Genomic DNA, 138,144 nt, shown 5'->3' with positions numbered 1-138,144 from the left:
GCCATAAAGCTCGAGAAAGCTGCTTTCTAATTGGCTGATATCGACTTCTTGTTAATCGTTTCAGTGGTCGGTCAAAGTTCGCGAAAGGTCGTCCTGACGTGACCCGTAATGGGATGTCCTCAGATCTTTGTTTAGCTACAGCGAGAACTCAAATCTGATTTTAATGAGATTGGGTGCTGACAAACCTAGAAGCATAATCGGGGCAAACCGGATTCGAACCCACAATCATAGGTTTCTGGCGTGCCCAAGGGACGCAACTCTGCACTGCGAATTGTGGCGCTTAAGAGGATTTGACCATCCGTGTTATTTCACTAAATAAATATAATACAGTCGATAAAGTTCCAATATTATTTGTAAGCCAGCCGATACACTAGAGAAATATATAACGTCAGCGTCAGAGAATAACCCATCTCGAATACCCGCCGGTAGTGATTCCATTGGGCGCAAAAGACAAAATAGTGAGTTGGTGAGTTGGGTTTAACGCCGCTTTTAAGAGTATTCCAGTTATATCGTGACGTGCCAGCTTAATGTGGGAGGAAAGCCCGACGTGATGCAGGTCTCAGACGTTTACCACTTCGGTGAAACCTACGAGCACAGGTATGGTGCTGACAAACTTAGAAACATAATCGGGGGCAAAAGGTAAAATGGCGGTGAAGGTGAAATTATATGAAAAGACCAATGAAGGAACCAGAGACCATAAAATAAATGCTATTTTATTGTCTCTGAAGTAACAGAATAGGTAGCAAAGGTGCTTTCAATAAGACCTTGCATACAGGTGTACTAAGATTCTATCATATCCTGACAGTGAATGAGTATGGTTTTACGACGCCTTTAACAATATTCCAACACTTTAAAGGCGAGGGACACCAGAAATAGGTTTAACACATTTTAGCCATGTAGGGAATCGAACCCGGGTCTTCGGCGAATTCTACGAGGCGAACCCACCGTCTTTCGATATCTAGACACCCCAGACGCGGTGGTCCTGTCCTGATAGTCTTAGAAACCCTAATCGACAGATGTGAGACTGACTATGTTAAGTAACACGGAAATACACAGAGTCTTAACGCGTACACAAGAAGGGCAAAATACAATGGTTTACAACTCATATGACTTACACCTGATGTGTGGAAATACCTGGTTTTAGTTCACATGTAACGGATATATATCTGATACTGATACGAGAGTGTTTAAAAAGCGTTTAGCATTATGTTTATGTTCTCATGTAAATATATTTCTCTTTGTTGCTTTTAAAGGTAATATGTGCATATGTATGTGAATATGTGTATATGTATGTGTGTATTTATATATGTATGTATGTATGTATGTATGTATGTATGTATGTATGTATGTATGTATGTATGTATGTATGTATGTATGTGTATGTATATACATATTAATAATCAATGTCTCTACAAATACATAAGGGAAAGGGCCACTTAAGTTGGATAACTTTTGCCCAATCCCGTTGACCATATATGTCAATAAAATATGTTTAAATCCAACAAAATTTTCAGCTCTCGGTTGTTGTGCTAACAAGTGTCATACGTAAATAAGAATCAACATGCGATTAATCATCTTCAGTCGAGCTACAGTCCAGTGACGTGCTGATAATGCATCTCTACTCCTTAGCATTGAAATGGACAAAACTTTGCATAGCGCACTTGTAGTGTATTCGTTACACTAATAATAGTAACTAAAGGAGTTTCCCCTAGTTAATGCTGGCTGTGCTCGTCGCCGGATCAGACGTAATATTATTACGTATTGTGATAACGTCATGATACGGGTGCGTTGTAACAGACAATCGCTTGAGAGTAGCGCTAACTTTCAGTCACTTGTAATCACACCAATCGCTGACTTAGGTCGCTTCGTTCTCAAACCAAAATCGGCAGAGTTCGACAGCCGAACAAGAAATTCTTGACTGGATCAACTGGGAATTGATCCACTTGCAATCATACAATCGCTGGCTGAGGTGGCTTTCTTTCTCAAACCAAAATGACTGAAAATTTTGTTTGACAGCGGAACAAGAAATTCTTAAGGAAGAGAATTTATGGATGTCCACTTCTTTATTATGAGAAACACAACGTTTCGGAGTACATGCTTACTCCTTCATCAGGTGAATGAATGCCATGAGGCAGAGATGTATATATACATTTAAGGACAACAAAAGCGATAAAATAACAAAAGGTGGAAACTAACAAGGGGTGGAAACTAACAAGTGAAGCCAACACATGATTGGCGCTGACAGGTGAAAAGGTAAGAAATTCTTGACTGGATCAACTACGAAATAAGCAAAGGTAACTAACATCCCAGCATACCCAGTTTGCTCCACATCTGTTGTCATCAATAGACATAAACACATCTGCTCATCACCGAGCATCTTTTATTACATTCTTCATTTGGGCAAGGCAACCAACCTAGTCGCGCCGCCATTTTAGAAGAGTGCGAAGGCGCTTCGAACTGTTGCAGACCCTGGGGTGAGCGATTATATTGCTTACTCTAAGCGCTTTGTGGCGGCACATGCAACGCACAGTGACGACGAGTGATCTTGAATTCCTATTTCGAATCTACGATTTGTGACTGTGGACGGTGTTTTCGGACAAGCTTCGCGTGTATTTGTGCATGTCACGTGAGAAGCTGTTTCATGGATATTGTTGCGAGTGACACAGTGTGTCAACATTCGTCACCACTCGCCCCTTTCCGTAACCTGCAAGAAGACTCGTCCCCCTATCGATGAATGTTATGTGCGAAAATACGACAAACCAATCAGAATGCGCGTGTGATTTCAAGTTCTTCGTCAAAGAATCCCTCAGAAATAACTTTTGATTTTACATATGTCTTGCATCTAAAAATTTACCCAAGACACAGTTAAATGTGTTCAATCATACTGTATAATTCCGCATGTCCCGACTAGCTTTAAATTGCATCTGAAATATATATAATATATGGGGAAATATATGTGAACCATTGTTTTAGGTATGCCCGTTTGCGCTCAGACGGAACCCGGTCGCATAAATGGCCATGAGAGGGGCACGAGTCTCTATGCCAGATTTTAAAAACTTATCTTCAACCGAGAAATTTATAACATTACTCAGATGTGAATACGGGTGTTATACTCTTTGTAAGCTAATTGATCAAATGTTCCAAAGACGCTTGTCACTCATTTGATTCTGTGTTCGCTTTTCTGCATGTATGTCATTATACCTGCGAATTGTAGTATTTCTTCTTGTGATCAATGTAATACTTGTAATGCTTATGTTGAGTGTCGGTGAGGATACATGCACCCCTGTGTTGGGTGTGTGTGTGTGTGGGGGGGGGGGGGGGGGGGGGGGGATGGGTGGGTGGGGGCGTATAATCTACGTATGGTGTATGTGTACGTGCGTGTGTGTGTGTGTGTGTGGGGGGGGGGGGGGGGTGCGTGAGTGCGTGCGTGTGTGTGTGGTTATAATGTACGTATGGTATGTGTGTGTGAGTGCGTGTGTGCGTGTGTGCGTGTGTGCGTGTACTTGTGCGTGTGCGTGGTATGGTGTGGGGTGGCTGTGTGGGTACCTACGTGTTTGTGTATGATAGTGTGCGTGACTTTATAAGTAATTTGGCGTGTGTGTGTGCGTGTGCGTGCGTGTTCATAACCCAACCTTAATTTTAAACATTGTGTTAGTATATGTCTTATTTTACCTTACCCAGATCATGACGTTATAATTTGCTTTTATGTCTAAGTGTCTCGTAGGCCATACCTGGTCGGATGTTATATTTTACTGTTCGTGTACGTGTTTTAGTATGAAGTGTATATAACACGTGACACTATAATAAACATTATTCTCTCTCTCTCTCTCTCTCTCTCTCTCTCTCTCTCTCTCTCTCTCTCTCTCTCTCTCTCTCTCTCTCTCTCTCTATTCGGCTTGTCCCGGAATAACACGAGTTGGTCACGAATGAGTGTGTCAAGTAACAAAAGGAAGGACCCTACTCAGTTTCATTATCAAAACTTACAATTATTCAATATTTACACAAATGCGAATACAATCTGGCAAACAAACATATATGTGGCAAAATAGGTGAATACTCCACGTAATACAGAAACTCCACCAATCGGACACAATGTTTTGGTTGTGTGTTTGTTGTTTAACGCCGCACTCAGCAATATTCCAGCTATATGACGGCGGTCTGTAAATAATCGAGTATGGACCAAACAATCCAGTGATTAACATCATGAGCATCGATCTACGCAATTGGGCGGACACAATCTGGGTCCTGGTCACAAACATATTCCGATCACAGTTCGACTAGCCAACGACATATTGTGCACGAACTCACGGATTCCAGCTCAAATCACAGTTCCACTTCCCTGTCTCTCACAAATAGCCGACATGGCCGAATACATCACAAGATTCCACTGGTAGGAATGTCACAGACTGACATGCCCGAATACATCACAAGATTCCACTGGTAGGAATGTCACAGACCGATATGACCGAATACATCACAAGATTCCACTGGTAGGAATGTCACAGACCGACATGGCCGAATACATCTCAAGATTCCACTGGTAGGAATGTCACAGACCGATATGACCGAATACATCACAAGATTCCACTGGTAGGAATGTCACAGACCGACATGGCCGAATACATCACAAGATTCCACTGGTAGGAATGTCACAGACCGGCATGGCCGAATACATCACAAGATTCCACTGGTAGGAATGTCACAGACCGACATGGCCGAATACATCACAAGATTCCACTGGTAGGAATGTCACAGACCGACATAGTCGAATACATCACAAGATTCCACTGGTAGGAATGTCACAGACCGACATAGTCGAATACATCTCAAGATTCCACTGGTAGGAATGTCACAGACCGACATGGCCGAATACATCTCAAGATTCCACTGGTAGGAATGTCACAGACCGACATGACCGAATACATCACAAGATTCCACTGGTAGGAATGTCACAGACCGACATGACCGAATACATCACAAGATTCCACTGGTAGGAATGTCACAGACCGACATGGCCGAATACATCTCAAGATTCCACTGGTAGGAATGTCACAGACCGACATGGCCGAATACATCTCAAGATTCCACTGGTAGGAATGTCACAGACCGACGAGGTCAATACAGGGACCTAGTAAGTATGAGAGTGAGTGAGTATGGTTTTACGCCGCTTTTACCAATATTCGAGCAAAATCACGACGGGGGACACCAGAAATGGGCTTCACACATTGTACCCATGTGGGGAATCGAACCCGGGTCTTCGGCGTGACGAGCGAACGCTTAAACCACTAGGCTACCCCACCGCCCCCACAGTGGCAAAGCTAATCAATCACAGGTCAACCTTTGACCCACCTTTACTATAACCTCAATAACTTCTTTGGTTACAATTCATGGTTACTCTTCTGTTATAATAAATAATGCTCACATATTACACCGTGTCTCGGGGGCACGGATGGCCCAGTCGTCTAAGGCGCCGCGATTCGCTGTGCAGAGTTGCGTCCCTTGGGCACGCCAGAAACCTATGATTGTGGGTTCGAATCCCGGTTCGCCCAAATTATGTTTCTAGGTTTGTCAGCACCATACCCGTGCTCGTGGGTTTCACCGAAGTGGTAAACGTCTGAGACCTGCATCACTTGGGGCTTTCCTCCCACATTAAGCTGACACGCCGCGATATGACTGGAATACTCTTAAAAGCGGCGTTAAACCCAACTCACTACTACTACTACTACTACTACACCGTGTCTCTGTTAGCCACACAGCAATATACCTAAAACAAGAGAGATGTCAGGTCACACTTCCATTTATTCCAAGCGGCATACAGACCGAAGTGTCTCAATCACATTGACGCCGTGATATAACTGGAATAATGTTAAAAGCGACGTTAAACCCAACTCACTCACTCAATCACATTGCGCAACCGGATGCATCTGAGGTGAGGTGAAATTGGGTTTAACGTCGCGTCCAAGATTATTGCACTTATATAGCGACGTGCATGTACGTGTATGTGTGTGTGTGGCTGCTTGTACAAGTTCGGACTGATGCCGATTTATAGTGCTAGCTCACTGAGATACCATGCCGCAGTTTAACATGAATACCCCACTCAGACACAGTATACTGACTCCGAGCCGACCAGTCCTTGTTTTAGCCCCTTAATGCCGAGCGCCAGACAGGGTAACAACAAGTACAATCTTTTAACGTCTTTTTGTATGACGCGGCCCGGGATCGAACCCTGGACCTTCCGCTCTCCGGGCGGACGCTCTACCACTAGACCACGGAGGCGGTCGGATGCATCTGAACACTCATAAGAAATAGTTTACACAGTCACTCTTTTCCACGACATGTAATGACCTATATTTACTTAAGCATCTTGTGAACTCCAGTGTAACTGTTTAACAATAACAACAAAACACAATACCCGTTGAGGCTACTGATGTTTATCAGTTTCAACATTCAAGATATCTACAATAATCATAATGCACACCAGTAACAATATTTACTTTCTGACTTTCAGTTTTAGGTTTTCGTTTGTTGTTTTACGCCGCACTCAGCAATATTCCAGCTATATGACGGCGATCTGTAAATAATCGAACCTGGACCAGATACTCCAGTGATTGATATCATAAGCATCGTTCCATGCAATTGGGATCAATGACATGCTTCAACCAAGTCAGCGAGCCTGACCACCCGATCCCGTTAGTCGCCTCTTACGACAAGCATAATCGCCTTTACGGCAAGAATGCAATGAATGAGAATACAGTACTAAGAATACTACTTTCATGAACAGCCTTCATACATTTCTACAACAAGATTTAGCAAGGAAAACCTAATCCCATAATGGAAATAATACATGCAAATAATCACTTTTACACTTTAATGCTAGTACGCTTAATCAAAACCATTACTCCGGATTATGTATCTAATGCAAGTATAAACATAATTTGACACATCAGTGATTACATATTTGGAGATTCAAAAGTGCATAACTTGTAAATAGTAAGTACTTCAACAACGCCCATTTATTACTTATATTATACAGCAGTAGATACCCATTTGAACACAATGGAAAACAATTATTTTTCTTGTCCCACTGTCTCTTCCTTTCCATCCAAATCTTTAACTTTGCATTCAAGGAATCAAGAATCTGATTTAGAATTTTCTCTTTTCTTGTCTTATACTTATACTACTATTTATGCTGAACCCGTCCTTTCAGATTCTTTTGGTGTTGTTGATTAGACGAAACAAGGAATTTCAGGGTATTGACACCCTCACACGAAGAATCATGTCAGACAATAGATCCCACCACCCTCGCTCTTCACTCAATCCCTTATATTACCAATTTTAATGGGAGGGCGTGGTTTGATTAACGTGGAGGCTCTTCATGATAGAATTGTATTGTGCACTTTTGTACACATTTATTTGTCTGACTCATGATGAAAACAAGGCATTCCACAGTTTTCCTAAACGAGCTAAGGATGTGGGACATAATCTCATAGTCAATGTTGATTTTGAAGATGGTTCTGTACTGCTGGACGGTACAGAAATGAGTGTCATCCAAGCGAAGTGCCATATCAAAGCGGCCCAGCTCAAGGAGAGGCTATCTGAACGACCACTGCATCGAATTTATGTGCAGTGTGTTGAGCAGAAGGAACACTGCAGAGTCCTTCGCTTGGATGAAGTCGGCTGGCTTGAAAAGTGAAACAGAAGGTTTTCTGTTTGATTCTCAGGAGCAGTCACTTCTCCCTCGAAACCGTCAATGTATTATTCTGTTTCAAAACGTAAATATGAAATGTAGATTATGCAATGAATTTAATGAGACTGGCCAACACATTGTCAATGGGTGCCCGTCTTTGGTACAGACACTAGGGTGAAATCAATCATATAAACAAAAGTTTAAGTTATATATTACAAAAGTAGACTTAATATACTAGTATATTACTGGCTTCACCCTTTTGTTTATATCACTTCACCGGTCAATACGTTTTACCCTCCTCTTTACATAACAGACTTCTCTACCCCAGTGTAACTACATTTTAATCTACTCAACTGTATAAACACTGTCTCCTACCTGTAAATATACTTGTCAACCATACTCTGCACTTTACTTGCTTGATAACCGTGTTAGAACCTAACCGAAACGCCCCTCATAAAAGTACTAAATACGTTGTTCCTCCATACATCTAATCCTTACTTTCAAACTTATGTTTGAACAAGCATAATATTCAGCGCGTTTGCTTTAAACCAAATGTTAAAGTAAAACAACAAATTCAGCTAATCCAATGACTTCGGAATCTTACAATACCCGTTAAAAAGTCTTAATTGAAAACAAAATCCAATTTGAAAATCACGTAGGCAAAGTATCAACTATTCTAAATTTCACTTCCTGAATGGGTGTGTGGTTCAGCTGCAGCACTTCGACGACCCCCCACGTGTGGTACTCCCTCTGTACGAAGGGGTATCTGTCAGCCAGGTGACGGCACGGCACCCACACAATTGCCTCCTCGGGGACGCCGCGCTCATGTCTGTGGTCATACTTGTTAGTTTTACAGACACTCAGGTTGTAGTTCTGTTCAAGCACCTGCTCTGGTTTCAGCGGGGATGGTAACATCATCCCCATGAAGGGCCGCGTTGTCAAGGGAAACACATCATCTTTCGCGTACACAAAGTCAGGATACCTGGGGTCGGAGTCCCAAATATGGCTGTCGTTTTCATGATAAAAACTGATATCAATGGACGGCCATTTCCACGGAATCCCGGGAACAGTATCCCTGGATGTACCCAGAAAGAACTTCCACCTCAGCCTGGCGTTGATATCCAGGTAAAGAAATGGTTCCAGGGACGACAAAATAGGGTATAGTTTGGTTTTATCCTTATCGTTGATTAAGACGTCAATGTCGTCATCCCACGGTATGACAGAGTGATGACGGTATGATCCGAGTAAAGATCCGCAGTACAACCAATAATTCACCTTTCCTTTCGAGAGTTGATGGAACACTTTCAGAAGCAACACAACTGTCATTTTATCCTCTTCTGTCATAATTTGCTGAAACACAGGGAACTTAGAATTTCGTAACCTGTGCCCTGGTGGGTTAAGTTTCCTCAAGGTGTCCTTGTTTACGTGAATGAGATCATCCGTTTTCAAAAATTCCGTTGGGATTTGGTGATGAACGTTAAACAACTTCACACTGGGAAGTCGTGATGATCCTAGCTCTCCTTGTCTGCCCCTAGTCTCCTCGCAGGGCGGGGTATGCCTGGGTGTGGTCATCGCATTGTTACAGTGTCGTAGACCCAGTGTCAGAATCACTACAATTACACAGGCTGCTACTCTATAAGGCTTCACGAATATCTTGAGCATAGTGCCAACGAATACTGTTCTCGCTGACAAAGGGACAATTCGACTACTTTTCCTGAGATGGTCAGACATTTTAAAGCTTGGTTTAGTGTCCACGTCACGACGATAAGCTGTTTTCACGTGACCGTGACTCGTCTCATTATCCCTGAGTCCAGTCTGCAACGCAATCAGACCACAGCCTTTTTTTAAAAAAAATAAGCCGGTACAAGATAAACGACAGCCTCTGATTAGAAAAAATAATAAAAGCATATTCACAAATAAACAGATATAGAATATATACAAGGCCGCGTCTAAAAAAGGGTATCTTGCCAATTGGTCGCAACATGTCAGATACTTAGGAGATAAACATACTGTGTTTTCAATGTAGAGCTAGGTTACCTGTAGATTTAACCCCTCTAAATTGAATTTGGAACCGAACGCGCAAGCTCTACATTGAAAACACAGAATGTTTATCTCCATTCTACCATGACTAAATAAAACGCGAACTCTTTGGTGTTAGGAAATATACTGAGTGAAGCGGCATGGGTTGAGTTCAGTGTTTGAGTGGGTTATCGATCTGAATTACGGAATCACCGAACAAAATATGGTGCTGTATATACTCAAGCAGTTTGTTTACACCGTAATACTTCACTCGAACATATGACAGGCATTGAAAGCATATAAGCACGGCAACTTGGTAAGCTAACATGAGGTGGTCATCCCTAAAGAAAACAAAGCAAACTTTGCAAGGCTTTCGCTCTACATGGCACGTCACCATTATGACGTCATATCGCTCATTGTGACGCAAAAGATATGACGTCACAGTCGTAAATAGAAAAGCGCCACAATCTCGCTCTCTGTTGTCTCCAAAACGTAAATACATTCCCTTTGTTGATTTCTGTCGTGTTTTTCTGCACGAAATGTATTGTCACACATCATTTGAATATTGTAGTAACCGAATCTGTGCATTTTGTAACCTGTAATTGTAGATATAGTTATTTAAATATGCCTACCGACAATGACTGAAAATAGTACTATTCTATGAATATTAGCTTCCGCGGTGATGCGGCCGTCAAACCAGCTGTTTCAATCAGAGGCGGTTTATTGTGATTTAATAGCCTCTGATTGACCAATCAGAATCGAGTAAATTCCAAATTCATGGTAGAATTAAGTATAACGCTCTATTAAATCTATATTTCATCTCAAACTTATTATTCTATATAATCCCTTTAGGTAAAGGCACGTTTACGGGGTTTTAGTTCGTTCATTTCCAGGACATTGAGTGGTTGTCATCCAAAATATTCTAAAAATTGTTTTTAATTTGGTAATTGTATAGAAGAATATCATGTACTATCAAAGGTTGATAAGATAATGAAATTTCATAACGACATTGTCTCTTGCAAAATCGCAAAATTGTAGGTGGACAACAGATGTGTGGTTCATCCTTGGTTGGATATTCAATATGATATTGATCAAAGAGTTCAGCTTACTTCTAAATGTTTGCCACAGAGGTCTGTAATACAAAGTTGTAAAAAATAAAATATTTTCAACATTTATTTACACTTAAACTCTCAGTAAAAGAACACATGAACATTTATTTACACTTAAACTCTCAGTAACAGAACACATGAACATGTATTTACACTTGAACTCTCAGTAACAGAACACATGAACATTTATTTACACTTGAACTCTCAGTAACAGAACACATGAACATGTATTTACACTTAAACTCTCAGTAACAGAACACATGAACATTTATTTACACTTAAACTCTCAGTAACAGAACACATGAACATGTATTTACATCTAAACTCTCAGTAACGGAAAACATGTAGATGCTCCAATCCCATCAAGGGATTTCAACATCTAATGTTTGATATGGTACTATATATATATATATATATATATATATATATATATATATATATATATATATATATATATATATATATATGTATGTATATGTATGTATGTATGTATATGTATATGTATATGTATATGTATATGTATATATATATATATATAATTTATAATTTAATTATTACTATACTGTGCCTGAGAGTTAGAACTTTACTGTGCTTTTATATATATATATATATATATATTTAATTTTTTAATTTGAAGTTTACACGATATACGGCTTTTCAATTTGACGAGAGGTCGGTCACATGACCGCGAAATTGACGTTCACAAGTGTATGAACGACACAATTTGACGTTCATACGTTTTTCATGAGACCGTGTTCTTGAAATGACGTAATCACTGGCGGACTACTTCCACATTCCTGGGGAATTCCCTAGCACGAAAACATGCAATAGCGTTCTTTCTGATCATTTAGAACCTTTATTCTTGGTCTCAGCGTTTCAGTATACTTTGAGAAATGTCAGAGAGCGTGACTGCATGATTGTTCACGAATATCCTCGCTAAGGCCCATCCTAATGAACAAACGAAGAAATGCACATCTAAACTAGGCCTATCGTAGTATCGACTCGATCCGTGCCTAGGCTGACATTGACCGTCTCCAGCAATCTATGAATTTACCTTTGTGTCTGTTTGACGAATCTTTATTCACCTTTCAATGATCGGCCAGTTGATCAATGATGAATAACACATGTAACCGCCACAGCTGCATTAACAACTTCTGAAATATCTCCCGTCACGTTTATCGTGGCGGCCGTTTTGACGTCTTGTACTTGATGTAAATGTATTACGACGCGCTGTCATTGTGACTGACTTACTGAGGTAGTTCTTTACAGACCTTTCTCATCTAATGGGGATATGATATGAACACATGTGCTGCGTAAGATGTTTCTGAAGAGCAAGTTGTGCATCCATACGCCCATGTCGCCTCTCTTTTTGAGGAACTATTTTACTCCGCGATATAGCTGGTTGTTGTATGGCTGTCAGTGTAAACATGAAGTCACACGTACTAAATAAAATTGTATTTAGATCTTGCCCTTCATCCTTTGAGGTAAGAAATTGTGATAATTTTTTTTATAAGAATTGACCTTCACTTTGTGTGAGTTCATTGGAGTATGAACCTTCATAGAGTGAGGGCCAAACATTGTATGAACGTCGTCGCAAGCTCCGACGTTCATGCAGTTTGGCCCTCACTCTATGAAGGTTCATACTCCAATGAACTCACACAAAGTGAAGGTCAATTCTTAAATATATATATATATAGTAATAATTAAATGAGTGGAGTAAGATTGAACACAGTTTTAATAGGCTAGCGCTTTCAACTCGTACGAGTCTCATCAGGCCATAACTGAATAACGGACATGAAGTACTACGGGCGCGTTGCAAGCCACGAATCGCTTAGAGAAAGCAAATTCATCGCGCAACCCGGGGTCTGCAACAGTTCGAAGCGCTTGCGCACTCTTCCAAAGTTGCGGCGCAACTACCGCTTGGTTGCCTTGACGTTTGTTTGTTTGTTGTTAACCGCCGCACTCAGCAATCTTCCAGCTATATGACGGCGGTTTGTAAATAATCGAGTCTGGACCAGACAATCCAGTGATTGACATCATGAGCATCTATCCACGTAATTGGGATACGATGACATGCATCAACCATGTCAGCGAGCCTGACCATCAGCGTAATGAAGAACGTAATAGAAGAGGCTCGATGACGAGCTGATCAAATTTATGACTACTTTAAAGATGTGGAGCAGACTGAGGATGATGGTGTGTTAGCTACCTTTGGATCAACGCTGCTCATGTTCTCGTTGATCCAGTCAAGAATTCCTTGTTCCGCTGTCAAAGTAAGCCGCCATTTCGGTTTGAGAACGAAGCGACCTCAGTCAGCGATTGTTTCGCTTGCAAGCGACTGAAAGTTAGCGCACTGTTGTAAGGCGAATCGCTGTACATCGCTTACAAGCGATTGGCGCTTTGCAACGCACCCGTAGTAACATATAGTTACGTGACGTCATAACATTTAGGAAACTATAACGTCACAATACCAAGGTGACAATGGACAAATAACTTACGCCTTTATATTTAACTTAGGCGCGTATTTATGAATGAAATGTTGCTCTTTTTGAAACAATGTAGGTTCATGATAAAAATTTAGCTTATATAGCGGGAAAACTAAAAAGTTGCCGTTTCCACATGCTTCTAAATGTTCACTGAGTGGAAACGTGCGGTTGTGTGGCTGCTTTATTTGTGAACGGTGAAGATTCATTCTTCTTTTTAATTTAAGTTCTGTCTTTCCGATATACTTTTCACTGCATCCACTGCAAACAATCAAGTAAATAACATTTCTATTATCACAAGTCATATTTTGTTTTACAGTAAATTTAGTGTCCTTTGTAATTTGGACTGAACAGCCTTCAATTATATTGCTGCAAGTTAGGCAACGTTTGTCACCGCACTTAGAAGCCTGTGGAGTGATGACAACAGAATCAAATTTAGAACTTGTCAAAATCTTTCTAAGATTTTTGGGTTGTCTTTGGCTGTTGATAATTTTGTATTTGCTCAATATCTTCTCCATTTTAATACTTTGATTCAAAATAGGCAGGTATCGTTGAACCATGGATAATGTCTTTTCATGATTAGGGTTGAAGGTAGATACTAGAGTTAAATTATTCCCCATATTGTTTTCTTCAGACTTTTCTCTCAGTTTTAGTTGCTTAATACTTAGCGCCTTCTGTATGATATCTTCAATTAGCTTTGCGGGATAATTTTGATGCAGTAGGAAACTCTTAAGTTCAGCAAGGCGGGTAGTTTTAAAATCATTCCCGGAAACAATGGTACAAATACGTCTTGCGAGACAGTAAGGGATATTTCGTTTTGTATGATACGGGTGACATAATCCGAAATCCAAATATTGGTGCGTATCAGTATCTTTATAAAAGATATCAGTTTGTACAAATCTCCCAGATATTAAATTGATTCTTACATCGAGAAAGGTTAAACTGGATTCGCTTTTTTCCTTAGTGAAATTGAGTGACGCATTAAGTGAATTTAAAATTTCATGAACAGCTGTAAGTTGACTTTCACTGGTTTTTAATATGATAAAACAGTCGTCTAAAAACCTTTTCCATGAATATTCAATTTGATCGTTCATAGATTCACCAAGAGTATCTCTCACCTTATCATAAAACATATTCTCTAAAAATCCCAACACAAGTGTTGCATAAGTAGGGGCTACCTTAGTACCCATGGCTACTCCTTTCTTTTGTGAATAATAAGATCCATCAAAATAAAACATGTTATTGGTAATAACCAACTTCAATGCATCAATGATAAACTCATCCGAAAATCTATCTGATATTTCATGGCGGTATTCTTTCAGCCAGTATCTGATAGCTTCCAGTCCGAGCTCAGTTTCAATATTACTATGCAAACTAACAACATCAAAACTAACTAACATAGATCCTTACGGTACCTCAGTAGGTAATTTATGTAAAAAAATCAATGTCATCTCTGAGAAAACTTTATCATGTTTACATAAAGGCTTAAGAATAATATCTATGAAATTGCTAAGACGCTGAGTACAGCTCTCGGGTCCTCCCACAATTGGTCTAAATGGTAAATCTTCGGGATTTTCAATAGATATAACTTCACAATTTTTATCATTAATTGCCTTTTGAATACATTTACTTTTATGTACTTTGGGTAGGCCATAAAAATTAGCGGTTTTAGGTTCAAAATTGGTAAGATAGTCCTTTTCTTTGTCTAGAATTTCGTCATCATACTTATCTAACAATTTCTTAACCTTATTCTGGACAGATTTTTCTTCTCTTTTACTAGAATTGCTATAATATTGATCATCATTTAAAATAGACATTATCTTTCTTTGATAAAATGATTTATTCATAATAACAATAGCACCCCCTTTATCTTCTTTAATAACGATGTCTGTATTATTTCTAAGATTAGTAAGGCCTTTCAATTCACATTCAGATAGGTTTTGTTTTGTTTGTTTTACATGAATAGGAGCACTTTCAAGTCTATCACAAAAGTCTTCCAAATATTTTTCTCTCCCGCGTGGAGGTATAAAACTGGATTTATTTTTCACCAGACTTTCACCATATTTCCTATTGCCTGCGTCATCATCCCATTTAACGTCATTGTCCTCCTCAGGTTCAAAATATTCAGCAAGTCTCACTTTTCGAGTAAAGTTCTTTAAGTCTGTTTTGATAGCCTCCTGATTGGGCGTAGGTGTAGGTGTAAACTTTAAACTTTTTTTCAGTAAACTGACTTCATCTACACTGAGGGGATGACAAGACAGGTTTATGGTTTTAGGATCTTTTATGTGATTCCCTGCCTTTTCCACCTTGGGAGTCTTGGCTTTTCGTGGAAACTGCCTCTTCCTAAAAAATATTTCTTGATTGCATTGCCGATGTAGGTAACGTTGTCACCATCACACTTGTTTCCAAACGATTTGTTTTTATGATCACGTCCTGGTCCGTTGGGACACCGTTGTCGGCCATATGTTTTAATATTCTTTAGTTTATCCCCACCTTTGTATCTATTACTTATGCGCCTTCGTATCTCTTCTTGAGAAAGGGGTTGCTGTTGTGAATGAACTGGTACAGAATTCCCAACTGCAACTGCATCGACAAAGGTTTTCCCGCATTTAACAAACTTTGACTTGTTGTTATTTGTCTTAGGCATTTTTATCTGGGATGCTTGATTCCTCATCACAATGTGTTTATTAACAGATGCATGAAGGGTGTGATCTGTTTGCTTCTTATTTTTGAAGAAACTGTTCCCATATCTTTCTTGATATCTCAGCAACCAGTTTTCTTTTTGTCGCCACTTTTCAAATGCGTTTTCTTCATCTTTGTTGCAATCATCTTTCCAGATTTTAAGAAGTTTATCAAGTACATGCCCTGAATTTCTTCTATGTAGCAATTCCCGCATATGTTCATCTGCGTCATCAAACTTACGGCGATAATTATCCGCGTTTATTTGCATCAGCTGAATGTCACTTCGAAATCTCTGAACCGCTAGCTTGATACGAATATCCTTTGCTTCAACACTCTCGCCTTCTCTATACATTTATATATATATATATACATTTGTTTGTTCTAAAAATCATGCAATTTTAACGCCAGTTAGGTCTACGCGTACCCCAGCGGTACAAGTATAATCTCATTAAAATCAGATCTTAGTTCTCGCTATCGCTAAACAAAGCGACAGCGAGAACTCAGATCTGTTTTAATGAGATTGGTAAAAGTATATCTCATTATCCCTTTAATACATATTTCAAATACTTTTACCACGCACTTCCCTTTAAGAAGATCAAAGTCTCGAAACACCCATAAGCTCACTTAACACACTTTCTAGGTTGGTTGTTGGTTGAACGTGACCGACAAAGCGGTAAGATTTTTTATTTCACAGTTATCCGTCCCTTAGGGGATCATGCATGCACAACCTCCCTTGACCTCAGAAGGGATGTAGAAGGGACGTATGGGCATCGTGGAATTAGACATAATCTGAGTGAATGAAGTAGTTGAATAAGATAATTAAGTTGCTTAACTTTTTTTTTGGTATGTTTACATATGTTTCTTGACTGCAATGACTGAATGAAAAAATCATTTGGTAATACCGGGAATGGATAAACATGTGATAACACGTGAGTTTTAATGAATCTGTAGTTTTCGGAGGTTCCATGCTTAAATCTTCAAACCAGCACTAGATTTATCTAGGTTGATATGATTCCGAGATGGGTCTATGTTTGGAATCTGGAGATTCCCATTTCGGTTTATTCCAAAATAATTATTTGTTACAAAGAAACGAAATACGGCAATTTCAAACAACTACTTTGTCCTTTCAATTAGAAAATTGATTGTGATAAAAACATCCGGTGTAAAACCCGCATTCATTCACAGATATAATTATGTAAACGTGTTGTTTTTACAAATCTGTTGCAACAGAAACCATTTGTAACATAATTCGTATTCCGTTTCAAGTTTTGAAAACACCGTAGAACAGTCGGAAGATCTCGGGTATTTACGGCCAACACGACTGTGCATAGGGGTTCATTTCCGAGAGCATATTTTATCGTGTTGTGATGTTCTAAATGATCGTATCTTCCAAGTCGTGCGTACGGTGTCCACTGAAACATCTAATCTAGCATGTGCTGTTAGTCTGCTTCAGGAGAGTAGGACCACAGATTATGGAGGGGATCACGGGAAGAGAATTTACCTATTTTTACGTCTTACCAACATAACAGCATTTACTCGCCGCAACGAGACACAGAGATGCGTTTCAACGAAGTGACAGATTGAGAGGCCGGTCGTCAACTCCGGCTCGATAGTGAAGACGAAACGGTACTTTCTTCCCAGTTTGTTGTTCGGCGGGTCTGTCAATATGGCTGCAGCGTGTTTTTACTAGCGGTCTCTGTTCTCTCTCCAAGATGACAAGCTTGTGATGTCAGGGACTCCGCGATCGGGTCGACATTGACATCGGGTCACCATTCAGGACAACCATGATATGTGAATCGTTGGGAGGTTGTCTGTTCGGCGTCACTTCTTAGCTAGCTCATGCCAGTCCCATGTTCAGACTGTACAATACCACCGGGATATGATTAGGCCTAACATGGCCAGATACCTAAAGTAATTTCTGCAGTCCTAATGGTATTCTTGACTCACCAACTGAAGATGTTTCCTTGGAAGTGCAGGTTTTAGTTGAATATCGGCTTGAGATGCCTGGAGAGGAATGCTGTATACAAAAATATGATCGCCTCACCTTGGGGCAAGGTGTGTGGACATTCTTTTTTTTAACAACATTGAATTTAATTGAAGATTTTATTAAATGAGTGTAGCGATGCAACATAAACTAGCAACAATAGCAATAGGGCTCCAACGAGAACTCACGTCAGGCCAGGCACAGGACCATGTAACAATAAAAACAAAAAAAGTCACAAAAAAATCATAGATGAGGCCCCCGTCTGTGATTTTTTTGCGACTTTTTTTATTTTTATTGTTGATGAAAATGACCTGGCCCACAGGACCATGTAACAATAAAAATAAATTTATTTTTATTGTTACATGGCTTTGTGGGCCAGGTCATTTTCATCAATTATTGATGACTCGAAAACTCGCTAAGCGGAGGTAACTCTAACAGACATACTGTGTCTGTGTTAATTTCAATACACATGTACATAATAACAGAAATTCATATGCTACCATTGAGGATACAGTATAAGTGCTTTGTCAGTTATCCAATTACATAGAAGTTAGTTTATGTTAACAAGCACATTCCCATAAGACTGCTGTTATTAGCTTTCATTTGATTGATATTGCAAATAAATTTCCTGTTACAAAACATAGAGCAAGTATTTGACTGAAGTAGATAATTTACTTGGAAGTGTATTCATTTTGTAGAAAGTTCTATAGTTGTCCAAGACATTTTAATGTGTTCCACTGTCATTGCCATGCATGAATTATATAGGTCATCCTGTCCCAGAAAGTTACGATAATGAAAATCTTACACACAAATAAGTTTAGCAACATTTTATATAAGTTACGTTATATATTATTTGCTTTTTTTGCTAGAAAACGGATGCTACATAAGCCTATACACTGAACTCTTATTCATAAAGATAATTACGTCATCATATTGATATTATTGGAGTCTCGAGCACGAGTCAAGTTTCACCCCCTTGGATAATCGAGTTGGAAAGATTTGGACTCATTGAAGCCCAAAGTAGCCTGAATAGTGATAGCATATGAAGACACTCCGTAAAAAGACTGCTACCAGACCTTATAATACGTTTACCATTAGAAAAACTTGACTCAGGCTAGCTTCCCTGGAATATGTATTCATCACTAGTATGCACTTTGATTGATAATGATATATGTATTTTACAGTATTCATGGTACTAAAGTCATCATTAACTGATTTAACAGTGTTTAAATCTTGTTAGCTATGATGAAGAGGTGAGTTTAGAGAACATTTGATATAAACAAATTTAAAAAGTGTTAAGCCTGTTTGAGAATTTACTCAGCAATATATAGCTTTTTTAACAAAACAGAAAAAATGAATATCTGAAAAATGATACCTACCACTAATCATGTTGATATAAGATATAACATTTCTTTTCAGAAGTCCAGAAGGAGTTATCTTCCTGTGAATGGATTACCTCCCCTTCAGTCTTGCCTCAACAAGCGTGCAATATGGACCCTGCTTTGGTGGTTATTGCTGATTGCAGAGTGTGTATTATAATCATATTCAGCATCTTAATACCATGGCTTTTTATACCATATTCATGATAAAAAAAAGTCCATTGCAAAATTTACATAAAGCTGCATATGTAGTCATGGTAGTCATAACAATGATCATGATGATAACATTGATTATGTTACCAGCATTGAGATCCCAGAATCGGGAAATCTTGATCAGTACTATTGTCAAACCACTATTTTGGTAATTACAGGGTGTTCATCTACAGCTCATACACCATCCTGGCGCACCTGTGTCTGGTGGAGGGGAAACTGCCGTTCAGGTCATCGTCAGTCGTCCTCTGTACAGAAGTCCTCAAGGTTTGTTTCGTTGTAGAACCTGTTTTATTATTTTGCATTTGAAATATCTTTCTCAGAACAGAACATTGATTGACAGATTGTGATTACATTGATGTATTGTTCGTGTTGTAGATTGTCTTGTCGATAGCAATGTTGTTGCCGGAACTGTGGAGAGGTGACATGACCATGCCGTCACTGTCCAACTGTCTGCTGTTCATGGTTCCAGCCGTGCTGTACTGCATCAACAACAACCTCAGTGTTTACATGCAGGTGCAGATGGACCCCACCACCTACCAGGTAATGCTTGTTGCACCTCATAGGCGGCTTGGATCGTATACTCCCAGGGAGCTGAGAATGACAGTCGAGACGGGGGTAATAAATGTGTATCGCTTTGAGTTTGAGCATACACTAGTATGGGGAATCTAGGAATATCCACTGCAACACATTTTGCAGGGGGTATTAAAATGTACACTATGTGTTCGTCCATGCAAGATGTTTTTTTCCAAAGCAGATCTTACAATATTTCTTCATGAAATTTGGCACATGCATAGGTCTAGAGGTGAACTAGTTTTTCTTGATAGTTTGGGATTTTCGACAAAAATATTTATTGGGTTTCCATGGCAACAACCTTGACTTAAGTTGGAAATGGCAGTAGATTATGACTTACGATCAGATCTTGAATATCGTACATTTCTTCACCGAACTTGGCACAAAGATAGGTCTAGTGGTAACTGGTGCCTTTTGATGGTTTGGGATTTTTGAAAATGATATTTTTTCGAGGTTTCCATGGCAACAAAATATACATATATACTCACCCCCAATAAAAACGCAAACCATAGAAACATTTTTGTTAAGAAGAGATGTTTTCAATGTGTACTACTTAATGACAAAACTAACAATCAGTTAAGTGTTGCCACATGGTGTCTTGATTCTTATCACAATATGATGCACATGATTTTCAAACTTTACATGCTAATCCTGCACGAGGCAAAAGGTGCATTTCGAGTCAACATGTGATGCGTTCATGAGCATCAGTTCACACACCATACAGTATGTTCGTTTGTGCGTCGAACCATTCTAAAATCTCTTGAATATGAGAAACTCTTTATATATTTATCAACATGTATGGTATTTCTGTTTCTTTTGTCAGTGAGTATTTATATAACTAGATGACATATTCACGACAAGTATTTACCATTGCAGGGGATATCAATGACTTTGTCCTCTTGTTATTATTGAACCATTATCCAGAGCATGTAGTGAGCAAACATGCACCTGCGTCTAGCACTCTTCATCAATCAGGCAATGACATTTAGACCTTTTTTCTGTTTCTTGGTTTACTTTTTTCTTTCTCGAAATCTTAGTGAGGTGGTTTAAATAAAGATAAAATTTAAAAAACATGTTGATTTGAAAGTGATCCCTGGAAAAAGATTTTTAATTTCTGAATCGTTATCCTGTGACTTGCTTCTTATCTTCATATCTCCATACCAGTGAAATGCACCCTGGAAGTAGGTCACCCACAGAGTTAGCTGTTCTTGACCTTCTTGCTCCGTGTTGTGATTGCTACAATTGTAGGCCTGTATGGTGTCTGGAGTATCTCTTCAGCAAATGTTCCAACATGGTTGTCACTTCCCCTTTCTCATCCTGTTTTGCCTCCTGTTTCGTCTCCGTCTCTGCCAGGTCCTGTTTTCCTTCAACCAGCCCAACTTACTCCACCTATTTTGACTCTGGGGGGTGTTCTGCTGTTAACAATGACTGCCTGGGAGTTGGGCTTTGAAGGGTAACTGGAGAACCACCAAAGGGGAATGTTGGGCCTCCTTATGTTGGCACAGGTCATTACTAGTGATGAGCATACCTCATGGATCAAAGGATGGCCATCTACCTGAGGCAAGGGAGATAACTGTCTATAAAAGTCCAGTTTCAACCCTTGCCTAACTAGGCTGGAATTATGGAGTTATAGCTGGACTAATGAGTCTATGTATAGTTCAATCAAAAATCGTGTAACAAAATCAACATCCGGTTCTTAAACTGCCATACAGATTTTGGATCGACTGCAGGATTTGCAAAGCATGTGTACCATCAACTAAGTGTCAACAGATATTTTCTAAATCTTTTCATACTTTTAATCAAGGTGCTCATGTGATTTGATGCACTTCGCGTAGTAAGACCCGTTTTATTACAATATAGATCTTGATTATCAATCAGATTGTCTTCACTGTGCGCCGCCATTTTGTTTGAAGCAAAAGCAAGTGGTATGGAGGTAGAATCCGACTGATCAGTAGGAGGGACATAACTCGTAATAGCCACTGGTTTCGCTACAATTGAACCCAGAAATTCCCGCCTAGTTTGGCAAGGATGGAAACTCGACTTTTACAGTCAGTTAAGTCCCTTGCCTCAGGAAGATGAAGAATAACGGGTGTGGTGGTCAGTTCCGAGTGGTCAATTGTGCCATTCATGTTAGGCACATTCCCAGGGACACAAACGAATAATGCATCAGGGATGGGGTCTTTTGGAGTGACTTTCTGGTGTGGGTTCAGATGCATGTATATACAGAATACTCAGATTCCTGTAATTTCTGCAATTTTTGATCCCATGGGATCAGAGTTGGAATAGGTTCTAGGCACTCTTACTGCTTGTTGGAGGTTACTGCTCCACTCCTGGGGATTTCAGGTGAGGAAAGGTCCCTAGCAACCAAGAGGTGACTTGATCGATCAGAGGGGCAGACTTGGTGACTTGGTTGATGGCGTGGAGTGTTGCTCATCATATCAATCATTAGATTTTCTGACCCATATTTGATTATTTATAGCTGAATTATTGCGATATTAAACAACACACATCCACCTGTAGGAAGCTTATCATTTGGATTGGATTGTCAGACTTTGTGACAGTAGGATTTCTGAGGCTTGAAAATCACTTGTCAGCTGTTTGTATGAACCTTGAAATAATATTACAGTAAATTCTCACGGAAATTGGATCCTGTTTGACCACAGGTTAGCTGCAAAACTTTATGGCGCTACATTACATTTAACTCTTATCTGACACTTGTTTATATATATTTAGCCAAACACTGCATCAATTTTGTTTGCAGATCCTCGGCAACATGAAGGTGATCACCACAGCGGTGCTTTACAGGGCGATAATACGAAGGTGGGTATAGGGGACAGTGTGTGTGATAGGTCGTATGATGCTCTGTATTTCTTACTTGTAATAGGGGGCATGGGTGGCCGAGTCGTCTTAGCCGCAGCGATTCGCTGTGCAGAGTTGCGTCCCTTGGGCACGCCACAAACCTATGGTTGTGGGTTCGAATCCCGGTTTGCCCCGTTTATGTTTCTAGGTTTGTCAGCACCATATCCGTGCTTGTGGGTTTCACCGAAGTGGTAAACATCTGAGACCTGCATAATTTCGGGCTTTCCTCCCACATTAAGCTGACACACCGTGATATAACTGGAATACTGTTAAAAGCGGCGTTAAATCCAACTCACTCACCATGCTCACTCACTTACTTGTTATATTTAGTTTCAAAATGGATACAAGTAGAATCTTTCAAATTATTCTTGAAACACTATCCAGTATATCGTTCCCCAGGATACAACTTGCCCATGTGGATATGGAATGATTACTTTGATGAATTTCTTCTGTGAAATGAAGGCAGAAACTGACACCTAAGGAAAATGGCCAGCACCATTTTGGCTCGTTACTGTGTTAAAAATCCAACAGGTGTATGAATTGAGAATGAATGCAAATAATTTACATTTCCAAGTCCTGTAAAAGAATGACTGTTTGAATCATCAAAATTTATCCCAATTCTAGGTTACATGTTACATGTAACATGTGTTTCTATTCCTATTGTAAGAATTACACACAAAGTTCACGTTGTCAGATGTTTCTTTTCTATAATAAGCTTAATGCTCTGGAGCGTGTGCATTGATATGACCTCAGTAAAATGTTTGCAAATCAAGGGAGAGTACCCTATTGCAACATTGCGATACATCTGTGCTGACAGTTTTGTATCTTCTATCTTGTGTCTTGGCTGTATGTCAAGTAGATATTCGTGTAAGAATATGCATCAGAAGGAAAATAAATACTCAGGCTTCAAATTACAGTGGAACCTCATTAATTGGGCCCTTGTTAGTCAATTTCTGTTTGTACGGACTATGTTAAACTAAAAAGGACATTACAGCAAACCTGTGATTTGTTATGCTTCTCATGACAATTTCAAGGGAATTATTAACAGGGTTTTGCTGTAACAGGGTTCAGCTTACATCTGAGACTGAAGCAACGTATGTTGTTACTGAAGATTGAGGTAGTGACGTTTGACTGCTATCCCATGCCCAACAGATGTCGCTAACATTGATAAATGTGTGTTGTTTCTCTAGGAGGCTGACCGTCATACAGTGGGCGTCTCTGGCTGTGCTGGGTGCAGCAGGCATATTTGACAGGTAATACCATCTTGTGATGATACACACTTGAGTTCTCAAGCTGACATTAGTTAAATGATGAAGCCACTGATTTTCATATTGACATGATGACTAGGGTTGTAACAAGACTCTCACTCTCTCTGTTCAGCTATGGTGGTATGCAGACCAAGGGCGCATGGTCCGGGGAGATACACCTGACTGTGTCCGGTCTGATCATGATGTGCACTTACTGTTGTATATCAGGCTTCGCAGGGGTCTACACCGAATACATATTAAAGAAACACTTTCAGGTAAATTTCACGGAGGTTATTCCCACAATTGATTCTTTTTATCCCCCCGGCATATAATGCGGGGGGATATAGCGATCAGCCAGTCTGTCTGTCCGTCCATCTGTCCGTCTGACCGTCCGTAATCATTTCCTTTTCCGGGGCAGAATTTGAAAACCATTCAGTGTATTTGATCGAAACTTGGCAGATCTATCAGGCACATACTGAAGTTGTGCCTTTTGATATTTCGGGATTTTTCTAATTTTTATTTTTTAAATTTTTATGGAATGAAGTTGGACATAGACTCAATTGGGGATGGGGTTCGTTTCCGGGGCATAATTCGAAAACCATTCAGTGTATGTGATCGAAACTTGGCAAAGCTATCAGGCACATACTGAAGTGGTGCCTTTTGATATTGTGGCATTTTTCTATTTTTTATTTTTTAAAATTTTTATGGAATGAAGTGGCACATAGACTCAATTGGGGATAGGGTTAATTTCCGGAGCAGAATTCGAAAACCATTCAGTGTACTTGATCGAAACTTGGCAAAGCTATCAGGCACATAATGAAGTGGTGCCTTTTGATATTTTGGTATTTTTCTAAAAAAACTTTTAAAACTTTTTATGGAATGAAGTTGGACATAGACTCAATTGGGATGGGGTTCTATTCCGTGGCAGAATTCGAAAACCATTCAGTGTATTTGATCAAACTTTAGCAAAGCTATCAGGCACATACTGAAGTGGTGCCTTTTGATATATTTTTTTTTACGAATTTTTATTTTTTACAATTTTTATGGAAAGATGTTGGACCTAGACTCCATTGGGGAACGGGTTTGTTTCCGGGCCAGAATTCGAAAACCATTCAGTGGGTAAACAATGTATGCTTCTTAAAGAACATTCAACTGTTGACTCACTACATACAGAATTGCACATTTACTAGTGGTTACTTTACAGACAGCTGCCGGGGGGATATGTCATCTTTCTGATGACTCTTGTTTCCTATTGTCTCCAAGTTTAGGTTTACAAACCAGCATCTAGGGGGAAGTTCAGGGATAACAGCTTAACATGGCTCAAGGGACATAACTCCTCTCTGATGTGAACCTTAAACATCCTTAAGAAACGTTGCTGAACTGAAAATAATATAATATTAACACATGAATATGTGATTTTTTTCAATGAACAAAAGAAGCTTCTGTTAACCTTGCTAACTAAACCTGTTTTTTTTAACAGGTCTTTTCCATTTTGATTGTATTTTGGACCAACATTAACCAAATGCCAGTTGGTTAGATATGAAAGATTGTTTCCAAAGATTCATGAGTGAGTGTATCTGCTGTTTTCCAGACCTCCCTCCACGTTCAGAACACCTTACTGTACACATTCGGTATTGTCCTCAACGGGGGAGTGTGGGCCGTGCAGGAGGCTGGGAGTGGCAAGGAAGGAGGTATGATATGAACAATGTCAATGCTTGTATCTGTGCATCCTGTATTCATCACACATGAATCCATATAAACACTTGGTGATGTAGTTTCTATTTATGATCAACGAATCAAGTGTTGGCCTCCTCGCAGAGAGTTGGAAACCAGTGAGATTTGATGCGAACAATGTCAATACTTAGTGCATTATGCCATCCATCACCCGTCAATCCATATAGCCGCTTGGTGATGTAGTTTCTATTTATGATCAACGAATCAAGTGTTGGCCTTGTCCCAGAGAGTCGGAGGTTTGAGGTTTGATGCGAACGTCAGTACTTCATCTATCTGTGTATTATTCCCTTCCATCACCCGCAATCCATGTATAGAGTATGGCTGACAAGTATGTATACACTGCCTCCTACCTGTATATATACTTGTCAGCCATACTCTGTACATGATTTGCTTGATAACGATGTTAGAACCAACACCGAAACGTCGCTCCTAATAATAAAAAAGTTGTTCATCCATAAATCTTATCCTTACTTAGTTTGTCATTATTTGTGACTTAAAGAAGATCTATTGAATAAATACTTTTTATAACATGTTAAAGAGTCTTTCAAAGAACATGTTTACATAAGAAAAAGAGTCTCATGTGATTTCATGGTAATCTAAAAAGCAACCAGCACGTATGCATATTGAAATCCCAGCTTAAGTTACCCTATACGGTATTTGTAGTGACGTTCAATGCTGGTCTTGTCTTGTCTTGTTCACTCCACACACTGCCATGATGCCTCTCATCTCTGCTAGATCTTATGAAGTAGTGAAACCAGCAGGCGAGCTGAACACACAAGGACTAGCATCTCCCACTGTCCATCAGTCAAACCAGCAGGCGAGCTGAACACACAAGGACTAGCATCTCCCACTGTCCATCAGTCAAACCAGCCGATGAGCTGAACACGCAAGGACTAGCATCTCCCGCTGTCCATCAGTCAAACCAGCCGATGAGCTGAACACACAAGGACTAGCATCTCCCACTGTCCATCAGTCAAACCAGCCGATGAGCTGAACACACAAGGACTAGCATCTCCCACTGTCCATCAGTCAAACCAGCCGATGAGCTGAACACACAAGGACTAGCATCTCCCACTGTCCATCAGTCAAACCAGCCGATGAGCTGAACACACAAGGACTAGCATCTCCCACTGTCCATCAGTCAAACCAGCCGATGAGCTGAACACACAAGGACTAGCATCTCCCACTGTCCATCAGTCAAACCAGCCGATGAGCTGAACACACATGGAGTAGCATCTCCCACTGTCCATCAGTCAAACCAGTACCATCATCAGTAGACTGTAGAATGTTGTTATGTTTGCAGGTGAGAGCTCTGGTGTGTTTGATGGATTCACTCTGTACACCTGGGTCATCGTTGTCACTCAGGTATGGACAGGCCAACCAGGTCTTACATGTTTAATGTTAGAACCTGCAACATGTTGAGTTGAAATGGGTGCCATGTAAAATTGAAATATGTTCATTTATGATCCATATGTTATCTATATTGTTCATACCAAAGCACACGAATGGCTATAATGTGCCCTAAGGCATTGTTGCAGTAGTGAGTGAGTGAGTTTAACAGTATTCCAGTTATATCACGGCGTGTCAGTTTAATGTGGGAGGAAAGCCCAAAGTGATGCAGGTCTCAGACATTTACCACTTAGGTGAAACCCACGAGCACGGGTATGGTGCTGACAAACCTAGAAACATAATCGGGGCGAACTGGGATTCGAACATTGTTGCAGTAATATTAACACCATTGTTAACTTATACAGTTATACAGTGCAATAACTTGGATGTGATGTTGAACCCCGTTTCACCTCACCTCAGTTGGAACTCTGCCATCCATATTAACGGGTATATATATGATGATAAGTTTTTTGTACAATAAACCCATGGCCCAAAAAGCATGTTAAGGTCTGTGTCACTTGTTATGTTTCTTCCAGGCCTTCAACGGGCTGATAATGTCGGCCATCATGAAGCACGGCAGCAACATCACACGTCTCTTCATCATCTCCTGCGCCATGTTGGTGACAACACTGTTCTCTGTCGCCATCTTCCAGTTGGCCCTCAACATGTATTATGTCCTGGCGTTTGTCTTGGTCATAGTGGCCCTGTACATGTATCATAGATGAGGCTGTAATCAAACTATTGACTGAGGAGTGTTTTAAATGGCTTAACATGAAATGTAATGATCTGGAAAGTTGTTCAAGGTTTGATTGTTATGGTTATTATTACTGCAGTCGTGACCTAGTTCTACCTGAAACAAGGTCGTGTTGAAGCTACTTGATCTTAAGTCCGGCATTTTCTGAATCTTCCCTTAATCATGTTAATATATTTAATAAGGAGATAAGAAGAATGTGTTTTGAGTGTAGAGCGTGGTTACCTGTAGATTTAGCCGCGCTAAACTGCATTTGGATCTGAATATGCATCATGGGGCTATAGGAAAGTACTATATTTCAAGCTCTTTGTTTTCCCGAAAACTTGAAAACTTGAAATCAAATCTTAAGTTGATTTCTGTCGTGTTTTCCCCCCAAAAATGAGCTCTTGAGGGTCATGTTTTGGAGATTATGTGGCTCGGTTATCATTGGTTACTGTTGACGGAAGTAAAGGATTTCTTGTTGTGGTTCGGTTCCCTGTTGAGGCAAATGGCTTTGGCACGTTGGTTGAGTGTGCCAGTGATGGCTTGTTTTATCAAGGAATGGTGGTAGGAGGTGTAGTGGATGTACTACTGTGTGTGTGTGTTGGCTTGTGGTACACTGATGTTCTCAGTCCATCTGCTGTAGTATGGAGGGACACGTCTAGGAAGAGAAGGTGTTGATTGGTTTCTGTCGCCATGGTGAACTGGCTTCTCTGGTGCTGGGCATTGTGATTATTGAGGAGTTCTGTGGGGTCGTTCTGGTGGTGAATGTGTCGTCTACTTTCTGTTACCAGCAGAGGGGTTGGAAATGTGGTGCAGAGAGGGCAGATTTTTTGAAAGATGCCATGAAGATTTCAGTGATGGGTGGAGACAGAGGGGAAGCCGTAGACAGTCCATGGATTTGCTTGTAGATCTTGTCTTGAAAGTGAAATATGAAGTGTCGAAGCAACTGGAGGCATGGTTGATGATGCTTTGACTTCAGGGTCTAGGTTGTGAATTCTGGTTTGGAGGTTGTGGAAGATGACAAAGGCTTCTTGTTGAGGGATGTTGGTGAAGAGGTCAATGATGTTATCAGCTGACCATGGTACCTGTGAGATTTGCTTCTTTCAGCTGATGAGAGGTACTGGGCGGTGTTGTTGAAGACAGATCCTCTGGAACTTGTATTCTGTTACTGATGCATATGGGGCTTGAGAATTGATGGAGTGTCATTTATCTCTGTTTTCTGGAGCTCTTTCAGGGTCTTCTTATGTTGACATTCTGCTTCAGCAGTGTGACTTTCTGGATGGTCAGGTGAGTGGTCATGTCAGAGAGGGTGGTGTTGACAAGCTGAAGGAAATCTAGGATGTTCATGACGACAGCTGCTTTGCCTTTGTCAGCTCCTGTTATGGTGTTATCTTTCTGGAGTGCAGTCATGGCATGTCTCTCGTGGGTGGTGAGGTTTTGGTGTGGTTTGGGGGCTTTCTGGATCAAGATTATTTTTTGCTGCTGTCAAGGTGTACCAGAAATCAATCCAAGAGTGGAATTCATGACCACACATCTGTGGTCAAGTCGTGAAAGTGTACCCCTGTTGACAAGGGAGCATATGATGCATATGCTCGCTGCAGAAAGTCATTGAAGCGACTTGTGAGAGAGCAACCTTAAGTCCTGCTGGAGAGCAGCAGCTGGAGTGTGCACTGTTCCAAGTTGGACATGACTCTGCTTGGACGTGATTTCACAGCAGATTGTTAACGTGTTTACAGTAATGTCAATGTCATATGCTGTGCCCATGATGTGATTAAATCATTACCCTCATTGCAACATCTATACAGGAGCTAAAGTAGCTCCGTAAACAATTTACGTTTTTATATTATGTACCCATTACATTTTGCTATGTATATTATACATATGATAGAAATCCTTTGATGTAACTTTAATATATCCATGTGATGTTCAAAGATATATTTATCTGCCCCAAATGGAACCAGGTGAAGTTGTCACTTATATGCCCCAACATGAAGTCTTCAGGGATACATTGAAGTCACAATACATTGTAGCTCATCTAGGACATACATTGGTGACCCAAATGCGTGGATCGATGCTAATGATATTAATCACTGGATTGTCTGGTCCAGACTCGACTATTTACAGAATGCCGTCATATAGCTGGAATTTTGTTGAGTGAGGCGTTAAACAACAAACAAACAAACAAACAAACATTGGTCACAATGCAATTCACAATACACTATTTGTGTTTACATTTTTGTATTTTTGTAGTATCACTATTTATGCCTGATCTTCGTGGAACTTCAAACAACAATACCCAGACAGTGAGATTTTATAAGATGAAGCCAAAGTGTTGAATTGCATGAGATTTTAGACTGTTTATGTGCAGGTAATAAATACCTATTGTTAAGTTATACTTATCTATACGGAATGAAGCGTGTAACTCTTACTATACAATCCAGTGATAGATGTAATGGGCAGTGAATCCATGCCATGGAGATCAACACACAACCGACCAAGTCACAAAGTCTGTCAACTCGATCCATTAAGTCGCTGGACCCGGGAAGATCCAGGTTAGAATAGGTCTTCAGCAACCCATGCTTGCCCTAACAGGTGAATATGCTTGTCGTAAGAAGGATTGGGTAGTCAGGCTTGCTGATGTGCTTAGGGCATGTCATCGTATCCCAATTGTGTTGCTCATGATATCAATCACCGGATTGTCTGGTCCAGCCTGGATTATTTACACAGCCATCATATAGCTTGAATATTTATGTTCGTCTATAGTAAGCCAATAGTTAGGTGTATAGTTTAACTCAATGACCTTGCACTGTACCTCTGATATATGCACTTGCTGACCCATCTCATGTACCAGTGATCTAGTCGCGTGTGATACCATTTCATGTTTTCATGTGATACCACAGATATGGCAATGTGATGTTAGACTGATATATATTATATACACTGATATACAGATAATTTGATTGTGCTGTCACTGTAGACAACAGACAAATGGTACATCTCCATTGTCAGCAGTAAGTCAGAGCCTGATAAGATTTAGACTTCTGTGACTCCTGGAGCTGTATTCAACCAATAGGGGTTTGGAAAGAATAAATTCTCGCTTTGAACTCCTGATAAGCCCATATCCTTTCTTACAGGCATGTGTGTATCTTGTCAAAACTATGAGTACATAAAAAATGTATTGAGGTATTTTTATGAGATCTTTAATTTAATATGTTTTACAATAAACATGTCTTCTTCCTACATCATATTTTAAGAAGCATTACTGATATTTTTGCAGTATTATGTTTATCAAATTTACTGATATTTTTTTGAAATATGACAATAAAGTTACTAAGTTCCTAAGGGATGTTGTGTTTTTCTTTTTGAGAGGAAGTAGCTGTCCCCTCTGTGTAGACTGTTACCACAGTGTCTTAGATCTGCCCTGGGAAATGTCTGCCCTCTATGTGAACTGTTGGCACAGTGTCTTAGATCTGCGCTGGGAAATGTCTGCCCTCTATGTGAACTGTTGCCCCAGTGTCTTAGATCTGCGCTGGGAAATGTCTGCCCTCTATGTGAACTGTTGCCACAGTGTCTTAGACCTGTGCTGGGAAATGTCTGCCCTCTATGTGAACTGTTGCCCCAGTGTCTTAGATCTGCGCTGGGAAATGCCTGCCCTCTATGTGAAGTGTTGCCAGAGAGTCTTAGATCTGCCCTGGGAAATGTCTGCCCTCTATTTGAAGTGTTGCCACAGTGTCTTAGATCTGCACTGGAAAATGTCTGCCCTATATGTGAACTGTTGCCACAGTGTCTTAGATCTGCCCTGGGAAATGTCTGCCCTCTATGCGAACTGTTGTCACAGTGTCTTAGATCTGCCCTGGGAAATGGCTGCCTTCTATGTTAACTGTTGCCACAGTGTCTTAGATCTGTCCTGGGAAATGACTGCCTTCTATGTGAACTGTTGCCACAGTGTCTTAGATCTGCCCTGGGAAATGTCTGCCCTCTATGTGAACTGTTGCCACAGTGTCTTAGATCTGCCCTGGGAAATGTCTGCCCTCTATGTGAAGTGTTGCCACAGTGTCCTAGATCTGCCCTGGGAAATGTCTGCCCTCTATGTGAAGTGTTGCCACAGTGTCTTAGATCTGCCCTGGGAAATGTCTGCCCTCTATGTGAACTGCTGTCTTAGATCTGCCCTGGGAAATGTCTGCCCTCTATGTGAACTGTTGTCACAGTGTCTTAGATCTGCCCTGGGAAATGTCTGCCCTCTATGTGAACTGTTGCCACAGTGTCTTAGATCTGCCCTGGGAAATGTCTGCCCTCTATGTGAAGTGTTGCCACAGAGACTTAGATCTGCCCTGGGAAATGTCTGCCCTCTATGTGAACTGTTGCCACAGTGTCTTAGATCTGCCCTGGGAAATGGCTGCCTTCTATGTGAACTGTTGCCACAGTGTCTTAGATCTGCCCTGGGAAATGTCTGCCCTCTACGTGAACTGTTGCCACAGTGTCTTAGATCTGCCCTGGGAAATGTCTGCCCTCTATGTGAACTGTTGCCACAGTGTCTTAGATCTGCCCTAGGAATGTCTGCCCTCTATGTGAACTGTTGTCACAGTGTCTTAGATCTGCTCTAGGAAATGGCTGCCCTCTATGTGAACTGTTGCCACAGTGTCTTAGATCTGCCCTGGGAATGTCTGCCCTCTATGTGAACTGTTGTCACAGTGTCTTAGATCTGCTCTAGGAAATGGCTGCCCTCTATGTGAACTGTTGTCTTTGATCTGCCCTGGGAAATGGCTGCCCTCTATGTGAACTGTTGCCACAGTGTCTTAGATCTGCCCTGGGAAATGACTGCCTTCTATGTGAACTGTTGCCACAGTGTCTTAGATCTGCCCTGGGAAATGGCTGCCCTCTATGTGAACTGTTGCCACAGTGTCTTAGATCTGCCCTGGGAAATGACTGCCTTCTATGTGAACTGTTGCCACAGTGTCTTAGATCTGCCCTGGGAAATGGCTGCCCTCTATGTGAAGTGTTGCCACAGTGTCTTAGATCTGCCCTGGGAAATGTCTGCCCTCTATGTGAACTGTTGCCACAGTGTCTTAGATCTGCCCTGGGAAATGGCTGCCTTCTATGTGAACTGTTGCCACAGTGTCTTAGATCTGCCCTGGGAAATGGCTGCCCTCTATGTGAACTGTTGCCACAGTGTCTTAGATCTGCCCTGGGAATGTCTGCCCTCTATGTGAACTGTTGCCACAGTGTCTTAGATCTGCCCTGGGAATGTCTGCCCTCTATGTGAACTGTTGTCACAGTGTCTTAGATCTGCTCTAGGAAATGGCTGCCCTCTATGTGAACTGTTGTCTTTGATCTGCACTAGGAAATGGCTCCCTCTGTGTAAACTTGATACCACAGTGGCTTTGAACTGCCCTGGGAAATGGCTGTTCTTTGTGAATTGTTGACACAGTATCTCTGATCTGCCCTGGGAAGTGGCTGAGGTTCTGAGATAACCATCAACTGGATGTCTAAAGAACTCTTCTTTTGCAAGATGAATCCAAGTAATATGTGGACTTTTATTCTGATTGGCAATGTGGGATGAGAACAAACTGATCCAAGAATATATGTATATGAAATGTATATGCAATGACTTATGTGTCGGGTTAAGTGGAAGGAACGACAATAAGCACCAACTGTTGGAATTTAGTGAATACAATAAGAAGAATTCAACCCTTGGTCGAATTGGCCAGTTCAGTACATGCTACAAAAGGACAGTCAACATTTGACCAATTTGGTGTAAGCTTTTCAACAAAGACTTTTCTTTATTCACCTGAGAGTTGCTTTTACATGCTGATTCCAGACTCCGATAGTAGTGGGGTCCATATTTCCCACAAGGCTTGACTGGACAATGCAAGCACTCTCTCTAGCCATTGTCTTGCCTCGGCAGTTCCCAAGCAGCAGTGGGGGTTGTCCGTCTGTTGGGACATCGCGTGTATGCCAAGAACATAATACTGGCAGAAAGAGATGCAGACTGCGTCATATATCATTGTCACATCCTCAGTGGACAGCTGCCTGACAGACAGATAACCAGCCAGAACATGACCCCCGATTTGTAGGGCTTCCTGGTCGGAGCAGCAACAGTTTGTCATAGCATCAGCTATTAGCCGACCTATCTCGAATACTCGGTAAGTATAACATATATCATTGAAATCGATTATTCCAAATGTTTTCTTTGAATCTACACAAGATGCTTTGAAATCCGTTGTGACTGGATGGAGTATGATGTTGTAGTCATTGAAATCTCCGTGGATCACACCTGAAACAGGGGAATATTTGTAACGAGGGGTTGATGTGTAAATGTAAACAAGAGGTAAGCTTGAAACAAGCGAGTGAATGAGTATGGTGTTACGCCGCTTTTAGCAATATTCCAGGACTATCACGGCGGGGGACACCAGAAATGGTTTTCACATATTGTACCAATGTGGGGAATCGAACCTTGGTCTTCGGAGTGACGAGCGAACGCTTTAACCACAAGGCTACCCCATCGCCAATATTGTAACAAAAAGTTGATGTGTTCACGTCACAGGGTTTCAAGATTCAATGCTTCAGTAAAACTTTCAAAATGTTCAATGGTGGACATGTGGAGAACATGTCCAAATGTCTTGGTTGGTTGCATGTCATCGTACCCCGTCGGCACGGACCGTGGTCATGGTCTGGGACATCGAATATATGAACCGAGTAAGGAGGTGAAATCGTTCGACGTATTTTACTCTCACCCAGTTCTTCTGCTGTTACATCTTAGATTAATTTCTCAGTTAACTCACAAAGCGTTTAATCACACCAAACATCTAAAACAGTAAGGCAAAGTTACTCTCACCCAGTTCTTCTGCTGTTACATCTTAGATTAATTTCTCAGTTAACTCACAAAGCGTTTAATCACACCAAACATCTAAAACAGTAAGGCAAAGTTACTCTCACCCAGTTCTTCTGCTGTTACATCTTAGATTAATTTCTCAGTTAACTCACAAAGCGTTTAATCACACCAAACATCTAAAACAGTAAAGCAAATCTACTCTCACCCAGTTCTTCTGCTGTTACATCTAAGATTAATTTCTCAGTTAACTCACAAAGCGTTTAATCACACCAAACATCTAAAACAGTAAAACACTTTACTCACATTTTTAACTTCCTGCAGTCATATGTATTCACTATTGAAAGAATTTCTGTTAGTGCGGCGTCAATCAAAGACAAATTTTGTTTCAGCGATTATGACCATTCGATGTCCCGGGCCCTAGCCATTTTTTCGATGTCGCGGTACTACTGTTTTTTTTTTATACATTCGATGTCCCGGTCCGACATCTGGGTCGTTGCTCGTATTATTAAAATATTGATTATTTATAGGTCCCCGTGATATAGCTGGAATATGTACTTCGGTGTTAAACAATACACACAGTATGGAGGCGGTTAAGTGGAGAGGATCCTGATCGGAGGTATAATTGATATGTTTTTACTTCAATAAACGTTACAGTAGTTTATAGTTACTAGGTCATAATTTGACATATGTTTTCTCAGAAAAACAACATGTTGGGATTTGTATAGGTTAAACTTCAGAAGAAAAGAAATACTATAGTCAAGAAATAGTCAAATTCTGTTTTATCATATTTTTTTACAAGTCGTCATGTTGTCTCGCAGCTATGACGGCGAGAGGAGTCTCTTGGTGTCAATAACATTGGCCATATTGAAGTAAAACCACGAGTGGTATAAAAAAAATCAACCACACGAGACAAATAAGTTACAACTGACTTTCAGTTCCAGAGTAATCTTCAGTTATCAACGGATTTTGCCTTACCTCGCTCCATGGCATGCCCTCTCTCCTTCAGCGAAGATTCAACATTCTTTATCACTGAACAGATGTCTCGGGACATTTTCTCTTCCTGTCGTGAAAAAGATTATGAAACATTCAATTCTCATACAACATACGTTTGTCTTACTCAATCATGTCTGTCAATTCATGCAAGCTCCGACGTTGATACAGTTTGGCCCTCACTCTATGAAGGTTCATACTCCAATGAACTCGCACAAAGTGAAGGTCAATTCTTAATTGACGTAATGTGCTTCATGTTTATATGCTTGATATATATAGGATTGACCTACAAGAGCTATACGAACATATGCTTGATGAATATAGGATTGTATATAATTATGCATGATGCAAATGTGATTAATATAAATGTGCTTCGTGTATATATGCTTGACGTATATATGCATGATGCAAATGTGCTTAATGTGCTATTTTGTCCACTTTGTCATTTGTTTACCTTCAACAAAATTCCTTTTTGGCGATATTTTAGAGTTTGACTTGTTTTGGCAATACTCTAAAATTCTGTCACAAGGCATATCGAAACATCATTAGATTTTGGCGTACGTGTTTAATCCGTTTCCAATACCAATAATGCCATTAACTTTGTGTCTGTCTTTATTGATATTTGAAACTGCTGACTTCACATTCAGGTGAGCTACAGTGCCATGGTACTATTTTTACTGATTTGTAAAGTACGGGGCAAACTGTAACATGACTATAAGCGTCCTTTATTTCCGGGCAACACTGAGCGTGGTGATTGTTCATGCTGAGAGGTTAATAAAAATATATTTTTGCTTGGGAAGGTAGTGAGCATTTATACAACAATTAGCCTTCTGTGGATATACTTGTAGTTACCTCCAGGGACGATATAAACTGAAGCAGACGACCAGCATTCTCCGCCATCCACTCATTGTGACCGTCCAGCGTGAGGCCGGACTCAGGGTGGTCCTGTGGCAAGGGATGAAGACGGTGACCAGAACATCAAAAGACCAGTGAAGATCTATCTTCCTGGTCAGAACATTATCGTTTGAAAAAAATGCAAATTTAAATCCGGTGCCGAAACGAACAGTCAATAATAAAAAATTAAAAAACCAAAAAAACACACACTCCACACATGTAACGCTAGAAGTTAAGGTACAACCAAAGACGTATATACGATCTATATACGTCTTTGGTACAACGTTGTTCGTGCAAATATACAGCAGTGTGCTGTTTTTTTAATGAAGTGTGAAATATACATAAAGTACATAGTCATTTTGCGTCGTCCAGTGATTACAGTTCTCACGTGTTGACCATTAACCTTTCAATGTCCACTGGCAGCATTAACCTTTCGAGTAATGCTTCCATGTGATGAACTCGGGCCAGAATAGGAACCTCACTATCCGCCGGAAGAAAAATATAAAAATGGGGATACGATAAGTGAGTTGGGTTTCACGCCGCTTTTAACATTATTCCAGTCATATGACGGCGTTACGTGTCAGCTTGATGTGGGAGGAAAGTCCGAATTAGTGCAGGTGTCAGACGTTTGCCACTTTGGTGAAATCAAACTTAGAAACATAATCGGGGCGAATCGGGATTCGAACATACAATCATAGGCCTCTTGTGTGCCCAAGGGACTCAACTCTGTACAGCGAATTGCGGGGCCTAAGGCTTCCTGGCTGCTTGTGCGTTATCGCACACTGACCATCTATATTGTTGAGCAGAATGTCAATGAATACAATGGTCCAAACCCGAAGAGCGGTGGAGTAGTCTAGTGGTTAAAGTGTTCGCTCGTCACGCTGAATGCCCGGGTTCGATTCCCCACATTGGTACAATGTATGATGCCTATATCTGGTGTCCACCGTCGTGATATTGTTGGACTATTACTAAAATCGGCGTAAAGCAATACTCACTCAAACTCGAACATTTACAGAGTTACTAACCGGTTTATCTAACACTCTTGAATATTGTTTGTAAATATGGCTTTATTTCCATTTTGTATTAAGGCTTTCTAAAACACTGGCCCGTCCATACGCTGTGTAAAGTGTTTCAATATTGAGATGATATTTGAGAACTACACAAGTAGCAAGACCAGTGTAATCCTGAATTCTATATAGAAATCAATATTGTCATTACCATGAAAGCAATACAAAGTAAATCATGTTCCTTAAAACCTAGATTGGTATATTGCTGGCTTTCATCTACTGGCCAAGGTTTAATCTGTAATCAACATCTCTAATATTCACCAGACAGATGCTATTTCCGACATTGGCTCCATCTCAATTTAGTGTGGGAGTTATGCTATCATGTATGAGAGACAGATAGAGTAAGGAGTACTAGCACAACTCTAATCCCCCGTGATAGCTATCTTCATCAATCTCTCATTTATTCGTCCGGTCCTAGTTCGACTCAATTGATGTGATCCTGAATCTATCAATATACCTAAAAATAGACATAAATGTCCTTATGCGAATTGTGTGAATACTACCGGTAGAGCCATGCTTGTCGTGGACGCCTGGTGTCATTGCTTTGACTTTGACGCACCATGGAAGCTGTTAAGGCAGTGACCCAAGACTGATTATTTTCTGGTGTTGACATTTTGAAGTTTGTAAATCACGTTATTCAATGCTCCACTATTGAACCAATTATGTACAAATACCAGCCCACAAAAAGAATGGACGTCATCACCCTATCAAGATCGAACTAGATATAGTTTAGAAATAATTTTTAAGTGTAGATGACATTGGACCTACATTTGCCGACCAGTGAGTGAATATGGTTTTACGTCGCTTTCAGAATATTCCAGCAATATCACGGCGGGGGACACCAGAAAGGGGCTTCACACACTGTACCCATGTCAGGAACCGGGTCTTCGGCGTGACGAGGGAACGCTTTAACCACTAGGCTACCCGATCCCCCTCCGACCAGTGACAGACATTAGGTATAAAATGTGAACAATGCAAATAAAACTCTTTGCGATTATCACATTGAGAAGAAGCACATGTATGTGTGACAATCTTTATGTTACAACAGGTATACGAAAAGCCCGCATGATGCCCTGCTGTTTGATAATTTCTGATAATTAAGAGATGAGATCACGTGACCGTCACGTGATACTATTACCAGAACATGCATCTAACACCGTGACCATTGGATTATGGGTGACATTTAAGTTTATGTAAAATGACCACAAATGGCATATCAGTATAATTATATATATGCTATTTGTTATTAACATTTAATTAATATACCTGAAATGTGTATGTTTGAAACTTACCATCCTCAAACATATATTACAAAAGAATAGAACAACAATTTAATTACGTTTATATGCTATACACATGTAGATCTTCTCCGTGGTCTTGTGGACACAGCGTCTGTGCTCGACAAGCGGAAAGATCGATGGTTCGATTGCCGGCCGCGCTATACCAAAATACGTTAAAAGATGGTAATTGTTGTTACCCTGCCTGGCGCTCGGTATCAAGGGGATACACAAGGACTGGTCGGCTCGGAGTATACTTAGTCTGAGTATATAATCATGTTAAACTGAAGCATGGTATCTCAGTTGGCAAATACTAAAAAAACGGCAGTAGTTTAGACTAGTACAGGCAGCCACACATAGGTGCATGCAGGTCGCAACATAAGTGCAACACTCTTGAAAGTGACGTTAAACCCTACTTCACCTCACCACATGAACCACGTCCATACCGATATATCATTAATCTAGGTGTATCGGGTACAGTCCTGATTATCGGTGTTTCATTGCACATCAAGGTACCGCAGGCACCTCGTTCTTCGTCAAGGGAAATATTGAAACAGCTGTTATCAGATGCCACCCAACCGCAACGCACTCAGAGTTAAATTAAACACTCAAGGCGTCAGTCTGGACTCACTCTACCTCTCTTTATCACGAGTTGTTTATTTCAGGTTTAATCCACAGGACTTTACCAATGGTAAAACCCTCAAGTAGCACGACCGCATGGTGTAATAATCTCCGCTGATATCACCTGCAGTGCTGCATGTAGTTGCGCCAGGAAACCCCCCAAACACTTGTACATCTCCCCGCAGAACAGATGGTGGCACCGGCCAAGTGGTTCTCCGGGAAGAAACGTCATCAGGCGGACCACGCACGATTCTTCTGGACCATCTGTTCATGGCATTGAAGAGATGAAAAATGAGTATTAGAAGGATCGGTTCACTTCCCTGGTGAGGGAACGGGTGGCCAAGTCGACTATAGGGGCCGCAATTCGCTGTGCAGAGTTGCGTCCTTTGGGTACGTCAGGAACCTATGATTGTGGGTTCGTATCCCGGTTCGCTAACATTATGTTTCTAGGTTCGTCAGCACCATACCCGTGCTCGTGGGTTTCAACGAAGTGGTAAACGTCTAGGCCTGCATCACTTCTGGCTTTCCTCCCACATTAAGATGACACACCGTGATGCAAGTGGAATACTGTTAAGAGCGGCGTTAAACCCTACTCACTGACTTCCCTGGTACTGAACCTTTAATTAAATTTCAACAAGTCGGAACACTTCTGACCCTTTCCTCATCTGACGAATCTCAGCACGAAGTGAGGAATGATTGATTCAGAGCAGCTGAGAAATAAAGTGCACTCATTGCATTTCAAGTCGCAACGTGAGTGAGTGAGTTGGGATTAAGGCCGCTTTTAACAGGATTCCAGTCATATCACGGCGTATCAGCTTAATGTGGGAGGAAAACCCGATCCAGTTCAAATACTATGGGCGGCCATTCGGTCAAAACATACAAAGTAAAAATAAAGGTCAAAATTACGCAAAAATAGTCAAATATTACATAATGACGGAATATGAAAAGAAAGAACAATAGGTACTAAAGAACGTCAGTGCGCACGAAAGGACACTAAACTACTAAAGTACGTGGACAGTAAAGAACGCCAGATGGCCCTGCAATTTGTAGAACATTCTAAGTTTAATCGGCTTGTTCCGCTGTGTATACTGCATGCCGAGGTGCACAATGTATTACGTTATTCCCCGTGCACCAACCGCCTGACGTCACATATATATAGAATACTAAACGAGCTCACGTGTAATACCAATTTTATGAAACGAGTGAATGGTTCTGGTATCTGACGAGAGAAAGCGAGTCAGATACAAGAACTCTTCACGAGCTTCACGAGTAATAAATAAAATACTAAACGAGCGCCCGTGTAATACCAATTTTATGAAACGAGTGATGCCAGAACTATTCACGAGTTTCATTAAATTGGTATTACACGGGAGCTCGTTTAGTATTTTATGTATTACTTGCCGTTTAAAACTATTTTTTTAGAATTTCAATGTAGTGTGTGAATATTGGCAGACATCTACGCGATCCACAGCACAATCCAATTGAGTGTAAAAAGCAGAACTTCAAACACGTCAACAGTTGACACGTATTAATCTAATACTATGCAACGGCCCACCTTAAGAATGCAGGGCTCCTTTCCAGAAAGTTATCGCAGCACTAAGATTGTCAATAACTCCCATATACCCAGACGTACAAGTTTCGCAGCACTACGATCGCCTTGTGGAACGGGGTCCTGCACCACAAAGGTTACAATCACGTCACAATACCCTATGACGTAATTTGTGAAATTTTGTTGCAAGATCCACCGGCAAAACAATGCCATGTGACGTCAGCCTAGCAACAGCGTTGCTGGGGTCATCGAGTGTCCAAGAGCTCCTTTAGGTGATCTATCATCTCTATACACAATGTCGTTGAATGAGCCCCGGGATGTTGAGAGTTTTCAATATTTGTTTGTGAAACTTCTTCCCGGAGTACATTAACACGTGCTTTGGTATTACACAATGTGTGATACAGCTGTATGTTTATTAAACGGGTGATCTCTTCATGGACAAGTTATAATATATATAATGTATAATGTAGATATTTTGTATGTTGCGTTTGTGCATCTTCACCTGGAAAGGGCCTTTTCGCTTGGTGCAACACGAATGTGTTATGATGCCGAGTTATGTTTCAGATGCACATTTTCATAACATTTGGGAAAGAGAACGTTGGGCGAGAATTGCGCACTGTGTCAACCTCATTTATGGCAAGCTATTTTTCCTATCGAATGTAAATTTTCGCACAGAACATCTTTCGTACGCGGATTCATACAGTTTGCACATCGGCTATTCGATTCATTCTTCATTGAACCGAAAAAAATACACAGTCAAATTCTTAATTATTGCGTACTGGTGTCCTTTATTTCAACTTTGTATTTTTAGACTGAATGGCCGCCGTAAAATACATAACGCGTTCATCACAAGTTGCTCGGAGTAGTACTCATAGAATAATGTGTGCGGCGTTAAACAACAAACAAACAAAAAACTTAGAATAGGACCCGTGAAGATCCGGGGTAGAATAGGTCTTCAGCATCCCATTGCCGTAACTGGCGACTATGCTGGTCGTTGGAGGCGACTAACGAGATCGAGTGGTCAGGCTCGCTGACTTGGTTGATGCATGTCATTGTATCCCCATTGATGCTCATGATGTTAATCACTGGATTGTCTGCTCCAGACTCGATTATTTACATACCGCCGTCATTTAGCTGGAATATTGCTGAGTTCGGCGTTAAACAACAAACAATTTAAACAAACAAAAACTAAGAATAGCGCCATATTTTTAAGAAGCTAGTAACGGGAGTTACTTCCCTTGCCGCACGTTGTCTCGCTTCCGCCCTGCACAGTTACATGAAATGCCGAAAGCTTGATGTTGTTGATGGGCTTAGTCAACTGACAGTCATTTTTTCAATAAACTGTCTGTTTTAAGAAAGTTCCATATATAATCATATATCATTCTCTCAATGTAAAGTAGCACATGGCCTAATTATCGTGCCCTACCGTTTCAGCTTTCCCCCTCACTATCATACAGTGAGACTCCACGTTACACAGTGATAACCTACCTGCCTGTCCGATGGGGAAGGTTGACTTCCAAGTATGTAATCCATTTTTGTTGACGACCGATGCTGGGCAAGTGAAGCCATGTCCCCGCAAATGGTTCACTACACCTAGCTGTGCTTGTACCCGCTGGTCATTGTCCGACTCGTCAGGGTTGACTATTTTCAGAACGAACTCGCGTCCATCAGCAGATGTCACCTTGTAGTTCCTGTCCATAAACGAGTCCAGTTGACGCACGCCCTTCACCTCCAGCAGGTAGTGGGTCTGGAGGATATCCCTGACCGCGCCTTCCGTCACCACCGGGCGTCGACTGGTCGACATCGTTACACAGCACGACCGAAGTTAATAGAGGATTTTATTAGCGCTTCTTGTACAAATAACTCGAAGTGTCTCGTCCAATGAGGCGCATACTGTCCATTGATACAGCTACAGTTACAGATGCGAATAAAATTGACTGGGATACGACGGATATAGGTATTGTATTAACTGAGAGACGCTTCCGTGGAACATGTATACCATTCACTAGGGGACACGTGGTGCATGTATACCATTCACTGGGGGACACGTGGTGCATGTATACCATTCACTGGGGAACACTTGGTGCATGTATACCATTCACTGAGGACACGTGGTGCATGTATAACATTCACTGTGGGCACGTGGTGCGTGTATACCATTCACTGAGGACACGTGGTGCATGTATAACATTAACTGAGGACACGTGGTGCATGTATAACATTCACTGAGGACACGTGGTGCGTGTATAACATTCACTGGGGGACACGTGGTGCTGTCTAACATTCACTGAGGACACGTGGTGCGTGTATAACATTCACTGGGGGACACGTGGTGCATGTATACCATTCATTGAGGACACGTGGTGCATGTATAATATTCACTGGAGGACACGTGGTGCATGTATAACATTCACTGGAGGACACGTGGTGCATGTCTAACATTCACTGGGGGACACGTGGTGCATATATAACATTCACTGAGGACACGTGGTGCGTTTATACCATTCACAGGGGGACACGTGGTGGATGTATAACATTCACTGAGGACACGTGGTGCGTGTAAAACATTCACTGGGGGACATATGGTGCATGTATAACATTCACTGGAGGACACATGGGGCATGTATAACATTCACTTGCGGACACGTGGTGCATGTATAACATTCACTGGAGGACACGTGGTGCATGTCCAACATTCACTGGGGGACACGTGGTGCATATATAACATTCACTGAGGACACGTGGTGCGTTTATAACATTCACAGGGGGACTCGTGGTGGATGTATAACATTCACTGAGGACACGTGGTGCGTTTATAACATTCACAGGGGGACTCGTGGTGGATGTATAACATTCACTGAGGACACGTGGTGCGTGTAAAACATTCACTGGGGGACACATGGTGCATGTATAACATTCACTGGAGGACACGTGGTGCATGTATAACATTCACTGGAGGACACGTGGTGCATGTACAACATTCACTGGGGGACACGTGGTGCATGTATAACATTCACTGAGGACACGTGGTGCATGTATAACATTCACTGAGTACATGTGGTGCGTGTATAACATACACAGGGGGACACGTGGTGCATGTATAACATTCACTGGGGGACACGTGGTGCATGTATAACGTTCACTGAGGGACACGTGGTGCATGTATACCATTCACTGGGGAAACGTGGTGCATGTATACCATTCACTGAGGACACGTGGTGCATGTATACCATTCACTGGGGAAACGTTGTGTATGTATAACATTCACTGAGGACACGTTGTGCATGTATACCATTCACTGAGGACACGTGGTGCTTGTATACCATTCACTGAGGACACATGGTGCATGTATAACATTCACTGAGGACACGTGGTGCATGTATACCATTCACTGAGGACACGTGGTGCATGTATAACATTCACTGAGGACACGTGGTGCATGTATACCATTCACTTGGGGACACGTGGTGCATGTATAACATCCACTGAGGACACGTGGTGCGTTTATAACATTCACAGGGGGACTCGTGGTGGATGTATAACATTCACTGAGGACACGTGGTGCGTGTAAAACATTCACTGGGGGACACATGGTGCATGTATAACATTCACTGGAGGACACGTGGTGCATGTATAACATTCACTGGAGGACACGTGGTGCATGTACAACATTCACTGGGGGACACGTGGTGCATGTATAACATTCACTGAGGACACGTGGTGCATGTAAAACATTCACTGAGTACATGTGGTGCGTGTATAACATACACAGGGGGACACGTGGTGCATGTATAACATTCACTGGGGGACACGTGGTGCATGTATAACGTTCACTGAGGGACACGTGGTGCATGTATACCATTCACTGGGGAAACGTGGTGCATGTATACCATTCACTGAGGACACGTGGTGCATGTATACCATTCACTGGGGAAACGTTGTGTATGTATAACATTCACTGAGGACACGTTGTGCATGTATACCATTCACTGAGGACACGTGGTGCTTGTATACCATTCACTGAGGACACATGGTGCATGTATAACATTCACTGAGGACACGTGGTGCATGTATACCATTCACTGAGGACACGTGGTGCATGTATAACATTCACTGAGGACATATGGTGCATGTATACCATTCACATGGGGACACGTGGTGCATGTATAACATCCACTGAGGACACGTGGTGCATGTATAAGATTCACTGGGGGACACGTGGTGCATGTATACCATTCACTGAGGACACGTGGTTCATCTATACCATTCACTGAGGACACGTGGTGCATGTATACCATTCACTGAGGACACGTGGTGCATGTATACCATTCACTGAGGACACGTGGTGCATGTATAACATTCACTGGGGGACACGTGGTGCATGTATAACATTCACTTGGGGACACGTGGTGCATGTAAAACATCACTGGGGACACGTTGTGTATGTATAACATCACTAGGGACACGTGTATGTAAAACATTCATTTGGGGACACGTGGTGCATGTATAACATCACTGGGGACACGTTGTGTATGTATAACATCACTGGGGACACGTTGTGTTTGTATAACATCATTGGGGACACGTTGTGTATGTATAACATTCACTTGGGGACACGTGGTGCATGTATAACGTCACTGGGGACACCTTGTGTATGTATAACATTCACTTGGGGACACGTGGTGCATGTATAACGTCACTGGGGACACGTTGTGTATGTATAACATTCACTTGGGGACACGTGGTGCATGTATAACATTCACTTGGGGACACGTGGTGCATGTAAAACATCACTGGGGACACGTGTATGTATTACATCACTGGGGACACGTTGTGTATGTATAACATCACTGGGGACACGTGGTGCATGTATAACGTCACTGGGGACACGTTGTGTATGTATAACATTCATTTGGGGACACGTGGTGCATGTATAACGTCACTGGGGACACGTTGTGTATGTATAACATTCACTGGGGACACGTTGTGTATGTATAACATTCACTGAGGGACAGTTGGTTCCTGTATACACGGTCCATGGATAACATTCAGATAGGGACACGTTGTATGTGAATATCCATCCATCTTCCCGAGGCAGATAGTTAACTGACTCTAAAAGTCCAGTTTCCACCCTTGCCGAACTAAGCTGGAATTTCTGGGCTCGAACATAGTGCTATCAGTGTCTATTACGATTTATGCTCCTTCTATTTCCCTCTTATTGACCAATAAGATTCCACCTATGATATCACTTACATTTGCTTTCAACAAAATGGCGGCGCCCAGTGAAGACGACCTGATCCGTAATCAAGATCCATGTTGTAATAAAACGGGTCTCACTACGCTAAATGTTTCAAATCACGTGAACACCTTGACTACAAACATAAAAACAGATCTGCTGATGATAAGTTGGCGGTTCACATGCTTTGCAAATCCTACAATGGACCGATTTCGTCATGCGATTTTGATTGGAGTATGCATAAAGTCGTTTGTCCAGCCAAAGTATAACTCCATAATTCCAGCCTAGTTTGGCAAGAGTGGTAACTGGACTTTTATAGTCAATTAACTCCCTTGCCTCGGGAAGATGGTGAATATCATTCACAGAGGGACTGTTGGTGCGTGCATACCGTTCACTGAGAAACGCGTGATGTACATTGTTCCAATGCCGGGAATCGAACCCGGGCCGCCTGGGTGAAAGCCAGGAATCCTAACCACTAGACCACATTGGAAGCTGACAGACGAGGGAAATGTAAAACGAGTTACCACTAGATTTTATTCCAATTGTGCGTGTGAAAGTTGTTGTTGCCGATTGGGATGTTTAAGAGATGACGAGCTGACATTAATGAATATCTTCTTTGTATCATGAGCTAGCTTGAAGTTGATATCAGCATATTGTAGCAGGTATTTGCGCTCATCTGTGTTCATCTGTAAAACGTGAAAGGGAGAAATATCAGTCATTCAAGTTGACAAAACACAAGTGCGTCCCTTGGTGGGCTCGAACCACCAACCTTTCGGTTAACAGCCGAACGCGCTAACCGATTGCGCCACAGAGACCGAACTGACGTCTATGGAGTGACTTTGAGACACGTGTTATATGCATTGTAATTGATGAAAGTCGAGTAGTCAACAATTAGCATTTATGATGGACACATGGTACACACATAATTTGTGAAGAAATACCACAAAAACTGTCCAGAAACTAACCTGAAATTATGTGGTTTGAGAAATCTATAGCACTGACGTGAAAGTGAAACATTTATTGCAATATTTCTTTAGCTTTAATATCATTTAGTAATCCAGCGCAAAGATTGATATGAGTTTTGGACAGAAGTCGTATCGCGCAATCACTTAACGGTCTTTCGCTGACCGAGAGACGTTATCCAATTACAAACTTTTCCATGGTTGCTGTGGTGACGAAAAGTGGCAAGGGAGTAATAATGTAATCCAAGAATTAAGTCAATATTCTGAGAAAAAACCTTTGTGTGGAGATGGTGGACAATTAAGTGAATTTGGAATTAATTTCTTGCCAGTGCCACGTATATCGTTTATAACATATCAGATAACGGTCCCAATGGTCGGGTCACATTTATCACATCACTAAACAAACTTTAGTAACGATAATGTTTCAGACCGTATTGCGATGTGATCAGTCTTAATCAGGTTATCTTTTTTAAAGACGTCAGATGCTAGGACATAATCAGTATTCTTTCGTTTCCAAATTGGTATGTAATCTTCAGCTACTTACTGACACTACAAGAAGGGCAGCTGTTGATGAATACGCAAGTCGTATATCGCCACTAAAAGTTTCATCCAAGACATTGTCAGCTCTAATGTACCTGCTAGTATAATTATACTTAAAGCATTTCAGCGTTACTGGTGATACATATTCACATGCCAATTATGTGTGTATCACCTTAAGCTGTGCTCACCTGTTCGCGAACACCTGGTGTCATGAATATTTGATAGTGATTCATAAACACATGTTTCCGCTGTAGTCGGAATCGTACAAAGGACTCGTTTGAAGATTTGGTTTGATTATGAAAAGGGTTTGGTTGCTTTTATGTAGATGTCCGCATGGAGATATAGGATTGATGAACATTTACCTACAATATAATTACAGGTGGTGCAATTTAATAAACCTTAAGTTAACGTATTCAGGGTACATGTGAAATACATAATGGTTGACATGAATGACTTGTTACTCCACAAGCGGAAGCATGCAGCTACCAGCCTATACAACATAACGGTACAATGAATAAGCGGTATTTATACAAACACATGTAAACTAAAGCGACAAAACTGTCCATAATCATAAGAAATCTCTACAAAAAGCCCACTTTGCGATTTCGACTAAATCTCAAGTATATGTCTGCAACACATAACCTGTAAGCCTGCATCCCAAAACATCTTATGAAGAAAATTCCTCTTAAGTAAAGGCATTTCCAGAGAACTTCAAAAAGGACAGTTATTAACCCCGTTCTTTGTGATGAAGACACCAAGCTGTTATTATGTTTACCAGTGGTCTGTAGCGTATTGTAATTATGGCGGTAATTGTGGTCCGACATTGAGATCCTTGAAGGATCGATTTAGATTTTGATAATGTCCACCCACGTTCTGCGAGTAAATTCATACTCTTTAAATAATCGATGCTCCTGAAACAAACATGAATGAACAATCGTTAACATGTCATATATTTCTTTTTTCGTGAAACACAAATTTTCATTTATGGTCAGGATTGTTATTCTTTCATGTATGTGAAAACACTCTACATACAGCGAATACTCCACACTAACCGGCATCTTATCTCTTAGTGCTGTTTTGCTGATTAAGTAGCAATTGTTTAAATAACAAGGACCACTTCGCACTAATACGCCTTATAGGGTAGGGGTCAACAATCGCATTAATTTATAGACACGTTAATTTCATGCTTTACACTAATGGAATCGTACAAAGGATTCTGCCTTTAGCAAAGATTTCTTGTTTATGGGAAGGATTATGTCGCTTGTATTTACATCGTCCGCATGAATACTTTAATTCACACGCCAGTGACATCAGTCCGAGTTTTATCAGGTGACAGTTACCTGACTTCAAGTATCAAGTGGACACCATACGCTGATACTAAGTACTGTATATCTCTAGTTTCTACAAAGACGGACCCTTCTATATGCTCTCAGTTGGCTTATGCAACTTTATAACCCTGCACTATGATTAGTCTGACTCTGTCAACACCCGCTGGTTAATCATGTACGCCATGGTGATCTCGAGTCCCACTCAAGGTTGAGTAGAGGACCGTTTCGACCCATACACTGGCAACGTTAGGTGCATTCATTCAGTGATAGCCGTTCACTTCAAGTAAGTCCTCGACATCCAGGTAACTTCCGATTTAAACCTGTAGCCAAAGCAGCTTAAATAATTGCGCCCAGATGTGTAGCTCGGCACAAGGTGAGCTGACATGATCCAATCAGCTCTATCAAACGCGCCCATGTGGGAGGGTGACTAAGTCGGAGGAGAACTGGTGCACCAATCTCGCACTGGGAGTCCTCTCTTTTGTGGCTGGATATCACTGAACGTCCCGACACAGGCCAGCATACGTGGCTGGATATCCTCACCTTCCACCCTGGAGCTAGAACACACAGGTGAGGGGTCGTTGCCTTTCTTGGACTGAAATATCAAATTGGGATTTAATGCATATTTATGATATGTTGCTGTTATTATATATTGTGATTATCATTATTATGGTGTCAAATTAAGCCTGATGTGATACCGCTACCTTATCAAGGCATTGCTAAAGCTTTATGTATGGCATTGTTACATTCCTGTTGATTATATGATGTTATTCACGATTGTTTTTTTTCAATTTGAGAGTATAGGTGAGTGGATAAATGAGGTTGGGTTAAATCCGTTTTCACTCTCAAATCTTCAACCATGCGAAGTTTTGATAATGTCTGCCCAGTCATTATCGTAATGTGTATAACGCATGGTTATACCAATATATGTGTCGACTATAACACGCGTCTGTAAAACCAAATATATGGACTATAACACATTATTATATCACCACATATATGGACCACAACACATAATTATATTACCACCTGTTAATACTATAACACATGATTATAATACCACATATATGAACTACAGCACATAATTATATCACCACATATATGGACTACAACACATAATTATATTACCACCTGTTTATACTATAACACATGATTATAATACCACGTATATCGACTACAACACATAATTATATCACCACATATATGGATTATAGTCAAACGATTATATTACCATATATATGGACTATAACACATAATTATATTACCACCTGTTTATACTATAATACATGATTATAATACCACCCACAGATATGGTCTACAACACATAATTATATCACCACATATATGGACTATAGTCAAACGATTATATTACCATATATATGGACTATTACACATAATTATATTACCACCTGTTTATACTATAACACATGGTTATAATACCACATATATGGACTATAACACATAATTATATTGCCATATATATGGGCTATAACACATATTTATATTACCACATATATGGACTATTACACATGATTATATTACCTCAAATATGGACTCGAACACATAATTATATTAAACATATATGGACTATAACACATAATTATATTACCACATATATGGACTATAACACATATTTATATTACCACATATATGGACTATAACACATAATTATATTACCACATATATGGACTAGAACATATAATTATATTACCAAATATGTGGACTATAACACATAATTATACTACCACTTTTATGAACACAAACGCATAATTATGTTACCACATGTATGGTCTATTACACATAATTGGATTATCAAATGTATTGACCATAATGTAACCATATTACCACATTTATGAACTATAATACATTTATTATATTAACGTATATTAACGTATGGCTGACTATTAACACATGAGTATATTACCATACGTGCAGACTATTAAATCATGAGTATATTAACGTATGGCTGACTATTAATACATGAGTATATTACCATATGTGCTGACTATTAACACATGAGTATATTAACGTATGGCTGACTATTAACACATGCCACTAACGCCAGATGTGTTGATTGTCCAATTATTACATAACAATTGCTATGCAAGTTTTAAGTCATGGTTGCATAAACACAATGTATGAAGCACCACACTTGCCAATATCGCACAATGATTCTTTAAACCTCAGTAATATACACCTCATAAGCTGACTGTAGACATAACACGAACCCAATAATACTGGCTATATACATGACGATAATACGAACCCCATGATACTGACAATGTGCATTATAACATGAACCTCATACTACTGACTATCACATGATAACACGAACCCCCAAAATACTGACTATATACATGATAACATGAGCCCCAAAATACTGACTATATACATGATAACATGAGCCCCAATAATACTGACTATATACATGATAACATGAACCCCAAGAATACTGAATACATACATGATAACACGAACCCCGTGATACTGACTATATACTTGATAACACGAACCAAATAATACTGACTTTATACATGATAACACGAACCGAAGAATACTGACTATATGCATGACGATAACACGAACCCAACAATATTGACTATATACATGATAAGACGAACCCCGTGATAATGACGATATACATGACGATAACATGAACCCAATAATATGGACTATATACATGATAAGACGAACCCGTGATATTGACGATATACAAGACGATAACATGAACCCAATAATATTGACATATTACATGACGATCAAACGGAACCCTATGATATTGACTATATACATGACGACTAGACGGAACCCTATAATATTGACTATATACATGACGACTAGACGGAACCCTATAAAACTGACTATATACACGACGACTAGACGGAGCCCTATAATATTGACTATATACATGACGACTAGACGGAACCCTATAATATTGACTATACATGACTACTAGACGGAACCCTATAATATTGACTATATACATGACGACTAGACGGAACCCTATAATATTGACTCTATACACGACGAGTAGACGGAACCCTATAATATTGACTATATACATGACAACTCTGTAATATTGACTATACATGACGATAAGACGAACCCTATAATATTGTCTTTATACATGACGACTAGACGGAACCCTTTAATATTGACTATATACATGACGACTAGACAGAACCCTATGATATTGACTATATACATGACGACTAGACGGAACCCTATGACATTGACTATATACATGACGACTAGACGGAACCCTATGATTTTGACTATATACATGACGACTAGACGGAACCCTATGATATTGACTATATACATGACGACTAGACGGAACCCTATAATACTGACTATATACACGACGACTAGACGGAACCCTATAATATTGACTATATGCATGACGACTAGACGGAACCCTATAATATTGACTATACATGACGACTTGACGGAACCCTATTATATTGACTATATACACGACGACTAGACGGAACCCTATAATATTGACTATATGCATGACGACTAGACGGAACCCTATAATATTGACTATACATGACGACTTGACGGAACCCTATTATATTGACTATATACATGACGACTAGACGGAACCCTATAATATTGACTATATACACGACGACTAGATTGAACCCTATAATATTGACTATATACATGACAACTCTGTAATATTGACTATACATGCCGATAAGACGAACCCTATAATATTGTCTTTATACATGACGACTAGACGGAAACCTTTAATATTGACTATATACATGACGACTAGACGGAACCCTAAAATACTGACTATATACACGACGACTAGACGGAACCCTATAATATTGACTATATACATGACAACCCTATAACATTGACTATACATGATGATAAGACGAACCCTATAATATTGACTTTATACGTGGCGAATGACGACTAGACTAACCCTATAATATTGGCTATATACACGGCGACTCGAAGGAACCCTATAATATTGACTGTGTGCAGGTTAACATGAACCCCGTGATACTGACTTTAGACATGATAACACGAACTATATTATATACAACTGACAGGACCACATATCAATATGTATATTAAAATATTAATATAGCCTCGAGAATTGTTTTCAGACAGAAGTACTGTTATTGGGCGTGAAGGCAAATAAAGAATGACATTGTGTGTTACCATATACCAACTGCCATATAGCCTTGGACTTGACACAAAAGAGTCGCGGTAAAATGAAACTTAATTGCCTTTGCAGTCACAAACACAGCGACAATATTAGCGCTATGTCATTGGGTGAGTTGATAAAAAAACTTTTGTTGAGGTATTGTTGGAATCCTGAAGTACACAAAAGTGTGTCAATGAAGCCAGGGAATATTGGAATAAGACACACACAACCTCGTGTAGGGTTACCCCCTCCTCAGCGGGTGGTGCACGCATTACACGCTCTGTGATTGTCTATAACACCAGAGATTAGGCTTAGAAGTTACCGCGGAGTGGGAGACCCGTAGGGTAAGATCAACACCACGATTACCTTACAGCCTGATACTGTTTCCTACAATCATGCAGTATATACATTCATATGAAGGAATATAAATAGATGGGCATGTATACAGGTCGATATACATTAAACCTTTGGATATATGGAGACATTCCACCGACAATCAGTTATGCAAACGATATGCTTTCGAGCTACCCTGTAGGGATTCAAGGTTGGAATAGATCCCCAGCAACGTATGCTTGTGGTACCATTCTTTTCGTGCTGGACGGTTACACAGATCGGGTGGTCAGGATCGATGACCTGGGTGATTGTATGCCATCATCCCGTGACGTAAAGCACTGCGCACATTTTGAACCACTGGTTTATCTTATCCAGACTAGACACCGTCATTTAGCTGGAATATTGCTAAGTACGTCGTTAAACAATAACGAAATCAAATCCAATCTTTTGAGTTAATCCCAGCACTAGACAATAGCAGGGGAGGGACGGAGATACAAATGGCAGTTGATGGACAGGATATGACGTATATAGAAACGGTTTTCCTTGTTCAAGATGTGGGTGGCCGAATGGGCCTTGGTTAGTCGGATACTGTAGTTTGATAGACATATTAATACATAGAAAATTGAGAGATAATTTGACCATATGAAGTGAACTGACGACCGGATCGATAAATGGATGGTTATTAAGTCTGTATATTAGTTAGATAGATAAAGATATTGATGGATGGGTGAATAAATGGATTGATGGGGAGATAATTATAAGTTACTTATATAGTGAGATATAAGATAAATGGAAGGAAACATATTTAGTTAAAGGTAAAGTCAGTTATTTAGTTGAATAGTTGGAATGGTGAACACATGTGTAGCCAGGTACCGGCATTTAAAATTAGGAGGTCGGGGTGGGTCGGGTGTATGTATATTTGTCAGTCAGTGTTTCAAAAAAAAAAGGATTTTACCGACAACTCATTTTTTTCATAACACCTAGCATATTGGTTTGGTAAAATCTGAGTACAAATGAATTTTTTAAGCACGTTCGGGAACAGATTACATTCATCGACGGTGTGGAGATAATGATAGATGAAAAACGAACGTACTTGTATTGATATCTATGCTGTATGTAAAGACTGGTTGATGGATGAATGGATGGAGTGACACAGATAGACATCTATTTACGATTATATATATAATGATATACAGAGAGAGAGAGAGAGAGAGGGGGGGGGGGGGGAGAGGGGGAGAGAGAGAGAATAATGTAAGAGATTATACTGTGAATAAACAAAAGTATGACTAGTGACTAGTGACTACTGCAACGATTTAATAAATAGCACATAGGTAACCTGAACAAAAAATATATAGGTATAATAGATATGTCTCCTTAAAATGTATTAAAATGTAGAGTGCTCTGTGTTTGTGACAGGACGACACAGGACGCGGCGTATACTATAGAAAAATCCAAGGACAAACATACCTTGTCGCTAATACACAAAGACGTATGGCGTGTTCAACAGTCATTCCAGAGACAATATTACCTCATTACCTTTTCAATGGAGAAACATTTTGAAGTAGCACAACGTACATGTGTTTTCGTGTATTCCATTGCAGTGTTGGCCAGACTAGTTATGTCAACATGTTCTACAAACTTGTAAAATAAAACACAGCCCATCAAGACGAGCTGTGAGAGGGCAGAAGCTTTCAGACATCATGTTATTTTCTAAACAGGCGTAGAATGAGAAATAAACTACTCTTTAGTTTGCATTTACAACGACAAGTCTGTGTATGTAATGTATGGCAGTGTATGTAATTATTGCCTATGTATTTATAAATATGTCTATGACATTAAGACTAACAAAGACGAACCAAACCTTACTGGGTGATAATGTTGACGTAGGAGTCTTACAACGAAGATTTCAGAGATCGTCATACGACTCTTGTTTTAAAGTTGTTTTGTCAAGGTTACGTCATTCAAGGCATTAGTGAATGTTACAAAAAGTATTATGGTCGCAATGTCGAGGACATGTCCAAATCTGACCTAATTTATGGCTGATACAATTCTCTATTTTGACTTTATCATATGTTCCCGTGTTTTTTTCAGGTGAATAATTGACGTGATGTGTAATGCTAGATAGTGTGTATATACTAGTATGTAGAGATGTGTAATAGTAGATAGGGTGTATATACTAGTATAAAGAGATGTGTAATAGTAGATAGGGTGTATATACTAGTATATAGAGATGTGTAATAGTAGATAGGGTGTATATACTAGTATATAGTGATGTGTAATCATGGTAATAGTAGATAGAATGTATATACTAGTATAAGGAGATGTGTAATAGTAGATAGTATGTATATACTAGTATATAGAGATGTGTAATTGTAGATAGTGTGTATATACTAGTATATAGTGATGTGTAATGCTAGATAGTGTGTATATACTAGTATATAGGGATGTGTATATACTGGTATATAGTGATGTGTAATAATAGATAGTGTGTATATACTAGTATATAGTGATGAGTAATAGTAGATAAGGTATATTTACTTGTATATAGAGATGTGAAATAATAGATAGGGTGTATATACTAGTATAAAGGGATATGTGTATATACTGGTATATAGTGATGTGTAATAATAGATATGGTGTATATACTAGTATATAGTGATGAGTAATAGTAGATGGGGTATATTTACTTGTATATAGAGATGTGTAATAATAGATAGGGTGTATATACTAGTATATAGTGATGTGTATATACTGGTATATAGTGATGTGTAATAATAGATATGGTGTATATACTAGTATATAGTGATGTGTAATCATGGTAATAGTAGATAGAATGTATATACTAGTATAAGGAGATGTGTAATAGTAGATAGTATGTATATACTAGTATATAGAGATGTGTAATAGTAGATAAGGTATATTTACTTGTATATAGAGATGTGTAATTGTAGATAGTGTGTATATACTAGTATATAGTGATGTGTAATGCTAGATAGTGTGTATATACTGGTATATAGTGATGTGTATATACTGGTATATAGTGATGTGTAATAATAGATAGTGTGTATATACTAGTATATAGTGATGAGTAATAGTAGATAAGGTATATTTACTTGTATATAGAGATGTGAAATAATAGATAGGGTGTATATACTAGTATAAAGGCATATGTGTATATACTGGTATATAGTGATGTGTAATAATAGATATGGTGTATATACTAGTATATAGTGATGAGTAATAGTAGATAGGGTATATTTACTTGTATATAGAGATGTGTAATAATAGATAGGGTGTATATACTAGTATATAGTGATGTGTATATACTGGTATATAGTGATGTGTAATAATAGATAGTGTGTATATACTAGTATATAGTGATGAGTAATAGTAGATGGGGTATATTTACTTGTATATATAGATGTGTAATAATAGATAGGGTGTATATACTGGTTTATAGAGATGTGTAATAGTACATAGTGTGTATATATTAGTATATAGTGATGTGTAATGGTAGATGGGGTGTATATACTAGTATATAGTGATGTGTAATGTTAAATAGTGTGTATCTACTAGTATATAGAGATGTGTAATAGTAGATAGGGTGTATATACTAGTATATAGAGATGTGTAATAGTAGATTGTGTGTATATACCAGTATATAGTGATGTATAATGGTAGATAGTGTGTATATACTAGTATATAGTGATGTGTAATGCTAGATAGTGTGTATATTCTATTATATAAAGATGTGTAATAGTAGATAGTGTGTATATACTAGTATATAGAGATGTGTCATAGTAGATAGTGTGTATATACTAGTATGTAGAGATGTGTAATAGTAGATAGTGTGTATATACTAGTATATAGTGATGTGTAATGGTTGATTGTGTGTATATACTAGCATTTAGTGATGTGTAATGGTAGATAGGGTGTATAAACTAGTATATATAGTGATGTGTCATAGTAGATAGTGTGTATATACTAGTATATATTTATGTGTAATGCTAGGTATGGTGTATATACTCGTATAATGTGATGTGTAATGGTAGATAGTGTGTATATACTGGTATATAGTGATGTGTAATGCTAGATATTGTGTTTATACTGGTATATAGTGATGTGTAATGCTAGGTATGGTGTATATACTGGTATAATGTGATGTGCTAGAATATAGGGATCTGTAATGGTAGATAAGTTGTATATACTGGTATATAGTGATGTGTAATGCTAGGTATGGTGTATATACTGGTATATAGTGATGTGTAATGGTAGATAGTGTGTATATACTGGTATATAGTGATGTGTAATGCTAGATAGTGTGTATATACTGGTATATAGTGATGTGTAATGCTAGGTATGGTGTATATACTGGTATAATGTGATGTGCTAGAATATAGGGATCTGTAATGGTAGATAAGTTGTATACACTGGTATATAGTGATGTGTAATGGTAGATAGTGGGCTCTACTAGGTTATATTGATGTGTATTGTAGATGGTGTATATACTAGTATATAGGGATGTGTAGTCATAGATAGTGGTCTCTATTGGTATAGATTGATATGTAATGGTAGATATTGTGTATATTCTGGTATATAGAGATGTGTAATGATAGATAGTGGTAAAAACTGGTATATATTGATGTGTAATGATAGATAGTGGTCTATACTGGTATATAGTGATGTGTAATGACAGCTATTGGCCTATACTGGTATATAGTGATGTGTAATGATAGATAGTGGTCTATACTGGTATATAGTGATGTGTAATGGTAGATAGTGTGTATATACTGATATATATAGCGATGTGTCATGTTAGATAGATATGTAAGACGGTATATAGTGGATAAACTGTAACAACAGTTTATATAAAATGTCTTTTAGTTGATATTTTCAAATGTGTGATTTCAGTTAAAAATAGCGATATTATTAAAAACTTAATTTAAATCCAAACTCTTAAAAGTAAACCAAAGACATTGCAACTGCTGGAGGGTATCGTATAATCTTATCTTTGAAAATCAATACATTTGCTTTTTTGCACAAATGTACAACATTTCAAACATGGTTGGGGTCACGTGGTTGCAAATTCATTTTTCATCCCAGTCTTCATTGAACCAATGTATTTTTACACACAATTACCGTATTCGCCCACGGCGATATTTGCTAATATATTGGCTAGTGAACAAACCCAATTAGCACCCTCCCGATTGACCAGTGTATACAGGACTTACTTATTCGTGTATAATATGCACTCGTGTGTTATATGCACCCTTAATTACGGGCAATTAAATTCTGGAAAAATATATCTGTCGTGTATAATACGCACAGACTTTTCTTTTGTATCATTTCAGGCTGTCAGCATAAACCACGAAATTTACGATCTCTCAACTCTTCCACCAAAATTATATTCCAATAAGAGCCCCCTATTTCTAATTTTGATAGCGCCATGGGCGCTTATTACGTCGAATACCGCACCCTTTCACAAACTGTTACGGGAATGAGTGAGGATTAAATAGACATATCTTTCAATATTTAATTACATTTATATAAAAAACATACTGGTCGATAGTAAGTATATAATTGTATGTCGTGACGTATAATGGTCGATATACATGTCAATGTTATATGCATGTGACCATGTGCAGTGGCAAATCGCGATGTCTAATGTTAAAAGATCATGTGCAATGGAGGATTTTGTTGGGGATTTGTAACGGTGGATGTTTAAATATAGCTAAAGGTGGTTCCGATAACATCCCAGAACATCTCATGCTTCTTTGGTTCAACTTACAGGATACTACATTTGTACAATCGATGTCGAAGTTGGATTGATGTAGTTAAGTGTGGCTGAACAAGCTAATGTTTATGGACGTAAATAGGATTTTAGTTAGATAACGACGCGTCAGGTCACTGTTTCAAAGAAAAGGCCAAAGCAGTATAGATCGTGAGATCCATCACCAGCACTCAATAACCGTCTAAGGGACATAACTCTGTATAGTTTAGAATACTGAATTCCCTTGTCCTCTGTTGTGGACTGAAGTGTCTGTAGTGTGTATGTTCACCTGTGTATTCCCAGCCTGAATATGCACGATCATTATAACTGATAAGTCGGACAATGTTAATAATTAGTGAGTATTTATAGAATATTCTACCATGAATTTGGAAATTTCTCGATTCTGATTGGTCAATCAGAGGCTATTAAATCACAATATACCCCCTCTGATTAAAACAGCTTGTTTGGCGGCCGCATCACCGCGGAAGCTAATATTCATAGAATAGAACTTTTTTCAATCATTGTCGGTAGGCGTATTTAAATAACTATACCTACAATTATAGGTTACAAATTGCAAAGTTACCGTTACTGCAAAATTCAAAGGATGTGTGACAACCCACTAAGAACTCTGGACTCAACCCATGCCGCTTCACTCGAAATATTTGCTAGCACCAAAGAGTTCGCGTTTTATTTAGTCATGATAGAATGGAGTAAAACATACTGTGTTTTCGATGGAGAGTATACCTGTTGATTATACCGCGCTAAATTTCACGTTCGCGTTCGGTTCCAAATTTAATTTAGCGCGATTAAATGTACAGGTTACCTAGCTCAACATTGAAAACAAAGTATGTTTATCTCCTAACTCACTGACTCTCCTTGAAAAGGACGGATAAGTCAGATAGGTAATGTACAAGTAGAGGGAGTTGTAGCTGATGAATGGTTATGGCCGATGACGCCATTCACTTTAGCGGACCCACCACATCTTAGCACAGAGACATCCTTGGGGTCCGACCACTGAACATCCTGCTAGGTGCCTTGGAGGTTTAATAGAAACAGGATTTTTTCTCAACTGTTGTTTTGAAACATTAACGATGTCTGGAGACAAACTTTTCTTCTTTCTCACAGCACACTTATTTGCAGGACATCCCGCATGCCTAGCGAACATTTAGATTTCAGTATTTGAAACCTGAGGCCAAATAATAATTTTTCAGTAATTTGGAACAATCTGTCTTTGTCAAACAGATTCCAGCACACACACCCAAAAAAACCCACAAGAAAACAACAACAAAAACCCCCCACAAAACCCCACAAAAACAAACCAAACCAAAACAACAACAACAAAACAAAACAAAACATCGACAAACCAAAAAAGACAACCCAACAAAACAAAACAAAAAACATCCCCCCCAAACAAAATAAAAATAAAATACAATTAAATTTTTTTTTTTCATACAAATTAAAAAACAATACAAAAATGTTAACCAAACTGCAGTATTTACATTGTCAATTTGGAAGAGGGTTTAAATGACTGCAACAACGCCTTGTTCTATTACAAGATGGAGATAGAACAATGAAAGCATTATCCTGATGTAGATTAGTTTATGTTCTGAATCAGCTGTGCTGGTATAGCGATACAATGCCTCTTGATATGCCCGTATAGAGACATGCACTTATAGCCTGGCACCGTAGGGCGAGGAGGACAAGTAGAAATGATGAGCTGCCTCCCATTATCGTGGGTATTATTACAGAGTAGCGTTACTGGGAAGAGTGATCCTGGTGTATATAAGATTTACTGGATAGACATATAAATAGACGGCCATTATTGTCAAAGGCCCGGCGGAAATATATTTGATGTAGATTGAGAGCTAAACGGTCATAGATCAATGTAGTTTTATGCGTGTATGGCGCAAGGTATTCAATAACAATTCAGATCCAATCTCGGCATCTACTAATTAAAGGGTCGTAAGCTTCATAATGTCAAAGGCACGTTACTCCTATTTTCATCATGCCAATAAAAGATCCATCAAATTCGGTTTTTGCAGTTGTCCTGTATTTCCGTCTCAAAGATATCTCAGCCGAATGAATATGTTGACAAAACTGGAAAATGGAACACTGTCAATACAATTACTTAACCAATTAGATTCAAGGCTCTGTAAAGCTTTCAAAACGGTTTATAGAAGACATGTGGACATTTCCAAATTTGACGCTTCATTGATAAAAATGATGTCAGGTGCAATTCCCATTATTAATTTGTATAATATGCTCCCGTCATTTTTCCGGTGGAAATTTGACTTGCCTTTGCATGTGTTTGTGACGGATGCCAACGGAGGGATACGCTCACCTTTTTCACGAATACCTGGTGTTAAATCTTGAAAGTTGTTCATAAACATACGTTTATCATATAGTCGGAATCGTACAATTCACTATGCTTTTAATAGGGATTTCTTATGAATGTGGAAATAGTTTTGACGCTTATATTTTCATGCCAATGGACACTGAACCAGTTTCACATTTTCTTTCAGGATAATATAGCTTCATTTAGAGGACTTGTGTCACTCAAACAACGATGTCGTCCTACGGTGATATTGTGGAGGAGATGTCCCCTAGGATCGCCACACAAGCGAAGAAGGAACTGAGGAAAGGTCCTGATCATAAACACTACGATCTTCCCAGTATAACTGTACGACATAGTTCAGTGAAGGACTCCATGCTCCTCTATTCAGATCACATGCACAAGTTGACACTGGAGAAAAAGGGGAGTAAGTATCACCTGGCGCCTCGTGATGACCACGCCAATTTCGACCCCCAACATTCCAGTAGTCGTCGGAAGGCTGTGTCATTGACTGATCTAATAGACAGGCGAAAGAAGTCGCTCCACGACAGAAGAGGTAAGCCTAAATCAGCTCTAACATTTCCCAAACGAAGACTGAAACATCTGCCGCCTAGGAATCTTCGAATAAGCTTTGTCAGTGCCTCTGATTTACATGAAATCATAGATTACAGTCTAACCTGTAAGGGATCACTGTGGGAAAATGACAAATCATTAGCAAGGGTGCCACAGGGGATTTCAACAGACAGAATATATACACCAGATAATTCAGGAAGACCCAGCGAATGCGAGAAATCGTCTTTAGGTGAAGACACTAATCAGATTTCCGCTCATTTGGGCGGCAGCGCTCCATTAGTCGGCCCATCTCTGCCACAGTCACCTAAAGTCGACAACGTTACCGACCGCAAGAAAGTGGAGACAATTTTGTCTTCAAGTGTGAAAAGACACACAAGACGCATCGCCAGATATCGACCTCGGCGGGCGAAACGAATGCAACTACAGAGTCCCGATCTGGGCGTCATTCCAGAAGGAGAGGGCTTCGGTGCTGGTGAGATAACAGAGGAACATTTTAGCTACAAGCAAGAACCCCAACCCTCAATTGCATCCTTAAATGCCATAAAAAATTCAAAGGCAAAACGACATGATGAAGTTGTTTTGCCGCCTTTAAAAATCCACCCTGCTCTTGATGCCCGTGCGAGATACTCTAATTACAGTGTAAACCAATTACCATCAAACGTTAAACATGTGGAATCTCAAGACAAAGACACAGGGATAGCTCCACCCATTGACAAAAAATTTGTTCTCATTCGCCCAGAGAAGTTGCGTTGTGCGCCAGTTCTTAAAGGCCGACCGACTTCTGAAAAACGGGACGTTCCCGCGGAATCCATCACCAGTTCAAACACTGACACTGACGATAAACCTTCCCCAAACAAAAACAGGTCAAGGGCCCAGAAGAATATGCAAAGGCTTGTTTTTCTAAGAGATTACCCTCATAAGCATTATCATAGAGACTAGCTGCAGGTCATAGACCCAGAACACGTTCAACGCCAAAATCTTACAAATACAACAATTATCTCGACTTCCTTCCAAGCCAGCAATTACAGCACTCCCTTCGTATGCTTCGATACTGAAAGCATACTGCTAAGATTAGGCATTTCGAGATTGCTATCGCTGACTGCAACAAATGACAGAGTCGTCCTTGTCTCTCCATCAAGCACCGTTATCTCCTGTCACGGTAACGTTTCTAACACGATTAGGGCCTAACAGGACAGCCAAACAGGTGCGGAGATATCATCCGAACAAGATGCATGTGAAGGTGTTTGTGTGGAACAAGAGTAGCTGTAAGAAGTAAATAGTTTCGAACATATCTAACAGCGACGTCTGTGTATGAAAAGGGGAAAGTATTGGCATGAGTGTATAACAAGGAGAAAATATTGGCGTAAGTGTATGACAAGGAGTAAGTTTTGGCGTGAGTGTATGACAAGGGGAAAGTCCTGGTGTCAGTGTATGACAAGGGGAAAGTCCTGGTGTCAGTGTATGACAAGGGGAAAGTCCTGGTGTCTGTGTATGACAAGGGGAAAGTATTGGCATGGGTGTATGACAAGGAGAACATATTGGCGTGAGTGTATGACAAGGAGTAAGTATTGGCGTGAGTGTATGACAAGGAGTAAGTATTGGCGTGAGTGTATGACAAGGGTAAAGTACTGGTGTGAGTGCATGGCAAGGGAGAAGTACTGGTGTGAGTGTATGACAAGGAGAAATGTTGATGGTATTCGGTAGAGTCACTCGCACGTTAACGTCGTTGATGGTATTTGGTAGAGTCGCTCGCACGTTAACGTCGTTGACGGTATTTGGTAGAGTCGCCCGCACGTTAACGTCGTTGACGGTATTTGGTAGAGTCGCTCGCACGTTAACGTTGTAGACGGTATTTGGTAGAGTCGCCCGCACGTTAACGTCGTTGACGGTATTTGGTAGAGTTGCCCGCACGTTAACGTTGTAGACGGTATGTGGTAGAGTCGCCCGCACGTTAACGTCGTTGACGGTATTTGGTAGGGTCGTCCGCACGTTAAGGTTGTAGACGGTATGTGGTAGAGTCGCCCGCACGTTAACGTCGTTGACGGTATTTGGTAGTGTCGTCCGCACGTTAACGTTGTAGACGGTATGTGGTAAAGACGCTCGCACGTTAACGTTGTTGATGGTATGTGGTAGAGTCGCCTTATCGTTTTTGTGTGTTCACATAATAACAATAAAAGAAAACACCAATTAAAATGTTTTTCACTTTATTCTCATGTTGCGCTTCTTGGTGGACAACGTACTTTCAAGATAACCTGAAGCAGGACAGATTTGAAGAGCTATTATATGCGATCATTACAAGACATGATTTGATAGGCGAGGTGGAATAACCAACACGGCAACAGAAGTCCTTGCAGATGAAAGATCACTTGGTTTGTGTCTACCTTACCAAAGCTTTCTAATGAAACGTCAAAGAGACGGCGTTAATGTATTCCGTGATGGATAATATATGTATCATGTTTTTAAAAAAAATTGTGTTATTGAATGTTATATTCTGTGAATCATAAAAGCGAAGGATAGTTTCGAAATACTCAACCGACCAGCTGCTATTATTTTGCTGTTGTTGATAATGCATATCGACGTACATAGATACGTGCAAAGACTGCGATCCTATTTAAGCTCTGGTTTTACTCGAACTTGATGCACTTTACGGGGAGTTTTAGATCCGTGAAGATCCGGGGTAGAATAGGTCTTCAGCAACCCATGATTACTGTAAATGGCGACTATGCTTATCGTAAGAGGCGACTAACGGGATCGGGTGGTCAGGCTCGCTGACTTGGTTGATGCATGTCATCGTATCCCAATCGTGTGGATTGATGCTCATGATATCAATCATTGGATTGTCTGGTCCAGACTCAATTAATTAAAGACCGCCGTCATATATATTGCTGAGTGCGGCGTTCAACACCAAACAAAAGAAGAACCCCCCCCCCCCCCCCCCCCCCCCCCCAAAACCGGTGATATTTTAGGTTCAGCAAAATCTTTCAAATATCCACAGGTGAAATGTTGAATGCTTGGACACTACACCTGCTTATTCACATCGGTTCAAATGGCCACCAAGCAACACAGCAGGACAAGCTTGAATATCACCAAGTGACATTCTGTAACTTTACTGAAACATTACCATGCAAATTTAGTTCCGTATCTGGAACATTACATACAACATTCATAACTATTTATGTCAGCTTCACCTTACCCCTCTGTGGTCAGTTGAACTATGATTCAGGACTGTATTACTAAATGAGCTGTCATTTTAAATTGTACGCTTCTCCAACCCCTTATGACAAGGTCAAATGTAAATTTAATAGATCTACTATTGGTTAAGCAACAGTCGGCCTTTCAGCAGAAGCAAAGAAGACCCCTGGGGCTTGATGGCCGATTGCTACTCCCCTGGACTAAAGGATTAATACACTTGGTAAACTGCTTAACAGATCAGTCGAGATTGTTATGAACGTGGACCATGTAATTCTATTTGACTGAGTGAGTGAGTGAGTATGGTTTTACGCCGCTTTTAGCAATATTCCAGCAAAATCACGGCGGGGGACACCAGAAATGGGCTTCACACATTGTCGGGAATGTCGGGAATCGAACCCGGGACTTCGGCGTGACGAGCGAACGCTTTAACCACTAGGCTACCCGACCGGCCCTCTATTTGACTGAACGTCAACATGTAAATCATCTCAAGTGCTCCATTGTTCCTTGTACAACGAATGGGAATGAATGCTGCAAGCTGATTGGTTAAACACTTTGTTAAATGGGATTTGAAGCCTGGACCTATTCAAGACTTTTCGCTCGGTGTGAATGTTTTCTTCAAAAGTACCTTTTAATTCTCATTTATAAATTTATAAAACCAGCCATTCGTGTTAGCAAAATGGATAGAAGCGACAAAACAGTTTCCATGGTCACAATATACAACGTCAACGCCAGGGAATACAAGTCTTGATTATCCGCCGAAACAGATTACATTGGGCATAAAACGCAAAATAGCGATGGGAATTATATGAATGGATCACTGAAAACAAGTCAGTGTTGACACCATATGTTTGCGAAAAGGGTAAAACTCATCCTGTCTTACCGGTAGAAAAATATCTTCTAAAAGCCGAGGGGGGCACGGGTGGCCCAGTCGTCTAAGGCGCCGCGATTCGCTGTGCAGAGTTGCGTCCCTTGGGCACGCCAGAAACCTATGATTGTAGGTTCGAATCCCGGTCGCCCCGATTATGTTTCTAGGTTTGTCAGCACCATACCCGTGCTCGTGAGGTTCACCGAAGTGGTAAACGTCTGAGACCTGCATCACTTGGGGCTTTCCTCCCACATTAAGCTGACACGCCGTGATATAACTGGAATACTGTTAAAAGCGGCGTTAAACCCAACTCACTCCCTCACTCTACAAGCCGAGTCCGTAGTACCGTTTATGAATTATCACTTTTTAGGTGATGATACAAGGTACTCGTGAAAAGGTGATAGTATTCTGACCCACCGGAGGCACCCGTCACAAACGCAATGACCGCCATATAGCTGGAATATTGCTGAGTGCGGCGTAAAACAACAAACAAACAAAACAAACGCAATGCCATGCAAAGGCTAGTCAATTTTTCATCTGAAAAAAACCCCACAGGAACATAAAGTAAAACAGAATAGACATAAAGTCAAAATAGAATATTGCATCGGACATAATATTGATGCGTCATTTTGGGAAATGTCTTCCCACTGTCTACCATAAAACATTTTGAAAGCCTTACTAAGGCCTTACTTGTTGTATCCCTGGTCACACAAGGCTCTTAAAATCTTCCTAGATAGGGCATGTGGAACCGCTGGGCCTCTTCACGAACAACGTCATGTGGAATTTGGGGATACACATTTAAGCAAGACGTACCATATGTTCCCGAGTTTGTTCAGGTTCCCGACTTGCTCTGTAAGTGTTTGTGTCGGAATACAAAATTAAAGGCCTTATTAGGGCTCTCAAAAGGTTTCATGGTAGACAGGTAGACAAATTTGACCAAATGTCCGATGCAGTTCCCCATTTGGGCCCCACTCCTGTGGTACACAAGCTTTGGTGTGCGCCTGTATGTTATCTGGAGTCCTACCATACACACATGAAGTTAGTTCTCAAGCACGCTGATCTGTGTTGCCGACTGAGGCAGTGCCTACACATGGCTACATGTAAGTTTAAGTAATTGTCGTGTTTCCGACTAAACTAACCACTTGCCAGGGATATTGAATAATGATTTTGCCAGAGATATTGAACAAGAGCTTTGGGCAGTGGTCATTGGTTCATTGAGTTAGTACAGCCATATGGCAAGACGTCGAGAGAAGCAAGGCATTCCCGATTGATTTAGCGTCGGATTTCTCAACGAAGCACAAATATAGCATGTGATCAATTTGCACTGGCGATAGAGTTCAGAGGAATACCTCTTCCTTGTGGAAATAACTGGGACAACAAATCTCAACCAGTATACGCATCATTGTTATACGCAGTATTGACACAGATTAAGCTTAATTAAAGTATCATAAGACAACAATATATACATACATACATACACACACACATGAAACAGATTTCTGACAATTGTATTACATAAACAATATATATACGTTTATACTATTTTTTATCATAATCGAATTTTCATTTCTGTTCCAGTAGCATCTGCCAAATACGTTTTAAACAAAAGTAATATAAAGTTAGTATTGTTGCATCAAACTTTGATGTAACTTTGATGTAATAGATGTTTGAGTGCTGCGCAAAATATCAAGAAACAACTACATTTAGTATAAATCATATTTACAAACCTAGAATTCATTCACCTGATCTGTGTGTGTGTGTGTGTGTGTGTGAGAGAGAGAGTGTTACTCTCTCTGTGTGTGTGTGAGTGTGTGTGTGTGCGCTACTGTGTGTGTGTGTGAGTGTGTGAGAGAGTGTGTGTGTGAGTGCTACTGTGTGTGTGAGAGAGAGAGAGAGAGTGTGTGTGTGTGAGTGTGCTACTGTGTGTGTGTTAGTGAGAGAGAGTGTGTGTGTGTGTGAGTGCTACTGTATGTGTGTGTGTGAGAGAGAGTGCTACTGTATGTGTGTGTATGTGTGTGTGCGCGCGCGTGTGTGTGTGTGTGTGTGTGTGTGTGTGTGTGTGTGTGTGTGTGTGTGTGTGTGTGCTACTGTGTGTGTTAATGTGTTAGTGTTAGTGTCAGCGCTGCATCTAGTTTGACTACAAACTGAACAGGAAGGACCCAGTTGATTCACGGGCTTTAATCACCAGATGCACGAAAGAGTTATTGTAGTGAGTAAGTTGGTTTAACGCCGCTTTGAACAGTATTCGGTTATATAACAACTTGTCAGCTTTAAGTGGGAGGAAAGGCCAAAATGATGGAGGTCTTAGACGTTTATCACTTTGGTGAAACCCATGAGCACGGGTATGGTGCAACCAAACCTAGAAACACTGTCTGGGCGAACAAGGATTCGAACCGAAAACCATAAGTGTCTGACGTGCCCAAGGGGAGCAACTATGCACAGTGAATTGAGACGCTCAGGCGACTGGGCCACCCATGCCGACATAGTGTTATGGTAAGGGCTCGGAGGCGGCCCAGCGTAATCTTGTGACTGTGAAAAACCAAGAGGCAGGCGTCACTTAAGTCTTTAGCTACAGGTGCAATGGGTGATTTGTCCTAACATTGGTTACAACAACAACCCTTTGGCCGCCAAGTGTGATGAAGACATCCATTGTACAGTCATAGGATACATAGAAAGATAGATCGCCACCAAACGGAACGGTCTCAAGAGTGATTCTTGTTTGAGGCTTGTTTCATGCCCCAGTACACGCATATTTTCCCAGACAGCTTGCAGCAGCTCTCTGCACTCTCCCATACGAAACCAGGGGGTCATGACAAGGTCCTCAAATTAACAATTGGTTCTTAACTGGTATACGACCGCACAATCAAGCTGCCTTCAGTCGATTCCTAATTGACACTGTTGCTCCACGTCAGTGTGTATTCATCCGGCGCCTCAAGACTGTTATGTGGGAAATAAAGCACGTCTCTTAAGTATTATTAGTGTTCAACACCTCCCTCTGGGACGTTACTTTTGGTCTTCCAGTTGGCGGGCTTTATTGAGCGTTGATGTTTTCGAACCAGCAGAGTGATTATATAGTGACGCAAAACCATCTGTCTGGCAACTGATGTACACAACCTCCCGGTATTGTGCATGCCTATTATATTCCTCTTCTCGGTTTCGGAATGTCCTTGTCAGTGGAGACTTTCGTATTTAACACAGCTGCTAGCAATTCTCCTGTTATAGTACCCCGCCTGTTAATAATCGCGTCGTAAACAGACAACCCAGTGGTGGATATTATGAGCAACATCCAACGTTGCCGAAGGACAATAACACACATTCAACTAAACCACTGATCCATTTCGTCGCCTCTTGGTTCCTGGGGATATATTCTAACCTGGTTTCCCTACGGGCTTGTGTTGACTGAATGATGAGCTCACGGAATATCAGGCGTTATTGGCCTTCACTTCAAACCCACGTGTAATTCAGTCTGCAATATTTCTTGATTTATGAATGTTGGCACTGGCAATTTCTCAAAGTTTTGCATTTGACATTCAGACCAAAGCGAATTAATTATTTACTCATCCGAATCTCACTTACTCGTTTCTGACCATGGAATTCTTCACTTGATTACCTCAAATTCCTTGCCAAAGATACATGTCAAAATAATCTACACTTATTGGTATTTCAGTTAATGAGATTTTAACATTTGCCAAGCGGAAATGTTTTTGTTCCAGTGGGTGGCGTGGATCACCCATTATGCCTGGGGATGCCTGTCACTTCATATCTAAGACATAAAAATATTACAAAATGAGTCTGTTGTAGCGAGCGAATGAATGCTATGTACCGCCGCAGTCGCCAATATTCCAGCTATAACATGACAATGATCGAATCAGTGAAAGATACTTTTAGCACCGAACCACGCCACACAGGGTTAAGGGTTTCTTATAAATATTTATATCCTCCGTCCTTTCTGGGATAAATCCGAAGAAGCATTTATATATTCTTTGTAGCTTTCGTATATCTGAAGTCTAGATGGGCATTACACACAATACTACTAAGCACACAAATCAATTTCAGCTTGTCTGTGTCAATAAGGTTTTATACAAAATCATTTTATCACTTACTGGGTGAAACATTACAGCCTTCCATTTTTTTGCCTTTTTATCAATTAAACTGTAAAAGCTAATACGCATTAATCAATATCGGTGACATAAGGTTCAACATTGTCTCCACCCACTGATAAATCTTCTAGATTATCGGTATTCTGGTTATCTGTATGTAGTCCATGTCTGAAATACGCCCTGGAGGACCTTGAGTAACGATTTCAGTGCTCTATCACTCAGTGCATATAGGTACAAACAACGATATTAAAAACTCCTCTAATAGCTCCTTTGCTAATATTTACTTAGTCGCGGCCGTGCCATTATATATTATAGAACCGTCAAAAGTTGTTATGTCATCGGAACGCATTGAAGAAGAGGCATTCATCTATCACATGCCCAGCTCTAATAAGCATGAACAATGAACTCTAACGTTGCAGCCCCGCCCTCGGCATATGTCACACGGCGCTCTGATATACACATCTATCGGTGCTTGATCAATGTTTGTGGATGGCTTATCGACACAGTGTATGCACAAGGCCAGATATTGAATGTGGCTTCATATAAAAGCATTACGCAACCAACCGTCCTTGTTATATTGGATATGTTTTGTAGATTGAAGTGTTTTCGCTAATGGTTTTGCGAAGGATAATTTCCCAGATCACCCCACAGGAAAGGCAATGACTAACCATAAAAGAAACCTGTTTGGAAAGACCATTTATTTGACAATCAAACACAGTATGTTTAATTCAAAGCCCATAAAGAGACACACAGGGCACTCCACATCCGTATCTCCAGACAACCAATTCTTTCACCGTTTTATAATTATATATGGGGCCGTGTCATCATCAGGTACGCAGTACATAGACCTGGATGAACAATGACCATACACTTTATTCGCCGATTACACAAATGAAGACGCGACTGTTGAGGTGTATATAGATGCTATACCTCAACCAAGGCCCGTGTAGCTCTTTCTGTTGTGTACATCGATGCTATACCTTGATCAAGGCCAGTGTAGCTCTTTCTGTTGAGGTGTACATAGATGACATTCCTCGACCAAGGCCTGTGCAGCTCTTTCTGTTGAGGTGTATATAGATGTTATTCCTCGACCAAGGCCCGTGTAGGTCTTTCTGTTGTGTACATCGATGCTATACCTTGACCAAGGCCCGTGTAGCACTTTCTTTTGTGATTTACATAGATGCTATTCCTCGACCAAGGCCCGTGTAGGTCTTTCTGTTGGAGTGTACATAGATGCTATACCTTGACCAAGGCCCGTGTAGCTCTTTCTGTTGAGATTTACATAGATGCTATTCCTCGACCAAGGCCCGTGTAGGTCTTTCTGTTGAGGTGTACATAGATGTTATGCCTCGACCAAGGCCCGTGTAGCTCTCTCTGTTGAGGTGGACATAGTTACTATGCCTCGACCAAGGCCTGTTGAGAGGTGTATATAGATATAGATGCTATATCTCGACCAAGGCCTGTGTAGCTCCTTCTGCTGAGAGGTGTATATAGATGCAATACCTCGACCAAGGCCAATGTAGCGCTTTCTGTTGAGAGGTGCAGATAGATGATATTCCACGACCAAGGCCCATGTAGCTCTTTCTGTTGAGGTGTATATAGATGCTGTACCTCGACCAAGGCCTGCATAGCTCTTTCTGTTGAGGTGTATATAGTTACTATGCTTGAAAGGAATGAAAACAGAATGACAACTTATAGTTTTGTCGAGATCTGAGTAGCTTTTGGTGAAAACACAGGTTATCCCTGGGTCCTTGGCGCTCTGGTTGTTGCGCTGACCATACATCTCACACATAGTTATCCCTGGGTCTGTTGGGTTGTTCTTGCTGTTGGGTGGAGGACAGGCCAATCATACCGAGTCGCCATTTGAAGCAGTCGCTCCAGCGTTTCGCCTCCCTCCGGAATGTTGTCGTAAACATTCCTAGAAAAGACAAGAATGTCTTTATATTAGCACCCATAAGAAAACAAGGCATACGTGAAGGAGAACAGCAGTGTAGCATTCGGTTCGTGAAAAAGAATTGTCGACCCACGCAGGGTAGAAGTGATCTTATTAACAAGCCAACTGCTACCACTATGTTTTCTAAGTAACCCTACTTTCAACAGACGTAAAACACACCCTACCTTCTCAACTTAAAATATATCCCTACTTTTAGACATTTGCAAATGATTCATTTGTGGAAAATATTTGGGAAATATACCCAAACTTTTTCTCGTCTGTATTTTCTAGACCCGTGAAGATCCGGGTAGGGAATATGTCTTCAGCAACCAATGATTGCCGTAACAGACGACCATGCTTGTCGTATGAGGCGACTAACGGGATCGGGTGGTCCGGCTCACTGACTTGGTTGATGCATGTCATCTTGTCCCAATTGCGTAGATCGATGCTCATGATGTCAATCTCCGGATTGTCTGGTTCAGACTCGATTATATTCAGGCCGCCGTCATATAGCTGGAATATTGCTGAATGCGGCGTTAAACAACAAACAAAACTCTATTATCTGAGTTGTACTTGCGTGATGGTCGTGGAATACGTTATCTGCAGCTGTTGTACGTGTCATTAATATTTGGTGGTCCTTTTTTATACTCCCTCCGACAAAGGGTTTAAAGTAGAAACTCTTACCATACACTAACGGGTCCATACACGCATTTGACACAGCAAATAAGAAAAGTCCTCTCTGAACTTTCTGGTCAATCTTCTTTGCAGCTTCCCTGTAAAGTTATCATTGATCAATAATTATTTGGACACACTGCTTCCTTATGTTGTCTTTCTTGTTCACATAAATGAAATCAAATGACTAAACGTATCCGTTTGATAGAGAAAACGCTGGCATGTGAACACTTGACATGATGTGTATTTTCTTACAGTATTTTAAAGATATATATTTATCGTTGTGAGGCGGTGTGCTATCTGATGCAATTCCCTATTTTGACTTGTAGAATATGTCCCCGTGTTTTGTCAAGTAAACAACTGATTTTCCTCTGTATGTATTTGTGACGGGTGCAACCGCTGGGGCAGGATGTGCTCCCTTTTGCGAGAACCCATGGTCATCACACAATTGCCCTTTAGCAGAGATTTCTTGGAAAGGTTTTGTCGCTTTGGGTTACATATTCCTTATATTTATATATCATCCAAACCAAATCGATAACGTTGCAAACCTCTTGCATCAAGCTGCTATGTAGTAAACGTTTGAGACCTGAATCCCTTCGGGCTTTCCTCCCACATTAAGCTGCCCCGCCGAGACTTAACTGGAATACTGTTCAAAGCGGCGTTACACCCAACTTACTCACTACTACTTCGAGCTGATAACATTGACATTGACTGTGTTGACCCTTGTTTCCTACAGATGTTTCTTTAAGAAATGATCTGTTTCCTTGTTACCTCATTCTTCACCTCCACTGTAGCAATGCGATATAGCTTCATTATATAATGCAATGTGATGGATGTGGACAGTGCCATGTCTTTCTGCTGGTCCAGACCAGATAACGTTATTTCTTTAGGAACAAAGCAACTGACAATTCTTGGGGCAGGATAAATCCCGTGTACGCCATGCTTGTCGTTTGTGCCGACACACGCAGATCAGGCCTAGGGGGCTTCACTGTGTGACGTGTTATCGTAACCCAATGGCGGGTGTCGTTGCTAAGGACTTTATCTATTGGTTTGCTGGGCTCTGCTTAGAATATTGTATATTAACGCTTCCCCCGCCACCCGCACCCCCTTCCCAACAAAAGAAAAGAAAAGAAAAAAAGTAATCTTATTTAATATTATATATCTACAAGATAAAAAAATAATCCAAATCTAGCTCAGAAAAATGCCTACTTTCAGGCCTAGAGATAATCTAGAAGTGAGTTGGATTCGATTTCTAATTTACTCTCTAGGGGGAAAGAGTAGGAATATTGATAACTGCGGCCTATAAAAGAGTTTTCAGCCTCACTCACTGATACGGGTCGATTGCAAGTGTGTTTAAACAAATAATATATATATCGATAAACTCGTTGTTCTGAAGCTCTCCTTGAGTCAGTCAGTGACACTTGAAGTAAATCAAAGTAACATCTTCTCGAAAAACTTACCGATCAAACCACCAGTAGGCGGCCATGACGAAATATGGTGTCCAACAAAGAATAAATACGCTCACTGAAATGAAATATGAATATTTTTTAAATAACGATTTACTATATATATTATTACTACCGACAAAAAACAATGAGGGAACTAATGCTATGAAAGTAGTTATCGTTGAGGTGTACATTTACAATAACATGGCGTTGCATCTGAAAGCAACATTTTATCACAATGAAATTTCGCATCTTGCATGAACAGCACACGATGCATGTGCAACCAGAAGGCAAAGTGTGTGCGCCAAAGAGGAACTCACAATCACTTATGCAAATAAACTAAGCACACACCTAAAATGCCTCCTAGGCAGTATCTCCATGAACAGACAAATGAAAAATTGTGGGTACGATTGGAGTGGGGCGGGAAGTCAATATCTTAAAGTGCCTGAATGTTAGCAAATCAAAAAGTGTGATTTCTCGACTATGGTCTGTTTTTTTATATATCGAGATTACATATTGTTTCAGCTACGGCTACAAAACAAGATATATTTTTATATATAAAGCCATGAGCCTGGAATTTCTTTTAAAATTTCTTTGTCTTTCCATTATGTCATTTTTGTGAAAGGCTACTTATTTGTTTTCAAAAATTCTGAATCATATTTAGGTTTTTCAAGAATTTTCGGGAACAATTAATTTGTTAATTCATCGTTGCCCAGTTTGGGTTAGCTTATCAAGCGGAATGGCGGGCAATACCAAGGGCAACCACACGCAAGATAATTAACAATATGCCATTAAGGTGTCATGCATGTATCGCCAACATGGTGGACACAACAGATATTGATCTACAAGCCCGAAATATATTCCACAGACATTTATCGTCATTACATCTCCACTATTATTATCAGTTCCCTTGTGTTTTGTCGGTAGAATAAATATTATGTACACTGTTCAAAACTGAAGATCTGTTTCACACCACGTATTATCTCAGATATATCTGATAACATATAAGAACAAAATGCTCACATGTATATATTGAATTGTGTGGTTGCATCTTAGAATGTCCTATTCAGAGCTCAATAAATCCTGAACACAGGTGTCCAAAAAGCGTCAACACAGACCTTACTGTTATCAGGATGCTATAAACCCTTAGATGAAAGAATAAAAACCCTATGTATGTATGTATGTGTGCGCGCGTGTGTATTTGTATTTGTGCATTTGTGTATGTACGTACGCACGCACGCACGCACGTACGTACGTACGTATGTATGTATGTATGTATGTATGTATGTATGTATGTATGTATGTATGTATGTATGTATGTATGTATGTATGTATGTATGTATGTATGTATGTGAGCGTGCGCGTGCGAGCGTGTGTGTGGCGTGTGCGCGTGGGTTTGTCTATGGATTTGCAGGACGTCTATTTTAAACCAAAGAAACGCACATACCTATAACTAACGTCATCTTTAAGGTCCGTATTTTGGCCTTGCCTATTCTCCCCGTGTTCGAACATCGGATCCCTCCCCGTTTGTGTCTGGAGTCGACGATGATACCTGCACAGAAATACAAACTACCTTAAAGTACGCTTCCACTCATTGAACAATTTTCATTGAAATCGAACAGCACAAAAAGGTTATCATGTGAAGTCTGGAATCCTATACAATTCTTATTATCACCATTAGGACAATGTTTAACATACCAAAAGGGTAAAACTGTGATGTGCTCTCGGTGAGGACAATTTTTAACATACTAAAAGGACAAAACCGTAATGTGCTCTCGGTGAGGAAAATGTTTAACATACTATAAGTTCTCTTCGTTATGACAATGTTTAACATACTATATATACAAGGACAAAAATGTAATGTTCTCTCCGTTAGAACAATGTTTGACATACTAAATATACAAGGACAAACATGTGATGTTCTCTCGGTGAGGACAATGTTTGACATCCTATAAGGACAAAAATGTAAAGTTCTTTCGGTGAGGATACTGTTTAACATACTATAAGTTCTCTTCGTTAGGACAAAAATGTAATGTTCCCATTTGTTAAGACAATGTTTGACATACTATATATGCAAGGACAAAAATGTAATTTTCCCTCCGTTAGGACAATGTTTAACATACTATATTTCCAAGGACAAAAATGTAATGTTCTCTCCGTTAGTACAATGTTTGACATCCTATAAGGACAAAAATGTAATGTTCTCTCCGTGAGGACAATATTTGACATACTAAATATACAAGGACAAAAATGTAATGTTCTCTCGGTGAGGACAATGTTTGACATGCTTAATATACAAGGACAAAAATGTAAAGTTCTCTCTGTTAGGACTCGGTTTAACACACTATAAGGTCAAAACATGTAATGTTCTCTCGGTGAGGACAATGTTTGACATGCTTAATATACAAGGACAAAAATGTAAAGTTCTCTCGGTGAGGACAATGTTGACATCCTATAAGGACAAAAATGTAAAGTTCTCTCCGTTAGGACACGGTTTAACATACTATAAGGTCAAAACATGTAATGTTCTCTCCGTTAGGACAATGTTTGACATACTAAATATACAAGGACAAAAATGTAATGCTAAAGACTTCATCGTCGTTTAAAGTTAAAATACCATCACACTGACATGACCACTTCAGAAAGTTCCACATTGCTACATTGCAGAACAAGATTAAATTACAAGTGTTCAATAAGTCGAAGATACTCGTTCGGATGGGATTAGAGTTCATCAATAGGCGGTATGTTTCGACTTCAGAGTGAGTATCACAGGATATGACATTGCAATACAGACTGATCTGATTGTGTTAATTGCAAATCAGTGGATAACCTATAGTTGTCACGAATTAATACGCTGTGACATAGACACTTAATGGTGAACGATGGCAACAATTACTTTCAAGTGAATACACGCACGGGGAAGTATCCATCATCGTGCGTACGCTGTTCAACTAACCGAGGCCATGAGGCTGTTGTTGCTTCGTTGACTGAGGCCAGCCTGTCCTTCTCTTGCATATGGGAAAGGTTACTATTCTTTTGGGGATTTTTATTGTTCACCTTTGATCCCATTTAAGTAGACTGACCATCATCTTTAGGGTGATACATCATGTTGATGTTAATGTGGTTTTGATGAAATTTCAATCTTTCAAATCGATGTGATGTTTTTTCGCTGGAACCTGTTCCACAAAGATATCTTGGTGCTAAGTTTTTCGTAACTATCATACTTTATCATAGACTTACGATCAACGTAACACAACGTAAGATCGCTTTGTGGAACAGAGGCCTGCTCTGCTTCAGATACAATCAAGACCATTCCTTAAAGAAACTTTGTTAATTTAACCTTCGCTTCTATGTCTCTTGACTACAGCGAGGGGCGTGTGTGAACAGTATTTCACTGATATCTGGTCGTGCCATCTGAATTCGGAGGAAAGTTCCACGTTATAATATAATTCAGGCCGTGGACATTTTACACTCTGCTGTAGCAGCACGGGCAAGGCGCTGACAAACCAATATTCGAAAGCAGCTGAGCCTCGGATATTGGCAGCCTGTGAACAATGCTGGTACAAGAGAACAAGAATCACATGTGTTTTTTAGGAAACTAAGTATCACATGTTTATCGTAGAGAATAATTATGTATCCCATTTATATTGCACATATTACAAGTATCACATGTGCTTTTACGAAACTTTTTCTATCACGAGTATCACATATAGTCGGATCATAGGCTTTTTGGACGTCATACGTTTTCGGACGGCCATGTTTATCGCTATTACTCGCGCCATAACGGGGGTGTAGCATCACACAGACATTGTAAATACACATATGATGGCTTGTTTTTAAGAAAAAAGAACCTTTATAAGTGAATGAGATGTTTTACAGTTGTAAGTGTTTCTTAAGCGTCCGAAACGCCATAACAAGTGGCTACATATTGAAAAGGTCAGCAAACCCAGGTACGGCGCTCCAGACGACTGGACCCCCCCCGAGGATCCACAGCAGATTGTACTAGCATTCAGTAATGGGGGAAAATCCTTAGGGACCATCGGTCGCTGACCGTAAGTGTTGTGAACAGCAAGGTCAACTTGTCATCTAAGTTGTTTACGCGTTCTCGATTGTTTGCACATGAATAAGAAATCTCAGATAGTTTGGATTTTACAGTTGCTTTCAGGATTAGAACTCACTGTTAACATATTCCTCCAGCAACTTAATTAGAAGTCGCTTTTCTAATTATTTCTAATGTTTGAACAAGATTGCTCAATATATTTTATTGAGATGGGCTGTTTTCATAATCGGTTCATTTGCTCTGCGGAGTACAGTTTGTACTTTGATTTTCAATTCAGACGTCAATGAACCGAAATATACCAGTCAAATCCTAATTGGTTTAAATGTTTTTGCGTGTTTCTGTGTTTCACTGCTATGAGTAAAAGAGCGGCGTGCTTTTTGCCATGTCGTTAAGTGACTGGAGAGCAGTCAGCAGCTGAAACACAAGCAGCGCATAAATACTCCATCCTTTCATCGCTGGCATCTTTTTTCGATGTTCAATCAGGAAGTGGCACAGTGTACTTTCAATCTTTTTATACGTGTTCAAATACACACGTAATAAATATGACTGACACATTTGCATTTAAATATAACTTTGAAGCATTATATGATGTGCTCGCAGCTGCTAAGACATCTTGTCCTCGCAATGTGGCCGATGCGACGCTAAATTGTAATTCACTCGGTCAGAAAAAAACACTATGATTTATAACTAGATGTTCTGCCAGAGTCGAGGAGAGTACTCTACATGCAGACATATGTAGTATCCAGACAGAATGATCATGTATTCCGGTAGAACAAAATATATCCAACGGGAAAAATAGCATATCCAGGGAAATGAATGCAGGACTTTTTCGTATTCAGGCAAAGAGATATCGTACCCAGTAAGGTGCAGGGATTTTTGATATTTACGGTACGAATGCAGTGTCGGCTAATGATCTCTATATGATATAATTTCACAAATAGGCAGACAAAATTGTACCCATGTTCCCCATACAACAAGAGACGTTTGTCAGTCATCCAGAAATATATATTACCGAAAGATACGTCTTGAAACAGTTTACCCGATAACTGTGTCTCTGTAAATACTATTTAGAGAATATTACAATAAGTATTTCATATAATGATTTCAAAACCTTGGTAAGAATCCTGAAAATCCGCGATTTATACCATTGTTTGATATGGAATTTGACTGGCTTTTTAATCCGATTGATAACCAACGACTATCTTAAAACTAGCGTGCCTGGAATGTTGCACATAATGTCATTTAATATTCGTACATGTCCTCAGATACGACTATGATGAACGCATAAATTGTTAGTTCTAGAGAGTTCAAAAGCGGTTCAGGACGGTCACGTATCTTTTATACTGAACCCTGACAAGTTCTTCTGACGGGTGCCACCGGTGGGGGAGTATATGTTGCTCTTTTATATATATTCATGCGGGGAAACCTCCTTAATTGTTGACTCTCGATAGCAATTTCCTTTGACTAATTTTCTTATCTGCACATAGATGGTACTTGTGATTGCTTCGTAAAGTCATATGTGTACATATCAATCATATGGGGGCATGGTCGCCGACCATGGAGAAAGCTGCCATAATCCCGTCTCTTCTCGGTCTGGCCCGACTTTAAGGCACTCACGTCAACAAAATAACATAATTTCTGTTTGTGTGAGCAAATTGGTAGTGAGAAGAAGAATTTTATTACAGTCGATTTGAATTCCACATTCATGCCATCTAATAATCTTGCTTCAATGAAATAACTATTGGTGCTGCATACAGAAAGAAATCAAAGAAATACACCTTGCGGAATTCCCACAAAAGAGACCAGCTGGTACTGGTGGGTTTTCCTAATATTAGCATTGTGCTCACACAGCTCTCCCATTTGAAACATCATTACAAGACAGACATGAAAAAAGGCCTGTCATTGTTCAAAGAAATGTCATGGCCATTTGGGATTGTGATTGCGGCCAAATGTTAGATCCACATGTTGTACAACGACGTTTGACGAGCAGCAGCATAATGGCTGACTATCTGGCAGGATTCCAATATTCAGAGGGCACGTTGTAGTCGGTATTGTCATTGCATTGTCAAGTTAGTTATCTTGTATTTCACTCACTGGCACTTATTTTTCAAATGAATATCGTGTTAGTGGCGGATGTTTCCGGTCGAGCAAGACACAGTTTAGTCTTTTCGCGAACACCTGGTGTTGTCATTAATTCAGTCATTCATTGATGTAATTTCCATCACCATTTCCCTTTTACATATAACTACCACAACCACTATACTACTACTACTACTACTACTACTACTACTACTACTACTACTACATGGGCTCACAAACTGAAATTCCTGATGGTTGCCTCGAAGATTGAGGGTTTTCTGACGATTCCTACCCCACATCTGTCAGTGATCTTTCTGATGATCCGTTGTATCTTTTGTTCATGTCATTTTATAATCAAATCTGTGATTTACCGATTGAGAAACGGAGGCCAAATAAACAATTTTACCAATCATTTCCACAAAATAAATTTGATAAATTTAATGACAGTACTAGCCTGTCACTGTCAATGCATGCCATTAACTGTTGCGTGTATGCTGCTACTGGAACAGTTTCGAAAGACAATGCACAAAAAGAGGGAAATAAAAAAAATCACCAAAAGAAAACCAGGTCCCAAATTAAACAAACTGAAACTTTTAAAGATATATCCTGGATAGAACTTAGCTTGATATTACGTTACTCGGGGCTATCAATGTCAAAACGTCAAAAATCAATTTGACAAAAACTGAAAACAAAGTATAAGACAACATCAAATTCTAAATCAAATTCTTGATTCCTTGAAGGCAAAGTTTAAGATTTGGACATAAAGGGACAGAAAGTGGGACAAGAAAAATAATTTCATAAAATAAAATAACCTGTTCAAAACTGATGAAAAACAGTTTTACAGGCAATTTAATTAAATGCAACCAATGGAATTGGGGAAAAAAGACCCACCCTGGATTCCAGTGAAAAGTTTTGGAAACAGTTGTGGTCTATACCCGGCAGCTGCAACCTCGAGGAACCGTTGGCAGAGGATTACAACAAAATAATGTTCATGACAACATAAGGTCACCATTGTTGTGTTTCATTACACCAGATTGCCCAGAAAACAGTATTTTAAAAAATCAAAATCTAATACGGCGCCAGGACGTGATGGTATTCGAAACCGGTATTGGAAACTGTTTCCATGTGTCCAAACACCATTCCTTCATGGTTTAACATCTCTTGTGGATACATGAGTAGGTTCCGCCTTGATTGTGCAAAGGTAGAACAATATTTCTCCAAAAGAAAGGTGATTTGACTGACCCTAAAAACTTCCGCCTTGTTACATGTCTTAATACCCTGTACAAGATATTTACAGGGTGTCTTACAAATCTTGTGTCATCATACTGCTCTTCCAATGACATTATTCACATGGAGCAAAATGGACACAGAAAGAGATTTTGGGGTTCAGGTTCAGAAAATGATCCTTGAAGAGGCTAAAACTAACCATCGTAACCTCTCAATGTGTTGGATAGATTATGTACCTCAAGAATGGATTTTGAAGTCACTGCCTTGACTTGACCTCCCCGAGCGGCTACTTGATTTACTAAAGTCTTTAAAGAATTACTGGTCAACTAAACTTGAGATGTAATCGCAGGGTACAGGTGGTGAATTCGAAATATAGCGACAAAACCCTTTCCATATCCAATAGAAATCTCTGCATAAAGCAAAGTCGATTGTACGATTCTGACTACTAGTATGTCATGAGCATGTGTTTATGAATCACTATCAAATAGTAATAATACCAGGTAATCTCGAAAAGGTGAGCGTATCCTGCCCCGCCGGTGGCACCCGTCACAAACACATACAAAGGCAAGTCAATTATTCACCTGAAAAAAAAACCACGGGAACATATGGCACAAGTCAAAATAGGGAATTGCCTTGGACATCATTTTTGTCAATGATGCGTCAAATTTGGAAATGACCTCCACATATCAACCATATAACTTTTTTAAAGCTTTACTGAGGCCTTGAATGTTGTAACCTTGATCAAACAACCTCTGAGCAAGAGTCGTATGACGCTGTTTGAAGTCTGGGAAGAAAGAACATGCTCGGTTGTAGCTCAAAAGTCGTGAAATGTAAACACCAAAGGCTGAAGCTGCCTGAATATTGCTCGACACGAAGGGAAAGTTAACTGTTGGAAAGTTGAAGCCATTCCTCTTGTCATAGAGTCTTGTGGAGAGTGTTTTGTCACTCTCGAATTTTATGCATCTAAATATGAAACAGATGAGGCGGTCTCACTGGGCTTCTTTATTTCTAGTTAAGGTCGGAAAACCAGTGGAAGGGAATTGGCTATTTGATTGATATTGAACGATATCAGATCATCGATAAACCTGTAGCTGAAGTTAAACTTGGCCAAATTACCTTGTTTTGACATTGCCAATCCGAATTGAAATTCCAATTAATACGCATTAAGAAACCGATCCGCAAGAAGAGGAGCACAATTGGTGCCATGCATATATCTACATCTTATCTAAATGTCTTACCCCCAAATTGTACGTAGATGTTATCAAAGAGGAAGTCTAGCATTTCACATATTATTTTCTCAGTAAACTTCAGATGGCATTTGCTTTCATTTTTCACAAATTGTCCTGAACCTCTGAATATAGATACGTGACTGTATCTGTATTCACCAAGTTTTGTAAGAAAAGCCCCATGGATCAAGGAAGGAAGTTTTTCCTTATGTTTGTCATGTGGGATAGTGGTGTACAAAGTTGAAAAAACAAATGTTTTCACCGAATTGAACTTGGTTTTTTTAGATTGCAAAGAGTCAAGCAAATCCTTTGAGTTTTTGAGAATCCACATGGTATTTACTCCACTTTCTGTGAATATAAAGAAATTGATTGTATTAGGATTTTGGTATAATCTTTGAGACAGGGATTTGGTAACCCATTTCCATTAGAAGAGGAATTTATCAGGGCGATTCTGTTAGTCCTTTGCTTTTCTGTTTGTCACTAAATCATTTAAACGTTTTACTCAGCAAAGAGGAGGGTTATCACCCTGGGCCCCCTCAGCACAGGTCCCAAACACCCCTTTCTCACCTCCTTTACATGGATGAGCTTGAAATTCCTGCCAAACGAGAATCTACACTAAAAAACAGATTCTCCTCCAGAATGCCCGTATCGGGGAAAAAAAACTTCGGGCAGATTACAAATGTAGACTTATGAAAATCTGTAGTTCAGAGCTGGAAGCTCAAAAATAAAGCTATAAATGCTTATGCTGTACCCATCCTTTCATATTCTTTTAGTGTTGTTGATTGGACGAAACAAGAAAATCAGGATATTGACACACTAACACGATGAGTCAGACAAAAGATCCCACCTTGCTCGCTCTTCCCTCAATCGCTTACCAGTACCAGTTTTAATGATAGAATTGTACTGAGCACTTTAGCACAGATTTATTTGTCTAATGATCCTCTTGTGATACATGTCAAGACTCATGATGAAAACAAGGCATTCCGCAGTTTTCTTAAACGAGCCAAAGATGTGGGACGTAATCTCAATGTCAATGTTGATTTTGTTGATCGTTCTGCACTGCTGGACGGTACAGAGATTATTGTCAACCAAGCGAAGTGCTATATCAAATTGGCCCAGATTTTTCAGGGAGAGGCTATCTAAACGATCACTGCATCGAGTTTATGTGCAGTGTGTTGAGATGTGAGCAACCCTGCAGAGTCCTTCGCTTGAATGAAGTCGACTGGCCTAAAAAGTGAAACAGAAGGCTTTCGTTTGCCGCTCAGGACCAGTCACTTCCCGCTCGAAAACTTCAATGTGTGATTTTGCATCAAAATGTAAATATGAAATGTAGATTATGCAATGAATTTAATGAGATTGTCCTACACATTGTCAATGGATGCCTAGCTTTGGTACAAACACAGTATCTTAAGCGACATAATGGAGTAGCTCAATCTTTTTATTACCGTCTTCACCATGCTTGTGGTTTTGAAACAGACGTCCATCCATGGTACGACCCGGAATATGTAGCGGGCGTCATGGAAAAAAGATAAGTTCAAAATTCTTTGGAATAGGCCTCAGACCTATTCGAGCCAGCAAACCAGATCTTGTCCTTTTTGATAACTCTAATAAAATAATTTATATTATTGAATTTTCTGTCCCTTTTCACACTATTGTGATTGATAAGAGTCAGAAGAAGCAAGGCAAATATGCGGACCTGGCTTTCGAAATGTAACGCTTGCATCCCAAGTTGTCCGACTCCCAATTATTCTTGGTGCCTTAGGTTTAGTACCTCCCAATCTGTTGACTGACATTGGGAGAGCACCCGGGACTACAGTCCTTCTGGCAATCTGTGTAATAATGCAGAAGGCTCCAGTGTTGGGGAGTTTTCTCATTCCGAAAAGTTCCGGGTGGGTTCGACAATGCAGCGCTTCCTGGGAGAAGTCTCATTCGCTGTCATTGTAGCGTGTAGAGGGTGCAAGAGCCATCAGCCTTGCCAGGATTATCCAAACCCTCTTTGCTGCATTTAAAAAATTCAAACTGATTGTAACAATAATGATAATAACTTTTTGAATATTGAATTTCATTTTCTGAGTTTATGGATGCTCTGGTACTCAACAATACACATCACCCTATAAAAGACCGTGTATTCATGTGGAAACAAATAAAACATGAAAAAAGAACAAGAGCGATGCGAAAGAGACATCTTTATGTCTTTCACCGTGCTTTGTGGATTTTACCCTCAAGATCTTCATCTTACCGCGCACTGTTGTAAGTACGCATGACCAGTGTTAGAGAATCTCAGAAAATCAATCAGCGCCGCTCTTCGAATATATCGGACCAACAGTCGTGCACTCGCACCGCCTGCAATCGAAATAGTTTGGTTTCCTTTATCTATCAGCTGAATTTATAGCCTGTCCGTATCATTTTGGAAGAGGGAAATCAGAGTGCTCGCCAAAGTTCATGTTAACTGTACGACCCTATACTGAAGAAGTAAAAATCAACAAACTCAAGTCTGCTTGCATGTCAGTGACAGTTTTAAACGAAGGACAAGGTCACCATCGGAATAAGAAAAGACAACCCTTCTCTACTCACAAAATTTTACGCTAGAGATCAGTGGGGAGTGTTATTGAATGTTATTTCGAATTTGGATGTTCTGGGCTGCAAAAAAGTCAAGTTTGCCAAGTTGCCAAGTTTATGGGGCGTCTCTATATCACTTCACAGAGATTATTGCCCAGTTTATGGAGAGTCGCATATGACGTCACTGAGATTAGTGCCAAGTTTATGAGAATCTCTACATCGCGTCACTATGGAGAGCCTAATATGACGTCACCATGTATACACTAAATCACGTAACATACATTATCAAAGGTAATCGAAAATCTAAAAATCGCCACACAGAGATCGTCGCATGTTGTTGAGGTTTCCTACATGTACAGTGTATTTCGTTATAGGTTAGGAAAAGGATAATATGTTTGTGGCACAGAAACATAAATACTCCAATGCAAACAGGCAACTTTGAAGTTGAATTCTAAGGTAGTCTAACCCATAGCGAATTCAAATAATCAACTTCAACTGTTTTCTTAGAGGAAATAAGTAAATGCGAGTGGTTAAGATGGTGTTGGCACAGAGTGCAATCACAGTGAGGGAAATAACGACCCTCTGGTCATCTGCAGCTCGAGATGATTATCTTGGAAGTATTTCTCAATGGAAAATGTGGGTTTGATTCATTCCATCGAATCGCTCAGAGACAATTTCCTTCATGAGGCCAGAAAGATATGTGTACTAATATAAACGGTCGATGGAAACTTGATTCATCAGCAAAGCCAGCAGTGCATCAATGTTTTATATGTCTGCTGCTGAAACATGAAAACACAGGCCACCAGGGGCGGTATTAATAAAGGCGCTTCAATTGGTCACAGAAGTAATTAAAACTGTGTTTCACCTAATTGGAATAACATTTTAGGTTTTTACTTATGTTAAGTCGTATTTCATGAATAACACACCAAAAAGAGTAATTGAATTACCATCTTAAGGATGAGGGAGTTGGTCTTAAATATCTTTGAACAGAAGTGAAGTTTCTCCATGGTGTGTAAGTGCATATACACCAACGGACACGCGGGTATCATAAGAATTAAGGCGAATATAACCATCTCAGGAATTTAGATTAGTTACATCCGCTTCAGGGATGGACCGCCCTTCTAATCAGGGGATACTAGAATGCCCTTCTGCTAAGATATTCGCCTACTGGAAGGTACAGCGGGGTCAATTTGCTAGGAAGCACACGGGTGTCGTTCTACACGGAAGTACAAGGGTGTCTTTCTACCAGGAGGTACAAGAGTGTCCCTCTTCTAGGAAGTACAAGGGCGTCCTCCTACTAGGATGTACACGGATGTCGTTCTACTAGAAAGTACAATGGTGTCCTACTAGAAGGTACAAGGGTGTCCTTCTACTCGGAAGTACAAGGGTGTCCTACTAGGAAGTACAAGGGTGTCCTACTAGAAAGTACAAGGGTGTCCTACTAGGAAGTACAAGGGTGTCCTACTAGAGAGTACAAGGGTGTCCTACTAGGAAGTACAAGGGTGTCCTACTAGAAAGTACACGGGTGTCGTTCTACAAGGAAGTACAAGGGTGTCCTACTAGAAAGTACAAGGGTGTCCTACTATGAAGTACAAGGGTGTCCTACTAGAAAGTACAAGGGTGTCCTACTAGGAAGTACAAGGGTGTCCTACTAGAAAGTACAAGGGTGTCCTACTAGAAAGTACAAGGGTGTCCTACTAGGAAGTACAAGGGTGTCCTACTAGAAAGTACAAGGGTGTCCTACTAGAAAGTACAAGGGTGTCCTACTAGGAAGTACAAGGGTGTCCTACTAGAACGTACAAGGGTGTCCTACTAGAAAGTACAAGGGTGTCCTACTAGGAAGTACAAGGGTGTCCTTCTACTCGGAAGTATACGGATGTCTTTCTACTCGGAAGTACAGGGGTGTCTTTCTACTAGGAGGTACAAGGGGGTCATTCTACTGGAAGGTACAATGGTGTCCTACAAAGAAGAACAAGGGTGTCCTTCTGCTTGGATGTGCAGGGATGTCCTTCTACAAGGAAGAACAAGAGTGTCATTCTACTTCGAAGTACAAGGGTATTCTTCTACAATGAGGTACACGTATGCCCTACTAGAAGGTGCAAGGGTGTCCTTCTACTGTAAGGTACAGGGGTGGCCGTCTACTAGAAAGTGCAAGTACTAGGACCTACACGGGTGTCCTTCAACTAGGAACTACAAGGGTGTCCTGCTAGAAGGTACATGGATGTCCTTCTACTAGAAAGTACAAGGGTGTCCAACTAGGAGGCACAAGGATGTCCTTCTACTAGAAGGTGTAAGGGTGTCATTGCCCTGGAAAGCACTATGGTATCCTTCTAGTAGGAGGTACAGGGATGTCCTTCTACCAGGAGGTTGAAGGGTGTCCTATTACCAGGAAGTACAATGTTGCCTTACTTCTAGTAAGTACAAAGGTGCCCTACAAGGAAGTACAAGGGTGTCCGTCTACCATGAAGTACACGGGTGTCCTACAATGAGGAACAAAGGTGTCCTTCTACAATGAAAAAAAGGTGTCCTTCTACAGGATGAACAAGGGTGTCTTCCTCGGGTCTCAGGGTCTCAGCTGTAATGTGTTTCGATAAATATAGTTATATATATCTTTGCTGGTCAAACATGCAGTATAGTGTGTGAACCAAGCACATTGGCACATAGACATAAGTGCCTTATTTCAGATTTCTAAGTTCTGTAATAAATGTGCAATGGTCTTCTGAACACTATGTTCGATCAATATTGATTAGATCAGTACCAACTAAGATGCAAAGGATGCATTAATCAAGCATCTGAGTCGGCACCTTATACATAGAAGAAAACGATTAATTACCAACCTTTGGAGCGTGCATTTCTAGATATTTTACAAAGAATCATGATATATGACGTGGTGATGACGATGAGTGGAAGGACGTAGACGGTGGCCACGCTGAACAGGTTGTAGGCCAGCTCGTGTACTGGCGAGGGGAAGAAGTTGAAGGTGACGCACTGGGTGAACCATGGGTGGGTCGGGTGGGGCTCCACGTGAAAAATGACGCTCTGCAATATAGCAATGAAACACCAGTCAGTTCGAAATAACGAAAGGCTGATTTGGAAAAAGAACATTGGTCCATCTAATATTGAGGTTATTTATCGTCAGCATGCAGTGAACTCCTGGCAGCATCACTATTTGATAGTGATTCATGAAACACGCTCATGACGTAGTCGGAATCGTACAATGCAAAGATTCCCTGTGATTATGGAAAGGGTGTTGTCGATTTTTAAAAACCACGACAAAATATATGTGGCACATCAATGTCAGATTCGTGGCTAATCCCTTATGTTCGGCTCGAGGATATTTTTCTCCAACATGATATGACGTAATCTACTATAAATTTGGAACCAGCTGATTGGGCAATATCACTGAGTGTATTAAAAGGTAAAATATCCATATTGTGCACAGTCCTGAGTTTTCCATATTTACTGGTGCACCAAAAGTCATAAACATTGATATCGAGAAGGATAAACTGTCCAGGCAATGTGTATATGTTCAATTATTTCCATTATATATATATACTCTTATTAAAAACAACAACCACAATACGGATATTTTTGGCCATAAAAGAAAAAATAGCGGACCAAGAGGTGCCAAATGAAGAGGTTTAATGTGTTAATGTGTCAGTGACAAATTTCCCGGATCAAAATGAGCACAACAATGACATGCAAACGTTTACTCGTGAAACACGTACGATTCGGAAAACGCACCCAGTGCATTAACAAAAGGACCATGGAGCGGCACGCACTGCACGTTTAACAGCACTATGAACGGTAATAAAGTGCAGGGTTTTTATTGCCTGTCATCTGCATTAATCGAACAGTGACAGTTCAACAACATGCCAAGATTAACAGAACTGCAAAAAAACAACGCCATAGGCCGCTTGCAGGCAGGGGAATCCTGATCAGCTGTAGCCTGGTTTTTAATGTAGTGCCCAGCACCATCACAAGGCAATGGGATCGGTTTCAACAGCATGGGTCAACACGTGATCGGCCAAGGTCGGGACGACCAAGAGTAACCGCCCCCGCCTAATATCGCTACATCCGACTGCCCCACCTACGTGAAAGGACGACCACAGCCACCTCAACCGCATCCCAAATACCCGGACTGCGCAGAATCTCCGACCAGACCGTACAACATCGTCAACAACGACTGCATTGGTGCCGTCAACACAGGGTATGGTCACAACGCCGATGGAGAGATGTCTGGTTCCGCGACAAATCAAGGTTTCTCATCCGTTGAGGATGTGGAAGAGCAAGGGTCTACTGATGTCGGGGAGAACGTTACGCCGGAAACTGCGTACAGGAAGTGGACAGGTTTGGTGGGGTAGCGTTATGATGTGGGCGGCTATCTCTCATCATGGCAGGACATGTTTCGTCCATATCCAGGGCAATCTTACGGCTCAACGATACATCAACGAAATTCACCTACCACTCGTCCTGAAATATGAAATATGTAACAAATACACCAAATACAGATAAGAACTAGTGCCTTCTACGTCATCATACAGCCGTTGGTAAAGCAACCACACACATATTTATTTTTCAAACGAAACATCAGTTCAGCAGATAAAAGAAATAATGGACAGATGCATCCATTAAATCGATGTAAAAATTAATTTTGCTTTTGAAATAGCACCGAAATCTGTGTTCTTGTGGCCCATGGACATACTTCGGTTTTAAGGCGTAGAATGTGAACATATCAATGGAAATGAAGCTATTGAAATAGTGATTAAAAAAGTGTTACGTGTATCTCCTCGTTCATATGTTACCTAGCGGATATGCATTTCTTCACCTAAGGGTAATATTTCGCGTTCCGTTTCAAAATCATTTTGGTTCTTTTAAATCGGCAGATGGCAACTCAACACGGTACATTTATTTTCTTATATACGATCAATTTAAAGGTAAAAACATTCCATTTATGAATAACATATGTTATTTATGTGTACACATTCAACTGTTTATCTGCGTATCAAATACAGTTGCTTTTTACGCTTATAAGAAGTGAAAGTATAGTTTCTCATAGACATCGCGTACTTGTGGTAGAAGTATGTGGCTAGTGTGACTTGGGCTAGAGGCATATTCGCGCCCACCACGATACTGCAAGTCATATTATGACCGGAGCACAAGCACATTGAAAAGGGAAGGAAAATGAAATTATATGCAGATACCAAAATGGAAATATGAACTGTTCTGCTCAAAGCATTGATAAAACCGTGGACAGTGCATCATTCCTTTAAGGACCAAAGTAAAATTGCGGATTAATGAAAGACTCGCTAGAGTCCTAAGCGATTCAAAATCCTTTTAAATCATCATCAATGTCTTCACATCTAAATGGGCATGAGACACATATTACATACATATATGTACATGCCAAGGACCTATTCTATGAGGTAACTTATTGAAATACACTTATCTATAATATGTTTATATGCATAAATATATGTTCACAGTGTCCAAAATCTGTCGAGTAAGAATCACTTCATCCCTTCTTGTCCTCCGGGGGTTGTTAAATGTCGTGAAAATTAGGAGAACGACCAGTATTCTTTCATTTCAAAATAACCTCTAGGACAAGGACGAAACACTAAGATATCAATGTTTATAGTACTACCAGATTAGCAAATGTCTCAGTGCCGCCGAGACCTGGACCATCAGCTGTGATTTTGTATGGATTCTAAGTGGCAATATTTCATAGATAATGTCTCGCCTTGATCCAACTTTCCCTTTCTGAATAATTGAATAGCTGCCATAGAATCAGTCAATGTAATGGCTTCATGCTGATAGAGATTTACCCATTTGAAAGCTCGAGGTATGGCAAGTAACTCACAGCAAATACAGACAGATCATCGGTCATTGGGAATACATCAGATACTGAACACCTTTGTCTTGCCCTTTCGATGCCTCTGTAAGGATTTGCCGGAATATCACTCCAGCCAGAAATCGTGTGTGTTTGCCTTCACTTTATCTAACTTAATCATTTAATCAGCATTACCGAGTCGTTCTGGCAAAGGCATTTGTGTTGACAGGATTAACTCCATCAAGGTCATATTTGGAGTCTTCATTGCTGAAATGTTTCTCCTCACATGCTGAGGGACGGTGGGGTAGCCTTGTGTTTAAAGCGTTCGCTCATCACGTCGAAGATCCGGGTTCGATTCCCCACATGGGTACAATATGTAAAGCCCATTTCTGGTGACTCCTACCGTGATATTACTGGATTATTGGTAAAAGTGTCGTAGGACAATAATCATTTACTCACCCTAATGCTGACCCTGGTTTCCGTTATATGACACATCGACTAATGAACACTGGTCCTGTGTCGGGATCCGCCATACTCGGCCTTATCTATCCACAACAGCCCTGTGTATGATTTATCCACACAGGGCTTGACTCATCCGCACTCGCCCTGATTCATCCACATTCACCCTGACTTATCCACACTCACCCTGACTCATCCATACTCACCCTGAATCACCCACATTTGACCTGACTCATCCGCACTTGACCTGACTCATCCGCAGTTGACCTGACTCATCGACACTCATCCTGACTCATCCACATTCGCCCTGACTCTTCCACACTCACCCTGACTCATCCGCACTCACCCTGACTCATCCGCACTCACCCTGACTCATCCACACTCGCCCTGACTCATCTACACTTGACCTGACTCATCCACACTCGCCCTGACTCATCCACACTCGCCCTGACTCATCCACACTCACCCTGAGTCATCCGCACGCACCCTGACTCATCCACACTCACCCTGACTCATCCGCACTTGACCTGACTCATCCACACTGGCATGACTTGAATCTTTGTTGAGCAAACGCCGTGAGAAATGTACGAGAAATGTGAACTATCTTGACTGCACGAACGAGGATAGGAAGTGGTATCACCTTATTAAATATAAGACTTGATTTGAGTCAGCTGTGAAGAAACAAAATGCTAGTGACTGAGTTTGTTTGGGCTACCGTCACCACGAACAGTGTTTCAGTCATGTCATGTCATGCCATGTCAGCTTCATTTTTATCAGTTTGAAGAAAGCCCGAAGTGACAAAGATCGTAGATGTTTACCACTCTGGTGAAACCCAGGAGCATGGGTATGGTACTGACAAACCAAGGATAATGGTCAGGACGAATATAAGATTCGAATCTTTGACCAGGATATCCTGACAGCTAAAGGTTACTCACAACCTGTCCCACTGGGTTCCACCTTCTTATATGTATTTCCAAACTGAGACGCCTATTTCATTGTTAGCTCAATCTAAAACAAATCAAAGGGCCAATAGAAGATTAACATATTCTATTCCTAGCGCAACAAACGCCCACCATACATCTCTCAAGGAACATCATCATCGGCTCCTTACAGCGATCAAGAATTAAGCGTCGTCTTGTAGCTTCGTCGTTTTTAAGCTCCCTTCAGTGAATTAGTGTGACGGGCGATTTGCTAAAGCTTGTACATGGGCAGCGATAGATAGTGTCTTTGGGTTTAAAAATAACTTACGTTTCCACAGATCATTAGGAAATGAGAAATTACCACAGTGATGTGAAATAAGGAAAAGCTATTTTTTCTATTCTCTTTGATGATACCTTTACCTCTTGTTGGAAGATTCCCTACTTACACTCATCGTGACTTAGAATTCCGCCACAAGTTCGCTGAGATGTTATTGGAAAAAAGGGTAGTTTATTAGATTTTAGATTAGATTGGATACATTTATTCTTCAAAGAGCATATCATATTACTGTATTTTCAGTGATGTCATATTATTTGGTAGTTTAGATCTACGATCAGACAAAAAGTTGTTTTTAATGAAAACTGTTCATTAATTGACATGAAGAGCCAGTGTGTTGTGTCCAGTCACGACTTTATATGTAATGAATAGTGTTACTGTTGCGATAACCCACCCAATAAACATGATATAAAGACACGATAATTATGCAAGTGAGGTCACCCATCAAGACTTGTAACAGGATTCACATTGATGCGTTGCCAGTTTGCTCCAAAAATACATTGCCCACTTAGCGGAACGAGCCTCTATATCGACTGATGTGTACAAACATGTGCGGAAACGTGAATCTACACAAGCCAAAGTATCCAAACAAGTGCGGAACGTAAATTTGTACCGACTTATGTCTACAAACATGTGCGGAAACGTGAATCTACACAAGCCAAAGTACACAAACAAGTGCGGAACGTAAAACTGTACCGACTTATGTCTACAAACATGTGCGGAAACGTGAATCTACGCAAGCCAAAGTTTACAAACAAGTGCGAAACGTGAAACTGTACCTACTTATGTCTACAAACATGTGCGGAAACGTGAATCTACACAAGCCAAAGTACACAAACAAGTACGGAACGTGACTCTGTACCGACTTATGTATAATTACCAACAAGTGGGGTACGTGAATCCGTACCGACTGATTTATACAAACAAGTACGAAACGTGAAACTGTAACAGATTAAGTATACAAACAAGTGCGGAAGGTGAAACTGTAATAGCTTAAGTATACAAGCAAGTGCGGAACGTGAAGCTGTAACGGTTTAAGTATACAAACAAGTGCGGAACGTGAAACTGTAACATCTTAAGTATACAAGCAACTGCGGAACATGAAACTGTAACAGCTTAAGTATACAAGCAAGTGCGGAACGTGAAACTTCACCAGCTTAAGTATACAAACAAGTGCGGAACGTGAAACTGTAACAGATTAAGTATACAAGCAACTGCGGAACGTGAAACTGTTACATCTTAAGTATACAAACAAGTGCGGAACGTGAAACTGTTACATCTTAAGTATACAAACAAGTGCGGAACGTGAAACTGTAACATCTTAAGTATACAAGCAACTGCGGAACATGAAACTGTAACAGCTTAAGTATACAAGCAAGTGCGGAACGTGAAACTTAACCAGCTTAAGTATACAAACAAGTGCGGAACGTGAAACTGTAACAGATTAAGTATACAAGCAAGTGCGGAACATAAAACTGTAACAGCTTAAGTATACAAGCAAGTGCGGAACGTGAAACTGTAACAGTTTAAGTATACAAACAAGTGCGGAACGTGAAACTGTAACATCTTAAGTATACAAGCAACTGCGGAACATGAAACTGTAACAGTTTAAGTATACAAGCAACTGCGGAACATGAAACTGTAACAGTTTAAGTATACAAGCAAGTGCGGAACGTGAAACTGTAACAGATTAAGTATACAAGCAAGTGCGGAACATAAAACTGTAACAGCTTAAGTATACAAGCAAGTGCGGAACGTGAAACTTAACCAGCTTAAGTATACAAACAAGTGCAGAACGTGAAACTGTAACAGCTTAAGTATACAAGCAACTGCGGAACGTGACACTACACCGGCTAATGTATATAGCAAAGGCGGAACCGTCATAAAATGAGTATAAATACTGGCGACCAACGATAAAGAGAAAGTACTGACTGCGATCATTGTTATGCAAAACACCGATATTCTAATATCGTTCAGTTATATTATGGCGCATCAAACTCGATGGTTGGAGGTCAATAAACAAATGCGACGTATTCGACTGTAGACGGTATGCGTCTTACCTGGCTGATCAATTTCAGGTATGGACAAAACAATCAAATGATTCCTGTTAAGTCGTTTTTCTCTGTAGTTCACGGAGGCGTTCCTTGAATGTCAAGCAGTTTCTTTGGGCATGGAATGTAGACGTTTTCCCTTCAAGTTAAGAAACAACAGAAAGGTCGAATCCAAGAAAACACACTTAGCCTATGACGCCATTGATGCAGTGCAAAAGAGTTAGGAGACGGTCATTTAATATTCGTCAGGGCGGTGGGATGTGTTTGTTTGAGACAAAACATTCAGTCAGCGTGATAGAAGCCAAATACGTATTTACCCGCAACATGTGTTTCGGAATATCTGGCATGTCAAGTGAACGATATATGTTTCTAAAACGTGAGAACAAATTATTCTTCAAGCATTTTCGGAAACAGATTGTTATTTTCAAATCGAAGCGAATGTAGCTTAACGGCGTACGTTGTAAAGCTTTCATTTTTCGTAGACATGTGAAGGTCATTTCCAAAATTGACGCATCAGTTTCCTTCTTTGACTTGTACCTTATGTTCCCGTGTGTTTTTTTTCAGGTGAAGATTGACTTGCCATTGCGTGTATTTGTGACGGTTGCATCCGTTTGGCAAGATATGCTCATCTTTTCGCGAATCATTATTTCAAAGTGATTCATCAACACATGCTCATGATATAGTCGGAATATGTGAGTAAGTACTGTGACTGACGACCACCGTTTTAGAGTAAGTACTATGACTGACGACAACCATCGTTAGAGAGTAAGTACTATGACCGATGACCTCCGTTATAGAGTGAGTACTGTGACTGCGACCTCCATTACAGAGTAAGTACTGTGACTGACGACCTCCGTTAAGGAGTAAGTACTGTGACTGACGACCTCCGCTAAGGAGTGAGTACTGTGACTGACGACCTCCGTTAAGGAGTAAGTACTATGACTGACGACCTCCGTTAAGGAGTAAGTACTATGACTGACGACCTCCATTACAGATTAAGTACTGTGACTGACGACCTCCATTACAGAGTAAGTACTGTGACTGACGACCTCCGTTAAGGAGTAAGTACTATGACTGACGACCTCCCCTAAGGAGTAAGTACTATGACTGACGACCTCCATTACAGAGTAAGTACTGTGACTGACGACCTCCGTTAAGGAGTGAGTACTGTGACTGACGACCTCCGTTAAGAAGTAAGTACTGTGACTGACGATCACCGTTAAGGAGTAAGTACTATGACTGACGACCTCCATTACAGAGTAAGTACTGTGACTGACGACCTCCATTACAGAGTAAGTACTGTGACTGACGACCTCCGTTAAGGAGTAAGTACTGTGACTGACGACCTCCATTACAAAGTAAGTACTGTGACTGACGACCTCCGTTAAGGAGTAAGCACTATGACTGACGACCTCCGTTAAGGAGTAAGTACTGTGACTGACGACCTCCGTTAAGGAGTAAGTACTATGACTGACGACCTCCTTTTCAGAGTAAGTACTGTGACTGACGACCTCCGTTAAGGAGTGAGTACTGTGACTGACGACCTCCGTTACAGAGTAAGTACTGTGACTGACGATCTCCGTTAAGGAGTAAGTACTATGACTGACGACCTCCATTACAGAGTAAGTACTGTGACTGACGACCTCCATTACAGAGTAAGTACTGTGACTGACGACCTCCGTTAAGGAGTAAGTACTATGACTGACGACCTCCGTTAAGGAGTAAGTACTGTGACTGACGACCTCCGTTAAGGAGTAAGTACTATGACTGACGACCTCCGCTAAGGAGTAAGTACTGTGACTGACGACCTGTGGTGGTGGTGTACTGTCGCAATCGTGAATCGTTGTGTCCATGCGCCGACACGACACCGCCATGTTTCGCATCAAATGAATTGTGTGATCCTTGTGATTAATTAATTACACGCGCACACGAGTGCCAAATATCCTAAGATCTATTTCCGTGAAAGCTGCTGCAATGCAACTGATCTATGGCACCTACTGACGCCCATAGCAACCACAGTGGCTGTCGACGAGGCCAATCCCGGGGGATAGTATTTGCATTTTAATCGACGAATCATTTCTCAGCGTCCTCGTCGATAAATGCCACCTGAGGCACAAAATTAATTTCTGTGATGTACCTTTCACTCCTCGGGCTTCAGGCTGAGGCTGCGATTGAGTCAATTAGATTGGCGGTAATGAATAACGTCAATGTCAGCCATGTTAGTCGATTCTTGAATGTTACAGATATATCAGAATCAATGAGGTAGAATATCCGTTAATGCTACAAATATATCAGAATCAGTAATGTGGAAATATCCGTTTATGTATCAAATATATCAGAATCGGTTATGTGGAAATATCCGTTAATGTAACAAATATATCAGACTCGGATATGTGGAAACATCCGTTAAAGTAACACATATATCAGAATCGGTTATGTGGAAATGTCCGTTAATGTTACAATTATATCCGAATCGATTATATGGAAATATCCGTTAATGTAACACATATATCAGAATCGGTTATGTGGAAATATCCGTTAATGTAACAAATATATCAGAATCGGTTATGTGGAAACATCCGTTAAAGTAACACATATATCAGAATCGGTTATGTGGAAATGTCCGTTAATGTTACAATTATATCCGAATCGATTATATGGAAATATCCGTTAATGTAACACATATATCAGAATCGGTTATGTGGAAATATCCGTTAATGTAACAAATATATCAGAATCGGTTATGTGGAAACATCCGTTAAAGTAACACATATATCAGAATCGGTTATGTGGAAATGTCCGTTAATGTTACAATTATATCCGAATCGATTATATGGAAATATCCGTTAATGTAACACATATATCAGAATCGGTTATGTGGAAATGTCCGTTAATGTAACAAATATATCAGAAATATCCATCAATACCAGGTTCTCTGCTTTCTCTGTCATACCAAAAGACGTTAAAAGATGGTACTTGTTGTTACCCTGTCTGACACTCAGCATTAAGGGGCTAAAACATTGTCGTCTCGGAGTCAGTATACTGTGTCTGAGTGGGGTATTCATGTTAAACTGCGGCAAAGTATCTCAGTAGGCTAGTACTATAAATCGCCATCAGTCCTGACATTCATGTCGTTATATAAGTGCAATAATCTTGGACGCGACCCCATTTCACCTCACCTCAGGTGTTTTTTGTTTGTGACGGGTGTGTCTGATGGGGCAGGATATGCTAATATCGTCTCATCATTAGTTGATAGTGGTTCATAAACACATGGTCATAATGTAGTCGGAATCGTACAGTGGGCTGTAATTTGAGCAGAGATGACTTATTTTTTGAACAGGTTATGTCGTTTGTATCTATCATATTTTGTGAGAGATGATTCCACAGTAAAAATGAATAGAGCTGAAAGACAACCCTGACGTTATTTTAGAATGTTATTGGCTATGTGGGTTAAGTTCCAATCAGTGGTCACTGTAGCTACCTCACCGCTGGTTCTGACGGACGATAGCAGAGCCGTTTGTCTTCATTAGACCACCTACAGAGCATTTCCGACACGATTCTGCAAGTGCTCCCTGGTGGTTACAATCGATGGTCGCACCGTGGCCACCATCCCAGCTTTCCGCCTCTGCTTCTTTCAGTTTTAAGAAAAACTCTGTTTCCTCATCGCCTTATTTATTGTAAAGTCTTCAGGGATTTTGCTAGTTTCGCTGCCAAAGTAAACGGCTTGGCGGAGGACAGCGAGTGAACCACTATAACCAACCTGATTACAGTTTCCGATGGGAGCCTCGACTTGTTTTTGTTCGCTCATTTACATAAGTGTTAATTTGGTATGCGTCGTGTTATCTCATTGGTTTCCAAATTAACAGTTTTTCAAAACCGTTTTCAGCAAATTGTTTGTGGAATGAAAATGTTTGCATTCATTGTAGAATCCATCTGTGTATATTGGGAACACGCCTTTTGAAAATGATCACACACACAATGGACTACATTTTCTATCCTAATGTGGCAAACACACTCATATCAAAAGGTAAATTCAAAAGTGAACTTCTGCTGCCAAAATGGTTCGTCAGTTTATCTGAATGACTTAAAAGCTAACACATCTAAATAAAACCATTTCCATAATGATAAGAATTTACTGCTAAGAGCAGAGTCGATTTTACGATTTCGACTACATCATGAGCATGTGTTTATGAATCACTGTCGACCAGTGATGATACCAGGTGTTCGCGAAAAGGTGAGTCAAAAAAGGGTCTTGCATCAGACATCATTTTTGTCACAAGCAGTTTTATTTGCAGGGACATTTGGGCAATTGAGAATTGTTATGAAAGTAAATCTCCTTGTGTGCATTGGCAGTTGAGGTGTCGGTGGGTGGATCTGTTTTGTTGTGTCGGTAGGTAAATCTGTTGTGATGTGACAGTTAGTACTTCGTTTGTCATTCCTGCAATACTGGGCTATTTATCGCATGTAGCGGCTGTGGTGACATGTATATCTTCAAACTCGATGTTAGAATTGACAACGTACTGTGATGATGTAAATGTAGATATGTATCTCTAGAGTGACCAGTCTGATTACTGTCGGAGATCATGCTAATGTGCCTGTTGAGGCAGGGGAAGGAGAATGCTTCCATTGTGGCTCTAGGGAAGAGAGTCGGCAAGGGGTGTATGTGTTCAAGGAGTTGGGTAGAGTAGGAGAAACTATTAGTAGGAGAGGACGTTGGAGGGGTTGTGCTTGGAGTGGTAGATGCGTTTAGATGGGAAACACTTACAGATGAATTATATTCTGATACTGATTCAAAAGCAATTGATTTAAAAGGAAATGCATGTATATAGTACACATAATGTCTAGAGTTTGTTCCAAAAACAAGCATAGTGGTGACGTATAGGGAAGTTACATTTCGCGCATATCGCAATCGCTTTAGTAAAGGGAAAGGTATCAAGTGTGGACTCGCGCCAACTTTGCCACAGATTAGACATGCCATCTCGCATTTTCCTACTTTCAGAAAATGTTACGAAGACGTGACAACGGGACAATGCCCCTTACATTAATCCATACATTTCAATGCTTTCAGAAAGGCATTTTCAAATTAGCACTTGAGTACCTTTGTATGTGCTGTTTACGGAATTGACCCGTATTGTATGGGTCATAGATAAAGACTGTAATAAACTAACAGCTTGATATGATTGTGTATTGATTAAGATATACGTGTTGTGTTGTGTCGTATCGTGTCGTGGATAGAGTCAGCTGTGCTGTGCTGTGCTGAGCTTTGCTGTGCGCTTTGCTGTGCGCTTTGCTGTGCTGTGCTATATATATCACCTTGATGATCAGTTTTGCCAAGGTTCATCTTTATAATATGTCTCAAAGTATGTTAACAGTGTTTGGACAAATAAGTTTTCTAATATATCTATCCATGGTGACGTTTCTTTTGCGGTTCAGTATATATATAATGAGAGAGAGAGAGAGAGAGAGAGAGAGAGAGAGAGAGAGAGAGAGAGAGAGAGAGAAAATAATCATGTCAACAAAATAAAATAATCATGACTGATAATGTTATCGAATAGTTTACAATATTGTGTCAGGTTCTTAAACGTGTGTCATATTGTTAACACAATGCTCTCTCATATGGGTAATTCCGAAATGTGCTTAATGATTACGCTCATAGTCGTCATACAGTTTCGTGGCTTGCTTCTCTTAGAAAAGGCTATATTTACAGGCGCGCGTACAGACATATCTTCACGACGCCTGTTTACCGAGGGTGCGTTGTTGAATGTCATGTGCAGTGCAGTAAAGCTATGAAGAGGAACTAGCTTGTGACGAGACGTGTGGAAAATAGCCGCATCTGCCTCCCTTGGTGCCAGCATTCTTCGGCTGAAAATAGCAGCTAAAACTGTGCAATCAATACTTTCCCTAAGACAAAAATCAAACAATTCCTTTCATATGATCATAAAAGAGCCACCTTTTGGCCTCCGTTAATAATATAAAAGTTTCTTTCCAGTACATTGCATTGATAAATCAGGAGTGGTGAGGTAATGTACGAACAGTTTACAGATGTTTACATTAAGATAAGCGCACAATGTGCATATCATGTTTATTGTCAATAGATCATTTGCTTCATGAAAGAGTATGTGTACATACAAAACAAGGATGTGTTGTACAATGTGTGTCTCCCTGAACACTTCTGAACAGATATAACTTGGAAAGTCTCCCTGCATACAGCTAGGTCGGTGTAAACGAAGATGTGTTGTACAATGTGTGTCTCCCTGAACACTATGCTGAACAGATATAACTTGGGAAGTCTCCATGCATACAGCTAGGTCGGTGTAAACGAAGATGTATTGTACAATGTGTGTCTCCCTGTATTTGATAGGGATTCATAAACACATACTTGTGATATCGTAGGAATCTTACAATGAGCAGAGCTTATCGGAAGCGAGTTGTTCGCATGTAGTTGTTTTTACAGATCGACGATGCTACTCCTACCTGTCATGAGGGTTCGCTACTTAGCTATGTTTTACAGATTGACGATGCTACTCCGAACTGTCATCGGTGTTCCCTTGTTAGGTTTACAGATGGACGATGCTACTCCTACCTGTCATGAGGGTTCGCTACTTAGCTATGTTTTACAGATTGACGATGCTACTCCGAACTGTCATCGGTGTTCCCTTGTTAGGTTTACAGATGGACGATGCTACTCCTACCTGTCATGGGGGTTCTCTACTTAGCTATGTTTTACAGATTGACGATGCTACTCCGAACTGTCATCGGTGTTCCCTTGTTAGGTTTACAGATCGACGATGCTACTCCGAACTGTCATCGGTGTTCCCTTGTTAGGTTTACAGATCGACGATGCTACTCCGAACTGTCATCGGTGTTCCCTTGTTAGGTTTACAGATCGACGATGCTACTCCGAACTGTCATCGGTGTTCCCTTGTTAGGTTTACAGATCGACGATGCTACTCCGAACTGTCATCGGGATCCGCTACTGAGCTATGTTTTACAGATAGACGGTCTACTCTTATCTGTCATCGGGGTTCGCTTCTTAGTTTTGCAGATCGATGATGCTACTCCGATGTGATCAGGATAAGCTTCTTAGTATAGACAATGCTGCTCTGACCTGTCATCAAGGTTCATCAAGGTTCGCATCTTCGTTACATTAACAGAACGACATTGCTACTTCGACCCGCCATCATGCCTAGGTTCTTGGTTTTGGTTTGGTTTATGAGCCCTTATAATTATTATTATTTAGTATTGTCATGACAAGTCAGACTACTTGTATACCTCGGACAGTGATTTGGTCATGTTGGTCATACTAGCATGTTAAAGCCATTAAGGTACATACTGAAATGTACACCTCAGTCGCGTCCTTCATTCAAACTTATTCAAACAATAACATTTTATTATTGTGACCATTTGTCTATTTTAGTATGTAACACGTAAATAGGACTAGGCAGTTCAGTTCCATCAGCTTAAAAAAATTAAGTAAAGACATTATTGACAAATTCGCACGTACAAGTGCAGGAGACATATAAAATGACATTGACGAAGCCTAAAGGATGGGTTAGGGTTACGCAAACATTATTAATGGAGCAGATATTTCTGTCTATCTTCCTGTTTTACAGCCCCTCTCTTGACCTTACATGTTGTGAGCAAAACACAACTATACACAAATCTGGACACGTAAATCGGAACCAGAACTCAGCGTCCGACGTGCGTAATTATATTATTATGTAAGTTGTTCCGTGGGGTGTACATTATTAACGCAAGGCATTACATTCTGTTGTGTTCACAATAGCAAACCATCAAGGCGTAAACGACAAGTATCCATTCTCTGTGACAGCCACTTCTGAAACGTAATTACCCAGTTGTAACTTAATATCAGAGAGGAATGCCATGAAGTATAACGCCAAAGCCAAAACCGACAACGTTTCTCTCCACTAGTAATGTGAATGGCAGACTTTCCCCTTGCCTTGTGTGCATTATTACACGTCAACACATGTCATAATGGACTATATATAACTGACATGGTCTTTGTGTTTGTAGTTATAAATGTTTGAACAAATGTGTGGTATGAGGTTCTCACTTGCGGTGTGTAGTTGGTATTGTGTACGGGCCTGGGGCCTTCATGCAAAAACCTTTCTTCTACATATGTTTTCCGTTAAATAATAACAAAGATAACTGGACACTTGGGTGTTGAAACTATGTATGTTTAAATAAGTAAAACACTGGTGGTTTGATTAAGACTAGCAAGACACTGATAAGGGTATTTTGAAACTGCGTTATTCTGTATATTTGGTACACCTTGAAAATGAAGGTGAGGTATAATTGGGTTTATTGCAAGAGTATTGGAGTTATATGGCGACTTGCATGCACGTGTGTGTGTGTGTGCGTGTGCGTGTGCGTGTGCGTGTGCGTGCTTGTGTGTGTGTGCGTGGCGGCTTGTACTAGTCCGGACTGATGCCGATTTATAGTGCTAGCATTTTAACATGAATACTCCACTCAGACACAGTATCCTGACTCCGAGCCGACCAGTACTTGTTTTAACCCCTTAATGCCGAGCGCAAGACAGGGCAACAACAAGTACCATATTTTAACGTTTTTTGGTATGACGTGGCCGGGAATCGAACCCAAGACCTTCCGCTCTCCGGGCGGACAACCTGCCACTAGAGCACGGAGGCGTCCTTCTATATTTAAACTATGTATGTTTGAATAAGTAGAACACTGGTGGTTTGATTATTACTTTCAATGTGCAGATAAGGGTATTTTGGAACTGTGTTAATCTGTTAAATTGTATAACTACACAGTGGGGAGGTTCTCTTATCGACAGTGAGTGTAAGGGAACGAAGACAATTGTGAGTTATTTTGATTATGAAAGTGACATCTAAGTCTCATTACCCATTTAAAGTGACTTAACTACATTTAGCCGGATGAAACAGTGAAAACTTAGCATCAGATCCAATAACATATTGATGCTGTGTGTAAATTCATCAGTGTGTCTGCAGTGTGTGTTTAACAAGATCTTGAGCATTTTTTTATGATCAGAACAAAGTAAGGTAACACAATTGTTCAAACTGTGCGTGATATCAATGTCCATCATTGACTGTGTATCTGATGTTTTTTTGACACCTTGATAGCGTGTGGCGACTGGTGTCTCGGAGGAAGCTAGAAAAAAACACACTTCACAAGTCACAAGAAAGGACACATTCCGATTGAGAGAATCAAGAGCTTCAAAATGAGGTTATACCGAGATGCCCTTTATTAAAAGTTCCCATTAGCTGCGACATTACAAATTATGGAAAATTGACGAATTTGACAGTACAACATGCAGATGTCACATTCAAACCTTAAACCTTGTAACGTGTTTATGACTAGTTAAAATACGACAACCATGGCAACGCTCTGCATAGATCTATAAAACATAACGATTCGTGAAACTTTTATTCCAAACTAAACCCTGTTGAGCGGGCTATTTTATTAATATACTTTGCTGCAATTCACTTGAAGACGAAGTGAACTGTCAGATTTCAGTCGAACACATATTACTGGAAATGTTTTTAGACAGAATGAATCATACACTGATGACTTCAGAACGGATATGTGAATCTTCACCTGAAAGTGTTTTACTATGCCGTTATTTTATGTAACTGTAACCCTAGCAAACCTATTCCGATAGCAATTATGTTGCTATACTTCCTGTCGGGTGGAACAGGTAAACAAACTTTCGGGCAATGTGATTTTTCATGATGACTAAAAACGGATGCCTCAGTCAGAATACAAACTTCACATCTAGTCACAGAGAAGACAGGGGGGACATGTCTACATGAGTTGTAACATGTTACCCGGTAAAATACTGAAATATATTTTACCCCGATCATTATCCAGTTGATTTGAAATCATTGAAACCATCAACGGGATTCTAAATATTGTGAATTTCCGATTCTAATGTGATACCTAACCCTAATGGGTTAATGAATATATCTCAGCTGTTCGTTTCGATGACATTTCCCCCACGCACGCACGCACGCACACGTATATAGAAGCCAGTCTGTTCAGTGTCTCCCTATATTTTTTATATTCGAAAGTAACACTTCATGAAACATATGGCTTTTGTAAATATCACCGCAGCATTTGAAAGAAACACTAATCCCCCTATATCCCGACTGCAAGCCTTTAAAACAATGTCGGGTCGGAAAACAATTGTTTCATAAAATAGGCAACTTCCGAAACTGCCTTGTCATACGACACGCAATTAACTAAGTCAATCTAGGGCCTGTGAAAGAGCGCTCGGGGCCTATTTTAGGAAAGAAAATATGTTGTGAATGATCAGGGTTGCAACATTCGAGGACCTCGTAATGATGTATTGTAAACTCGTGGAGGACATTTCCAAATTCAACGTATCAGTGATCAAAATAACGTGCGATACAATTCTATATTTTGACATGAACCAAATGTTCACGTGCTTTTTTTACAGGGGAACAACCGACTTGCTTTTGCAAGAAATGTTTATGACGGGTGCCACCGGTGGGACAGGATACGCTAACCTTTTCGCGAACACTTCGTATCATCATTATTTGATAGTGATTCATAAACACATGCTCATAATGTAGACTGAATCGTTGAGCAGATATCTTATAATTCATGCCAAGTGTCTTGTCGCTTAGATTTATATTTTGTGAGAGATGAATCCACCAAATGATTAAGGCTGAAATACAAGGGTGACGTTATTTTAGAATGTTATTGGTTATGTGGGTTAAGTTCCAATCAGTGGTCACTGTAGCTACCTCACCGCTGGTTCTGACGGACGATAGCAGAGCCGTTTGTCTTCATTAGACCACCTACAGAGCATTTCCGACACGATTCTGCAAGTGCTCCCTGGTGGTTACAATCGATGGTCGCACCGTGGCCACCATCCCAGCTTTCCGCCTCTGCTTCTTTCAGTTTTAAGAAAAACTCTGTTTCCTCATCGCCTTATTTATTGTCAAGTCTTCAGGGATTTTGCTAGTTTCGCTGCCAAAGTAAACGGCTTGGCGGAGGACAGCGAGTGAACCACTATAACCAACCTGATTACAGTTTCCGATGGGAGCCTCGACTTGTTTTTGTTCGCTCATTTACGTAAGATTTAATTTGGTATGCGTCGTGTTATCTCATTGGTTTCCAAATTAACAGTTTTTCAAAATCTTTTTCAGCAATTTGTTTTGTGGAATGAAAATGTTTGCATTCATTGTAGAATCCATCTGTGTATATTGGGAATACGCCTTTTAAAAAAGATCACAAACACAATAAACCATATTTTCTATTCCAATGTGGCAAACACACTCATATCAAAAGGTAAATTCAAAAGTGAACTACCAAAATGTTTCGTCAGTATATCTGAATGACTTAAAAACTAACACCTCTAAATAAAACCCTTTCCATAAGAATTTACTGCCAAGAGCAGAGTCGATTTTACAATTTCGACAACATCATGAGCATGTGTTCGCGAAAAGGTGAGTCAAAAGTGGGTCTTGCATCAGACATCATTTTTGTTACAAGCAGTTTTATTTGCAGGGACATTTGGGCAATTGAGAACTGTTATGAGAGTAAATCTCCTTGTGTGCATTGGCAGTTGAGGTGTCGGTGGGTGGATCTGTTGTGTTGTGTCGGTGAGTAAATCTGTTGTGATGTGACAGTTAGTACTTCGTTTGTCATTCCTGCAATACTGGGCTATTTATCGCATGTAGCGGCTGTAGTGGCATGTGTATCTTCAAACTCGATGTTAGAATTGACAACGTACTGTGATTCTATAAATGCAGATATGTATCCCTAGAGTGACCAGTCTGCTTACTGTCGGAGATCATGCTAATGTGCCTGTTGAGGCGGGAGAAGGAGAATGCTTCCATTGTGGCTCTAGGGAAGAGAGTCGGCAAGGGGTGTGTCTACAAGGAGTGTAGTAGGAGTGTGGTTCAAGGAGTAAGGCAGAGAAGTGGCATCTGTTTTTGGTAAGACTGTGGTTCAAGGAGTAGTTATGAGTAGTGGCATCTGTGTTTGGTAAGACTGTGGTTCAAGGAGTAGGGCAGAGTAGCCTCAGTAAGAGTGAGGAAGGTGGGTCGGGATGTAAAATGGGTTTTTATGGGAAACACGTATTCAGTTATGTCACAGGTCCCGTACTGTACACACACCCCGCGGCTACCAAGCTTGGTTCGCTCACCACCTTAAGAATTGCATGATCGTCAATCACCAAGGGCCCTGGGACTGGCAAATACGATTTAAACAATACTTATTTCCAAAATAATGGAACAGGATTGCTGAACAGGAAAAGCCTATTTAAACACCTCTCAATAAGACTTTAACAATTAAAAAGAGTAAACTGTACATAACATAATAAAGTTAGATTAATTGTACTTACTGTCGCAAATATTATGAGTTGCGAATATACAAGTCACACACAAATACACATACATATATCGGTACATGACCAAACCGGTGCATCCATGCACATGTACGTATACACATATATGCTTGTACACTCATACCTCTACATACCAGCATGTCACACATACAAACAACTATTTGATTAATGTAATTGTCAAGAAGACACATATTTAATTTTTAAATCTTTTTGAACAAATGAACAGATTGTACAAAGCAAGGTTAGTATCAGTAAATGTTGTAGCATTTACAGACATAAGGAGGAACAATATTACATAGATATTCAGGGGCCACCTTGTCAACCACTTTGTAAAATGTTTTAAATTTATGAGATTGTCGGGTTTTTTTTTAAGGGTGTAAGGTTAGTTTCAAAATATAGAGACTCGTGACTGGTACCACGAGTAGCTCCACAAATTGTTCTCAGTGCGTCCAATACCAACAGTTGTTCTTAAGAACAATAATCCAATACCTGGTCACAATAGTCGAATATTGGTAAAATAAATGATAAATATATATTCTCTAACGTTTTTCTCGACAGGCGGTATTTGAAAGTTCTAAAGCAGTTAATCATTGGCTTACTTTATCTACTACATTATCTACTAGTATATGATTTGACCAGTAGCCATCTTGCATTAGAATAAGACCTTGGTGTTTGTGCGATGATACCTCTGTTATTTGAGTAGCTTTCATTTTAAGAACAGGTTTCTGGCTTGGTTATTTTTTGGAAAACATTAAGGTTTCAGTTAGGTGTGGATTAAACGTTATTTATTTATTTATTCGCCCATAGGGAAATCCTTTTTAGGTCAGGATTTAAATTACTCGCTGCTGTGTTAGAATCATCGATAATAATATAAAGTGACGTATCATCTGCAAAGAGATATTTCTGTCTATATCACCAACCAGGTCATTTATAAATATAAAAAATAACAATAGTCGTAGGACCGATCGCGGTGGAATACCTACCACGACGGATTTTAACTGTGATTCTTTACCATTTATAACCACATTTTGTATTCTATTTGGTAGATAACTGTCAAACCATTTCGACAATTTACCTCGAATTCCACACGAAGATAACTCATAGAGTAGTGCTTCATGTCAAACCTCACCAAAGGCCTTGCTAATGTCACAAAACACCGCCCTTACTTCTTTTCAATTGTCTAGAGTATTCGAAATAAAATTATACATATCTAATAATGGATAGTTCGTGGAATCTCCTGGTGTAAAGCCTGACTGTTGTCTTTGACGAAGTTACACACATGGTTTATGGATAAAGTTTTCAAATACATTTGCCAAACAACTTGTTAGTGCGATTGGTCCATAATAACTGCATTCATTTACATTTCCTTTTTTGTCGATTGGCGATACAGATGCTAATTTCCATTTTGATGGAAATCAGAAAATTTAAGTGACCTTTTAAAGATCAATGATAATTGGAGGGATATACCTTTTGTAGAAGCTTTTATAAGTTTGTTATTTATCCCTGGGATGCCCCGTATGCCTTGGTGGTCTCAACTGAAAGTAAAACATCTTGAATTTCCTCTGGAGTGAGGACAATATGGTCACTCAGTACATACAGCTGGCAATGTTTTTGACGGGAATTCGACTATCGATTGTTCAGAGAAATAGTCCTTTACAACATTAGCTCTACATACACCGTCATCATCATAAACCTTATCTTTATATACAATAGCTGGAAAGATAATATTTGGATTTTTGTTTTTCTAAAAAGCGCTTCACCAAACTCCATCAAGTTTTTAGAATCTTGGGAATAATTCATTTCTTCATCTATTTGTTTTGCAGTAATTTTGTTTTGCAATTCTAATAGAGGTGACAACTTGATTTCGTAATTGTCTAAAGATTTTCCAATCCAAGGGGTTTCTATGTTTACGTTTGCGTTTACGCATTAAACGACGGATCTCATTGGCTGACAAATATTAACATGGAAATGGAAAGAGCGGACTTATGTTCAGATATTACAGTTGTTGCGAGTGCGCCCAACTCTCAGAGAACCAGCCCATTTCTCGAAAGAATCAGCCCAGCACAACTGAAGGGAACCCCTTCACTCTGGACACCAGAAAAGCTGTTAAAGTCAAAAGACAGGCAACATGACACATATTGAAGCCGCGCTACAAATGTCCCTGACCGTTTTCAGCACACATTCATGTTCTCTGGAACTAAAAACAAAGAAGAAATCGATTATAGTGCCCTCTGGGCTCAAGTCATGCTTAAAGGAAAACACATAAGTAGTAATACTCACCTGAAAATGGCAGTCATTCCTCGACCACCTTAATCTAGGACATAGAAACTATGCCATACAGGAAAATGCCAACACAATGCACAAACTGAGTGCTGTATGACATACTGTATGACGTAGAAAAACCTATCATGTTACCAGCCATCTAAGTACAAAAACTGCTCCCAATTTTTGGTAAAGAAAACTGCAACACTTGGTATACAAACTGCAACACTTGGTATACAAACTGCAACAAAGAGGGTAATTCATCCTTGACGCCAAAATGTTCAAAACGCTTGCTCATCAGCAAACGCATAAATAAATCTGTTCAACTCACTGAGGTCTAATACACCCAAGCGACTACTAATCACTCTTATGAGTAAACAATAGAATCTGTGAGCACTGATCCGCCGGTATACTGTATGCGCAATATAGAAAAGATTTATGCCCGGTGACAAGGGAGGAGGACTTATCATCCTTGTCCACGACAACTGTAACTTCAAAAATATCAAAACAAATGTAGGAAACCTCGAAAATCAAGTAATCTCCTTAAAACTGGCAAATGGCATAGCTTAGTATACCACAGGGTTACCCATGACACAAACACGGAAGAGCTAACGAGGCTACCTTAAATAATAGGCAAAATGGGATCCTTGGTGACTTTAATGCCCACAGTGTTTTATGTTTTATGGAAAGACAGGAATGGTTTGTGCAAATACGGCAAAACCGTAGAGAAATGGGTTGAAGACGTCAATCTCACTAACTCTAAACAACGGGAGTCCTTTACGTTATGACCATGACTGCAACACGTGGAGTTCAATTGACCTCACAATTGCCACCAACAACCTCGCCTCACATTGCCAATGGCAAGTTCATGATGACACTTGGGGAAGCGACCATCTTCCCGTACTCACATACATAGGTAGCCTACCACATTTAGAGGAACAGGCCAATCCTCAGCCCACATGGGACCATGCAAATAATGACTGGCCCAAATTCAGGAAGAATTGTACATCATTCAAATCCTCAGATATTGCCTCGGATAATCCTGACCATTTTTGCCAAACTCCGCCCTCAGCAACTATTGCCGCAGCTGAAAAATCAATCCCAAATAAATCCCACATAAATCCCACAAAACCGGCAAAACTCCGGTACCATGGTGGAACAGGGAAATAGCAACAGCTAGAAGAGTGAGAAGGAAAGCCCTTAATAGGTCAAAAAGGGATAAATCAACCTTCGCCGGACAAAAGTAAAACACCTCATAGACGATTCTAAAAGAGTCATGGCAGACTTTCTGCAAATCTTCAAGTGAAATAAAACAAATGCTAAAACAGCCTGGAGCAAAATACACGCAATCAGGGGCGAGCATAAACCTACAAAAATTCCTAAGTTAGCTTAAGTTAACGGGTGGCTCAGTCGGCTAAGGCGCCACGATTCGTTGTGCAGATTTGCATCTATTGGTCACGCCAGAAAACCTATGATTGTAGGTTCGCATCCCGATTATGTTTCTTGGTTTGTCAGCACCATACCCGTACTCGTTGGTTTCATCAAAGTCGTAAACGTCGGAGACCTGCATAACTTTGGACTTTTCCCCCACATAAAGCTGACACGCCGTGATATAAGTGGAATACTGTTAAAAGCGGGCTTTAAACCCAACTCACTCACTCACTCACTCTGGACTTCAGCAAAGCCTTCGACATGGTATGGCATGACGGACTCCTCACAAAAGTATCACAAAATGGAGTAGAAGGCAACATGGCAAACTTCATAGAGAGCTACCAGTAAGACAGGTCGCTATCAGTTAAAATAGGGAGCAACCAACCTGACCCTATGTCACTGAACAATGGCACGCCACAAGACAACATTATAAGCCCACTATTTGATCACGCAACTCTCTATTTGACGGTGCAATATGGGTAAACCAGGGAGATGTTTCACAAATCAGAAACACAAGTCAGCCCTGGACGGAGTAGATCAATGGTGCTATAAATGAGGTTCACCCTTTCAAGTGAAAAATACTGTGGGAGTTCTATTCAAACACAGGGGGAAAGATGTCATGATAACCAGTGTCTCTACAAACGACAAAACAATCAAATTCGAAAAATCCGCAAAATGTCTAGAGATGATTCTGTGACGTTAAATATTAACTCACTCACTCACTAGAGGTGATTCTACATCAACAACCCACTTGGAGCAAACATAGAATATGTGGAACACAGGTGTCATCTGAAGATCTGAACGTATTGCGGGCAATATTGCGTATTGCCGTACCTCGAGGGACACACAGCTGGACCTCAACAATTCACTTATCAGATTTAAAAAAGACTATGGTTGTGAGGCTTTTCACTAAGCATCAAATACTGTCTTGAGCCGCCTCGACAGAATGCAAGACGAAGCCCTAATGCTAACCACAGATGCAGCAACAGGTACTTCACTAGAAGCGCTACAAGTAGAAACTTGAAGAAGGCTATATTATCGTTCTGGCGACGAACATCAAACCCATAACCATGACACTTAAGTCATCCTATCAGACTCTCTAAGTGCACTTCAAGCCATCAGCGGCAGAAACTCAAACTCGAGACCAAACGCTGTCAATAATATTCTATACGAATATACAAAACTATCGGATTAAGGCCCACAGGTGGAGCTGTGTTGGATCCCGTCATACATATATATTCATGGAAATGAAAAAGCAGACACACTGGAGAGGCTAGCTCTAGACAAAGCGGGGATACAACCTATTACCTTTAGTAAACTAGAGAAACAGAGAAGACAAAGATAAAAAAAATATAATCATATCAATATACGAAAATAGAAATGTTATCAATACAAAAGCAGAAATTTAAGAATACTATAACTCAGAACAGATATGTGTACCCGACACACACACACACCCCAAAGGGGGACAAAATGCCGAGGCTGAAGGCGACCTCCTAAACAACAACATCAACAACAACAACCACACTTGCAGATGACTAGCATTCTGATACTGAATTAAAAACAACAGATCTAAAAAGCATTATATGTCGTACACTTACGTTCTGGATTCTGTCCCCAAACTGAGGACACAGGAGACTTACATGAAAGTTAAATTTCCAGATGTGCAAGGCACTTCCGTAGAGAAATCAATGTCTGAGGTTGTTGTTTTTCAGGACAAACACATTCACTGATCTTTCTGACTTTTTTACCTAAACATTGTTCACTGTAAGAGACAATGTCGCGATTTAGCATTTTCGCAATCTCTAACTTCGGTAGAGTCGGAAATGTAATAATTGCGATCTAGCGCCATCTCTACCACAGATCAGACATGGCGTACAACCTTCATGCGATCTTACATTCTCCTACTTTCAGCAGATGTCACGGAAAAAGCGACAACAGGACAATGCCCCTTACATTAATCCATACATTTCAATGCTATCAGAAAGACATTTTCAAATTAGGATTTGAGTACTGTCGAATGTACTGTTTCCGGAATTGACCCGTGTTTTACGCTTCATATATAAAGTCTTTGGATTGAACAGAGCATGATGCGATTGTTTAGATGAAGATTTATAGGTACAGGGGACATGCATCAACCAAGTCAGCGAACCTGACCACCCGATCCTGTTAGTCGCCTCTTACGACAAGCACAGTCGCCTTTTACAGCAAGCATGGGTTGCTGAAGATCTATTCTATACCGGATCTTCACGGGTCAGGGAAGTAGGTGATTGTCGATATACATTATTATTTGTAGACAGTCGGACGTTGGACATGAAATGATCTGCATATATTACTGTTGAAATAGCATGTGACATCAATCGCTCGTTACAAATCTGAAAGGTTGAAGGGATGGTTTCTCTCAGAACAGGCTATAGGTGCAAGGGACATGCATCAACCAAGTCAGCGAGCCTCACCACCTGATCCCGTTAGTCACCTCTTACGACAAGCATAGTCGCCTTTTACGGCAAGCATTGGTTGCTGAAGACCTATTCTACCCCGGATCTGCACGGGTCATTGCCTTTGAAGGGATGGTTTCTCTCAGAACAGACTATAGGTACAGAGGCGTACAGATCTTCACTACACCTATTCACCGTAGGTGTGTGTTTGAATGTCATTTGTAGCTGGGAAGAGGAACCGGCTTGTGACGAGACGTGATAGACAATATTAACTATGGGCTAATAAACACGTTGTAGTATCAAATTCAACACCATTATCTCTTTTATTCACTATGCCAGCAGACACGGGCAGCTTCCCATCAAACTGGAATCAGGCACCTGTAATGCCTTTACTTAAGAAAAGTGACAGATCTCACCCGGCTAATTACAGACCTATTCTATTAAATATGTATAAGGCTCTGAGCCGGTGTAGCACAAAATCACAGGTCACTCACTTCCATCAGGCTCCAAACACTCATTCCAGACGCAGGTCACTCCCCTCTGCCAGGCATAAACACTCACTCAAGGTGCAGATCACTTCCCTTTGGGTTCAAATCAATCCCCTACATTTTTTTCAGTATTCTCATTCTACTGTTCTGTTTTGGTGTACAGTTCTGACGCTTTCAGATGTTCATGTGACCTTCTTCATACCAGATAGGGAAGTAGGTTTGTTGATTGTTTATTTGTTGCTTACGATGAAAGCACCAAGCAAGTCAGCGAGTCTGGCCATCCGATCCCGTTAGTCGCCGTTTACAACAAGCATAGTCGCCTTTTACGACAAACATGGGTTGCTGAAGACCTATTCTATCCCGGATCTTCACGGGTCAGGGAAGTAGGTGATTGTCGGCATACATTATTATGTGTAGACATTCGGACGTTGGACATCAACCGCTCGTTACAAATCTGAAAGGATGTTTAATTTTACCCTAAACAGTGTCAGATCTCTCAAATAGTTAAGTTAAAAGTCACTAGTGTGCCACCAGGTGTTTTCTAATCATAAAATATCAATTTTTTGTCAAACTTCGACGCACGAAAAGAATAAGATACATCTATACAATTGAGAATAATCATATCAAATACATATAAAATATATTTCTCATGGAACTTCTTTTCGAGCATATATCATTTGATTTGGATTTCATAATTCTGAAAAAATCAGGGAATATCCTAATTGAAAACTGTATGTTCATTACATAACATATACAAGTGTAAACGTAAAGTGTATGCTATGTTTACCCATTACCCGGTTCTTTCTGTAGTTTCTTCTCGGTTCTTTCTGTCGTTTCTACTCGGTTCTTTCTGTAGCTTCTACTCGGTTCTTTCTGTCGTTTCTACTCGGTTCTTTCTGTAGTTTCTACTCGGTTCTTTCTGTCGTTTCTACTCGGTTCTTTCTGTCGTTTCTACTCGGTTCTTTCTGTCGTTTCTACTCGGTTCTTTCTGTCGTTTCTACTCGGTTCTTTCTGTAGTTTCTACCCGGTTCTTTCTGTAGTTTCTACTCGGTTCTTTCTGTCGTTTCTACTCGGTTCTTTCTGTAGTTTCTACCCGTTTCTTTCTGTAGTTTCTACTCGGATCTTTCTGTAGTTTCTACTCGGTTCTTTCTGTCGTTTCTACTCGGTTCTTTCTGTAGTTTCTACTCGGATCTTTCTGTAGTTTCTACTCGGTTCTTTCTGTAGTTTCGATTTTCTTCTGTTTCCTTTTCACGAAAGGTATGCGGGCATGTAAACATAATATTTTGTCGTCAAACTAAAGAAAATCTTCAATACCATTAAATGTAAATAAAAGCGACAAAACCCTTACCATATTCGATTACGATTTACGATTTAGATAATATCATGAGCATGCGTTTAGGAATCACCATTAAATAGTGATAATACCAGGTGTTATATTGTAAAGAAATGTTATAACATGCTATTACTCGATGGCCAGTGACAGACCAACTGGGAATCATCGGTTATACATCAGCTTTATTCATGTGGTTATGGTATTACACTATATGGACAGAACAGGACCGGGATATACCAGATCATTTTATCGGCGATTTTACTCTGACCTTGGAAGATATTTACATTCAAAATTGTCATTGTTCTCCACCATTATCCAATAAGGTACCAAGTCATTCCTTCTTGAAAAACAGTTTCCGTGCAAAGCAATATTTATTTAATATAACATTAAAACATTTCGAATTCAGATTCAGATGTAGCTCACGCGAACCGTTTATAGAGACGATGAGATATATGGGGATATCAAGAGAACACAAAATTTGTCAGTTTGTGATTTGAACACTGTAAAAAATTAATAAAATTTCTTACTAATATCTCCCCCATTGTAAGCAGAACTCAGAAAACAGTTCATTGATAAATATTACATCCGTTATCCTAGTTCACAGAAGTTTGTGTCCTTAATGGCAAGTAACAAAGGAGTAATAACGAAAAAGCGGTCAGTGTGCATGTTGTATGCTATGAACTTAAGAAGTAAAAAACATGTTACTTGATAATTGTACATACACCAATTACTATATGACATGTACTATAGGCCTGTGACCCCTCAGTATTGTGAATAAACACTATTGGACCTTGGTCAAAGCTTCTAATAACGTATATGAACTCTTCCTTATGAGACGGCAAGTTTGCAAAATTCCAACAAATATAGAAACATAAATGTATTTCAGTAACAAAATACTTTTGAAGCAAGATTGTTCATATTGTATAGGAAAAAAACTCACTGTCCATGCAATGTAAAACTATTGGTTGTTTCGTCAGTTTGTAAAGAGTGGACAAATAAATAGGTAGTGATACGGATCCTCGAAATCCTGACCGCATGTACAGGGCGGCTCAGGACGTATAGGACTGGGAAAGCGAAAGTATGTCATACATGGCACACACCTCTGAAGACACACAATTTATTAATCGCTTGACGATCATGAATTCTTCTGCATGTTTTGTGTTTGGCGATGTGTCAGACGCCTTCGCCTTCTACTTCACAGAAATGAAACAGAAAGGTCTTGTCAATAGATATAATTCATAAGCTAAGTATGTCAGAGCTGACGTGCCACAGGGATCAGTTACCGGCCCACGTGTATTTTTGGTACTAAATGGACTCAACAAATTAATATTTTACAATCAGCTTCTATATTGGTATCCTCCTTTAGGTTATTCAAGTACAAAGGGAAAAAGTCTCTGTTGAAAGAAATATTAAATGAAGGAATTCTGCCATGTTTACAAACAATTCTATATGTGATTAGGAATCATCATCTGATACCACCATTTCGATTTCAAGTCTGCTAAAACCATCTTATAGCAGCCAAACGATTCCAATAATTATATTTTATACTGAAATTACACAGTTAATACCTCACCTTCTGTTTCTACTCATGTGTTTATTTTCAACAGATATTTTTCTTTATTTGGTCATTTAGTATGGTCACACCCTTAGTTAAATTATCTTTGCTCAAGCTATCAAGTTATTAAATACTAGGTTGCAATGCACATAGCACATATTTGATATTTCTTTAAAAAGATAAACATGAATAAATGTCTTTGATGACAATATATTGATATTCCAATAAAGAGAGGATATCGTAAGTGGTTCACTTTTTTCCAATCCTATTGTGTTTTGTTAATAAACTATGTTTAAACATGTTATACAGCTAGATCTGTGTTCACAAATACATGTTGTACAATGTGTTTCCCTCTATAAACAATGTTATGCAGCTAGATCGGTGTGAACAAGGCTGTGTTGTATAATGTTTCCTTCCCTAGTCACAATGTTATAAAGTTAGATCAGTGTGAACAAGGATGTGTTGTACAATGTTTCCTTCCCTATTCACAATGTTATGAAGCTAGATTGGTGTGAACAAGGATATGTTGTATAATGTTTCCCTAGCTATACACAATGTTATACAGCTAGATCGGTGTGAACACAATGTTATATAGCTAGATCGGTGTTCACAAATACGTGTTGTACAATGTTTCCCTTTCAAAACACAATGTTATACAGCAAGATCGGAGTGAACAAGGATGTGTTGTATAATGTTTCCTTCCCTATTCACAATATTATAAAGCTAGATCGGAGTGAACAAGGATATGTTGTATAATGTTTCCCTCTGTATACACAATGTTATACAGCTAGATCGGAATGAACAAGGATGTGTTGTATAATGTTTTCTTCCCTATTCACAATGTTCTACAGCTAGATCGGAGTGAACAAGGATATGTTGTATGATGTTTCCCTCTCTATACACAATGTTATACAGCTAGATCGGTGTTCAAAAATACGTGTTGTACAATGTTTCCCTTTCAAAACACAATGTTATACAGCAAGATCGGAGTGAACAAGGATATGTTGTACGATGTTTCCTTCCCTATTCACAATGTTATATAGCTAGATTGATGTGAACAAGGATGTGTTGTATAATGTTTCCCTCGCTATACACAATGTTATACAGCTAGATCGGAATGAACAAGGATGTGTTGTATAATGTTTCCCTAGCTATACACAATGTTATACAGCTAGATCGGTGTGAACAAGGATGTGTTGTATAATGTTTCCTTCCCTATTCACAATGTTATAAAGCTAGATCCGAGTGAACAAGGATATGTTGTATAATGTTTCCCTCTGTATACACAATGTTATACAGCTAGATCGGAGTGAACAAGGATGTGTTGTGTAATGTTTCCCTCTCTATACACAATGTTATAAAGCTAGATTGGTGTTCACAAATACGTGTTGTACAATGTTTCCCTTTCAAAACACAATGTTATACAGCAAGATCGGAGTGAACAAGGATGTGTTGTATAATGTTTCCCTCTCTATACACAATGTTATAAAGCTAGATCGGAGTGAACAAGGATATGTTGTATAATGTTTCTCCCTTTTCACAATGTTATATAGCTAGATCGGAGTGAACAAGGATGTGTTGTATAATGTTTCCCTCTCTATACACAATGTTATAAAGCTAGATCGGAGTGAACAAGGATATGTTGTATAACTTTTCTCCCTTTTTTACAATGTTATATAGCTAGATCGGAGTGAACAAGGATATGTTGTATAATGTTTTCCTCTGTATACACAATGTTATAAAACTAGATCGGAGTGAACAAGGATATGTTGTATAATGTTTCTCCCTTTTCACAATGTTATATAGCTAGATCGGAGTGAACAAGGATGTGTTGTATAATGTTTCCCTCTCTATACACAATGTTATAAAACTAGATCGGAGTGAACAAGGATGTGTTGTATAATGTTTCCCTCTCTATACACAATGTTATAAAGCTAGATCGGAGTGAACAAGGATATGTTGTATAATGTTTCTCCCTTTTTTACAATGTTATATAGCTAGATCGGAGTGAACAAGGATATGTTGTATAATGTTTTCCTCTGTATACACAATGTTATAAAACTAGATCGGAGTGAACAAGGATATGTTGTATAATGTTTCTCCCTTTTCACAATGTTATATAGCTAGATCGGAGTGAACAAGGATGTGTTGTATAATGTTTCCCTCTCTATACACAATGTTATAAAGCTAGATCGGTGTGAACAAGGATGTGTTGTATAATGTTTCCCTCTCTATACACAATGTTATAAAACTAGATCGGAGTGAACAAGGATATGTTGTATAATGTTTCCCTCCCTTTTCACAATGTTATATAGCTAGATCGGGGTGAACAAGGATGTGTTGTATAATGATTCCCTCGCGATTCACAATGTTATAAAATTAGATCGGGGTGAACAAGGATATGTTGTATAATGATTCCCTCGCTATTCACAATGTTAGACAGCAAGATCGGAGTGAACAAGGATATGTTGTATAATGTTTCCCTCCCTTTTCACAATGTTATATAGCTAGATCGGGGTGAACAAGGATGTGTTGTATAATGTTTCCCTCTCTATACACAATGTTATATAGCTAGATCGGAGTGAACAAGGATGTGTTGTATAATGTTTCCCTCTCTATACACAATGTTATATAGCTAGATCGGGGTGAACAAGGATGTGTTGTATAATGATTCCCTCGCGATTCACAATGTTAGACAGCAAGATCGGAGTGAACAAGGATATGTTGTATAATGTTTCCCTCCCTTTTCACAATGTTATATAGCTAGATCGGGGTGAACAAGGATGTGTTGTATAATGATTCCCTCGCGATTCACAATGTTAGACAGCAAGATCGGAGTGAACAAGGATATGTTGTATAATGTTTCCCTCCCTTTTCACAATGTTATATAGCTAGATCGGGGTGAACAAGGATGTGTTGTATAATGATTCCCTCGCGATTCACAATGTTAGACAGCAAGATCGGAGTGAACAAGGATATGTTGTATAATGTTTCCCTCCCTTTTCACAATGTTATATAGCTAGATCGGGGTGAACAAGGATATGTTGTATAATGTTTCCCTCCCTTTTCACAATGTTATATAGCTAGATCGGGGTGAACAAGGATGTGTTGTATAATGATTCCCTCGCTATTCACAATTGTAGACAACAAGATCGGAGTGAACGAGGATGTTTTGTACAATGTGTGTCTACACATGCACAATGTTAGAAAGTTTGAGCGTTGTGTGAATCACACAAGCCATGGACAGACCACATGAGGCGATTTATAAAGCGATGACACACTTACGCATTTCTCAGACAATGCTACTTAAACCGTCGTTTTGGTTCCGCTTTTTGTGTTGCTTCACAGATCCAAAATGTTGCTTCAACCTATCATCAGGGTTCGCATATTCGTTACGTTTACAGATCGACGTTGCTACTTCGACCTGTCAACATGGCGAGGTTCTTGGTTTTGGCTTTCACGTGTTTATTAATTTATTAGCCCTTTATATTATTCAGTACTGTCAGAACAAGTTAGCCTACTTGTACTTCTCAGACAGTGATTCGACTATCCAAGCCAATCATGTTGGTCCCACAAGCATGTTAAAGACATTAAGTTACATATATTCAAATGTGATTGATACCTCAGCCGCTTCGTTTAATCGAAATGTTTACATTATTGTGACCATTTGTCTACTTTAGTCTGCAAATATAAAGTCATTTCAGTTCTATCAGCTTTAAAAATTGAAGTAAATACCAAATCATTCTAGTTCAGGACATGAACTGACGAAGCCAAGAAGACGGGTTAGGGTAACGCAGACATTATCAAAGGAGCAGACATTTCTGGATATCTGCCTGTTTTAAAACTCCTCTCTTAACCTTACATGTTGTGAGCAAAACACAACTATACACAAATGTGGACACGTAAATCGGAAAGGGAGCAGAACAGATAATTGTTCCGTGGGTTGTGCGTTATTAATGAAATGCAATTACGTTCCACTGTATTCACAATAGCGAACCACCAAGGCGTAAAATAAGACCGACAATACCCTTCTCAAAGCCACAAGAAATCTCTGCAAAAACATAGAATCATTATTCATTTGAACTTGTGGAATCATCTCTCACAAAGTCATATAGATAAAAACGACAAACCCGTTTCCACAAAATCATCAGAAATCTCTGCTCAAATTACAGTCCATTGTACGATTCCGACTACATCATGAGCATGTGTTTATGAAATCACTATCAAATAGTTTGCGAAAAGGGGAGCATTTCCTGCCCCATCGTTGATACATGTCACAAAGACATGCAAAGGCAAGAGAATTATTCGCCTAAAAAACCACGCGTGAACATATAATACAAATCAAAAGAGGGAATTGCATCGTACATAACCGTTGTCACTGACACGTCAAATTGGGAAATGTTTTCCACATGCCTTCCAGAAAACCTTTTGAAAGCCTTACTGAGGCCATGAATAATTTGGGCAAAAGTTGTTAGACGCTCTTGAAATCTTGGTAGAAAGAGCATGCTCTGCCTGGAGCTGTTCGAATAGTTGTCCACATAAAGGGAAAGTTAAAGTCATCCCTTTTGTCACACAGTCTTGTAGAGGGCGTTTTGTCACTCTGAGCATACATATAAATATGACATGGGTGAGGTATCCTTTATTTCTCGTTCAGGAGGGTAAATCAGTGGAAAGGAATTGGCTATTTAATGATTATTGAACAATATAAGATCATCGATATACCTGAAGCTTAAGTTAAACTTCTTGGCCAAAGTACCTTAGATGACTTTGCCAATCTGAGCAGAAATTCCGATGCATATGCATATAGAAACAGATCAGCAAGAAAGGGAGCACAATTGATGTCCATGAGGATGCCTACTTCTTACTTAATGACTTACCCCCAAATTTTACATAGATGTTATAAATGAGGAAGTTCAGCATTTCACATGTTGTTTTCTCAGTAAACTTCTTATGGAATTCCCTTTCATGTTTGACAAATTGTCCTGAACCTCTGAAGTTAGATATGTAACTGTATCCATGGTCATCACGTTTGTGTGACAAAAGTCCCACGGTTCATGGAATGAAGTTTTACTTAAGTTTGTCGTGTGGGATAGTAGTGTACAAAGTTGAAAATTCAAATGTTTTGACAGAATTGAACTAGGTTCTTCTCTGAGATTGCCAAAAGTCAAGCTTATCTTTTGAGCTTTTGAGAAAGCACGTGGTATAAATTCCACTTGTCTCAAATACTTTCTGAGAATATGGAGAAAGTCCTTTCTTGATAGAATTAAGTATTATGATTAATCATTGAGACAGGGATTTGGTAGTACATTTGCTGGACACAGCAATATATCTCTCTTTGTACGGATTTTTATGGAGATTTGGAATCCAGTGGAAAAGAGGAATAGACATGTCTTCAGGTTTAGAGCCCAGAAAAAATGTTGATAGTACTGCTGCAGAGTTTTGGCAGATTTGCTTCGACATCACCCATAATATAATGATGTTAAACTTGTGATCCCGATTGGAGGTGAGGTGAAAGTGGATGTAACGTCGCGTCCAAGATTATTGCACTTACATAGCATCGATTTATAGTGCAAGCTCACTGAGATACCATGCCGCAGTTTAACCTGAATTCCCCACTCAGACACAGTAAACTGACTCCGAGCCGACCAGACGACCAGTCCTTTGTTTTAGCCCCTTAATACCGAGCGCCAGACAGGGTAACAACAAGTACCACCTTTTAGCGTCTTTTGGTATGACGCGGCCGGGGATCGAACCCCGGATCTTCCGCTCTCAGGGCTGACGTTCTACCACTAGACCACGGAGGCGGTCTATCACGATTGGAAGGAGGCTGATAACGATATTTTGGTTCATATGTGAATAACTGACGAAGGTTGTCATTGTCAACAAGATAGAAGTAACCTGTGATGATATGACCAGAAGGTTGGTAGCAGAATCGTGAGTCCTGGCTTGAAAAAAACAAGCTTCCATTCTCGGTTCCCGCCACTTCCGAAACGTAATTACACTGTTGTAACTTAATATCAGTGATGAATGCCATGAAGAATAACACTTGAAGCACACAACCGACAACGGTTCTTTATCTTGACTTTCCCCTTGTCTTGTGTGTATTAAGTGACAATGTTAACTGACATTTTTGTTTGTTTGTGGTTTGTGTACTTATGTATGGTATAACGTTCGTGTATATGTTTTTGTATATGGGCCTGGGGCCTTCATGTCATGCAGAAAACGTCTTCTTCACCGCGAATAGCTGCAAGGTTGGTTGAGCAATAATTTCTCACTCACTCACTCTTCTTCTACAAATGTCTTTTCCTCTCATAACATAGATGATTGGGTGTTTAATCTGTATGCTTAAATAAGTAAACACTTGTGTTTCGATTATTACCAGCAATATACTGTTAAGTGTATTTTGGAGTGCGTAAATATGTAGAGACTAAGTCAGGACGAAGGAACGTAACACTGCGCGTGATATCAATACCCATCATTTACTGTGGGCTCTTTACACTTACATAGCCTGTGGCTGTTAGTGTCTCGCAGGAAGCTTGAAAAAAAGACTTCGCAAGTCAAAACAAATTACACATTTCGATTGAGAGAATCAAGAGATTCAAAATGATATAAAATGAGGTTATACCGAGATGCCCTTTATTAAAAGTTCCCATTAGCTGCGACATTACAAATTATGGGAAATCGACGGATTTGACATTACAACCTACAGAGGACACATTAAAACCTGGTGGCGTATTTGCAAGAATGACTTGTTAAAATACGACAACCATGGCAACACACTGAATTGCGGGGACAATTGTATTAATAGAAGTTGCTGCGATTCAACTGATGAAGATGAAACGGATCGTCAGATTTCAGTCGAACACATATTACTGGAAAATGGTTGAGATGGAATGAATCATACACTGATCAGAACGAATATGTGTATCTTCACCCGAAAGTTTTGACTATTTTATTCATTTATTTTACAGCATTCCTCGCAAGCATTATCCGAGAGAGCAAGTATGTGACCATTCTTCTTGTCGGTTGCAAAACGAAAACTAACTTTCGGGCAATGTGATTTTTCATGATTACTAAAAATACGGATGCCTTAGTCACAATACAAACTTCACATCTAGTCACAGAGAAGACCGCAGAACATATCTACATGAAATGTAACATGTTCCCCGGTAAAATACTGAAATATATTTAAGCCCAATCAGTATCCAGTTGATTTGAAATCTTTGAAACCATCAACGGGATTCAAAATATTGTGAATTTCCGATTCTAATGTGATATCTAACCCTTGGATAATGAATCTATCTCAGCTGTTCGTTTCGATGGCATTTAAGACACACACACACGTTGAAGTAAGGGTGAAGAACAATTTGTCTCAAAGACATCTTTACATCCGAAAGTAATACTTCACGAAACACTGCACACGAAGGAAATATTGTTCATTTTCACAATAAATTCATGAAGGAAATTATTAAGGTTGTCACGAAAAAACATGATAAACTCGTCTTCTACCCGGCGAACTTACCATGTGCTGCAGAAAATGTTGACGAATATCCTGAAGTGGGCAATACTGTATACATTCACAATGTTTCTGATCATGAATGAAATATGGATAAGTGGCAATTTCCAGTTTTCATAAACAAATCTGAAGACACCCGTATCGTGGAAATATCCCCTTTCTTATCCCCCTTGAAGTTTAAAATGTATGCATCTCGCACTGTGGTCTTCTGACAGTGCTACCTAGAGGTGAATATTATGTAACCTAGGCGTTCGTGTGACATCTAAAAATGAGATATTATTCAATCAGTTTAAAAGGCTGTTTGTATAAGCTATTATTTTTCTTTGTCATCATGCAAAACCATTTCGACCTCTACAGTTTTAAAACAACGTGCGTAGTTTCATAATCAGCCCCCGCAACGCGAAAATCAGACCGTTCCGTTCTCAGTATCAGCTTCTCTCGGCATGTAGTTACCCAGTTAAATGTTTAATGTCAGATATACACGCCATGAAGAACAATAACAGCACAAACTCGACCACATAACGGCATCATTTAGAACCATGAACCAAGTAGCGTCAGTGTACATAAGCATCTGAGGCTAAGTTTGTATCCGGAGCGTTGCCAAGTGGACGATTAAATTCAAATACTTCATGTCCATCAAACCAAAAATACAAATTGATAACCTTGTATGTCTTTAAAGAAGCAATGGCTTTGGAACTGAGAAATCAATAAAACATTTTGTTAATAAATGGCAGCTATCAATCATTCGAAAAATTAATAATGTAAACTGAAAAGGTCAACTCATTTCAAAAACCAATACTCGGTTTCTGTATATTTTATCTTTGAATCATTTGAAACTTATGTATGATGATTGTCATCTTGAATTCTGGCAACCATAACCTTTCACGTAAAGCAATCGAAGATTTATCAAGTAGAGACATTGTCCAAGAAGTCGTGTATACCATGTTAAGTGAACATCCTTCCAGAATCCCGGATGAAATGTGGCCATGGTTTTTTGTAAGCATATTTCACAAGCAGTTACCTTGACTTTCAAACTCAGTAAGAAATTTAAAGAGAGTCAATATTGGATTTTCATCTGATCTGAAAACATCACTACAAAAGTTATAAAACACTTGGTAAGGTTACAAAAGTTTTACGTTTAGCAGTTTAGGCTAAAAAAAGTTACGTTCTGAAAGACAGATGACCCACCAAGGGCGCCAAATCTTTTAATGTTCTTTCTGATAATGGCTACGATCCTGTAATTTATTGGTTTAGAAAGAGTTAGCGACCAACAAGCTCAAAAGGAATTAAGAACAGCATATATATCATAGGGTAAACTGGCCTCATATTAATGCAAGGGATTGCTCGATTGATCAAATAATGCTTTAGGAATCTCAAATGCAAACCAGACTGTCAATACGGTTTTCAATAATGAATATTGGAATGGATAGGATTCAGAATTCTGTTTTACAAACTGATATGAGTCCAAATAAGTTTCATACACTCAAAGGCAGAAATCAATGAAACTTCGTCTTTTTTCAACTATTTTCGCAAATAAACGCGTACATCGCAATACAACTATTATGTTTCGTCTTATCAATAAATGAACTGTTTCTGATATATATCTTTTGCGTCATGACGTAGGGATACAGACATCGTGGTGTATATCCACTGCTTCATGTCGTATCAATACAGACACCGTGGTGTATATCTACTGCTTCATGTTGTATCATTACAGACACCGTGGTGTATATCTACTGCTTCATGTTGTATCAATACAGACACCGTGGTGTATATCCACTGCTTCATGTCGTATCAATACAGGCACCGTGGTGTATATACACTGCTTCATGTTGTATCACTACAGACACCGTGGTGTATATCCACTGCTTCATGTTGTATCAATACAGACACCGTGGTGTATATCTAGTGCTTCATGTTGTATCAATGCAGACACCGTGGTGTATATCCACTGCTTCATGACGTATCAATACAGACACTGTGGTGTATATCCACTGCTTCATGTTGTATCAATACAGACACCGTGGTTGTATATCCACTGCTTCATGTCGTATCAATACAGACGCCGTGGTTGTATATCTACTGCTTCATGTTGTATCATTACAGACAACGTGGTGTATATCCACTGCTTCATGTTGTATCAATACGAACACCGTGGTGTATATCCACTGCTTCATGTTGTATCAATACAGACACCGTGGTGTATATCCTCTGCTTCATGTTGTATAAATACAGACAACGTGGTGTATATCCACTGCTTCATGTTGTATCAATACAGACACTGTGGTGTATATCCACTGCTTCGTGTTGTATCAATACAGACACCGTGGTGTATATCAACTGCTTCATGTCGTATCAATACAGACACCGTGATGTATATCCACTGCTTCATGTCGTATCAATACAGACACCATGGTGTATATACACTGCTTCACGTCTTATCAATGCAGACACCGTGGTGTATATCCCCTGCTTCATGTCGTATCAATACAGAAACCGTGGTTGTATATCTACTGCTTCATGTCGTATCAATACAAACACCGTGGTGTATATCTACTGCTTCATGTTGTATCAATACAGACACATTTGTGTATATCTAGTGCTTCATGTTGTATCAATACAGACACCGTGGTGTATATCCACTGCTTCATGTCGTATCAATACAAACACCGTTGTGTATATCCACTGCTTCATGTCGTATCTATGCAGACCATGATGTATTTTGGCATTTCTTCATGATATTATTAATCAGACAAAAATACTTAAAATTCATAATCAAACAGTCTACATAGCGTATTGCTCACACCCGAGTTATTTTCTACCTTGACTGTTTATGTAACTGGTTGTAACATGTATTACCGGAGCGGTATTTATTTGTCGCACCAATTGTTTCCCAATCACGTCCATGTATAATTTACGGAAATGTTATATAAATTAACCAAATTAATTAAGCTCAAACCATGATATATATACATTGCGTGATGTATCAATACATACATCGTGGTAGAGAATGGGCAGCCCTTCAGTCGGAACTTGATCATATTCACAGGTTCAGATATCGCCTGTCTCTCTGTTTCAAGGACATTATAACATCTGTGGCCTACCTGACAACAACATATTGTTGTTTGTTTTTCCTCACATGTAAATGCTGGTATAAACTTTATTTTTCTGAAGATACTTAAATGCGACATCTTTAAAACCAAAACGTTAAAAACAGTCGTGACTGCATCGATTTCCCATTCTATTAAAAAATACCGTAAGTGATTTGTCATTTAGATGCAATTGCATAACACTTCAAAAACTATTTGGCCAAAAAATCAACTGCCTTCTTCCGAAATCGCATGTTGACATTTAACAGCTCGGTCATCATCCCTTGCACGACTTTTCTTATTTTTTTTACAGCGCTCCTCAGAACAAGCCCCTTGGTAGACGGAGGTGACATTCTCGATTGCATTGTCTTGAGATGTTTCATGTTAATGGAGATAATTTAGACTCACAAGTCTGCTCCGAGTGATCATTCAGCATTGTGATAGCAGAGATTTCAACAGCTTAAAATGGACGCAGAAACAGATCCGAATAACAAGATGTTAAACCAGTTATTACCTCACAGCTGATTGACGCTTCATCACGCGATTACTGCGTGTGCTTGTGTCATAAAGAAACGATGATTCAGAGTCCTATAATAATAACAACAATTATAGCAACATAACGAACGTGACCGTGATACCTTAATGGCCAAAGGGGCAGTGGGTAGCCTTGTGGTTAAACTGTTGGCTTGCCAGGCCGAAACCCCTGGTTTGAATCTCCACTTTGGAAGCTTCCGGCAGGGATAATGCTGTATCAAGTCGACGTGAATCCGCACTCATTCACTCCTTCAAATACACCGAAATAAAATAGAAATAAGTATGTCTATGAACTACTACTACTACTACTACTACTACTGCTGCTGCTGCTGCTGCTGCTACTACTACTACTACTACTACTACTACTGCCAATTTTCGTCATGCGCCTTTGCATCAACCCTGAGTTCCAACGGTAGCAGTCCCGAAATTCCAAATGACCGTTCACATTATTCTCCACTCATACAGTTGTCACTGATGACCCACACATGGGCTCACTTTTCTGATGGTAGCCTCAAAGATTCCGACCCCTCTTCTGTCAATGATCTTTCTGGTGATCACTTGTATATTTTGTATATGTCATTCAAGAGTCAAATCTTTGATTTACCGATCTAGAAACAGGCCAGTTAAACAATTTAACCAATAATTTCCACAGAATCAACTTTATAATTTAAATTTAATTATTTACACTCAAACTTAACGCGGACTGCTCTTTGCATGACATTATCTGATGCGTGTATGCTAGTGCTCGACCACTGGAGGAGCTCCATACAATGACAATAATCCACCAAAGGTATGTAAACAAAATCAACAAAAGAAAAACTTGTTCCAAATAAAACTAAATGAGACAAGAACAGATATATCCTGGATAGAACTTTGCTTGGAATTACGTTCCTCAGGGCAATCAATGTCAAAACGCCAAAAGATCATTTGGATTAATTTATGCATCGATGTCGATCGAGTTAAGTGCAATGTGTTGAGGAAATCAGCAACCCTGTTGTCCTGGCCTGAAAAGTTTTACAGAAGGCTTTCTGTTCAGGACCAGTCACTTCCCAATCGAAACCGTCAATGTGTGATTTTGCATCAAAATGTAAATATGAAATGTAGATTACGCAATGAATTTAATGAGACTGTCTAACACATTGTCAGTGGATGCCCCGCTTTGGCACAAACACAGTATCTTAAGCGACAGGATGGAATGGCTCGATCTTTTTATTACCGTCTTCGCTATGCTTGTGGTTTTGACACAGAGGCCCAGCCATGGTACGACCATATACAAAATCCTTTGGAATAGGCCCGTAGACAGCCTCAGACGTATCCAGGCCAGCAAGCCTGATCTTGTCCTTTTTGGTAAATCCAATGAAATCATTTATATCATTAAATTTTCTATCCCTATTGACACTAATGTGATTGACAAGATTGAGGAAAAACATGGCAAATATGCGGATCTCACTTTCGAAATATCACGCTTGCATCCCAAGTACCAAGTTGCCCGACTCCCCATTGTTCTCGGTGCCTTAGATTTGGTACCTCCCAATCTGTTGACTGACATTGTGAGGGTACCCGAGTTTGTTACCAGGAATACAGCCCTTCTGACAATCTGGGCGTTGGAGAGTCTACATATTAAGTTCTGGCTGGGTTTGACTAGGCAGCGCTTCCTGGGTGAAGTCCCATTCGCTGTCTGGGCTGCGTGTAGAGGGGGCAAGGGCCCTGAGCTGATGATGAGCATAACTAGCCTGACTGTGCAAAGATCACCCAAACCCTCTTTGCTGCTTTTTACACGGCACTGCATCGATGGGTGTTCTCTCGGGACAGGCATACATATTATGATTTTTGTGAATGTCCGTTCCATCCTAAAGTATGAGTGTGTCGCAATGAGAATACAACTTTCAGAATATCTTGATTCAGCACCATTCCCATTACGGCGGTAAAGAGACTGTTTGTTCAGGGAGAAGAGGATGTCATTTTAGATTTGCAAGGTGTCCATATGCGCTTTTAATAATATCCTGCATTATTACTTATATACTCAAATATGTTTTCTACACGAACCAATATAAATTGCGCAATAAAAATACAAAGAAAGGTTTCAAAGCGTTTTATGGTAGACTTCCAAATTTCACGCATCAGTGACACATATTATGTCCGATGCAATTCCCTATTTTGACTTCTCGACAGGTGAACTGATAGACTTGCCTTTGCATGTGTTTGTGACGGGTGTCGACGTTGGAGCAGGAGACGCTCACATTTTCGAGAACACCTGGTATCATAACTATGTGGATGGTGATTCATAAACACATGCTCATGATACAGTCGGAATTATACCGTCGAGATTTCTTGTGGCTACGGAAAGGGCTTCGTCGCGTTTATTTCCTGTTTGAGCAGAGCCCTCACACATGCTAATAGACCCGGCATATAATGAGCGTACACTACGAGTTTCAGTCATACCGTTGGCGCAAACTACACGTCAAGGGTAATCGTGAACACAACAGGAATATTAAATAATTCTTCGCAATATGTTGTTAGCGCACAACACTTACCCATTATGCTGCATACAGTAAACTACGGTTATAACAAACTCAAAGGGACCACTAATTTTAGTTCGTTATAACCGTAGTTCGTTACAAGTGAATATATAGCATGCATAGAGCAAATGCCCGGGGCCAACGAAACAATTCGTGATATCCGCCAGTTCGTTATGAACAATGCTTCACGAGACATGACCAACAGACAATCACATTTACATGCATCCCTGTTTGTTCACAGCTTTCATGCCTGCACTATGGCCAGTTTTAACACGATGGCGTGCAAGGCTGCAGGGCACTTGTCTATCGCTGCAATCTTCTTCCCGCATAGCGTGCATGACTCCGTGCCTTCTACGCAATGCCTGATAAATGTACGTTCTTCGTTAAATATTTATCAGATGCTTCAACGGTATGTTATACTACGTTATCGCACACGTGTATTTAATGTACGGTACAGTGTTACACATGCATTCTAACGTATAACGAACACTACAGTGATCGATGTATCTACACAAATTAATAGCAGAGAGCTAGGCGTGGGGCGACGTCTCAGATACGCTAGAGCGCCAGGTATGTGGCCAGACGTCTCAAGTATGTGCCCCAACGTCTCAGATATGTTGGAGCGTAGGGTATGTCCCCAACGTCTCAGGAACGCTAGAAGGTCAAATATATGACCTTACGACTCAGGAAGGCTACAGCGTCAGATATGTGCCCCAACGTCTCAGATACGCTCTAGTTTCAGGTATGAGCTAGAACGTCTCAGGAACGACATATTGTCAGATATGTGCTCCAACGCTAGAGTTTCAGTTATGGGCTCCAACGTCTCCGGTACGACATATTGTCATATATGTGCTCCAACGTCTCAGATACGCTAGAGATTCAGGTATGTGCTCCAGCGTCTAAGATACGCTAGAGTTTCAGCTATGTGCTCCAACGTCTCAGATACGCTAGAGTTTCAGGTATGTGCTCCAGCGTCTCAGATACGCTAGAGTTTCAGGTATGTGCTCCAACGTCTCAGATACGCTAGAGTTTCAGGTATGTGCTCCAACGTCTCAGATACGCTAGAGTTTCAGATATGTGCTCCAACGTCTCCGGCACGACATATTGTCAGATATGTGCTCCAACGCAAGAGGGTCAGATATGTGCTTCCACGTCTCAGGAAGGACATAGTGTCAGATATTTGCTCCAATACTAGAGGGTCCGATATGTGCTCCAACGCTAGAGGGTCAGATATGTGTCAGATATGTATAAGTCTCAGGTACGCTAGAACGTCAGTGCCCCTTGTTTTTTTGTACCGATAACTTAATATTCTGAAGCAGGACTCAATATTTTCAGTAAATGTTGTGCACATTTATGTGGAACAATTGTTCGTTTTGTAAGAAACCACAGACACCATGTCAACAATATCAAATGATCGACAGCAGCAAGTATCGGCGATGTAGCCAACCATGCACCGTCTGCAATAACATCGTAATACGTCTTGACAAGCCAGTCTATAGATCATATCTCCTCAGGCACATTTACAGTATCTAAGAGCGGTAATAACATATACTACCGAACCCTGCGCTCATTCTGTATGCTTAACCGCAATAGGGATGCTATGGATCTGTTGCCCACATCTGGCGTGCAAACAATTAACACCGCAAACATCAAAAAACAGTTACACTAATTCTATGACCTTTTCAAACAAAATATACATGTGTCATTCTCTACATTTTGTGGTATATTTGACGGCAATATGTTACCTGGGCAGCATCAGGGGCGCAAATTACAGTGTAATGACGCTATTGAACGATTTTTAATGGTTGGAAAATAAGCTTGTGATTAGTCGATTTTCGGTGAAACTGGTGGCCATCCTTTTTATATATTAAGTCAACTTCGAATGAAAAAATATAGGTTATAATTACTAAGGATGGGGTCGCAAAGACACTCAACTGGCTACTCAAAGCCCTTTATTACAATGGTTGGATGAAGTGTTGTCCAATGTCAGATATTTTTTATTTTCATGTGGTGATTCATTTGTGTGGATTTCCTAATATGTAGGGGATGCAAGATCTGGTCTTTTGCTCGATTAAACAAAGGTTGCAGAATATTTACCGTGAAAGCTGGCATTTCTTTGCCTTTCCTCAGTCATTACAATGATATAAGGTTTGCTGAAAACCAGCAAGGTTTATTAGTACGTTAGATGATAAATCTCCTCACTCTCTCTCCTCCCTCCCCCTCTCTCTTTCTCTCTGGGATTTTATCATACGAATATTATTACTTTTTATCATATTTATCGCTATATGTCAAAATTAAAATATATATAAGTATGCTTTTAAATAATAATAATCATGAGCGTTTGTAGCTTTTTACTTACTTGCGATTACTCCTTATAAAGGGGTAGACCGCCTTTATATGGCTTGACTAATTGGCAGTGCTATCAAATTCGACTTACGTCCCTGAAGTCCATGCTGGTTCGCATTTCACGACGTACATCACTTGAGCGGTTTTGGATAACCCATAGATATAGAATTATAAGTTTCATATGGTGTTTTAACTACATTGTCAAGACAAAAAGTGTGAACCGGGCCGGGGAGCATACTTCCCCTGCAATTTGTTCAGGGCAAGGTGTACAGTGATGAATCATCATAGCTCTACCATATACTGTTTATGTCATGGTTCTGTGAATAAGCGATACACATGAGTAATACATATCCCCCATGACCGCCAACCAATCACACCCTTAGACGCTAAGGTAAATGAACAAGCATTTGCCACCAAGGTATACTAATGTAAACAACAACACATTACAACCTAGACATACGTATCTAAATAAACCACATATAGATCGGATACTTAGGTAAATAAACAACCTACATCCACTCGGATACTTAGGCAAATAAACAATATACAGAATCCAAGAAATGTCAATTAAATAGACATGTAGTCGCTGACCATGCTAAGGTAAATATACAATATGTAGCCCCTGGACATATTTGGGTAAATAAGCAGCATATAGTCCCTGGACATAATAAAGTAAATAAACAACATATAGCCTCATGTTGGTTGGTTTGTTGTTTAACGCCGCACTCGGCAATATTCCAGCCCATGTACTAGCATATACTTGGGTAAATATACAACATATTGCCCCAGGAAATACAAGGGTAAATAAACAACATATAGCCTCTGGATATACTTGGGTAGGTAAACTACATATATCCTATGTATATACTTGGGTAAAAACAACAACATATACTCCCTGGATATACTTGGGTAAATTTACAAAATATAGCCCCTCGACAAACTTCGATAAATAACGACATATATAGCCCCTCCCCGGACATAATAAGGTTGACACACAACATCAAGCATTCTGGGCTCATACCTGCGGCATACTTGCAATGACACTGAGCGTCCATGCCACACCCAACATGATTTTTCCCCGGCGGTCAGCGTCGTGGATGCTCATAGGGTGCACGATGGAGAAGTACCTGTCGAGGCTGATGGTGACGAGGATGAAGGACGACAGGTAGAATCCAAACGCCCTACAGAACATCATGAATCTACAGGCCAGATCTCCAGCCTCCCAGGCAACAGTTATGTGCCACACTGTCTCCAGGGGGAGCATGATGAAGGCGACGATCAGATCGGCTATAGAGAGATGCATGATGAAGGTGTTAACACGCGATTTGAAACCCCGACTTCGGAACAGGGTCACAAAGACGATAAGATTTCCGGATGCAGCGACTATGAATAAACATATGTAAGCTATGACGGATACCATGTTGTCATCATTGAATGTCATCTCCCGCGGTAAAGGTGTGGAAAGTTCAGACCGGTTACAAGCAGCCAAGCTGACAACTTTAGGCAGAGCCTGGGTGGGGTAGGACAACACGGTCGGGGGATCAGTCGTTGTTGGGCGAAGCGGGAACATGGCCGAGCAGTTGTTGTTATCCACTGCTCTGTAGGAGAAGAAATGGGCTTGGTGTGTACCCATGCCGAACTGTAGCATCACCTTAGCCTTGTTTACATCCCTACTCCCCACACACTGACTGCTGCTATGGCTACCTCCGCTTCTCGATACGCTGCCGATGTGGTTACACGGCCGTCTCGCAGCTGTGAAGTACTCAAAAACTATTTTGATTCCGTTAAACAGCTTCGATTGATGGGTGACAACTGTTCGCAATGTCGTTAACGCCTTCTGCTTGCATACGCCAGAGACTGGACGCCGTCAGAGAGCACACAGATGAATATGCGAGCTAATTTCTGTCGTTATTACACTAAAATGAAAAGTCGCGCTTGCTGTGCAGTCTTTCCGCTTACAGTATCTCTCCCGGAATAACCTTGGTCGTCGTCGATCAATCCGCCACGTACACACGCCTGCTTTGACTGGATCCGGCCTTTCAGTAACTGTTCTCTGTTCTTTGTTCAAAGTCGATTGACTCCTATATATGTATCAGAACAGCCCTATTGCTTGTTAGTGTATGGTATGATGATGTGTACTACATAATATTTCACAGTAGGGGCACTTCTATCAAGGCGTGCTTCTCTGGTTATCTCTATGTAAAGCTTATTAGATGGACTGATTAACGAACATAAACTTGTGAACATGAATAAAATTGACAATATTTGTTGTAAGAATGGATTCAGCAAGTTTCTTTATCTTGTTTGATACGTATTCCTTGTGTGGACCAAAATTAGCAATATTCCAGCTATACGACGGTGGTCTGTAAATAGTGTAGTTTCAGACAAGATATAAACAAATGAAAGAATGAGATAAAATAATCAGCATCTTGTTACATATTCGAGGTAATGAAACCTTCACAATAATATTTTGAAGAGCCCCTCCTGTGAAAGCCTATTCCATCTTGAAACGTGTATTCCTCATTAGGAAGTGTTACGCACGTGTCATTCACGCATGCATGATTCTAATTCCAATACTTCGATGATAATGTTTCGGGTTATTTTTGGCCTGCTGCCGCCGGTGGGGCCAGACACACACACATTTAGCGAGCATCATCAATCAATCATCAGTTATTTCTCAATGCAATGCATTTCTCGGTGGTGCAGGAGAAAAAAAGGTTCTTAACATGATAATACACTTGTATTTAACACGAAGTCGGTTATACTGTACAACTATTTGGCGTTAATTTAACATTTTGCTTGAAAATTTGTATGACCATTTAAACAGAAGCACATACACAAACAAGCACACATACATACAGTCACACTTAAAGGTACTTATCTATTATACATATCAATCTTGCAAGGTTCTTGGTATTTTTTACATTTCTGGTCCTCAACAATTGTTTGTATTATATTATATTAGGAAACTGTGTATTTTATTCGAGATAAATTTGGATCTGGATTCCCATTTAAACAGGTAGTGGACGATATGCACAGTTTTCATGTCATAAATTCTCTATCTATACCAAGCCAACGGTCAACTTCGACAGGTAGATTATGGTTATAGGTTCTATGTTTCAGAATAGGATAATAAATGTGTTTAGATAGGAGAGAATTCAAATGGCGAGATGTTTTTTTATAAATATTTATAATACCCCTTTGAACTTCTATCGACGTCAGATCTCCAATTTTGAAAGAACTGATCTTTTAAATTATTTTCTATCCGAGCAATTAGCAAATCGCTTGAACCGCTTTGTGGGTCATAAAATTCATAGGTCAGTAATTAAGTATTTACCTCACATTTCCTATCCAGGCATGTTTCTCCTTATCAGATAAAAAATGCAAATGAGCGAACTTATAGATACGTTGCGATAATTTCGGTGCAGGTCCGGGTTTACAAAGTTTATGCCAGAAAATGAGTACCCGTCTAGCTGCATACATCGATAAAGGTATTCTGCATAAAACCATAACATTTGGGATCCAATTCTAAGACCGCAGGCTAGTTTAAGGAATTTCAAATAATCTTTTCAATTATGTTCATATTTTCGTATACCCAAATTCCACAGCCATATAATAATATTGGTAATATCATTCCACTAAAAACCTGAAGTAAGCAGTCCAAAGGAAAATTATAATTGCTAGATTTTTTTAGAAGATAGAACATGGCTTTAGATGCACTCTCTGATAAACATTTTATTTGGGGCTTTCTGTTTCTACTGATATAAAAACTAAGTACGTTTAATTGTCCACGATATCAAGTTCCGTGTTCTTCAAATAAAAATAACCAACTGTTTTGGGACGGCCCGCTTCCAATACATATCAAATACAAAGATGTTATCATTCGTAGAGCAACCCTTTCTAATCCGGCTTGCGCTGAGGTTAAGACATTATTTATCTCCAGGAAATTATGTAATTTATTATTCCAATGCAACGAAGTATTGTAATGGGTCTGTAAGCGTAGGGTCTGATTTGGTACTTCCCCCTTGTAGATAGGGCGCATAAAGCCAGAAAGCAATGCCTAATGCAATATTCTTGAAGATAATATCAAATTAAAATAATCGACGAAAAAATTTCCAAAAGCTTCAAACGAATTAATAAGGTAATCATTCTCAATTTTGTCAGCCCCTGAGGTTTTGTTACGTTTAAGGCTCTTAATGGACTGTGCTATTTCATTAAAGGTTAAGTCATTATTCAAAACATTGTCATCATGATCTAAAACTACATTTTCTTCATTTATTTCCAAATCACCCTCATGGTGTTCACCATTGCCCTTAAAATGTTTTACAAAAACCCAGTGATATTGAACGTTTGTGTGTTTGTGTGTTGTTGAACGCCACACCCTGCAATGTTCCAGCTATATGACGGCGGTCTGTAAATAATCGAGTCTGGACCAGACAATCCAGTGATTGATATGATAAACATCGACCCACACAATTGGGATATGATGACATGTATCAACCATCAACCAAGTCAGCGAGCCTGTCCACCCGCTCCCGTTTGTCGCCTCTTACAACAACCATTGTCGCCTTTAGCGGCAAGTCTGGGTTGCCGAAGACCTATTCAACCCCGGATCTTCAGGGGTCGATATTGTGATTCATGAACACACGCTTACGATACAGTCGGAGTAGTACAGTTTTCTTATGATAATGACGAAATGGTTTTGTCGCATTTGTTTGTATAATTGTCGTAATGCTTAGAATCAA

General features: G+C 40.0%; 4 protein-coding genes and 2 non-coding genes across 6 annotated transcripts; 2 read left to right on the top strand and 4 right to left on the bottom strand.

Moving 5' to 3' along the window:
• The first annotated feature begins 17,289 nt into the window (after nt 1-17,289).
• LOC124147114 (probable UDP-sugar transporter protein SLC35A4) lies at nt 17,290-29,888 on the top strand. Its single transcript, XM_046517748.2, has 10 exons — nt 17,290-18,035; nt 19,384-19,490; nt 19,715-19,820; nt 19,932-20,096; nt 22,888-22,946; nt 24,176-24,238; nt 24,366-24,507; nt 25,824-25,923; nt 27,270-27,331; nt 27,892-29,888. Exons 1-10 carry the CDS (start codon nt 18,012-18,014, stop codon nt 28,078-28,080), a joined length of 1,017 nt encoding a protein of 338 aa, XP_046373704.2. The 5' UTR covers nt 17,290-18,011; the 3' UTR covers nt 28,081-29,888.
• A 3,945-nt stretch (nt 29,889-33,833) lies between these two features.
• LOC124147115 (hydroxylysine kinase-like) lies at nt 33,834-43,153 on the bottom strand. The gene is made up of 5 exons (XM_046517749.2): nt 42,807-43,153; nt 39,894-40,033; nt 36,763-36,855; nt 35,896-35,980; nt 33,834-34,362 (listed from the first exon to the last, which is right to left on the bottom strand). The coding sequence occupies exons 1-5, from the start codon at nt 43,120-43,122 to the stop codon at nt 33,890-33,892; spliced, it is 1,107 nt and encodes a 368-aa protein (XP_046373705.2). The 5' UTR covers nt 43,123-43,153; the 3' UTR covers nt 33,834-33,889.
• Nucleotides 43,154-46,972: 3,819 nt separating this feature from the next.
• Trnae-uuc lies at nt 46,973-47,044 on the bottom strand. The gene has a single exon. It is a non-coding gene; the product is annotated as a tRNA-Glu (tRNA).
• A 251-nt stretch (nt 47,045-47,295) lies between these two features.
• Nucleotides 47,296-47,369, bottom strand: Trnan-guu. Its single transcript has one exon. It is a non-coding gene; the product is annotated as a tRNA-Asn (tRNA).
• A 2,372-nt stretch (nt 47,370-49,741) lies between these two features.
• LOC124147118 lies at nt 49,742-64,886 on the top strand. Its single transcript, XM_046517751.2, has 2 exons — nt 49,742-49,951; nt 62,175-64,886. Exon 2 carries the CDS (start codon nt 62,219-62,221, stop codon nt 63,494-63,496), a length of 1,278 nt encoding a protein of 425 aa, XP_046373707.2. The 5' UTR covers nt 49,742-49,951; nt 62,175-62,218; the 3' UTR covers nt 63,497-64,886.
• A 6,518-nt stretch (nt 64,887-71,404) lies between these two features.
• LOC124147064 (adipokinetic hormone/corazonin-related peptide receptor variant I-like) lies at nt 71,405-135,032 on the bottom strand. The gene is made up of 6 exons (XM_048381329.1): nt 134,421-135,032; nt 88,753-88,954; nt 76,212-76,316; nt 74,780-74,843; nt 73,332-73,420; nt 71,405-72,632 (listed from the first exon to the last, which is right to left on the bottom strand). The coding sequence occupies exons 1-6, from the start codon at nt 135,030-135,032 to the stop codon at nt 72,499-72,501; spliced, it is 1,206 nt and encodes a 401-aa protein (XP_048237286.1). The 3' UTR covers nt 71,405-72,498.
• Between the last annotated feature and the right edge of the window lie 3,112 nt (nt 135,033-138,144).

The sequence above is a fragment of the Haliotis rufescens genome, unplaced genomic scaffold, assembly GCF_023055435.1.
Source record: "Haliotis rufescens isolate VD_foot unplaced genomic scaffold, xgHalRufe1.0.p SCAF_1, whole genome shotgun sequence".
Lineage (NCBI taxonomy): Eukaryota > Metazoa > Mollusca > Gastropoda > Lepetellida > Haliotidae > Haliotis > Haliotis rufescens.
Note: the sequence above shows the minus strand (reverse complement) of the source record. Positions and strands in the feature narration are given on the sequence as shown.

Excerpts from the sequence above, each read along its gene's own strand:
- LOC124147064 (XM_048381329.1), bottom strand. The coding sequence starts at position 135,032 with ATGGGTACACACCAAGCCCATTTCTTCTCCTACAGAGCAGTGGATAAC. Across the intron at positions 88,955-134,420 it reads TCATTGCAAGTATGCCGCAG|AGCGTCATTTTTCACGTGGA; the intron begins GTATGAGCCCAG and ends GCTATATTGCAG. Across the intron at positions 74,844-76,211 it reads AAAGATGACGTTAGTTATAG|TGAGCGTATTTATTCTTTGT; the intron begins GTATGTGCGTTT and ends ATTTCATTTCAG.
- LOC124147118 (XM_046517751.2), top strand. The coding sequence starts at position 62,219 with ATGTCGTCCTACGGTGATATTGTGGAGGAGATGTCCCCTAGGATCGCC.
- LOC124147115 (XM_046517749.2), bottom strand. The coding sequence starts at position 43,122 with ATGTCGACCAGTCGACGCCCGGTGGTGACGGAAGGCGCGGTCAGGGAT. Across the intron at positions 36,856-39,893 it reads AACTACATGCAGCACTGCAG|GACCACCCTGAGTCCGGCCT; the intron begins GTGATATCAGCG and ends CCCTTGCCACAG. Across the intron at positions 34,363-35,895 it reads AGGGCATGCCATGGAGCGAG|GTGTGATCCACGGAGATTTC; the intron begins GTAAGGCAAAAT and ends CCCCTGTTTCAG.
- LOC124147114 (XM_046517748.2), top strand. The coding sequence starts at position 18,012 with ATGATCGCCTCACCTTGGGGCAAG. Across the intron at positions 19,821-19,931 it reads TCTGTACAGAAGTCCTCAAG|ATTGTCTTGTCGATAGCAAT; the intron begins GTTTGTTTCGTT and ends TTCGTGTTGTAG. Across the intron at positions 24,239-24,365 it reads GCAGCAGGCATATTTGACAG|CTATGGTGGTATGCAGACCA; the intron begins GTAATACCATCT and ends CTCTCTGTTCAG.